Below are 114137 nucleotides of genomic sequence, written 5' to 3'. Positions count from 1 at the left end.
TTGTAGGCCATGTTGTTCTCTCACGAAAACGTGTGGATGCCATCGCTCACACGGCGTTGGTATAAATGAGCGAGGCGGCGGTTTACGCTGCTGCATACCGAATACACCGTCTCTTGTTTGCTTCTTGGCGCAAAGGCAAACAATGCATCTCTGAAATTGAGAAATGTGTCGGCAAAGCAACACGTACAGGCTCACCCACATACGTAGCAAATGCGGCCGACAGCCTACACTCTAGAACAACATTAAACCCTTCGAGTCGTATCTTGCCACACAACAATGAACGTCATGTGTCTTGTCCGCATTTCTTTTCTTTAACGCTGCGAGCCTGGTACTTCCCAGTAACAAACGGCATGCGTGTTATCAGCATGACATAGCATTCCCGACAGGAAAGTAGCGGGCGCGGCGTTTTCAAAAAAGGAAACGCAAGCAAGGCAGATGACGATTATCGTTGTGTGGTAGATACACCCCAAAGGGTGTACCTTTGTCTAAGAGTGTACAGGTACAGTGACGTACAGATGTTGGCACAGCGCTGTGTCGCTGCTTACCGCTTATTCTGTACGCGCCATGCGAATGAAGTGTAGCTGATTTCAAATCGCTAAGGCCAGAATTGAACTATGAAAGCAGTTTCGTTCGACCTAACTGCTTACATTTCAGTTCAGGTCTGCCGGTAGCGAGTGTACCAACGCGACAGCACTAGGTTAACCTTCGCTGAAAAGGATCGACATTGGCTCAAACTTCGTGGGCATGGCTTGAGAGGGTTAAAGCTTGTGCATTTAAACTTGGTAGGCGTGCTTGACCCATTTTGAGCACCATTAACTATATGTACAAGCGAAGACGCTGTCTCTATTGTGTTGTCGGTTCGACAGCCGATCGCGCGGGGTTCGGTCGAACTATGGTCGGCATGCTGATTTTGCCGGTGCCTTCAACAAGAAAGCCTGTCGCATGCAGTACAACTCGTGCTCGTCGGTTGCGTCGTTGTCAACCTGGTATGACAAAAAGGTTTCAGTGACGCACAATAGTCGGTCAATCACTGGAGTGAGCGTCTTGTCGGTCTCATATCGACCTAGTGTTGCCGCGCCATATGAGTACTTGCAGTCAGGAACGCGCTGCCACCACCAGCAGGTGAGGACCGACGTTGCAAAAAGACTTCGTCAGCAACGTGATGTACTTAAATGTCGCCCAAGTGTAACGCACGGGTTTTTCTTTAAATTAGCGAGCCATTCATGAAAGGTGGCAACTACCTGGCCCACGGTGCAATCCGGACAAGGACAAGGCCCTGGCCGCTTTCCCTTTTAAAAGTGGAGTTGCGGTCTTGCGCTACGCACGTTTTCGGTACCGCACCGCATCGACGTCGAGCTACCAGTAGAGTTTCAACGCGGTACGTGGCCCGAGTGTTTGCAGCAACGCGCGTCCGAGCGCTTTTTTTTTTTTTTTCGGGGAACTTTCCGGCGCGCGGCCACGCGCGCGGCCCTTCCAAAACGTTTCGCAACTAATCCGCTAGGGCAGGGCGCATGCGCCGTCGCGCCATGAAAGAGGCGGATTGTCGCATGTTTCGCAGGTTGCTAAAAATCGGCTTACAGCTACTCGCCAGCTGTAGAAAGTATGTAGATAAAGCTTTACTTCACAGTTTTATTAAGCAATACAATCGGGTCTAGCCGCAGGTCACGTGCGTCAGCCGTTATTCAACGTAGCCGCGAACTTTAGGATTCGAAATTTCCGCGCGCTTTCCAGCTTGTTTTCTTCATCGATTCGTTGTAAAAATAAAACCTCGCCTGCAGCGCCTTCGGCGGCACAACCAATGGACGAACGCCGATCTTGTACACAGGTGGCGGCCCCGCCGCTTTCGCACGCAGGCACAAACCAAACTACAGCGACTACAGCAGCGCAGAGACGAGCGAGCTCGGTGCTAGTAGCTGCCGTGCACCTGGTAATCGGAAGCGAGCGGAACTGCACGCTTCTTTTGTTCTTGCGGGCTCGGAGCGTTCGGTGCGGAACGGACGACGTGTAGTTCACCGTGTCGCCGTTGATCACGAGAGACTGCACAGCACTGCGGTGAACGCAGCTACGAGGACGCGACAATGCAGGCAGGAGGCTTAGTTGCGTTTCTGGCCCTGGCCATAGCGACGTGCAGCTGTGAACCGCTCCGCAAAGGAGGCAGCTCGGAGGAATTCGAAAGCTGCGAGTCGCACTGCGAGCTGACCTACCCGGCGCACACGTATCCGAAGGTGAGTGGTTGTTTTGTAGCAGCGATGGCTGCTTTCCGTTTGCAACGCGCACGTTATCGCGCTGTATCTCTGTCGCGCCCGAGGGCCGTGTTTACAATGGTCGTTGCAGCACCAGCCGTTCGCTGTCAGCTGGTCTCTGAAGCACGGCTGTGAGGAACCTTAGTAGGTGGGGTCTGTCGAGGCAGCCTGGGAATCGAGGCCGGTTGTTGTGCGGTCGTGCATATGCTGAAATGCGCCAAGGAGCTGTGAGACGTGCTTTAAAATATATGGCGTCTCGAGGTGCCGTTTTTTTTTCTGTTGTATCTGCATGTTTGGCGTGGGGCCTTGTCAGTTTCGAGAACGACCGGAATCATTGCCTCGTGCCTTTTCCTGTCGCGATCGGCGTCTAAAACGCGGCGTTCCTACCGTCTGCCACGCACGCAAAGGGAAGTGCGGCTTGGTGTAAAGAAAACGCAATTTCGAGAGTATGCAGTGAAACGAAATGAGGGAGAGAAAATAAGTGAACGATCGAAACAGATGCCGCGCGCTCACTATAGCTGGCGAACTTAGAAGCCTGTCACACGCATCGCGCGCGCGAGGACGCAGCATTTTGCTGTCGCAGGGCGAAACATCTGTTCGCCCGGTTGAACGAGAGCGCCAGTTGTGCTGTCGTGTGTGTGTATTTATTTTGCGTTTCGCTCTTCCTCCGTCGCAGCCCGAGCACCTCGACGCATGCAAGAAAGGATGTCGCAACTTCGTCGAGGCCGGCTTCCACGCGGTGACCCACGACATGAACGCTACGCACGCTGCCTGCTTCAACGGTACGGTGGCATTGCAGCGCGCGGCACTGCGCGGCAGACGTCTTTGGCGCCTGTGATTCAGACACGCATCGTGTTGCCTGTCTGCTTCGTTCAGCACAGGCGTACTGTGCGCACTCTCTCTTTCTCAGGCGCTAGCGCGTCTTCCGAGCCTTTCCTCCTTTCCCGTCTATCTTGTTTCATGTCTGTCACCCGCCGCCGAACCCTCGCTGGTGTCCCGAGACGAAAACGGAGACCCCATAGGACGGCGGTATTGCGGCGGATGGGGTGCATGTAGACGCTAATCTTGGACACACCGAGCGCACCTCAATGGTGTCTGCTTGATAAGAAAAGGCAGAGGGATACAAGTTGATTGCTGAAGGTTGGCGAGAAAGATGGGGCCGGCGTGCAAGGGTTTCTTTCTTTCTTCTGCTTATTATTATTATTTTGTTACTGCATTGCACAGCTGCGCTCATGCGTAGCAGGGTGCAAGTCTCTATGCATTGTTGCAGCTTTGTCCGTGGCCACTAGAGCTCTTATAAACTGCGTCATAGCATGTCCTGACACTTGTGTGGAACAAAAGCAGGTGCTCCTTTTTAAGATAAAGGTTGGATTCTTTGTATGCAGAGTTTCTGCTTTTTTTTCTTCTTCTGTTCATTTTTTTATTACTATTGCAGAGGGCGACACTTACCCTGTCAGAAATATCAATATTAAAAGAACTGAAAGAATCTTGCCATTGTAAAGGGACCCAGGAAATCCATTGTCAACCGGAAACTGTGCCCACGTTGTTACAGTGAGTGATGCATGAACTGGGCAGGCAAGTTTTTTTTTTGACAAGGCTGACAATTGCACTCCTGTCACATGGTCTGTTAAACTGGCATCCTACATCATCATTTTGCTTTCCCCACTTTTTTCTTTTTGAACACAAAGGTAACGGTTAAAATGTTAGAACTGGAAAACCAATGTCTAGTACTAGCAGCTGGCATTTAAGGTTTCCTAGAGTAGTTATGAGTGCATTCATAGTACCTAGCTGCAAGTTCTGGGAACATAAAAAATGGGTGAGAAACATGGGAGTTACACTGTGTGCAACACATTCAGAGTTGGATATTTGCCTCAGCACATTTGTAACAGTGGAATTAGCTGCCAGGTTAGTAAACCTGCGGTGAGCGATTGTTAGTATTTAGGTGTAAGCCCTGCTGGGTGTAGGTGTACAAGCAAATATTGCATAATATGCAGCTCAACTAGGAAGCTTGATGTCTAGGATTCCCTTTCAAGATAGACTGGTCCTTTTTGTTTGGTGAACTTGCAGCCTTTCATAGATGACACTAGCAATGATGAACTGCGAGATCATACAACTCTTTATAGCAAACACTGTCCAGATTTTGATTTTTGGATAAGCTCTTCAGGCAGTATGAGGCAAGGTGTTCTAGATTCTTTATCTTTAGGATAATTAATTGGAACAGAAATGTGTAACAATAATATATTGCTGCACTTGTAGCATAGAGATCTATAGAATAAGCGTGTGGCCACTGCATCGATAGATAAAATCCACTTGAGTGATTGGTGAGGTAGGGAGATTGTGCCTGTGCAACGGCTGATTATTACAGTTCTTTATCATCTTTTCTCTGACACACATTTTGCTATGTACCTTTTGTTATTGCTGCTTTAAAACAGTAATAGCCAACAGGCCACATAGAGGGTGTCCTGGCTAACATTAGCTTATCTGGTAAAAAAAAAGGGGGGGGGGCAGTACAATATATGGTAGATGAAACCTAAGCTGTTCAGTCATCAGCTGTGTTCCATCACCAGGATAAAATTGTGAACTAATTACCCTACTAATTGAAGAACATTAACCAAACAAGTGTTAGTTTTTGGATTAAGAGCATGACTGATTAAGAAGAGGAAAGCAAACCTGGTTTTAGGATGGCCCTTTATTGCGTGCATCTTGCCTTGGTGCCATTTCAGACTTCACCACAGCATGTTGCAGGTTAAATTGTTTTATTCAAGTTTTCACGGCAAGAATAAAGCTGCACAACACTAGACCTTTGTTGAGGGTGACCATGTTTTTTCTCGGGCCGGCCACGTAAAGAGCAGCAGCGTGTCAGTTTCAAAGCACTGACAGGAAATGGCAAGGTTGCCAGAGCGAAAATGCATTACTCACCTTTATCGCAGGGCGCCAGGCAAGATTTCTTTCTTCTTTCGTTCATGTTATTTTGCGAAGGCTGCTATACTGTGTTGCTGGGGGAAATCGCCTAGCATAGTTCAACTTTGTTCAATATATATATGTTTTAGGGCCTCATAGTTTCTCCTGATCTGCGGCGCATAGACCTAGCAGCTGTTTTTCATCCGATCTGTTCGCACTGTGTCAAACAAGTCTTAAGGTAATGTGTTCTACAAGTGCAAAAATATGCATCTGTAAAGCAGCCTCCTGGGTGCGGTGCTGAAATGTTTTTAGTGACTGGCAGGCTTCATCTATGATTTCATGGGAGAAGAAAACTATGCATCGAAGGGACACAAAAGAGGAATGTTGAGTTGTTTTAATGAATGACACCTCTGCAATATCGAAATGGCCACTGTCACTATGATTGCAGCTTTGATTTGCTAGAAAAGGTGAGAAAGGAAAAAGCGGGAAATGAGTGGCCCCGAGATGCTGACATTCCTGCACCAGCTTGCTGGGATTTCACGGATTTTTGAAGCGCCTACCTACTTGGGTGTACTTTATTTTTCATCAGTAAATAAAAACTACATCTAATTCTAAAGAAGCCAAATGCACAACCAGGCAAGTTTTGAAGTATTCCTTGTGATTAAACAGTCCGAATGCCAGAAAATACCGTATATTTACTTCTAATGCAGCCTCAATTGTAACTCTCACCAATTTTTTAGGGTCGGAAAGGGCGGTACCCACAATTGTAATGTGCATGGCGATTTGTACACTTTAGAAAAGATGTGAAATGCAATACCCTTGATTGTTTCCTCACCAGATTTTCATGGTAAGAGAAATAGTGATTTGCTCTCACTTGAAAAGAACAAAATTTAACGTTTGGAGGTTACTGGACGCGCGATCTAATAATAACAATCTCATGATTGTGGGAGCTTCCAGTACCCTCAGTATGGCAAAGCACAGCTTTCGAGATAGGAAGCTGGGTTTCAAGATTTGGGGTGGGATTTGGACACTGTTTAATGCTGTTGGTTTTACGCTCAATATTAACGTGTATACACAGTTTCGGTGAACTTTTATGGGAAAAGGTGCAGGTTAGAAACAAGTAATTACGGTGTGTACATCGAAATCTGTTGACATTTAGGTGCTGAAGTTTTAGTTCAAAATTCCAGAAAAGCAAAGTTTTGGCTTACGTTTTTTTCTTTTAATGAATAATCAGTCATCTCTTGCCAAATGAATGAAAATATTATTTTGAAATAACGATGAACCATTATAAGTTTATTGTTGTGTCTTCAGTATCCCTCTAAGGAGGCTTAGCATGGGTGCCGCTTTCAAAGACTACACAGGTTTTATAGATATTTTTCATGTTCTTTACGTTTACCTCCCCAGGCTATTCAAGGAGTTGGGGTCTCCTGGAATACTCATGCCAGGACAGTTTAAATTACTGTTTGATTACTCGATAAGATAGACGTTTGTTGTTACCTGGAGTGGGAAATGGCAGCTGATTCGTAAAACAAGCATACAAACAGCTGAACAGGAGTAGCCTATGTAGCAAGGGCTGTGTGCACACACGTGTGCACACCGGCTTATCACTCTTTATCTACCATGGCCACTGACCGACAGAGACCATGTTGTGTTCATTAAAGTCATATACAGCACCAAGCCTGCATCTCCTATCAGCTACACCCCATTTTTATGTGGGGTCACTGATCGGTCAATCGCGATTTTGCTCCACGTTTCCTTGATGCCTAGCTTCAATTTCTCCTGTCAACAGGCGTCGGCCATCATTGCTTCTTTCCGCTAAGGTGCCTAGGCAGAGATTGGTATCAGGGCTTTTGCTTCAACTGTTTTGAACATAGTTTGGAAGCACAGGGTTTGTAGGGGTTCTTGAAACACTTAAAAAGCCGCAGAATGTAATTTTCAAGGCCTGGAGAAGCCCTCAAGTATCATGGAGTGCTTAAAAATTATTTAATTTTGAGTTGGCTCATCTTAGTAGATTTTATTTGTGTATTTAACCAAGGGGCATCTGCAAGCCAAGTGTCAAGCCAATCTTATTTGTTTAGCCGCTTTTTGCCAGGGAGGCATTTTGTTTGTGGTGGCTGGGGGTGGTTTATGTGACCACTTATTCATTCTGAGTGCAAAAAAGAAAGTTTGCTCATTGTTCTACACGGTGTTTTGTTTTCAAGCTGTCGGGCACTATATCATTGAATCCTCAGAAATTCTCTTTCAAGGCCAGGAAGGTCCTTGAAAACTCTTGAATTGTTTCTGCAAAAGCTGCTACAAACCCTAGTATAGTTTGGCTTGGGCTGTTTGTGGTTGCATTGAAGCTAGCTCTTTCTGATTGCAAAGCTGGCTCTCGCCAAGATGTGGTGGAGTCCGTGGAGTCTTCTCTTCCACTTTGCATATGCCACAGGAGTATAGCTGCGCCAAGAACACTAAAGTCGTACTGCCTCTGCATCTGAGAACGAAAATAAATTGTGGCAAGTTAATTGCCTTTTAAACTACAAAGTGAACAGGGATGGTGGTATCCAAAAATGTGCACCACTTGTGCAAAGTTTTCTATTCTGGGTGGAAAAATAAATTTGAGAAGAACGTTTGCAGAACAGGGTTTTGAAGTGCACTTGGTAGACACTTTCAAGTTATGAAGCAGCTTAGCAATATTTCTGAAAAAAAAAATTATATTACAAGTGTATTCTGCTGGTACTAAGCTATGGGTCTGAAACTTGGAAATTAACAAATTCGAATTATTATTATTATTATTATTATTATTATTATTATTATTATTATTATTATTATTATTATTATACATAGAAACATACAAGCACGCAAAGGAAACGGAGGGAGCAAGCTGACAACTGCCACTGAGAGGGGCACAATGCCTGCCTACTCTTTCTGGAGGAGGGAATGAAAAGAACAGATGAACCTAGGAAAGAAAATAGCAAATAAACAAATGACAGAATTTGAAAAGAAACTCTGAACCACGCAACAAGTGATGAAATAGAAAATGATAAGCTTAGCATTAAGACAACATTAAGAAACAGGAGGACAGATTTATGGATTATAGAGTAAATGGGCATAGCTGATATTCCAGTTGAGATTAACAGGGGAAAATGGAGTTTGGGACGCCAAGAAAGTGATCTTAGCATAGTGATGGGAACGCTGTTGGCTTTAACACAGATCATGGCCTCAGAGATTTGCTCCTGCTGGCAGGTTTTGCTCTGACCATGCCAATCACATGGAGAGCATAATTTCAGTGGCGAGTGTGACTGGCTCTTTCTCCGCAACGTGGCACTCACCCCTGCGGGCTTTGGTGCTGAGCCCTCTGTGCTGAGTCGCACAAAATCTCACGAAAGTGTTGCTATCTCTGAAAGTGATTGCTCAAGAACACTGCGTCAAATAACCGGTTGTCCACTGGAGTACTGGAGCAACAGAATAAATGCAATCAAGGCTAGCGCAAGATTACATGAAGTGATGACATTACAAAATTTGCACGCACAGACTGTTGTTAGCTGAAGCAAGACAGGAGTGATAGATCTCTGGGCGAGGTCTTCCTTCTGCAGTGTACACAAGTTGGGCAGGTAATGATGGTCTTGGCCACTTCAGCATTAACGAACCTGGTCAAGTTGAGATGTGAATTTTCCACTGTTTGATTGGATAAAGGACAATTTTTTGAAGGCAAAGAGCTAACATAATAATCTTGTGATAGCATCAAGCAGAATTGTACTCGGAAAGTCCATAAACCTCCGAGCTCCTGGTTTTACCTGCACTCTTAGTAGCTAGTACTTCTCGTACAACCTTTACTTGATTGCTTCCAATTTCCTTCATGACCATCAAATTCCCTTCCTCTTTACAGTTTTCTAAATTGGGCACATGTTTTAGCCCGTGACAGTATGAATTTGAAAAGGAGTTCACTTTAACGAGGTAAAAAGGCTTCAGAAGTAATGTCTTATTGTGAAGCAAACCTTAGTGATGTGTGTACGTTGTTCTGCTGTTGAGTGTGAGGTCATAGGTGGAATAGTGGCGTTGAGACCTGCATTCTTTATGCAGACTACATGTACGTTGAGCACTCGCTGCAAGTGTTGGACATTGTGGGTTCTCCTCCCGTGCTCTTGGGACAAAGGAACGACAACACAGCAGTGCAAACAATCACAAGGGCGTTTATTGCACCTTTCATAGATCAATGCCTGCTAGCCGAGTTGCTATCCACAAAACATGCCGATGGGCGCGCGACAAATCTAGAAGTCCGACTCACCGCGACCGGATAGCGAGCGAATATGTTCGGCCTATGCTGGATCCCAACGCCTGGTCGTTTGCGCGTACGGTCACGCGAACGGCGGCGCGTTCGAAGGCGGCCACGCGAGACGGTCTCGTAGAAGCATGGATCGGCGCACGCACGGCACGTCCGAGCTGCTTGCCGTACCCCCGCCAAAGAGAGAGCGCGTTCTCCCTTGAGCCCACGTAACCCCGCCGCAGCGCAACACTCGCGCCATCTCTCGCACTGCGCTTCAACCACTCCGACCGCCGCGGGCGCCAGGCCACGCCACGAAGCGGGATTACAGGAGATGCGCTATGCGGGAAAAACATATCAGGGGATGCGCGAGAGTCGCGCATCCCCACAACATTTAACTTCAACTGTTTTTCGAAGGGCTGAAGTGTGGTGCAGGTATGTCGCTTCACAGTGATGGCTGTGAAGTGTAAAGGTTATGTGTCGCATGTATCGCATTCCGGTTACTTGCTAGAAGTTTCCAGAAATGAAATTTCTTATCATCTCTGCTCAGGATTCCATGCAGAATTTTCAGCATTTCAGTTTTCATACAGTCATTTTCATGGTACTGCGATTATGTTCACCATCATGCCAGCTACGGCCATTTTAGTTTGCGCTTTAGTCCTTCCTTTGGGTGTTCCTGTACAAGGTTTCCCGACTTCAAGTTATCTTGTTTGCTTTGTGTTCCTCTTTTCAAGCATATCTTGGTCAAATTGCTTGTTGTAAATAAATGGCACATGACTAAACAGGCAACTAAATTGCCAAAACCATGAAGGAAAAGGAGCAGATGGTGCACGAAAAGCACTTCTGCATGACCCTTCTCTTGACCTCCTTGTTTGTTCAGAGCTTCGGTTGCTTATTTGTTCTCAGTTAGCTGTCCACATCGTTTTGTCAGAGTTAACTTGTGTTAACTTCCCGAAATGAACAATATTGGGCCCAAAATAGCCTGTGTTAAACCATTTATAGGTTAATTGCAACACTGCTTTTCTTTTCTTTTTTCTTCTACAGCCTGCACAGAGGCCTATCCAAGCCAGCCTAGCTACTACGCATGTACCGAAGGATGCGACGAGCAGTTCAGGCATGTGAGCAAAATGGTGAGTTCTGCAACCAACAGCAGAAGGCCCAGTGCTCTGCCTTGACTGAATTTCAGCGCAGAATTGCAAAGTAGAATCGACTGTTGCCTAGTAATTTTAACTGAGGTGTTGTGAATTGTGTTTTTGAGGCACTTGAAGTCGGCTACTTCTGATGTGATTGCTGAAACTGTTGGGCCTTGCCAGTAGATAACAGCTCTGTACCATACATGGCAGTATAAATGTAGTCATGCATGCAACACACAGCTGTGACATGTATTAGGGTTACACAGAAGGAAAGGGCATTTGGGCACCAAGGTGTCGAATTTGAAAAAACATGTAATTAATGTCGTTAATGGCCACTGCCTTTGGATGTATTCAACGAACCACTTGGGATACATTTGAATGCGTGCTTGGTAAGCGGTTTTCTAAAGATGGCCATTCATTAGAACAGGAGTACCCAAACTTTTGAGCGTTTGAAAACGCAATGAAAGTGTCATCATCATAAATCTGCTTTCCAGATATGGCACACAAAATATGAACAGATAAAGGCAATGACTCTTTAACAAGTATTCGCATTTGATCATTGAAGTGGCCAAGGTACATGAGTTATTACACAGCAATAAATGTAGGCCTTGCAGTGTCTAGTACAGCCAAACCTCGTTAATATGTAGTCAGCCGGGAACGTTTAGGTACACATAAAATGATGTACGCATTGACCATCAGTGCCAGTTTTGAAGCTACTTACCGGCCGGAGAACTATGTCATGATGCTCTCAAGCACACACACTCGAACAGGCTTTATTTGTGGGTAGGCATAAAAAAAATCTGCGATCTTCACTTGCTGCCATGGTGGCCTTGCCTCGACTCCTTCGAACTCGGCCAGGCCGCAAGCGAGTTTGTCCACGAGGCCGTGCTTTTTTGCGAAAGCTCGCATGACGCTCAAAGCACGCGCCGCGTCAGGTAATGGAGGGCTGACGCGCACTTCCAGATTGTCATTGCCAGCATCACTTTCACTTGAAGATGGGCAAGGTGCGGCGGCAGCAACACTCTTGCTCTCCGAGAATTCCGGGGATGTAACGATGTATGTAACCGAGAGTTTGAAAGGTCCCCACTTGCGATTTATTTGTGGTTGGGTTATTTACGTGCAAATGTAGTATTCCTTAGGTACGAGTGTTCTGTCGTTAATTTTGGAATGTCTGCTTTTAAGCAAATTTTCGTGCATTACCAGAAGTGTTGCATCATGCTTCATGATGAGCTAGTGGAGCTTTCTTTGTGACCCCCTCCCCCCCCCCCCTGAGGCTTTTCTGACCACGGCTGCTGGGTGGGTGTTGGTGCTGCTGCTGCCTTACTGTATAGCTTGCATGTACAACAGCACTACCATCTTTACTACCCTCATAGGTGTCCAGGCTTCTGGCATTGTTTCCTGTAGATTTAATCAGTGATTAAATAAACGAAACCTAAATATCCTAATTGCAGCAAATATTATTCATCAAGAGGACAACTCCTTTAAAAATTAAACCTTTCTATGCCTACTTTCCTAACCATTAGACCTCAGTTGCATGTGTACTTCTATCATGCCCACATATGTGCAACAGGAGATTTGCAATGAAGCGCGCAGTGCATTTAAAATAAGTAAAAACAAATGAAGAAATACAAGGCAGTACAGTTGAACCCAGATGTAACGAATTATTTGTATAACGAACCGCTGTTAAATCCCCTTGACAACTTTTGTATAAAATTATTTTGTGTATCGAACTATTTCGCAATGCCCTTCAAGTTTGGTGTATCTGGGTTTGACTGTACAAAATTTGTCAAATTGTGTAGCATGGGTGTGTTAGAGCGCATGCATGTGTACCTGTTTCCTTCATGCCAGAAACACAGGAATGAAATCGGCAAAATTATAGCATTTCATTTACCGCTTCGTGAAGCCTTCGCTTCACATATTCTAAAATGTTCATCAGATCTGCATAATTCTTATTTCTCAAGATCATTAAGCTTAACGAAATTACATGTTTAATTGCTGGCAATGTCAAGCTTGTCTCATCATTTTTTTTGTTATTTTTTTTTCTGTATCCCATGGCGCACCAGCAGTCGGAGCACAAGAAGTCGTCACATCTTCACCCGCTCAAGCTGCTCATGCTGGTGCAGAAGATGTACGAGACGGTGGTGGACCACGTGTGCCGCATTATCCGACGCACATTTTATGCCGTTTACGTGCAGAAGGACACCGGCCACCTGATTGTAGTGCGTGGAGAGCTCACGCCAATCCGTATCCTCGACCCTCATGCCGGTGAGTTGCACATCGCAGACGTGCAAGCTGCAATTTTCTGCACAGACTGTCTGGGCGTGCACATTGGCTACGAGTAGGCAGCGGGGTTCGTAGTGGTCCTTGAGACACTAGACAAAGCTGGAATTCTAAAATAGCATTTTCAACACCTTGAAAACCCATACATTTTTTAACGTACTTAAATATCCTTGAATTTAGCCAATAGGCTTTCATTCAGCCAGTTTTTCGCGGATGCCTCTTGAACGTCTAGCAACTGTATACTCAAACCAACAAAGGCATCCAATACAATTCATTTCTGTAGCTACAATGCAGTAGCGTGTGGTAGCGGGGTTACAGCAGCACCAATGACCAAAGCTAAACCTACCTTTGTTGGGAGAAACATGGTAGCGTGTAATCGCACTCGCGTCTTTGACAGCTGCAGTGTGCTGGGAAAGTGCAATTTCCAGCAGTGGTGGTAAAGCAGTGCAGCTTCTAAGGAGTGGAATTCTCCAGATACGTCTAACTCGCATCAGGCGAAGTGCAAAACGTGTGGGAAAACTTTCAATGTATCATCAATGAGTGAGTTGGTCCTCAAAAGCCACATGAAGAGCGCAAAACACATTGAGAACACGTAAATGACTACAGTGCATAGTATCATGCAAAGCTACTTGAAGACAACTGTTCATGAGCAGTGCATCGAGCAAACTCCATCAACGTCATTGGATGTGAGCAGCCTGTGCAAAACACATGAGTGTGTGACTGATGTGTGTGATCCCGTGGACTCTGAAAATGGTGTCATCACGCTATTCGTACAACTCATCATCACACAGAGGTGAATTGTTGAAGAAAATATTCCCGTATAGTGAAATCGCTAAGGCATTTTTGTGCGGTGAAAAGAAATCTGCAAATGTGCAATGCATCTGCAAATGCACGAGAGAAAGTTTACATTGGGCATGCTGCTGAACAAGCAGTCAAAGCAGCAAAAGCGACTGCCAAGGGCATATTTGCCTTCAGGATGGGATGCAAATGGTTTCTTATAAGTACAACGAAGAAAATTCTGGAAAAGAGCCCGCTGACATACCATCTAATTAAGAGCCTGTCTTCGCTTGACCCCCCTCCCGCCAAATGGCCTCAGAGCCAGGCGAGTCCGTTACAGGCATCAGGAAAGTCTTAGACGCGCTCATTGCAGTTAGACGATAGAGTGAGCATGAGCGCGATTCTGTCCTTGGTGAATGCACATAACTTCTGCAAATAGGAGAAACACAACCTGCGGCAGTTTGATAAACACTCCTTTAGCCTAGGCGAGTTCTATCTTGAGCTGTTGAAGGTGGACTCATTCTATGTGCACTCGTGGAAAGTTGTCCGACTTCTTCTCGTCTTGAGCCACGGGCAGGCAACTGTTGAAAGAGGCTTCAACATCAGCCGTCGAGTCTGTCGAAAACCTGAAGGAGATCTCGTATGTGTCTCAGTGAATCATTTGTGATGCAGTAAGCAAGGCTGATAGCATCTTGAACATTGGAATAACAAAGGAGTTGCGTAGATCTGTCTCAGCTGCAGACAACTGCTATCAGGCCTACTTGGAGGATAAAAACAAAAACCTTTGCATTTACTTTTTTCACCCGGCACTCTTGCACCCATTTGATACATATTACATAAATGAGCGCAAGGCAAAGAACAAGCGATCGAACAGTCAAAGGCGTCAAGGAGAAGCCACATTGAAGAAGGGATACACGGTATAAAGACGAAGAAGAGGGGGCCGGAAGCAACAGTTGCCGATTTAACAGCTTGTGCCGGCAACAACTCTGAGTAGGCCACAAGCCACAAGCGACATCACCTTCATTGTGAAGTCCAGCAAAAGCCAATAGAAAAGACTGGGGCTTGCAGAAATGGATGACAAGTTGAAGGGAAATCTTCAGGAACTTAATCTTGAGTCCACTGCTTGAAAATAGGCCTCTTTTTTTTGTGTGTGTGCATGTGCAATTCATCCAGATTGTAAAATGAATCAATTTAAGCAAACTGGCAAAAGAGGTGTTGAAACCTGCAGAAAACAATGCAGTGAAACTTGCAATAAAGAAATGAGCTGATAAAGAAGCTGTGAAAACTTTTTTAGTTAGCTATTGATTGTAAAAATGTGTCTGCTTTGCTTGTGCGCAGTGAAAGATGTGCTTACATGCTGTAAAAGGTGCTGTTGTCTTTTTCTGTGATTTCAAAAGGTGTTGTTTCAAGTGCTTAAATATTCTTCGTGAGGGCCTTGAAAGTCCTTAAAAACCATGAATTTTTTTTCTTCATAGTTATGAACCCTGTAGACAATACTTCCGAGGATCATAGTATCTGTTTAAAAAGCCCGTCGCCAAATTCGGGCATTGCAAACAAACAAGCACAGCACGTAGATGACACGGTGGCGATCGTGTCTGCAAAGTGTGAAGTTACTACGTGGCACAAAACCTGTCAAATCTTCAAACAGAAGGCCGTGTGCCATTCCTCTCTAGGACACCATGCTTTGGATGAGAGTCAAGGTCAGACTCAGATTCCTCTTCCAAAGACTCGCTGCTTGCAACATCACTGACCCTGGCACGGGGCTTCAATTAATCATCCAATGTGGAACACGCAATGTCATCAATGGAAGTGCGGCTTGCAGGGAAAACAAGAAAGAAAAAGTCCCTTGACTTCGATATTGGAAAAGGCAGAGAGGGAACACCACTTGCGGATGGTAGTATAGGCAAATGTGGAGAGCGTCTGTTAACACCGATGCTTGCCTCTGGGCAGCATGGTAACAGGGCAGTTCTATTTCTTCTGTCTCCTCCAATCATGACCTGTTTTGAAAAACATGTTTCGGTAAAATGCTTCCTAGACTGCGTCTTAAACAGACAGTGTATAAAAGAAATTTTCAATGGGGCCTGGTGAGAATGGGGCTCTGTAAGGAATGCTATACTCTTTGGTTATGTAAGAAAATGTCACCGCTTTTCTTTCTTTCCTGACAGCTGGCATAAAGCAGCGTAAAAGGCCAACTGTAAGGAAAAAGCCAAGTTTCGGATAGTGTAGATATAGAACAGCATCCATGCAAAATATTAAAATATGAGTTGGTGCATCATGAAAGCATTGCAGAAGTAGACTCATTCAGTACCAAAATGAAAAAAAAAGCACCCTCATTACTGCCTCCCAAAAGTAACGCATTGCTTGAAACTCGCGACTCCTTGGCATCGCAGCTACCGTATTTACTCACATAATGATCAAACTTTTTTGTACAAAAAATTGACGCAAATTCGGAGGTGCGACCACTACACGGGTTAAATTTCTCGCGAAAAGAAACATTTTCTTTTTTCATCCTGCGTTTGCTGCAAAATGACAATGGGTCAACAAGCAGGCGGCTGCTGCTGTCAGTGTGGGACACTAAAACAAAAATGGCGGTCGGCGGAGCAAGGCGAACACGCCGAACGTGATTATTTTTCTCCTTATGAGTACATTACGCACATTGAAACAGTTTCTTCTTTATCAGTAATGAATAATATTGTTAATATTGGCAAGTTTGCATTAATAATGTAGCCATGTCCACTTTGAAGGGGCAGAAACACAGATGGGCGTGCTTGTCTGCGGCAATTGTCTTCACTGCTATCCCAATAGGGCACGTTTCCACTAAGGGTGCACGAATATCTTAGCTGCGTTACAAGCGTCGGCATATGAATAGGGTACGCTTCTAACATATCACTGTAAACATGGCCATTATCATTGCCGCTCGCAATTTGTTGCGCGCCCACGAGTGCAGACGAGTAGAATCGAAAGGCGCCTTTTATGTTGTTGTTGTTGACCAAAACCATTATGAAGCCTGCAAATAATAAAGCCGAGGCAAGTTTGGTTGCAGCTCTTTTTTTTCATGAAAGTGGGGAAAGTGATGAAAGGAATAAATGGGGCATCTGCTTACAAATGTTGCGTGCATGCAGACCGCTTGGTATGTCTTCAAGAGCCATTCGTGTAGCATTTGACAGATGGTGTAAGCGCAATCATCCTTAGCTAGACTTAGCACACGACATATCGCTGCGATAAGTTCAGGGTCCGATCATTACATGGGAAAGAAAAAAAAACTGAATTTTGATGACTTAATTCACGGGTACGATCATTACGCGAGTGCGATCATTATACGAGTAAATTGGTAGTTGGGCGAGTTGGAAAGGCACCTAATGTCAACATGATTGCCGAGATGTGGTGCGTCTCGCAAGTGCTTGTGATACGTTGAGAAATATCGTACATCAGATGCACGCGTCATCTGCTTAGGCACTATTTAAAGGCTGCTAACGAGAAAAAGATAATTGCCAGCCCTGCAACTTTTCCAAGATTCCTCAAGTAGTAGGCAGTACTGATTTATTATGAATTTATCCCAAGTGAAGTTTGTTGCACTTGGCCTTTAAACCTTGGCACAGGTCCTTGATTTGGAAATTGTCCACTGTGCCACAAGATTACTTTGTCATTGTGGCTTTCTGGGAAACACTCTGGTGTTCTGGGGCATAACATTGTAGGATGTTGAGGGCGTGAGCAGATTCCATCACCTCTGTGTGAAAACTGTTTAATTAAGTGCGTATTTAACATGTATTTTTGTGCAAGGGGGCTGCACACCTAAATTTCGGCCTTAATATTTTCAGAAAACTATTAGTTCGGTGACTTTCGGGGCTTCTGATGGCATAATAAGTCTCCTTTTTCATGTCCGAAGCCGCGCTGTGCTTGATGCATGTTTTGAGTGGGTCGTGTAAAAGGTGACGTAATCAATGATTTGGTGTGCCTTCAAGGAATAGAGGCTTTTTAGCATAATGATAAAGTTGACAGCTACCCACAAAGGTAATAAAAGCGGGACACACAGTTTCTGTGTCAGTAAGCCTTTAACTAGGCAGGAATTTGCATTTGTCAGGGTACCTGCATCCTGCGAACTACTAAACCTTACCTTTTAAACCTTGGCTTTGAGGCAGGCTGCAGATCTTTGTTTTCCATCCTCCCTCGCCACAGGGGACCCTGCAGAAGACAAGTCGGCCAAGCCACTGTCGTCTACCAAGAGTGAGCAGGAGGCGGCTGCTTCCGAGACGTCATCGACGGTGTCTGCAGCGGCCTCTTCTAGCTGGCTGGACTGCATCTCTCGCCAGTCGGGCATCCCCGAGTGGCTGCTCATGATGGTCCTGTTCCTCGTCGTGGTGACCATGGTGTGGTTGTGCTGCGCCACCATGGTGACTTCACCCAGTAGCAGTGTGACATCGTCCACCTCGCCACCGCCCGCCTACTCGCACCATGTGAGTGCTTCTGCGCCTACCCTTCTAGCCCGTTTTCTTTGCCCCTTTAGCGAGTCTCTCCTGCCTTTCACAGTGAATTCAAAAGCTCCTTAACCCCCATGCGGCCCAAGGTATTGTTCTTGATTCACTGATTTTGTTCAGCAATGTAAACTTAACGTGAAGTCTGTAGCATCTTTAGTACCCTGCATTGGGATTTCAGTATTGAATAGTTCACCAAGCCAGTTATTAAATCATCATCAGCTTGGTTACGCCCACTGCAGGGCAAAGGCCTCTCCCATACTTCTCCAAGTAGTGCAGCGGTGGCGTAGAGGTAGAACACCCGCCTCGCGTGCAAGAGGTCCGTGGTTCGAATCCCGGTGCCGGCAATTTTCCACCGGATTTAAAGAAAAAAAATCCGCGTGTTGATAAAATTGCACGAACAGGCCTGGAGTGTGGCCTGATCCCGGTGACCAGAACCGGTAACGCACTCCCTCACCAGAGCAGGATTGGCCACCCTGGTGCAGTACTTGGCCACAACCTCCTATGAACACAACAATCAAGTTATTAAATAGTTTATGTATAATCGAAAGTTTACTTAAAGAACATTTTGTTGCTTATTTTTCGTTTGTACGAATGTACTCTTCATGGCAGAAGTTCAGGTGGTGAAGCGGCAGGCAATACTTTCAAGAGAAATGAAAATGCATAATTAATAAATTAAGAAAAAATCACCTACTAAAAATTTCACAGCACATATTGCAATTCATAAATTGTAGCCAATGAGTTTGCAAGGAATATTCACTTTGAACAAATTCTAAGGGTCACATGACTTTAGAGATATGTGCCATGAAACTTGTCGTAAAAGTGCACTTATCCACTTCCCTTTTTAACGAACTGTCGTTTTATGCATTGAAGTGCAGAATTAGTTAAACCTCGGTATAACGAAGAGGGTAAAATTGTCAATTTGCTTCGTTATATCGAAATTTCTATATTGAAATTAAATTTTTTGTGCCAATAAATAAGTACAGCCGCTAATGCATTTTTGTTGCACGGAACAGGCGGCACGATTTTCTGAATCATAGGACAATCATAAAAAGCAAATTTGAATGTGAAAAAGAAAAATCATTTTGTTGAACTTGTGAGTCGGTGATGAAAAAGGCAGTTTCATGCCATGTCGAAGATATCTGCACATCGTTGGTGCGAAGCCAGCCGCGCGTTTGCATCCACTCTGCCTCCTCGTCTGACAGTGTCGCCTGCGGTGGGTTGACGCTGTCAGGAAAAGTGTCGGCAGCAGGGAGTGAACACTTCGTCGCCTCTCATTAACACGTTTCCGAAACTCAAGATTACGCAACGCCCAGCACCTTGTGCGCGAGAAGACGGCGCTTGCGGCAGATTACTTCTACAGACGTGGTGCATGAGCTGTGCATGCACTCAGCCAGCCCGATAGCAATGACCATTCATAGTTGCACGGGGAAAGAAGGAACGTGCCAACCTGCCCCCCCTCTCCCGCCCCTTTTGCTTTGCCCTTGCTCATGCGGAAAGATGGCGCTCGTCAAGCCACCATCCTTCTTGGCTCACCCTTGCAAGCTTTCACTTGCACCTAAGGCATACAGCACACAGAGCGTGAGAGGATCTTATTGCACTTGGACTTTGTACGGAAGACGACGTTGCTCTGCTTCAGCGGTCGCCTTAGATGGCATGCCGCGTGATTTGAGAGGTGTGTTCACAAGCAGCAGCCGCACGTAATTCAACCATTTGACCCTCTGCAACCGGGCAAGTTTACATTTATTGTCTTGGTATCCCTTTGCGGCAGTAGTGTATAGACACACTTCATCACATTCAGGCTCAAAATACATGGTGTTCTTTGTACAAGAAGTTCAGTTCTTCGTTATTTCAATAATCTTGTTTGCAGTAAAGCCCCGCTGATATGTTTTTCACGGGAGCGTAAAAAACAGAAAACTTAAGAGCCGAGAAATAGGAAAAATTGAGAATATAAAGTGGTGGTGAACTCAGGGTGTCTACAAACCAGGAATTCTCAGGGATATTGAATAGTTTGGAAATACTTGGGGAAAACTCGGGGAATTTATGCTTCTTGAGGGAAAATTTGCTGTAATTTTATTAGAGGCAACTAAAGTCGCGGTAATGCTTGCTCGAGTAACAGAGAGGGATCGTAACACATCGTCTTTTACATCATGTCGTCTGATGGAGGAGTTGTCAGTGTACATACAGTCAACGTCTGACTTTCCAGACGCCCGATCATTCGCACGGTTTCACGGCACCACCACGTACCCTATAGAGTCGGTGTATAAGAATGTATGAAATTTCATAGGCAAGAACCCTTCGCCGTCCGATTTGCCGTACTTTTTTGTCGTGACCGTAGGTCCGAAACGGCATTAAGCAAAGCCGCCATTACCACCACCGTTTTGATTACCTCGCCGCCTCGAAACGGCGCTCTTGCACGCAAATGCCATAGCCACGAGCCCGGCAATGTTAGGCCTAGCTGCTTCTACGTTCGCTATTAAGCTTTTTGCCGTGTGGTGCCGTGTTTTTCATTGAAAGGAATTTGCCACTGTCAGCAATGACACTGACTTCATCTTTGTAATCCTTGCAATTGGCTTCGAAGCTCGCAGAGCACGGCGTGTTGTGTAATGCCAGTCTCCAAAAGTTAACTTCGCCTCAATACAGCAGCGTTATGCGGTGAAACAAACGTGGGAAGGAGCAATTGTTACGGGACACAGTATGTATTCCTTAATTATACACGCATGCACCCCCATCTCCTGTCACAGTGCGAGCGCCGATATGCCTAATAAGTGTACTGGCAGGCCTTAAGAGCTTTTTTGGACGTGCCTGTGGCAATTTTAGCCCTTAAGGGCAGTTAAAGACATGCATTAATTTTTTTGGGACTGCCCTATTTTTCAGATTTTTTTGTGGCCCCTAGGGAGTCCGAAAAATCGGACCAAGAGGATGCTTCAAATGATCCATGAGGTGAACGCATGGCAGAAGGAGGATGAGAACAGTAAGGACCGACGCACTGAGGAATTAACAGGAAAGGAAGCATGCCGTCGCCTCTTTGAAGGAGCTTGAGCTCCAAAAACAAGGTGTTGACTGACCCCGAGATGCAGGTGTCCATCATCCAAACCAAAATAAACTCTTTAAAGCAGTGGAACCCAACACTGAGATGTTGTGTACGGGCTGAGAGTATGTCAGGACAGTTGAGGTTGACTTCCCAGCTGCTGAGAGAATCTTAGTTGTGACAAAGTTCAGGTCTCATACTGATGAGCTTGCTATCGGTTGATAGAAATAGCTCATATTCAAAAATATTTACTGATGTATGCATCTCCTTTTTATTCATATTTAAAAATGTTACTCAATTTGGAATGGGTTTCATCATTTTTTTTTTTTTTTTGCTGTGCATTTTACTAACATCTTCCTTCTGTTTTCTTCTAAATAAAATAGATATTACTCCTTACTATTCAAGCTAGATTGTCATTTTTTTGTTTCAACATGCTTACTAGAGGGTGACAGCATCGGGCAACATGGTGTCAGCCTGTCTTGACTTAAAGCAAAGTTCTGGCTCATTCAGGGAATTTTGCAAAGGTGCTCAGGGAAAACCTGGAAAACTCGGGGAATTTGGAAATGTCAGCTTGTAGACACCCTGAATATAGTTTGCAGTCTGTTTCATAAACCTGCTCCAAAAGTCCATTTTACTGCTCCAAAATTCATTTTTGGCTGCTCCAAAAGCTGGTCCGAAATGGGTTGGGCCAGTAGCGTCACTAGAGCTGCGCTGGCTTCTCATTACGGTGGTGCACTTGTGATGCGCGCCTCTTAAAATGTGCGGAATATCGAACGCTCTGGATGGCACAGATGAGTACATTTGGGCTGACTTTTCTGACAGTTCATTTTCCAAGGAAGCGTGGCTTTATTAAACAATATTGCCAAAGTGTGATAAATGTTCATGATACGTGCATATTATACAGTAGACTGTTTAAACGGAACTTCAAGGTACCAGGAAAATTGGTTCTGTTTATCAGGTGTTCCACCATTTTCTCAGAGACATTGGAGAGAGCATGGCATGAGCACACAACCAACCATAAGGATGGTGTGCTGTTTAAGCGGCAATTCCATTTGATTTCTGCTTCTCGAGATTCCTCTGTATGTGGATAAAAAGTTTATTGCTGTTATGAAACTTCCCTTTGTATTCAGGTATTTGCGGTAAAGAAGGTGCCTTCATGTAGGATAGGACAGCATTATAATGAGGTAGGCTGTAGGCTGTGCAGTGCTTTAGCACGCTGCATACAAATGACCTGCACTGGCGATTGCCACCTGGGCACACGCATATCATGTAGGCTAGAACATACCATCACAGAAACTATTTCAGTCATGCCCAGTCAATTCTGTGATAGTTGGTGTGTGGTCATGGAAAATGACGTATTGGTTCAAATAAAAGGGGACTTTTTTTTTTCCACCCAGAATCTCGTAGCCTTCAAGTCGCCCCCTGCCTTATGTGTGTATTTTGCCTTTAGATGTGTCTTCAAGGCAGTGCACATTCCACCTTTTAGTGTTGCTTTGTGGCAGCGCAGGTTACGATGCCATGAAACCATGCTATAAGGTGAAATTGGTGATGCCGCACCTATAAGTAAAGCTTGCATATCTTGAAACTCTCTTCCCCTCTATTTCACAGTCATTTCGCATTTGACTGTCTTGGTAATTCATTCTTTCTGGCAATCCCCAGTGAGTCTTAATATAAATCCATCAGCCATTCTATATGGTCTTATAACAGCATGCATACCTTTTCTTTTTTTTTCTGTTCTCCTGACTGGGGCACCCTCACCTTATAATCAGATCAATACAGTACCTTGGCAGCTGCAGTGTCGCTCCACTGCTTTTTCTGAAATGCATCGTTTGGCAGTCTTCTTAATAGTGAGTGGATAAATGTCCATGCTTCTTCTCCCCACAGAAAATGGGTGTCAGCGGAGACCTCGACTACCTGCTCATCTACGACCCGTCCGAACAGGTCAAGATCCAGCCGCCTGTGGACCAGGAGGCACCACCGCTGCCAGTCAAGGTCCCTCTGAGCCAGATCTAAGCCGAGCCGAGGCGAGGCCAAGCAAGCACCACCATTGCAGTTGCAGCCTCACACACCTCACTCTTTCCTTCCTCACTACACACTTTCTTTCTTTTTCAAATTCTTTCTCTGCTGTGTTATCACCGGCCGCATTAGTTTATTGACTTTGTCTCTGTCGTTTGTGGACAGTTTGCCGATTGACAAGTTTTGATTGTTGTATGGCTTGTTGGGCTTTTGATAGCCACATGTGAGATGGGAGACAAGTATGTCACCTTTGTAGGAAAGTGCAATGGTATTTGTCACCGTGCTTTTCTACTGATAAGTGAGATTGTTAGCACAGAGGCAATGCCTTCTTTGTTTTTTCTCTATATATAACAGAACATGCATATACACATCAGTCTTTTATTTTCTTTAACTTCAAATGCTACGTTTGATAACTTTAGACTTGTAAGTGAAATCCCATAGTGCAACAGAAACAGTTCTTAAAATACTGCTGTCATCTGTGTTAGGGATTTTCTTCTTAGGGACTTTCTCTAGCCATTTATCATAGTTCTGCTCTAGTTTTTCAGCATTGTTAGTTTTTCACAGGCATATATAGAATTCACTCTTCCATGTTGCAGTAAATCCAAGATCCTTTTCACTGTCTGCTAAAACATTGTTTCCCTCCGAGATCACAAAGTGGAAATAGAACTGAAACTTGTGTTAACTTGGTTTGAAAGGTAGCTGAAGTGCATGTTTGCAGCATCGGCTTGCTTTACAAAGTTCCAAAGTTTCTAAAGCTTGGCACTTGCTTTATTACATCCTTCATCACCGATTGCTGCTCAATTGCTTTTCAAATGTTGCCGCAATTAAGATTTTATTAAATTTTCTGCGCTGCCATGAATGTCTCCTTCAGCCAGTAGTGGCCTCTTATGTAAAACAAAAGGGGGGAACTTGTTATTTTGGTTGTGTTGTTTTAATTGCTCTGGTTAGAACCTTGTAGCATTTTACATTTGTTAGAACTTTTAACTAAAGTTTGTAAGGGTTTTGTTTACTGATGAGATTGGGTGTGACCCATAGGTTCACCTTCGCTCTCCCCACACACTAGCCAAAGCTGCCATATCAGATTTAGCAGCTTGTTTTGGTTTTAACCCCTCCCTGCCTCCCAAACTACATGCTGTTGCTGCTTTATACTTTTGAATGTACAAAAGGGATAGCTTTATCGGAAAGCACAGGAGAGAAAAAAAGAAAGAGGCAGCACGTTCGAGGCAGGATCTATAGTCTAACGTTGGGAAAGCTTACAAACTTTGGCTTAGTCTGTTGCTTCGTAGCGTTTTCGCCAAGACCCTGAAGTTAGCCGTGAGCTAGCAGCCATACACTCTAATCAGAATATGTAGTGCTGCTTTCATAAACTGTTTAAGGTGGTGCTTTGTCATGGGACAGAACTCTTGCAGGGCATGACAGTTTCTCTCTTGAAGTGGCCTGCACTTTCTGCAAAACACCATCTCTGAATTATCGGGTGCGTGGGTAGTGTCCACAAAGTGCTGACTCAACACACCGAAGCGTACTGCAGTTGTGATTTCACAAGTGATCTGTTTTGTGCGCTGTATGTATGCGCTGTGAGAACGGCTTGACCGAAGTTCAGGGTTGTCAAGTGATGAATGGTCTCAAGGACCGTGATGGCACAACCCATCTGAGGCAAAAGAATCAATTGCTTGCTTTGATACACAGAACAGGATGTCTGCAATAAGTAGCTTCGTTGAAATGTATGGACAGTCTGATCTGTGTTCAAACATTGCTTTCTCCATTCGCCCCATTGACAGAATTAGGTTTTTTCTGCAACGCATTAGTCGACCAAAGGAACTTCCTTTGCCCCGTTAAAGCCGTTGCACTTGTTTGAGCTCTCTTTCCCGTATGCGTGCTGACTTCAGTCATCTAGTCGTTTGAAATTATTCTTGGTTCAGGAAGCAAAATAAAAGGAAAGCGGTGGCCTCATGATACAATGGGCATGTGTTTCAGCGTTCTTTTCCCTTCAGAAGGCCTTTCCCCACTGGAATATTTTGAGCAATTGTAGGTTACCATGTTGTGATATATATATACATACATACAGATAGTAGTGTCCATGCCAGGTTACACATACTGTGTGTTGTTCTGCTCACGTTTTCGGAGAAGTTTGATGCTGCTGCTGCTTCTTCTCTTGTGTTCATGTTATTGTTTAGCTTTTTTTTTTTACTGCACATTTGTGGGACCTGGGTACACCTAAAATGAATGGGAAAGGTTTTATTGCACATCACAGGAAGTGAAGTGTGTTTGAAGTTGTCTGCACCCTAAATGAGAACACCATTGATTTCCAGGATTTTTCACCTAGTCCATCCAGCGTACTGTGGGGAAAGCGTTCTCTCTAAGGTAGATTCACAGGATGGATAAATCTGTGAAAATATCTGTGATGCCATCATGACAAGTCTGCTGTCAATCACAGAAGAAAAATGTCAGACAGCCTCAAATGCACAGTGTTACCTTCTGCTTTGTGCCCACTCAAAGCCTAACAATGCCCTGGCTTGAGAGTACACATGGAGTATACAAAATGTATCTATTCTATGCTGGATGGCACGTCTAATTTAGTGTAATTGTGCAGCAAAGCTGCAAGATAACTATGCTTCCCTATGGCTGATGGCTGTGCTTTGCTCCACATCAAAAAGGGATTATGAAAATAAGTGTCTCTTTGGAAAGCAAAATGAAGAAAGCCTAGCTGCTAGATTGACTAGCCTTTTCTATGCCAAAATTTCCATAGCTTACTGTCAAAATCTGTTGAGGCTTTCAAGCACTGTGAGCCATGGTGGCTGTGTGCAAGATGTTGAAGCCCCGATCTGATGCACCGTCACATGATACATGGTCTTTACATGACTTTTCCTTAATGTGAATCAACCTTAGGATGCTGGAGCACCACGAGCACACACAAGCACTCATGCTGTTTCTTTAGTGATGGTTGCACAGCAGTGTTGGCATGAACACCAATTTCAAAAGCGGAACACTGCAGTTGCGTGCAGTCTCGTTTGCTGTGTCACTCTTCTACTGTCCCATTGCTGGCCGTTGCAACTGCCGTCTTTGTGTTGCTTGCAATTGGCTCACAATTTTCTAGAACTTGCTGTGTTATGTCAGTAGTGGCCGCCCAGTCCTTTTGCTTTAAAACCAGTTGTCTTTCCGCGCAAGAGCTCACATGCGTCAAATGAACATTTAGCCATTGATTCTGTATAGTCGAGTGTTTTCTTGTTCACTTGCAATCCTGAAAGGGAGTACTTGTTTTGCTGCTGCTTTTGTGAGCAGTACATGTAAGCTTATTAATTGGTAAATAAAATTGGATTTGGGTATTGATTTGCCGTTTATGAAGTGATAAATATTTTCTGATGTGTTATTACACTTGCCCTTAGATGCCACTTGCTGAAGGCAAGGGAAAACAAGGGGAAGGTGGAAGATGGAAATTCAAGACGATGAGCAAAACGAGAACAAGGTGAAAGCAGGAGCCAACGCTTCGACAAGTGGACTTGTCTTCTCAAGGCGACATATGCTTTCCTCGCCAGAGTATATACAGGTGGGGTTCTTCTAAAGGGGAGAGGGCGTAAGGAGGGTGGGTGCGGCAATGGACAAATGTATGTTAGCGGCGAGGGTGCCGGATTGAGAATAAAGGAGCACTGTGCACAATGCTAGGGACACAGCCGTCTGTCAATCACGTGTCAATGCAGTTTGTCAGCCAGCGTGACGACGTGCACAGCAGCCCTCTATTATCTGTTTCGCTGCTGGTTGTGGGATATTGTGTCTCTGACAGAGACACGATAGCGCACACAACAAAGGCGGTAGTATCATAATCTGGCCTATTGAAAAGTACAAGAATGAGGCCTCCAAACAACTGAGCAACCACACCCATTACAGAAAACTCGACTCTAACCCAACTTCAGACTGCAGCAATACTGTCAAAAACACAATAGCGGAGCTCCTTTCCAGGGAACTAATCACGCAATCTGAATATCGCTTCATGTTGCCCAAGAACGAAAAAGCAGGCCACTTTTATCTTCCAAAAATTCATGAAGTTCAGGTCGAAGAAATATTTACAGCAGAAATCCCAGGTCGGCCTATTGTTTCTAATAACACACCTACTGAGTCTATCTAAATTCTTAAATCGCCACCTGTCAAACATCCCCACCACGCTCCCATCATTTGTTCAAGACTTGCCGCACTTCCTTCGAATTATCGACGGCATATCGCCAACCAAATCCTTTCCAACCGCTCTATTCTAGTCACTGGATGTTTCTTCCCTTTACAATGACATACCCATGAGTGAAAGAATTGAAGCAGTTTCTAGATCCGTTGCTGTGAATCTCCAAGTGCACTCTCCTGAAATTTACCTGTCGCTCCTTAGGTTAGTTCTCACGCTCAACTATTTCAAATTCGATTCTATTCACTACCTGCATACTTTTGGCACCAGCATGGGAACACCATTCATTCCTACGTATGCAAACATTTTCATGGGACAACTTGAAGCAGACCTGTTGAAATCCCACCCTCTCAAACCCCACACCTTTCTTCGTTACATTGACAACTTATTTATAATATGGTAACACGGCACAAGCGTGTTAAGCGACTTAATTAGCCATATCAATCGCTTTCACCCAAGTATTAAATTTACTGCTCACCACTCCTAGTCGGATCAACTTCCTCGACACGGCGGTCTACATAGAAAACGGAAAACTGAGAACGACACTTTACCGGAAGCCTACGGATAGCCAGCAATATTTAGACTACAACAGCCACCACCCGTGACACTGCAAGCAAGGAATTTTTGTCGAACAAGCAAAACGAACAAGAATCTGCTGCGAAGATCATGATTATATCCACCACCTAAATGACCTTAAAACAATGCTAGCAGAAAGAAACGCCACAAGTTGCTCTCGATAGAGCTTACAATGTTGCGTCAAGATTGGAGAGAGAGTCGGAACTGGCGAAGAAACAGCTTACACTGGAATCTGACAGACCGCCAGCCTTTATAACAAAATGTTCTAATGTACTCCTAAACATAAACAACATCCTACAAAAATACTAGCCAATATTATCAAGTAGCGAGCGTCTGAGAAAAGCGTTCCCGAATGTACCAAGGGTTGCCTATCGCCGCAACAGGAACTAAATACATGTTAATGCACGCAAAAGTCAGCCAACATCATTCACCCATAACAAGAACATGTCGCCTCGGGTGGAAAACCTGCAAGCACCTTCAAAGTGACATTAAAATTAAAAGCACCGCGAATAGTTATACACACGAAGTCAAATCAAGCTTCACATGTAAAAGTTCGGATGTGATTTATATCCTTGAATGTTCCTTCTGTAAGAAACAATATATTGGTGAAACAGGACAATCAATGAACGTCAGATTAAACGGATATCGCGCGGACACAGCTAAAAAGCTTCCCAAAGCAGTCTCCGAGCATTTCAACCAACCAGGTCATAACTTTAATGAACTTAAACTCTACATCTTAACAGTCGAATTTCCGTTCTGAGCGAGAAAGAAAATACAGAGAATCATACCTTATCCATAAGTTCAAGGCATTGCAACCAATAGGCATAAATGTTTCGAAGGTAGCTTTAGAATCTATTTGCTATGCTAAATGGCAAGGTATAGGCAACAACACCTAGTGTGGTTTCTTGCCGTTCTTTCTTTTTTTCCTCTCCTTGTTTACGTATTCTCCCCGTTTATTTATGTATTCCATTTCAGTATTTCCTGTTTTTTTTTTCCTTTTTTTTTACGAGCACCTGTTTCTACCGCACCTGTTATCTCTGTCAGAGACACGATAGCCCACAACCACCAGTGAAACGGGTAATAGAGTACTGCTGGGCACGTTATTGACACGAGGGCTGACACACGGCGTTGACACGTGATTGATAGACGGCCGTGTCCTTGGCCTTGTGCACAGCGCTCCTTCATTCTCGATCGACAACCTCGCCGCTAACCTACCTTTGTTCGTTGCCGCACCCACACTCCTTACGCCCTCTCCCCTTTAGAAGAACCCCACCTATATATACTGTGGCGAGGAAAGCACGTGTCGTCTTGAAGAAGACAAGTCCACTTGTCGAAACGTTGGCTCCTGCTTTCACCTTGTTCTCGTTTTGCTCATTGCTGAAGGCAAGTTGCGGTTCTAGCCATGCTCAGCCACACTTTAACGTGTCCCCAACCCACAGCGCAAGTAAATCGTAATTATGCCGGGATCGGGCGAATAAGGCGAAATGTAGGGGTATATTTATTTCTATGAACTAAGCACTAGACGGAGGGCCCTCCACTCCATAAGTGGCAAGTAGAAGGACCCACTCGCCTTTTTTTGCATGTAGTTTAGCAATGAGCTTGTTTGCAGGGCAGGTAAACCCTGGTGACTTAAGACAACAGGCTCGCAAAGAGAGCCCGTCTCACTTTGAGGCGTGTTCTTTTATAGCTTTTACACCTATTCACTGATAGTGCCGCCCTGCTTGCTAAGATACTAATTAGTTTTAGCTTGTCTATGTACATATTAACCCTTTACGAAATGCCAAATGTATGACAGTAATAATGCTAGCAGTGACTTCTTGGGATGCTTTGTCAAACCGCAACGCGCTAGAAATGCGTTTTGAAAATATCTTAACTGACTTAATCCGGATTCGGCGTATCTGGATATCTTGTAACCACTTCCAAAAAAAAATCCCATTTGAGGCTCCATAGGGTCGTAGTGAGTTGCACGAGGTATCAAAATGTAGGTCTCGACGAGGCAAGAAGCGAGAATTCGTCGCAGAGCAGGCAAGAATGTCTGCTTTTATTCGTTTTGTTCTTGTTTTTAAATATACGTGGTATGGCCGACTTTCGAGTGTTTGTATCAAATTCAACCGCCGTTTTTAACCTGTTAACGTTTGATACTCAGTATTTTCGTGCTTTTGGTTACATATATATTTGCTCTTATTCTCCTTTCTTCCCACTTCGTCACATTTACTGTGCTAACAGCGTGCCGATGTGCAGGTCATTCGACCCACTCTTGACCACAGGCCAACTCCCCAAGCGAGCTGATTGTGTCTGATTTCCTTGCTTTACTCACGTCTTGTTAAGCTAGTTCTTTTTTTTCTGTTATGTATTTTTCCCTTTTACCGTGTACGTCCCGTTTCTGCCTAAGGCCTTCTGTTCATGCTGGCAATAATCAGATAAATAATAAAGTAACGGTATTGGCCTAATTAGCGCCCATATAGTAGGAAATCAACCTGCGCTATGTCCCTGTAAAGAGTGCACCGCCGTAAATACAGACGTGTTAAGGCAAAGCCATAATACGGCGGACTTTTGGAGAATGGAATGAGTTTGCTTGGAATAAGCAGGGCGCGTGCGAGGAAATGTCTGAGGCGGCTTTGCTCATGCCCAAAAGAAGCGAGAATTAGTCGCAAAGTAGGTAAAGCTAATTTCACGTCCTTAAGTACCTCCAACATAGTCGAAAATTGTTGCCCGCTCCTGGAACACGTGACTGCCCTCCCTGAAACGCTGCTTTCTGCAGCTGCCTGCAGGCGGCGACACAAGTTTATGCTTGCGCCGTCGCGGCAGCAGTTCACATCCTCATAAATGCAGGGAAATTCCCACGTTTAAAAAATATAGGAAATTAGCAGTGTCAAGTGTTATACTAAACGTCGTAGACTTCAAAATGCGACCTTGCTGCAAAATTTGAACTAGAACAGTGCAGCGGTGAGCGCAAAACCTTTTTTCGAACATACGCAACGAAATATGTAGGATCCTGCCCACAATCAGACAAAAGGGGAGAGTGAGCACCCTTGCGTTTGTGGGGCTTCAAACGTGCTCATGGGGCACAGGAACGGCAACACAGTCCAAAGAATCAAAGGCGCATTTATTGCACCTTTCATACACTAATGCCTGCTAGACGAATTACTACCCATAGAACATGCCGATGGCTGCGCAACAAATCGAGGAACTCCAACTCGCCGCGACCGGATAGCGAGCGAATATGTTCGCTCCCATGTTGGACACCAACGCCTAATCGTTCTCGTGTACGGTCACGCGAACGGTGGCGCGTTCGAACGATCGTGTTCGTTCATTCCGGTGTCCTGCTCATAAGCTCATCGCCGATCTAAGCTAAAAAGGAAGAGCCTAATCTCTTTCGCGTTATCAGCGCAACACTGGCTCAATCTCGTAATATGCTGCAAACACACCGATTGCCGCCGGCGCTCAGCTACACGGAGAAGCCGGATTACAGGAGACGCGAGAGCCGTGCGAGGAAAACAACATCGGGGGGACGCGTAAGAGTCCGTTTGCCATTGCCGCAAAACGGGCCGGTAGTAGCAGCTCTTAGCGCGCTGGTCAAACATGCTAGGAAGTGCATTGTGTTTGTACCATGACGCAACTGCTTGCTGCTGAAGATAATTAAGGCAGGGAAGTGAAAAAAAAATAGAGTAAGAGTATGGTCGACAATTAAGACGCGCGCCTGTGAACTTTTCCCTAATTTTTGCTGCAAAAATTTAGGATGACATTGTCCTCGGCCTTCCCGTCTGTGTAAAGTGCTTTTGAACCCAAACACAACGGGCGCTCACAAAGCAGCCGCGCATTCATTTTTCTTTATTGCACTGCTATCCCAATGACTGGGACATAGAACAACGTAATAATAATCAACATCGTCAGGCATTTCCTTCGCGCACAACGCGATGACTTCATTACAGAGTTGGAAAATTCACAAGAATAAAGTCAACAATGAAAGTGGTTAGGAGCTTCGTGCACAAATTCTACATAAGACAATTGCTGCAATAAGACGTACATCTAAGATATTCCAAAATTCCACTGTAAACGGTAAAAAAAAAGAGGCAGTTTAGAAAAGGCATAAACGGCGCACATCGGATTACCGGATGAATAAACGTGGCTGAATAAGCGTACAACGTGGCTGAATTACCGGGCAACGAAGCGGCCGACGCCCTCGCTAAGGACGCTCACTCCGATCGCTTCCCCATCGCCACCTCCGTCACCCCTTTCGACGTGGCCAAGACGACGATCCTGCGCACCCTCCGCGCGCAGCACTCGGACCCACGCGTTGCGGCAGGTACGCCCCCTCGCCTCCTCCCCCGTGCCGGACTCTCTCGCGAGGACCGCTCGTTCCTCCTTCGCCTGCGGTTCGGCTGCTACGTGACGGCCGCCAGACTACCAGGCTGCAGGGAAAGGGCAGCCCCGTGTGCAGCAACTGCGCCGATGTGGAGACGCTTGGGCACCTCCTATTTCACTGTCCCGCTATCAGTGTGGAGCGCACGGTCTTGTGTTCATCGTATCGGCGTTTGGAACTGCCTTGTGACACGACCAACCCGCTGCTTGTTCCTGTAGCCCACTCGTCTATCGTCGAGAGTGCGCTTGCGGCACTACTTGACTTTTGCAGTCCGACACAACTAAGAGCGCGGCTCTGAGCCCCGCATTCGCTTCTTATGTTCTTTTTTTCTTTGCCGCCTTCTCCTTTCCTCTCTCCATCTTTTTCTCCCCACACCCCTTTCCACGTGCGGTGCTGTTGAGGTGTCCTCCTGTGAGAGACAGTTACGCCGCTGCACTTGTCTTCCATTCTCTCTAAAGTCACTTCACACACAACTGGCTGAAGCGCTCTGGAAGTAAATCAGTGTATCAACAATAAACTGACCATCAAAAATCTTGTTAACGGAGTCTCTTTGCATGTCTAGAGCTTGCGCTTTCCCTGTGGCACAACAGGCGTCGCACTGTCGAACGATGCGTGTCTACCCAAGCCTAATCACAGCCATGTCTAGCCGCCGGCCTAGGCACAGCCTTCATCCCTGGCTTAACGATGACTGTATGCATAAGTATAATAATTACAACTTCGTACATCAAAGGTTAACCAAGTGAAATCAAGGCTTAACCAGGCTAAACCATGCTTTCGTTTTGCATATCTAGGGTTGCCTAAGCTAAGCCGCAGCCAATGTTTTTTTTTTCATCGATGGAAGCGATAAGGTGTGCAACAGACATGGATAAACTGTGTGGAGTCTGAGCATTTCACTCTTCAAAAGTTCGCGGTGCAGTTCATTTCACTGCTGACCCCGTTTTACTCATGAAACTTGACGGCCAACTGAACTGAAACTTGACAATAGTTGCAGCAAAGCACGCGTTTTATTTCATTTCAGTAATGAATTAGGCTTTCGCCGTTCCACTATAATATACGAGTGAAAACGTATAAGTTACACGCTAATAATTTAATTTTTGTGGTTACTGCCTTATTTAGGTAACAGGGAAAGCTTGAAGTACTAACTAGTGGCAGTCTCGCGGAGGAACAGTAGCTGACGGTTATGAAGGTGTCGGGGGGGGGGGGGGTTGTATCCGACTATAGTACGTCAACAACAGCCGTTTGCATCGGCCATCTTCCAATAGTCACGAAGGTGTCAAAGTGGACAGCTTCGCGAAGCCAACATCGAAGTCAAAAGCGATGCAGGCTACTTTCCTGTCCAAACAAGATGGCGGCTGAGCAGGACGGTTGGAAACACGGAGGAAGAAAAAATACAGGAGCGAGCATTGCGTCACGCAGCCAGCCTTGGCAAGCGAACGCTCCGTGAAGACACAGTGGTGGCCTTACACGTGACCTCTTGCGTCGAGATCACGGAGGAAGAATCGAAATTTGCTGAGTCGTTTGGTTCACTTAATTAAGCTATGCCAGTAGTTTTTATTCGGTGCGCGCTTGTTAGGACACCCTGCCGTGGCTCTGCCTGCAGAGCGGGAACACTAAAACCAACTACGAACTTTGACGGGCGATCACGTGTTGGGCCACCGGATTGGCTTCAACCGCGTGGCGGTATGCTCCCTCCTATCATTTTCCGTCCTCCATGCTTGGAAATCCGACAGGAAGGTTGTCTGCCCACAAGAAGAGTAGAGTTTGCGTGGTCGGAAGAAGAGTTTGCGTGGTCGGCGCCTGAGATTTGTCAAGTCCTTTTTGAAAAAATTGTACGAAACATTTTTTTTTTAAATCAAGAACATCTGTTCTTACCCGTTTGCCTGGGACCTCTTTGGGTCTCGTGTTGCAAGAATAGTTCAAGGCCGCTTTACAGTTTCCCGAACCCAGGGGCATGTGCCATTTAGCTTGGGGCCCGTTGTGCACTATCACCAGGATCGGCCCACATGTTGATTTTTTCTGTTGACGGACGCCGAAAAAGCTACGGAATATACAGCTTTCGCTGTAAAATGTTTCCCTTGTCTGAATCAAGTTAGCAGATTTACAGGCTCCCCAAGACGGGGTTTATATTGAATGACAGCTACGAACTTCATCAGCAGAACCGATTAGTTCCCGTGCTCTAATTCTCTCAGGAACTGGTGCGCCTCTACGCAGCAGCCACGACTCTCCAGCAGCACAATCATTTGGAATAACAGTTCTCACTTGCATCGGCCCCTCACCTTCGAGACTTCAGAAGTGCTGTAACGCGTTACGTTCGAATGGAAACGGCTATTCGATCATTTTTAATAGTGAATTCTGAAGCCGAATATGATCTGAGTAGCAAATACCATTCAATTAGACTATGTGTATCTACTTCATTTCACCTGCTGGCACGTTGAAGGAGATCGCCAGACAGGCCACGGAGATTACGTTGGTAAAGACTTCCCGGTCTCCCCGATTCAGTCTGAGTACATAGGCAATATCTTTTCCCTAATGCTGCTGTTCATATTAACGTCCAATAATTGTCTTGATTCCTTCTCTCATAAAGTTGATTGGTTCACCTGGGGCTGGCGCAGATTTTAAAAGAAACATGCTTATTCTAGTCGGGAGCTTTCGCTTTTCAATCAGTGCATTTAGAATATTTGATAATATATTAATTCTCTTACACATAATTTACCTTACATATATGTCGTGGATATATATGTCTGTGTACCCTCATATTTACGTAGAAGTGCATCTCTTAGCGCCAAGCAGTTAATAAACCATGTTTATTTCACTATAATACTGTTTTATTTGATCATTGTCCCTGAGCAATGTACCACCAACAAGAAGCGCGCGTAAAATGACACGATATCAATAATTACGGAGCGTCATGTTGCAGATAGGGGGCTTCTGGGGCAAAAATTACGTGTTACTTTTAGAAAACAATGTTAAAAATAGCAGTTCACCTGGCTAAAACTACAATTGGCACAATTGGAGTCGTGTGCGCACCAAGACAAGTAAAACCATAAAAAATTTACTGCACAGACGTTCTGCGAGAAAAACTGGGCGTTTGCGCAGTCGGTCTCAGCGCCCACTATAGAGTTTATATAACCTAATATAACGTACAGTTAATATAAGTTAATATAATGGCGCCCGCAGCGAAGCGCGTCTCCGCCCTAATTTAGTTCGCTCGCAGCGCCCTCGCACAATTTTTCCACACTCGGCACCTCAGTAGGAAAGCGCCTCAAGGACCACTTTACAATTGTTTAGTACACTCTGGGGTTGGCTGAACGAACCATAGGTGGTCTGGGTTTTAACGATTGCAGCGCCAGAGTTCCGTCTAGTAGTTATTGTAGAAAACTCAAATGTCCTGCACCTGCCCATGCCTGCCCGGTCTTCATGTGGCAAACCTGGAGTATGCCTGGAGCAAAAAACGCTGTAGCTGCTGTACTTGGTTTTAATGGCCAAGGCAGCTCGAGCCGAACGCGGAACAAGCGGTCGCTGATTTCGCTTGTTTCGCGCTTTCGTGTACTTTCTTTACTTTCTGATGTATCGAGTGCAGTTGCATTTATTTTTCTTGCTGTAGAGCAGACGTTCACGTGCTTATTAGCGGCGAAGACGACTGCTAAGGTAAGCGATTCGACGACGCCTTCGCTTCTCGCCATCTTGTCGGCGTTCCTTACAAACAAGTGCCTGCTTGCTCGCTAAAACCCGACGCGTTCTCTCTCGTCCCAGGTCTGGGATGGCTCGGTCAGATTTGCAGCGCACGGTCCAACCCTTAGGCATCAGGGAATGGCCGTACACGACGGCTTCGGAGGCGGGCCTGATCGATACGCATTGCCACCTGGACTTCGTCTTCACCAAAACGGGCCACACGAAGTCGTTCACACACTTCCGTCTCGCCCGCCGCGACACGTTCCCCTACTGTTACGAAGGGTGCGTGGCAAACTTTAGCGAGCCAGAAACGTTCGAGCAGCGCGACAACTGGAAGCGTGTGCTCTCGGACGAAAGTGTGTGGGGCGCGTTCGGGTGCCACCCTCGCAGGGCGCGCGATTACACCGACGAGGTGGAGACGCACCTTGTACGCGCCCTCGACCACAGCAGCGTGGTAGCCCTTGGCGAGATTGGGCTCGACTACACCGTCTTGTCCGGAGACGACCGCGACAACCTGAAGAAGACGCAGCAGACGGTGTTTCGCAGGCAGCTCGCGGTGGCCAGGCGTCGACGCCTTCCCCTGGTGATTCACTCCCGGGATGCGACCGCTGACACGATCCGTATTCTCAAGGAGATGGTCCCAGCCGACTACCCGATGCACCGGCACTGCTTTACGCGCGACTGGGAGGAGGCAAAGTGCTGGCTGGACACTTTTCCGCGGCTGTGCCTGGGCATCACGCCATTGCTCGGTTTCCCGGGAGTCGAGCCGCTGGTTGAGGCCGCGCAACGAATTCCGCTGGACCGTCTGCTGCTCGAGACGGACGCGCCGTTCTTCCTGCCCAAGCGGGAATTGCAGAGGCTCACCTGCTCGCACCCGGGAATGGTTATTCACGTCGCGACTAAACTGTCGGCCATCCGCGACATCTCTGTCAACGAAGTGATCACCGCGGTACGGGAGAACACGCGACGCATTTACCGCATCTGACGTAGTACAAGACGCCGCAGAACTGAGACTGCGACCTGGCCCGTCATCTCGTCGTTCCCCGTTCCAGGTCGACCGCTACAGACCTTACCAGGTGTTGTTCTGTGTCTGTGTGTGTTGTGGCAGTTCCGTGACGCGTTTGGCGCCTGGTAGAGCCGAGAACGGCAGCAGACGTGCAGTGGGGAAGGTGCTGCATAGCTTAGGGACGGTGACCAAGTGGCGTCAAGAATTGAAGTAATTAATCAAGTAATTAATCAAAAACACGGTGTGTGGTTCTTTAAGTGCTCAGCAGCTTTGACCACTGCTTACTCCGGTCGTTGTCCGGAAAGACACTCGCGGTCTCGACCGGATTTTGTAACACAGTTTCTATCGCACTTGACAAGAGTTTATTCTCAGGACGTGGTCATTAAATCGAAACGAGTTCTGTTTTATTGGTGCTTTGTTTTCAAGTCAGTTGACCGCACTAGGTCGAAACGGTCGAAACCGTTTCGGCCGTTTGGCAGATGACATGGCTGTCAGCAATCACAAGTTGCTGGGAACCATGTAGCTGATATGTGCGTTCGGTGTAAACATCTTCGACTTGTACACTGACTATAACCTCATAATCTGTGACACCGTTGTTTCACGAACGGCGCCTTTCTACCTTGACTTATTCTTTGATAGTTCAGAATCGTCGTTACCGCTATCACTCTTTCGTAGGCATAGGGCTCTCCTTCATTGGATGATTGCTTGGCTCCTAAGTGAAGTGTCTTAATTTTAAGAGCGATGCCATTATATCACGGTTGCACGTATAATCTTTGTCTTTGGCCACAAATGCTTAATTTTAACCACTCGGCAATCGACAGAGTGCTGACGGCTGCGTTCGTCAGGAATACACCGCCTGCGACGCAGCTAATCGGTCTATACGAGACAGCTTGAACATGTGCACCGAAAGTGCTCCATGAGCTGTGCATCTTTGATGACAAGCAATTGTTGCCATTTGGTGGCACGTTCCTGATAAAAGACCAGGAAGGGCCAATGCCGTATTGTGCTATCCCAAAAAGAACACTGGCTCTTTATTTTTACTGCGATAGCTGAATGCGCGAAGTTGAGCATTGATAAAGCGCGTTTCTCATATCGCCCAACAGTAGCGCGATTGAGGAGGAGGCTTGCACGCGTGAACTATAGCTCCGCATCGTACACGGCACGGTATGAAAGGTCACATTAGGTTTGCATTGAAGCCGGTGATTTTTTTCTTGTTGCTGTCCTTGCACTGAAATAAGAACAAACTTGGAGGAACGTTGGGCTGCGCCTTTAAGTGTGGAACGCGTAGAATTAAAAGATCCCTGACTGCATTTCACGCTTCCCGGCAACTGCATCTTAGGTAACCGTAATTCTTACCAGAAAACGCTACGCACGAAGGCGAGCTTTCTGGTAGAAACGCGGCCTCTTGCGTGGGCCGATCTCCTGTTACTGTTTCGCACATTTAATATTTCAGTCTGAACAGGTGTAACACAAAGGGTATGTGCTGTCAGTATTTTTCTTGCGTGACATTTATTTGTGGGTTGTAATTCTCAAAACTAGGAGGAATAACTTTGTAAAGAATGAAAGGCAAGGTATGAGCAACTTTGGTGATAGAGGAATGGTTGGCTATGCGTGGTACGAAGAGATTTTTACCGAAAGGATGGTCGACGTGGGACGCCGACACAGGATTTTCTGCGACACGAGGTACTTAACGCTGTCGCGTTAAAAGGTTCCATCGAAAGTATTAAACACGAGAACCACATAGAATAATTGCAGCAGATCCAACGAGTTGGAACCTATATACAGCGAAGCTTTGCGCGAGTGCATAAATGGTCGGAACACGAGTTTGTGTTTATTGAATGTCCGCACAAAGTGATACGGAAGGCCTTATTCAGGCATTATAGATGCTAATGCGATGCCACCGCGGGTGCGCGAAGGCGAGCTTTCCGGTTCTCTTTTTTTCTTTCCCCCGCATGGCTGGCGCTGCGGATGCGCGGTGGCGAGCGCCATCTCATTTATTTACTCTCAAGGCCGTACAGGCATTACAGAGAGGAGTGGCAATAGAAGAAGAAAGAAAAATGGCTAATGAGGCAGCACATGGTCACAGATAGCCAACTCGAACACATCATGATATGTGATAGTGACGATGGATGCGGGAAGGCCATTCCAGTCCTGGCTTGTTTTCTGGATGAAGGCTTCGAGGTATGCATTGCTTTTACACTGAGGCACACCAAACTTAATTCGATGATCAATACGGACCCGCCGTGGTTGCTCAGTGGCTATGGTGTTGGGCTGCTGAGCACGAGGTCGCGGGATCGAATCCCGGCCACGGCGGCCGCATTTCGATGGGGGCGAAATGCGAAAACACCCGTGTGCTTAGATTTAGGTGCACGTTAAAGAACCCCAGGTGGTCAAAATTTCCGGAGTCCTCCACTACGGCGTGCCTCATAATCAGAAAGTGGTTTTGGCACGTAAAACCCCAAATATTATATTATGATCAATACGGAATGACAAATGGTTCGGTGGCGAAAGAAGTGTCATTTCTAGGTCAATTTTAGTGTAGTATATTTTATGAAACGGGCATAAGCGGGAAAATCGACGTCTAGTAGAAATGAGAGGTAGGTCAAGCTTTTGCTTCATGCGAGAAACGCTGGCTAAGTGATAGTAGTTAGAGAGGATAAACCCAACTGAGCGGTTCTGAACCGATTCTAAGTACTGTGTTAACGAGCTACTGTACGGGTCCCATATCGATGAAGCGTACTCGAGTTTTTATATATATATATATATATATATATATATATATATATATATATATATATATATATATATATATGCGCCATGTTGTGGTGGAGCTAGGAACTCCGCGGCGCGCGTTCTCCGCTGTGATTGGTTGGTCTATTCGGCTAGAGAACAGTCACGCAGCACCAACGGTCACGAAAACCAGAGGAGGGTCGCTTAAGAAATGCTGGGTCTGCCGTAATCAAGAGTGGATGTAAGCGTGAAATGGCTAGCGGCAAAGCAGATTGGTTGGAGATGTCACAACCTTAAAATGGGTGCAGTGCATGTTCGCAACGGCACACCCTACCACACCGCACTACGCCATAACGTGCACTGGTCCATATGGACGCAATAATTTCCCGTCACAGACAGAACCACATTGCGAGTCTCGTCTCGGACAAAGAGCCATCCGTGGTGCGCCGGACGCTACCGACTTGGACGCTGCCGTACGCTATACGGGTGCTGCCGGCGCGCCGGACGCTCCGCGGACCTCACGGACCCTGGCGTTGAAAAGGGTACAGACAACTCTGTCTCAGCGCCAAAAGATGACAATCAAGTGTACAGTATCTGCCTTTTCACCGTAGCAATTGAAAATGACAAATCAAACTTCAGCGTGCTAGAGGTTACAGCTTGAGTGATATTGAGAACAAACATTTGGAAGAACTCGGAAGCAATATTTTTGTAACATGTTTGGGATGTAACTAGCGTATGTAATGCGGTCTTGACTAGTTGCCCGGATGATCTCGTTTTGTTCTCGCAACTCGCCCGGATGTTCTTGTTTGAGGGCCCGGATGATTCAGTGCCCGGACGCTTTTATTCCCACGCTTACGCCATACTAAGGTTAGTAATATCAATGACGATTAGTCGACTAAAAGTATTCCGCAGCACGATTAATCTTCATCGATGTCCATCTTTTATTTAATCGACCTAATCGATTAGGCATGTTCGGTTAATCGTTCTTTGGAGTTTGACAGAAGTGGCACGAAAATATTGAAATCGTACTAAAATGGCGGAGCACAGGCAGTGACTGTGTGGCCGTGACCTGCCATAGTTGCTTAGTGGCTATGTTGTCGGACGCGAGGTCGTGGGATCGAATCCCGGCCACGGGGGCCGCATATAGATGGGGGCGAAATGCGAAAACAACAATGAACCTAATCTAGGCACCTCGCCGGATAAACCACTGAGATTAATTGCCTTTTACTATATGTACGTATGTAATTTGTTCGATTAGTAAACGTCTTTCTCTCCCTTTCACTCTTGTCCTCCCCTACCGCCCGATTCCTGACCTATTTTATGGCCGATTCGCCGTAGTGGGCTGAGCCATACCATTGCAATAGGCACCAAACCAAATCCGGGGTGTCATCTATCCATGAACTTCGTTATATAACGCCATTTTGTCGAATTTGGCATTGGTGGCATTTTGATTAAAGATTGCCCCCATCAGAAACTGTCGGGGCCTCTCCGACAGGCTCAAAATGCCATCATTACCAAAAAAACAAATCGTACTCCTGGCCATGCCTACCTAAGTGTGTACGTGCAGTGTTTGAGGATCATCATCGTGCAGCGGCGCGTGACACATTCCTAGAAGGTACGGGTTTGAGATCACGGGCGTACCCGTCTCTCTGCACCTTTTGTTTTCCTACCGCTCTGAGAATCCTTGCAGGTCAGTGGGAGCCATCTTTCCGATGCATCGCTAATCTATTCGACACCTGTCAGCACCCCACAGTAGCGACATCAGCGAATGCGTCTTACGTGCAGTATTTGTGAAGGTATTCAGTCACCATACGACTCCCCCCTCCCCCCCCCCCCTGCGGTGGGTCGGTGGCCATAGCGTTATGCTGCCGAGCATACCCCCCTCCCCCCGATCGAAATGAGGCTGCAGCGGCGGGGATCCAAACCGCGATCTCGAGCTCAGCAGCACAGCGACGTAGCCGCTGGGATATCGAGTTGGGAAAGCCGTGCATCGTGCTGTGTTTTTCTCATTTACGTTCCGTGTTTTCGCGCCCAGCCGATGTGGCGTACTCCTGCGCAAGTGGTGTGTTATCTTATGTGACCAATCGGCAGAGAGGAGGAGGCAGGTAACGATAAAAGTGCGTGTGTTGAAATTTGAGCGTGTGCTGCGTAAGGTTTCACGTGGTCAAAATTATTCCGCAGCGCTCCGATGCGACGATCTAGATCGCGTTTGTAAAGCTATCGAACGTGTAACGTTTATACGATTTGCTTCCGCCCCGTATTCGACGAGTACCTTGTCGTGTCTCTTGTAGCCCTAATTGTCCTGCCCGCCAATTTGACCAGCGCTGTCAGCGGATTGACCGATCTGCGAAGTGGTGAGTGAGAGTGGGCGTTCTTGTGTTGCTTTGTCATAGAGTGGGCCATAGCGACGTAAGAAAATTTGTTTTTTATATATGACGTATACCGATACGACCAAATGTATCAGTTACCATAGAGCCATCGTTGCAGAGCGTAAAATCTGGAATGCAAGGTTGCAGCGAGGAAAACGCGCAGCCCAGCTTGTGAGTATTGGCAGAATCGACGGCGCCTCTTTTATGGATGGCTTGCATGTGTCGACGTCATCGTGGCCGCCATCTTGAGGTACTTGCACGACGAGAAGCTTCGTGAACCAGAAAAGCAAGAGCAACACGACAGACGCGCCTGTTTTGCCCAGTGATAAATCGACAACAGTCATGGCACGTTGAAAAAAAAAACGGTCACCACCTCCAAAAGCGAAACGATGTGACGCGCGTGACAGTGTGGTGCAGTGACGTAATCTTAGCCGCCATGTTCGGGTGCTAGCTCGTTGAGAAGCTGCATTCGCCACGTCACGCGAAAACTGTCTATGGAATCCTCGCGTGCCTGCACTCGGACGTCATCTGGTAATATCGACATGCGTACTATAATCGGTGCTTAAAAAAAATAAGATCGCGCTAAGCGCCGACGTCTTCCCTAATTGGAATAAACGCTCAACGACTCAGCTCATGTCCAGATGGTACTTCGCGAGCGTTCACCACGACTGCGACGACTGTGGGCTCTGTGTCGCGCTTTTACCTTAAATTTTTTATAGAAAGTCTATAGGCAGTCTATAGACCTCTATAGACTGTCCATAGACTTTCTATAAAATTTTTTGTAAGGTTTATATGAGAGAGAGCCAACGCAGCGTCGTATCTTCTGACGATGCATTTCGTTTTCGATCCTTCTTGCCACTTGTTGCCTCGGTCGCCGCCGCGCCGCCATTACCTCATGGATCGGGTGATCAAAAAACTTAAATGAAACTACGTGGCCCAGGGCGGCCGACAGCGATCAGTCACACGAATGCCTTCCCACGGTGCTTAGCGTGACTACTCTGCTTGGGCCCGAGCTGCTCAAATGCATCCTCCATCGCGGAAGTACCAGCTTTCGCGAAAATGGAATCAGACCTGGGACGAACAGTTTAAGCTCCCGCAAAAAAAAAAGAAAAAAAAGAAAAAAGAGTGGCAAGCGTTCCTCTCTGTTCTCAGAGCGAAGTTCGTGTTCGTCATCGTGCAACTCGAAGCGTGCGTTTAAAGAAGTCCACCTGCCACCGCGCGCGTTCAGGAAGACTCGTCGGTATACTCCAGACCTCCAGCAGCTGAACTTGCGAGAAAGAGACGATGGGCTACCTGGCGTTCCTGGACTGCGGATGCGGCTGGGCGAGTTGCTGCAGTCAGGTGTGGCTGGTGCTTTGGCGCCACGTGTGGCTGGCGCGCATCCGTCGCCACTACGTGGTCACCCTGCTGGAGCTGGCCGGCATGCTGCTGCTGATGAGCTCGGTGTGGGACGACTCCGTGGCGCCGTACCGGGCGAGGCCCCACAAGGACCGGTTCTTCGACACCGCCAAGCCGACCGACTTCTGGGGCCGCCGCAACGAGTCCTGGACCCGCGGCTCGCTCGCGTTTGCGCCCGACAGGCCTTTCTTCGCCGACCTGGTCGCCAGGGTCTGCAAGGCGTTGGGACCAGACTGGAGTGAGTGCGCTGTCGGAACCAACCCCGTTTTTATAACTTCGAAGCTATAGCTTTTGCGCGATGCAGTTTGCAGAAAATGTAGACGTGGCTCTCGTGATGAAACCATGCACAAGAGACGAGGATGCTAACATGTCATCTTCTTTGCAAACCTTGACTAATGGCGCTACTAGTCTAGCAAAAGGACAAATCAGAAGCGAATTTGATTATATATATATATACACAATAACTCTTTAGTATAACGAAATCGCTTTATTCGACATATCGCTTTATACAATGTTTTTTTTTTGTAGTCCCGGCCGAAGTGCATGCATTTGACATCGGATTGTTCGAAATGCAGTGGCACCAGACTTCGATTAGTACAAGGTGCGAAGCGTGAGGTACACATGGCCGCACTCGCTGCAGAATCCGCGATGTGATTGTTGGATTCCTTCGTTTTAATCTGGGCAGACAACTGATGCGGCGAACGTCACTCCACCACTTGGCGGCAACTCCTTGAGACTTGCGGTTGACTCGTGATCGTAACCGACACACGAGACACTTGCCCACAGCTGTCAGTAGAGTTTCTCAACTGTCTTGTCACCGCTATATCGAGTTCGGCTTTGTCTCGGCGTGCGTACTACGAGGTCCCGCGTTGTTGTGTAGTGCGCATCCCACATTACTATGACTTTCGAGGCTCCTCCACTTGCAACGAAATACCGCTTACAACGAAGTCGTTTTCCCGATGAATTTGCTATAACGAGGAGGTTACGTGGCAAGATAATGGAAAGCTTGCATGCCTGAAATACCGTTCATTGCTTCGCAATTAGAACTCGAAGTCGCAACACGTACAACATTTTAGGGTGTACGTGGGACAAGCACTGTCTCAGGCGATCGTGTAGAACGCGATAGCTAGGGGTGTGCGAATAGTTTAAACTTCCGAATAACGAATTGGATGGTGTCCTACTCGATTCAGTCTTTGAATCAGGTAGTAAGCATCCGCAAATACGAATATTTTTTCGAATATTTCTAAATGTCAACTGTGTACAATCAAACGTAAAATTGGAGCATTGGCGCAACAAATCTTATAACCACAGGCATAATGCAGGCGTAAACCATGAGAAGTTACGTAGTGGGGCATATGCTACGTCCTTAAAGAAGCGATACGTTACCGGGTATTCAGCGCTCATTCGCACACTTAGAAGAATCCTGTGTAGGCGAACGGACTGCCTATTTGTTCGTGCTCCGTTTGTGCTTGTCGTAAACAACGCTTCATTATGTGCAGCGTTAAGACAAAAAAAAATTTAACGTTATGAATACTACCATGTGAAAATAGTTCCGCATTAATTGCGAGAACAACAGTTCATCATTCTGTAAGTCTTCGAAACGAATTCGATACTCTAGTCAATTCGCTTTCGGCACTATTCCATTCGTGTTGGTCTCAGTCTAAAAAAAATTGCTGTTCACACACTCCTAGCGATGGCATAGAGAGTGCTCACAGGCTTTTGTCGTTTATTTCGGGGCAAAATGAAGCGGGCCGATCCCGGAAGCAGTGCAAGTGAAGGTGCTGGTGAACCTATTAGCTCGGCAGTACATTCGGGTGTGACAGGATCTGTGACTTCTCATTTGGTTGTCACGCTGCGTCAGAGTTAATATGCATTATACGGGATGTTTCCCAAAACTTGGAAAGAGACACCAACTATAGCGCGGTACGCCTTCCGTGAATACGACCAGGTTATATTGTTCGTGGTTGTCTGAAGAAGTTAGCTATTGCAATTTTTCAAAGTTATCGTTCAAAAAGAAAGTATACAATCAGTGCATTTTACCGGTGCTGACATATGGGGCAGAGACTTGGAGACTGACAAAGAAGCTTGAGAACAAGTTAAGGACCGCGCAAAGAGCGATGGAACGAAGAATGCTAGGCATAACGTTTAAGAGACAGAAAGAGAGCGGTTTGGATCAGAAAGCAAACGGGTATAGACGATATTCTCAGAGACAATAAGAGAAAAAAAAAATGACGCTGGGCAGGTCAGGTAATGCGCAGATTAGACAAGCGTTGGACCATTAGGGTGGCAGAATGGGTACCCAGAGAAAGGAAGCGCAGTATAGAGGACGGCAGAAGACTAGGCGGTGCGACGAAATTAGGAAATTCGCGGGTGCTAGTCGGAATCGGTTGGCGCAGGACAGGGGGTGATTGGAGACCGCAGGTATAGAGGCCTTCGTCCTGCAGTGGACATAAAATAGGCTGATTATGAAGATGATGATTTTTTTTCGACGTACGATGATTACGCGAGCGCCCCTGAAATGTCGTGCTCCGTCGCCGAGCGATGCAATAATGCGCGCGGCGCAGGTCCCATGCCCTTCCAGGACGCGGCCGAGGCAGCCCAGTTCGCCGACGAAGGCAGGGCCGAGGCCTGGCCCGAGGACGACGACGTGCAACGACGCGTGGCCGTGTGGTTCGAGCAGCCGGCGCCCCACCGGCTCACGTACCACGTGCGCCTCCCGGACGCCGACTTCGACATGCGCCAGGAGCACCGGCTCAGCCTGCTGGTGCCGGGACCCGCGGACACGGACGACTTCGACGAGATCAGTTGAGAACGCTCGATCCGCACGCAGAGTTGGATCTCTTGGACGAATCGAAAGCGCTCGTCGCGTGGTCGGCTCGCTCGCGATCGGGACGTGCAATCCTGGTTTTTGATTCTGGCAGTTGCTAAACGTCTCAAAGAGCCGAAAGTGCTTCGTAATACCGGCGCCCGGAACGCGCAGTCAGGTTCAATGTGAGCTGCAACATGCGTGATTTCCGGGAGCTGTCGAAATTCCGCCAAATCGCGAAATTTGCCATCTTCCTGCTCTGATTGGCTGACAGGCCGGCTATGGGTTGTTCAGGATAGCACATATTAATGGACTCCGTATAGTTCTTCGGTTTCTTCAAGTTGTGAGCATTGTTTGCTAATCAGTACGTTTAAATTCGCTCTCTTAACGACTAATGAAGTTCATATAAGGCACCCAGCAAACGTACGTTGACATTACATTGAAAAGCAAGATTTCTGACTGAGAAGTTGTGAATTACAACGGGTAAAATATAGGTTTGAAAGGCTGCTCGGCATAAAGGAAAAACAAACCGTGTATAAAGATCTTTCTTGAGAATTCTGGGCACACATTTGAGATTTCTAGGCGTTTGCAGAAGTTCTCCTGGGGACACTGGAGTACCATCACAGTTTTTCGCCAGTTTCGGGTTGTTAACCTGGTGGGTCTTTAAATGGCTGCTGTTCGCAGTAATTGAAGAGTGGCAGTCAGTCTGTGGCATGTCGGTTTATGAGCGCTCGCATCTGGGTCATACCAAGCATCAATGCTTAAAATAATTTCTATATCCAGCTAAACGAAATTCGACGTTTTCGCACTTTGCTTTTTTTCAGGGCTTCTGCTTCCACTGCAGTATCTGATCGAATCGACTTATATAAATATGACAGCCGAATTGCTGAAGAAACAGATGAACATAACGGTGAGCATGCTTTACTTAAGTAAACCTAAGCCTAAAATATTTTCAAATTGCTTTTCTTATTTTGCTACGATACTGCGTGTGTTTTTTTGCTGATGATCACGTTTATGACTTTTGTTATTAGCGACTGTTGTTTCGGCTCCTCAAGTTGCCGAAGGGAAATCGATCCTGAAGATGTTTTCAAAATATGCACAGACATGTTCAGGCGCTGCGTGCAGTGACTTGTATTTCGGCCTCGTGGTATAGGCCTTCGATCGCGCCAGAGTAAATGCAGACTTAGTGTGAAGCAAACGACGTAAAAAAAAAAAAAAAGACCACGTTAGTAAAACCTAACCAAACCTCGCCCTTACGGAAAGAACTGTTTCACTGTTTCACTGCTTCAGGAGGTTTTGCAAACAGCCTAATTCTTCGCAGTTAGCTAGCGATCCGTATTTTTATGTGACTGACGATGCGAGAGAACGCATTGACAAAGGAAAACACGAAGCAGACGTACGGCAGACGTTGCTTGTGAATGCACTGTCGCTGGGCTCGCAAACGTTGCAAACGTGTAGTGATGGTTGGCTAGAAGCTAGAGACCGCTGATTGAGCTACGGAAGGAAAATAAAAGCATTCTAGGCCTAACTTTGAGAGGCAGGGACGAAGGAGGGAGGATTAGGGAGCGAACCGGGGTTATCCGATATTACAGATGAAGGTTAACGGTAAGAGGCCTAGTTGGGCAGGTCCTGTACCAGGCGCGGGAAACGCAGTCCAGGATGGCAGACTGTACTTAAATGACGCCAGGAAATACGCAGACGCATATAGTACGGAGTCGGGAGACGCCAGACGTGGGTGATCTGGGGGATCCATGGCTGAGGCCTTCGTCCTGCAGCGGAAGTAAGTTAAGCTGCCGCTGTTGATGATGGCGATGACGGCGTCAACGAACTGCGCAGTTGGAACTGATGCGCTTCCCGTACCCGCGGCTCTTCTACGGCTCCGAGGACCACACCCTGAGCTGGGTCGTGCTACGCTTCGGCATCGCCTTCTTCGTGCCCTTCAGCGTGCTCGTCATGAAGCTGGTCCGGGACAAGCGAGCCGGCACCAGGGTGCGCGCGCCGCGGCGTTCACGCCGTGCGCGTGACGTCAGTTTTGCCGAACGTGTTTAGACGACGTGGTACCGTGACGTTACGGGGCTTAAGAGGAAGCCTTAGCTCGGGTGCTCCTATCTAAGTACATGTAACAGGAGAAAAGTACATGTAAAAGGAGAATTCGTTTTTCTCGGCGACCACTGCACCAAATATGACGAGGTTTGTTGCATTTAAAAGAAAAACAGAAAATTCTAGCGACTGTTGGTTTTGAATTTTTCATTTAGATCGTCAACGTATTGTAAAAAATTGGCAACAATCGCAAATTTTCAGAAAGCGAGAATATAAAGTTTACAACTCTGTAACTCAGCAATGCAAAATAACAGAATTCTGTGAATTGCATCTAATAGTACAACTAAAGCGGACAAATTAATGTTACACGTGAATTTCGAGAGATCTAGTAGTATGGAAATACAGCTTTTGCAGAACCCTTGCACAAAACGAAACGAATGCACATAAGGTATAAATTGACATATCGAATTTGTCCTCTTTGAATGTTCTAATAGGTTCCGTTTACAAAACCGTAATATATGAACTTGATGCAGAGCTATTAAGTTGCAAACTTCGTACTTCTATATTTTTCGAACTTCCATATTTTTGAAAATTTTAAAAGAAAATTCACGCCCTAAATCGAAATTCCCCTTCACACAGTCACAAGAATTTAACTTTCTCTCTCAAATGCAACAAATTTCATTGAAATCGGTTCAGGGGTTCTCTCAGAAAAGCGTTTCTGCGTTTCACTTGTATTTCAATAGGCTGTGTCGGATTTGGGTCAGAGCTCATTAAAGCTTCCTCTTAAGAATAGCAGAAAAAAACCGCAAGAAAGGTTAGTAAAATATTAGTGGGTATAATGAGTTTACTAAATCTGCTGGCATATGTTAGCTGACACAAGACTGGGGTAATTGGAGATCGCTGAGAATTGTGCCCTTCGTTCTGAAATGAGTTGAGCTTCCTACAAAGACTAGCGGATGGAGCAGTGGCGCTACAGTTGTTTACCCTACGCCCAGAAAAAAAAAAAATTGGTATTACATGGATTTGTCTAATCTTCGTGCTTCTGGCTTCAGACGTTCTTGCAGCATCATTAATCAGACTTTGTCCTCCCGAATTTCCCGGAAACCAGATTTATAAACACAGCGAGAGAATGAGTCCCCGCTCACGTACGTGCACGATAATTGTTAACTGTTGCATTTATAACGCAAAGTTATTTCCAATGCGATGAATTGGCAAAGTAGTCGAACCGTTCGAAGTCGCAAGAGTGTGAGATCGAGGCAAATCCATGTACAGCTTATTATTACGTGCTGGTAAACCTCCATACTTCGAGCTCCCGTAGGCAGTAACACCAGCTTTCTTCTTTCCAGTAAATTTGCAGGAATCTATATGCTGGTATGAATATAAATTTGCTGCTGATGATAAGACAAACGTCTGGTCAATGCGCCCTTCTTAAAACCTAAAACAGCTCTTTTTACATCCTTCCCCGTCAAAAACCTTGTTTACATCCCAGGAAACAGCTACTTGTTTAAACTATCCTAAACACCCTTTTTACACCCCCTGAAACCTGAAATAATCTGAACTATTGTGAACACCCTCTTTACACTCCTCCTTTCAATCGAGACCTTGCGTCGACGCATGCTTGCCTCTGTATAGGAGATGGTACGCCGCGCGGGGCTGGGTGACGTGGCCTACTATATGGGTCACATGTTCGAGTCCGGCTTCATCATTTTCGGCGCCATCCTGCTGATGTACGTGCCGATGTTCGTGTACCGCAACGCCAGCGGTACGGCCTTCCTCGAGCACGTCAACCCGTTGCTCTTCATGCACGTACTGTGCACGTGCGGAGCGCAGACTATACTGCACGCCATGGTGCTCGCCCAGTTTATCTGGGAGCGTAAGTGTGCGCGGCATTTCTTTAATTGGCTGCTCGGTATGGTTCCAGGCAGGCAGGCAGGCAGGCAGGCAGGCAGGGCAGGGCAGGGCAGGGCAGGGCAGGGCAGGGCAGGGCAGGGCAGGGCAGGGCAGGGCAGGGCAGGGCAGGGCAGGCAGGCACTGTGACGGCGGCGCAAATACCAGCGCGAAAAATCCCACTGTATGTAGGCAAACTAGGTTTTTATTAGGCAGATTCATGTGCAGGACGGTGGCATATAGGCGGTGCGTGACCAAGGCACGTCTGCCATTCCATGCCCTGCCATTCCATGCCTTGCACTTCCATGCCCTGCACTTTCATGGCCCGCTCTTCAATGCCATGTCATGCCCTGCCTGATTGCTTGCTTGCTTCGATTCGTTGGCAAACGGGTCACCACAAGATATACTTTCGAGACTCATTCGCTTTACGGCAACATAGCAAGCTGCATTGGCAACGTACCGCCTGTCTGTTGCAAAGGGGAGAAAACAAGGTTGACTGCTTCGTTTCATTGCCTAAATAAATGCATATAACTTAAGGAGAAGCAATATGTATATTGTAGATACAACAGATGCTTCTGCAAAAGAGGTTGTATTCGTAGCCATTTTTATCGTAGCCCTAAAATTAACAAGCAAAATTTTGGCATCGTTGTCTGACTTTACAAACTCGTGAAATATAATCCCCAATATCTTTTTATTGTCCTTGCAGAATGGAGAAGTTCACAGAATGTAAACTTTAATGCGGAAAATTAGTTGTCTTGGAACGCTTCATAAAGAATTTATATTCGCCCAGGCATGTATCAGGGTGATAGTATAATTTTGCTCCAGAATAAAAGTCTTCATTCGCGTAGAACAAAAAACAAACTGGCGGTGATTCCTTACAATGTCTCTATTGTAAGGGTTCTAACAATATGCGACATTGTGGTACTCAAGTAGAGCTGACCACCTACTTTGAATTTAATTACTCATTTCGTTTGCAACACACACGCACAAACACATGTAACCTTTAATGGTTGCGTGTCAGACAGTTTCTCATATCTTTTTTAAAGTGAGGTAGACTTGCTTGCAAGTGCTTTTGTTTTCGTGCAGACGCGCGCGTAGGTCGGCTTTTTTTTGCATTTAATTTGTTAGTATACGCAGTGCAAGCGAACGAAGACAGAGGTGACAACGAAACGGTCTCTGTATGTCGGGGCTGTTTGTGCTTGTCCTACGCGCTAGCCGACTATGAAGTGTATTCCTTGTTCGCCTCAACAAGCATTTCATTTGTTATTCAGCGCGTCTTCTCGAAATCGAAGATTCAATTTGTAGTACGCTTCGACACCTATGCAGCAGTCAGTTGAATTTGAAGCGTCATGCCTTAACCTGTGTACCGTAAGCTTTTGTAGCCGAATGTGCGTACATGAAAATAACCACGGAATCCACTGCAGACACTCAACATACAGGTAATACTTTTTGGCCGACGCTCGTTCCTTGTGACGATGATAACAAACGTTCATGTTGACTCGGTTATCGCGTTCTCGTGGTATGCACTACACCACCTAAGTCTCTATTTGAATCTGTTGCCCATACCGTCGAACAACACGCGTTGCTGCTCACCTTCCTACGTCAGTGATTCAAGCGTTCAGCGAGCCTCAGGAGGGAGAGGCTTAGTAACTTACTAATACGGGTATTCGAATAACAAAATTTATCAAGGGCACCGAGCACAAACATTTGAGATAAACAACCTTTCAAAATCAAATCCTATGTCGAATCTTTTTCCCATTTCTAAGCGAAGTGAAATATAAATGTTGCTCGGAGTCATTTAAAAAGAGGGCTTATTTTATGGCAATAGGTGGTGTAGCATACATGTAAAACCATTAAAAACTCGACTTGAATGGGCGTCATTTGAAGAGCTTGCAGGTAAGTAACAAGTCAATGGTGATCGTATAAGCCGCAATGGAACACGGGAAGAGCGCGTCGCCGGATATGAAAGGAAAGGAGTCTAACACTGCAGAACCGCACATCGCTTTCAATGCGCTCAAGCACGGCGAGATTGTCCAAAGAGATTATGAACTACTCCGCGTTAAACGAGGAGAGAAATAGCCACTGCTCGAAGACGAGTTATCCTTCATTAATGGCCGCAAATTAATCAAGCAGAAATTAGCTACTCCACTCGTTTTCTTTTAATCTTCAGCAATCGGTGACTCTATACAGAAATCGCGACTCCCCTGCCGCAGGATTATTTGGAGCAGTCGCCTCTAGCATGATGCTCGATGATGGGAAGGCACCGTCTAGCGACCGTGCCTGTAGCATCTGCCCCGTAGACTACAACAAGTGTTGTTACCCCTCATATTCGAACCGAAACGGATATTCGTCAGCTTCGAAGAGGGATGTCTGGAGTCGAACGGGCGAATCGAATAGCAAAGAGTGTACGATTCGCGTTCGAAAATTTTCGAATATTCGCCACACCCCAGCTTCCTAACCAATTTGGAATGACGTTCTCTCTCTCTCTCTCTCTCTCTCTCTCTCTCTCTCTCTCTCTCTCTCTCTCTCTCCGTTCTCCACTGTTGCGTGCAGCCAGCGTGGCGTTCGCGGCGGCCGTCGTCTACTGGCTCGCGATCTCCATCATCCCGTACGCGTGGCTTCAGAACCCGTTCGGGCTCGGATACTACCTGACGCCGAGAGCGGAGAAGATGGCCACCGCTCTCAGCCCTTGCATGTTACTGCACTGGTGCCTGCGGGCCATGGAGCGCTTCGAGAAGTACGGTGAGTCGCGGACGGAAAGGGGCGCTCTCGGCTGCCTACCCCTTGCTCCAGCTCCTTATCTATAGACCCAGTGCTTTCCTTGCCGGAGAGAAGGATAAGAGGAAGTTATGTTGAGATTGGAGCGGTAAATGCGAGAGAAATGCGTTATCTTGACATCGCGCTTCCTTGTGGTCCTGGATCCATGATTTAAACCATATTTCAAGGTGTTGATCAGGGACTAATAAGGTGTGTGTGTGCATGTGTTTGTGTGCATGCGTGCTTGCGCGCGCGCGCATGTGTGTGTGTGTGTGTGTGTGTGTGTGTGTGTGTGTGTGTGTGTTTGTGTGTGTGTGTGTGTGTGTGTGTGTGTGTGTGTGTGTGTGTGTGTGTGTGTGTGTGTGTGTGTGTGTGTGTGTGTGTGAGTGAGTGAGTGAGTGAGTGTGTGAGAGCCTACTGAACAGCACTTTGCAATGTGGTGAGCGTAAAGTCATGGATCCGGAACCCTTAGAGCTGCGACGTAACGATAACGCATTTCTCTCGCACTTAACGCCAAGTCTCCACATATTCTTTTGTCTTTCTTTTTTTTAAGCGGGAAATAAAACGTCACAACCTGTTCTGTTGCGACTTGAGTCGATCCCGAAGACGATGCAATGTCGCACAGCGTCTTCCTAGCGACATCTGTGGGGGGGGAAAAGCACTGGGGAATGTGGGCGGGTACCTAAGCGCGGGGGACGTGCAGTAAGCGCGCTCCCGTTCGGGACGTACGGAAAGGACTGAAACTATATTGCGCATGCGCGTGCTATCGCCCGTACTTTATGATGCGACACACTCGCCTGCCGCCTCAAAGAGCTAGTTAGCGCGGGCATGTCATAAACACGCGTACCTGATACATATGCACGCGTGATTCCCCCCCCCCCCCCCGAAAAAAAAAACTCCTCCATTCCACCCTGTGAATGTGGATGTACAGCGAAGCTGTTGCCGACGTCAGAGAAGCACCACCACCTCAAGCGACGTATACCACGCGCGTGTGCGGAAGTACAGTATACATCCTTATTCTTCTAGGCCCTCCGCCAGGCGCAAGTGTCTCATTGAACTAATCGAATTTCTCAAAGTGAATTGCGTCAGAAAATTTGTAAAGTACGAGTTACACGCAAGCTGCAGACAAGATAGCTTCGGATTGTAATTCGAATGTTCGAGAAAACGTAATTCTGCTACGCGGAAACTCAAAGACGAAGCCCTTTTTTCCAACTGCCGTTCGAGGTCTGTCTGAGTGGCCGCGCAGCCGCTAGGTGGCGGTACTGCTTTTTGGGTTAGCACAGAACGAGGCCACGCAAAATCCCGAACAACTAGAGGCTAACAGCTTCGCTGCAGTATGCGTGAGCTGTTTGCGAAAAATGACTGCGCCGCCGTTAGCTAGGCCGACAGGCCTTGCGGAAAGGCTAGCTCTAGAACTTATGAAAGACGGTTCTTTGATATTTGGAGCTGATTTTGCCTGGGGCTGGGATCGCAATAGTAACGCTCAGTCATCCTGGCCGATAAACTCGCAGAGGTCCCTTTGTCGTGGCACAACATCAACGACAACTACACCACGCTGGACAACGTAAGCGTGGGCTCTCTCAGTGGCGTTGGCATATTCGAGGTGGTCGTCATGGTGGGCGTCGTCTTCTTCCTGGACAACGCGGCCCCCTGGGGATACGGAGTCCCCAAGCCGCTGTACTTCTTCTTCTCTGTGAGTGTCTGCTTGTTTGCCCGTGAGCAAAAAAACAATGAAGGGAACCGAGGGGCTCGATTTTTTTGCTGGCCAGAACCACATGAATCCAACAGGCGCTTAAGCAAAGGTAAGCGTAAGGGAAATCGACTGTTCCAGAATAAAAAAAATGCAGAAGTGCGAGGAAAGTGAGAGAGGACTAAGGGCACTTGGCCACGGGTGTTAGTCGAACCTGCGTCTTCAGCATTTGCGTGTGCGTATGGTCTAGACCTGGCAGTTGCTATCCAGCGGCGGTGGGTGTGCGACATATCGTTCCAACTGCCCACGACGATGCCGTCTTTTGATGATACCGGAAGGCTCTGCAGGACAGACGTGACACTGAATGAAACTGGAATCATAGACTAGCTTTCTCGAAACGTCGCGATGTTTGCTTTTGTCTTTGTCGCTAGCAAAATTGCGACTGAACTTTTCTGGCGATTGTTCCGTAATTCAAACTGCCGGTGACGAACTGGGTACCTTGGCTAGGCACTGTAAGGCGCGCCGGCGATTTCGGAGGCAATGATCCGGCCAACATTGCTGCCTCCCGCCGAGTCCAAGTCGAGCGCAGATCGCGCGCATGTTCTTAGGTCCCTATATAAACAGGGACCCTAGGAAGACCTAGATCCGCTGGACATTCACTGGAATGTTTCCTGTGATTCTAGCCCATCGCAGTACCTTTCCAGAGGTAAGTGAGCACGTAGTTATTCTGCCTGATGCGTTATGCTTTAAGTATAAGTGAGCAAATCTCCCTGATGCATAGGTGGCGTGAAAGCGACAAAAAAGAAAAACAGACGGTGAAATTAACAGCACTTGTTTGTCGATAAATTCTGTGGTTGTTTTGCACGAACCGCGGATATGAACGGCAAAAAAAAAAAAAAGAACGCAGACCAATAAGAGAATGAACAAGCATAGTGGCAGCAGCCACATACCTTTCTTCAAACTGCGACCTAATTAAATCCATCCATCTAGCCACAGCGCCGACGGAGGGGTAAAGAGGCGCCACCAGTAAGCTCTTCGGATGAAACTCCAGTGAAACTAGCCAACTTATTTCAGTTCGAAATATAACGATAACTTTCGTATTATCGGTTGTTGACTACACTTTACCTATTACAAGCGGGACGCGTTGCAAGACGCTATTTTCGCAATACTGCCCTGCGTTTCCTTCATTTTATCGCTGGTATGCGACCGAGGTTTTGTACTCGTTTGGAGTGACGCCTTGAACGTATTGAACGCAGAGAAAACGTATTGTTTTTTTTCACGTAGAAGACGAATACCCCGCGGTGCGCATCCCGCCGGGGCGACAGTTTGTTGTGAGACACTGACTCGAGGAGAAGCAGCACAGGACACGCGTTTCGCGTGTCATGTGTCCCATCTCCACGTGTCCACGGTCTGTAAAACGCTAAAACGAGTTAACTCTGGCATGACTGCGCCGCCGCCGGAGTACTCTTTAGCCTTAGATGGAGTTTACCACCCACCTAGGGTGGCACTGTCAAGCAACCCGACTCGTGGGAGGCTCCATCCAGGGAGCGCAACGACGGAGTCGACGGTCCTGGCACCCACTCTGGGAGAAGCCCCTGTTAAAGGGGGCTTGCATCGTTGCAAACCTCATTTCCCAACCGCCTGCAAGGACGGGGGCAATTCGGTGCTGGGCTCGGTCCCGTTTCGCTCGCAGATACTCGGGAAATCCCTGTTGGTTTCTTTACTAGTCGAATGTCTAGTAATTTCGCAATTTATATATTCCAAGCAAGCTGTTCCCTATGCTTTTAATTAGGTAATGAGAGCGTGTTTTACCTTAAGAAACTGAGCGCTACTTTCTCGTGGTACTTCGCAAGCTTCGTTCACCAAATTTCCGAGCGCATACGGTTTCCCCTGAAATACTCGCAATAAATCTAACACCAGCGAAATGAACAACGGTCCGCTTCATCGGCGGCCCATGCTTGACTGCCTCTTGGCGTTCGCCAGGGAGAGCGGCTTCGTTACAGAGACTCTAGCCCTGTTACCGCGGTCGAGTTTCGGTGGCACAATTTATTTCCTTCCCCTCTACTCCTTCCCCGTAGCAGGCTAAGAAGCCATGCCTATCGCAACAGAACATACATCCATGTATATCTATTGTCAATGTGGATGTTATATGTTCACATTCCTGTTGTCACGCAGGGCAACGATCATTTTCTTTTTATTGATAAAACCGAGCGCAGGATAGCGTGTCGGAAAGCACTCCGCTAGACTACTTTGCGACTCGTTGTGGAGTGGGAGTTCTTTTTATTTTTTTGCAGATCGACTACTGGACTCCCATTAAAAAGTGGAACATTCGGAGCCCGGTGCCGCCCAATATCAACCCAGAGTACTTTGAAGCTGCTCCCAAGAGCGTCGACGCTGTTGTCAACATCATCGACTTGTGCGCGGTGAGCTGCGCACGATTAGTCCCTATCATCTCAAGATTTCGAAAGTCGTCCACGTGGAGTAACTTTCCTGCCATTCGTGCTGGTAGAGTTAATAGCAGTACAGTACACAGTAAAGCACAGTATATTAATAACTTAATAACTAAGTTTACGTCATTCAGTACACTACATTTGTCATTTGTATGTATTGACAGTTTTTTTAAGCGCTATGGGCTTGTATACAGACAATTTGTTCTTGTTAATTTTATTTTTCTATGTTGTATTTTCGCGCTTGTGTTTGTTTCCTTTAGTTAGCTTGCTCTTATTTAGTACCTCTCTCCATTGTTATTATTAACCGAGGGTTCTGTTGCAGTCTTTGACTTTGGGACCCTCGTCTGTATATTGTCTCTTACCAATTCATTGTATCTAAAGAATAATAAACTGAAACTGAAGATGCAAAGAAACAGCAGCACTTTACCGCGAGAACGGGCTCTGTAAGCCAGAAAAAAAGATGCCCAAAACGTGAGATAGATGGCGCTGGCGCACTTACCGCACTAAAGCCCCTTAAATTTCGTAAAGTAGTGCCACGCTCTGAAGAATGCCGCCTCCTCCTCGCGCGCTCTGGCCGAGGCCGACGCCGCGTCGCTATTGGCCTAATAGCATCACGTGGGCCGTCGCGCCGTACATCAGCGTCATTTTTGCTCGAGAGGCGTCTACGGAGTGGCGAGGAGCGCATGTTGGCGCCGTTGCTACGCTCGAGCAGTGTAGGCGGCGCCACGGTCGAGGAGGGAGTAAAGGGGCTTTAGGAGGGAGCGTGAAAGAGAGGAGAGAGAGAGAGAGAGAGAGAGAGAGAGAGAGATTCTTGAATATGGGAAGGAAAGGTTGGGGTAAAGTGCAGCGCACCCCAACCTTTCCTTCCCATATTCAAGAATCTCCTTCTCTCTCTCTCTCTCTCTCTCCTCTCTTTCACGCTCCCTCCTAAAGCCCCTGAAACGAGGAGGAGTGCAGGCGGAGGAGGAGAGTGTCGCTGCTTAACGAAGTTTAAGGGGCTTTATACCGCACCGGCTGCTACGCTCGAGCAGTGTAGGCGGCGCCACGGTCGAGGAGGGAGTAAAGGGGCTTTAGGAGGGAGCGTGAAAGAGAGGAGAGAGAGAGAGAGAGGAGATTCTTGAATATGGGAAGGAAAGGTTGGGGTAAAGTGCAGCGCACCCCAACCTTTCCTTCCCATATTCAAGAATCTCCTTCTCTCTCTCTCTCTCTCCTCTCTTTCACGCTCCCTCCTAAAGCCCCTGAAACGAGGAGGAGTGCAGGCGGAGGAGGAGAGTGTCGCTGCTTAACGAAGTTTAAGGGGCTTTATACCGCACCGGTTCGCCATGACGGCATAAATTTTGCCGGCGCCTGCTCTCAGGCATAGTTATTTTTTTTTTTGAAATCGCAATTATGCACTAAATTATATATGAGGAGAGGCAAGAGGCCGAACCTAGGATGTTTGAAGAACAGTTACTGACCCACAACGACCCGAATGCCCCCCCCCCCAAAAAAAAAAAATAAGCCGACCTAGAAATCCGCGACATCACCCTGACGCACATGCGTTAGGGAGTCGGCGCGAAATTCAAATATAGAACTTTGTCCTTTCTTCTTTTTTTATTCTCATAATCAGCCTACTCTAACCCTCCAATAACTGTGAAATTACCGAAAAGGAGTTTCGAGATAATTATTTATCAGTCTGAAGTGTATTATGAAAGGGAAGATTGTCATGCAGTCTGCTGCCCCGTTCACGAAGCTTTACAAAGGAAAGACGTGCGGGTTTTCGAGGATGAAATCTTCACAGTTGGAGAAAAGTTCTCCTGGTTCGAGGATCAAACCCGTGACCAACGCCTTTCCGGCGCAGTCGCTCCACCATAGGAACTGCCGCGGTTTTGTTTTTTTATTGTTTGTCGCGTTTTGTAACGTGTGGTTCCGATAATATAGCCGGTTTGGTTGTATGCTGTCATGCGCGTGCAGATGACAATGTGTGCTGCTTATCTAGTCTATTTTCAGTAAAGCTTTCAGCTCTGAGAGAAGCGCTTTTCTGTCTGCTTTTGCGTTCGCTTTACGTGTGATATGGTTCGCGTCAAGAAGATCTGTTCGTTATGACCGCCAACCAACTGGCCCGAGTCACCACCATGTTGTCTAAGTTCTTTTTGTGTTCGGAAATGACTGCGCTAGACGGAAAATTCGCACTTGCTGCATAGTTTGATTAGGCACCTGTATAACTTCTATAGACAGGCGTTAAAGGAGTGTAGAGGCTCTCCACAGAGAGCCAATTGAGCCAATGTGAGCGCATAGAACGACTTAATGGCTGCGTGTGTTCTTTTTTCTTTTTGTTGCAACCCCCCCCCCCCCCCTCTGCAGAAAAAGAAAGGCTGCTGCGACCTGAAGGATGTCAACCTGACAGTTTACAGACACCAGGTCACGGTCATCCTCGGGCCGCAAGACTCGGGACACACGACCATTCTGGACGTTCTCACAGGTGCGTATACCGCGCCCATTTCAGTGAACGCGTGCTATGCAGTACATTGCTGATGGCTCATTGGCAAGCTTGTGCCACTGTTGTTGTTTTTTTCTCTCTTTAACTCGTCAGAGCTGCAGTACGGAATATACACAAATGTTGCGCGCTCGTCATGTTAGCGTAGTCCTGGCATGACGAAAAGCAGCGCGATTCGAATAGTATGAATATATTAAATTTTTTGTAAATATATGCCTTTACCGCATATATATATATATATATATATATATATATATATATATATATATATATATATATATATATATATATATAATCTGGTTTATGTCTGGTGGTGCCGCCAGTAGGTTCATCTCGAGCTCCAACGGCGTTCTTAGATCACACGGCCGGTTTTCAGACTTTGAGCGCCGTTGAAATGTGAGCCCATGTCCGTAGCTTGGCTAACGTCGACAAACGCGAAGCTTCGAACGCTTTCTGAAACGTTAGTTGTAGAGCCGTCGTTCGCATGTCTGTTCTTACTACTATCAGCATAAATTCAAACCGACAGAAAAACGACTTGACAGTTTTGCGGCGTCTACAGAGTGATCGTGGCCTAATTTGAACTCCGAAACGTACGTCTGTGACTACAGCTTGCTTAGAAACCGTGCAGGAGGTTGTCCGCATGTTGCGCGTCCACATATTAAGGTGTAACAGGCGTTGTCATTAGTTTTCAGGTTAAGTTGATGATACGTATGTATGCATCACTTACGTACGGGAGGATCACGTTTTTCTATCACCGTAGCTAGAGAAAAAGAAAGACATTATGTACTTTATCAGTACAGTTCAGCGCACAAATAAGTAAAAAAAAAAAACGTTTATCCACGTAGGGATGACGGGCCTACTTGGTTGCTTCATTTTGTTTTTTTCGATGAACCTTATCTCAAAGAACTGTGAAATTCGGCCAATACTCACCGGTCCTCCCATGCACACTTCTGCAGCCGCAGCCTCGCCCGATCTCTCGAGAAGCGGCTTGTCTAGGCCTCAGAAAGGAAGCTTTGCCTGGCGTGTTCCTCTTTAAGTACACAGGAACGTAGATATAGTTCTTGCTCGCCAACCACTGAACCAGTTTTGATGATGTTTATTGCATTTCAAAGGAAAAGCGAGAAATCTACCGACTGCTGGTAGAAAGTTCTTGCTATAGGTCATAATATGTTATAAACTTTGAAATTTGCGAAGCTAAAAAAAAAAAAAAAACATGCGAAGGGTGACCACATCATCATATTTTCTCTTCAACATTTACAAAATGTTTGGGGCCGCCTTGGCAAGAAAGCTGTACCAAGCAGCTTGACGGTGCCAAGGCGCCACTAGCAAGCGGCAGACATTAGGAATAATTACAAACTGTAGTATAATAGCTAGCCACACAGGTGAGGAAAACTGGCCTGTTGACATTACAAAAACATATGCGACGCTACACAAAGAGGTAAGTGCACTCACACAGTCACGCAGCACAATGCAGTTAGAAGAACTCAATATAATACAACGTATTACATTGTAGAATGACCACACACGTAACAATAAAAAATAAGGATAAAGGAGTTTGAAAGTTGTAACACAAGGTTTAAAACTTCGTAACTCAGCATTAAAAAAAAAACGCTATTGACACGTGTTCTTTATCATAATTCTTTCCGAGGACTGCATTTCACCTGATAACAAATTAAAGTTAGTGCAAGACGCGGCCACATGATTTGGAACTTACTGGCACGTTATCGTTGTTTTATTTTGTTATAGCGCAAGCTTGACACGGACAACAGAAGGCACATCTGATACACACAGCGCTGTGTGTGTCAGGTGTGCCTTCTGTTGTCCGTGTCAAGCTGGCGCCATAACAAGATAAGATTTGCCGTACCAACGAGCCCCTATTGCTATCGTTATCATTGTTTCTGTCTCTCTTGTATGTTCTCGCCGAGCATGGCGTAATCGGATTGTTCGCGCGCCGCGAATAGCGTTGTTGTATGTTCTGGAAGGTATGCGAGCACCAGCGATTGCGTTGGAACCGTCAATGATTCACGTACGCAAGCCGACGTGCCTGAACCGCAGATAAGATTTCGACGATCGCCAACCTGTGCTCGCTACTATGGTGGTGCTTCGAGTCTCACTCGCCTTTGTGCCCACAGGTTCGCCCGGCAAAGAGCTATGGTTTCGGGATTCATGGTTTCGCTACTGTGTTCATCACGTGACAATATCATAATTCTGTAAAGCGCGCCCACGAGACATTTATAGCGGACGCAATTGATTTATTACGCACCGTTCGGGAATCTAGCGCCAGTTTCTCGATCAGTACTTTAGCAAATGTATAGTAAGCGTCGTAACAATTTCTCATATACTTTAAACTTGTATGTCATATTTGTTCGCTTTAGAGACACATGAAGTTTAAGGAACTACGATGTCTTTCTTTTCTTGTGCAGAGAATACACTTGTAAATTTTGTGCTTAAGTTTTCTTTAATCTTGTCAATTTTCGTCAATTTTTTGTAAAACATTCGAGAACCAAAATCAAAATTTTGCTTCCTACAGTCGGTAGAACGCAAATTTCTCTCATAAGTGCAACGAAGGTTATTCAAATCGATTCAGTGTTGGCGCAATAAAAGCCTTTCTGCGTTCCTCATGCATTCGAATAGGGAAAATTGGAGGTGCTCGCGACGTAAACGTTCTCTCAAACATCGACTAAACTGCCGTTCCTGCGCACATTTAGCGGACCCGCGTTAGCTGTACAGCCACATTTCTGAAGGTTTGAATATTGAACTTCTTGGTACATTACGAAATTGTGTACGGGAACGGCGCGAAACGACAAGTTTTCCACTCTCGTCGTCCAGTAATCCTTTCTAGCGCTTCGGCCAAGTACCGCAGGGCAGTGCTGCTGTCGCACATTGGGGTCACGTCGACGGCGCGCGAAGTAACGCAGTACAAACGTCGTCGACGCAGGCATGGTGGCGGCGACGAGCGGCGAAGCGTACATATGCAACTACGACGTCACGGGGCTCTCGGGACTGACGTGGCAGTACGTCAGCGTGTGCCCCGAGGAGAGTGAACTCTTCGGCGACCTCACCGTCGAGGAGAACGTGCGCTACTTCCTGTATGTGAGTGCCACCGCTCTTCTTCGACGGGCGACCGAGGGACGGACGGATTTAAGGTTTCCCTAGATGCCCTCGACGTCTGTAGGCCGCGCTGCAGAATGTGTGCGAGGCCGAAGTGCGGATAATGCACCAAACACCGGGCATACGTATGAATTCCAGCTTGGATTAAGGTGAAGCATCGAAGCGGGGCAGATTATTGAATGTCCAAAACAAACGAGCGAGAGAGAGAGAGAGAGAGAGAGAGAGAGAGAGAGAGAAACAAAGGAAGTTTAACAAAAAAAATATTTGTTGCCGGCACCCCTGTGGCTGGTGCTTCCGGCTCCAAGTGCAGTGCATGATGGAGTGTGGCATCACGCAAGCGCAAAGTGGTTTGGCGAGCCACGTAAGGAGTTACATGAGGGCGAGGAAGAAAGGCGGTAATTTTTAAGACCTACGCCTTGTTTTTGGCGCATGTTCTTGCGTAAGAATTGCCCGCCGCGCTTGCTTAGTGGCTATGGTGTTGGGCTGCTAAGCACGAGGTCGCGGTTTCGAATCCCGGCCACGGCGGCCGCATTTCGATGGGGGCGAACTGCAAGAAACACCCGTGCGCTTACATTTAGGTGCACGTTAAAGAACCCCACGTGGTCTACATTTACGAAGTCACCCACTATGGCGTGCATCACAATCAGATCGTGGCTCTGGCACGTAAAACCCCATAATTTGTGTTTTTTTTGCGTAAGAATTATGCATTCGGTATCGCATCTCCGCTCACTTGAATAAAGATACCAGTTCGCTTACCAAGTCCACGTGGAATGCTGTGGCCGCACTGCATGCTTTTCTCGCTATAGAAGCCCCAGGTTTCAATAAGGGCCAAACTTTGTATACATTATAAGCGGTGATTGGGAGCAGGGTAAGGTCGATGCTGGCACCCATTGGGATTCCGACAAACGGCAATTTTTTTTGGTATTCTTTGGACCAGTTCATGAAACAGCACATTCGTGACATGTAATCAGCGCAGAAAAGGCACACGCCACGGGAACGGGGAAACATGCAGAAGTTGCCTTCAATTAAAAAAAAAAAGGAACAAGCAAACTATGACCATGAACGAAATTCGAGCTGTTTGTCCTTGCTTGCAGTGACGTCATACCCATGCACAAGTTACCGCTGTTTGGACGCTTTCTTCAGGCGCTTGATCCAAGGTTCGCCAAGTACAAAACGCAAATCGGTGCGCGAATCTCATGATGACCCAACGCGCAGCTGGATATGTTTTAATTACGGTCTTTATAATACAGTCTTTAATATAACAGTACCGCGTGGCAGACCATACGTTATTGATCCTTTTGATCATAATCATAAGTGTTGATCCTTCCATATTTTTTGACCAAGAGGTCAGGTGGGTCGATCTCAGTGATGGTGAAATCTGTGGTGCAATGTGTTTAATTTTCGACTACATTGGCGCTAATTACGCCCGTACCGTTTATTTCACTCACTGTGGACTAATTTGCGCTGTTTGTAGGCACCGCCGAAGCGGTCTTACAGATTCCATTGCGTCGCGCGTGCCCTGCTACTAAGCAGCTCGCTCAATTTCTCAATAACCTGCCGTACGGCTGCTTTGCCTCAATAGGTATATATTTACAGTGGTGCACCCTTTACAGGGGTGTCGTGTAATGCTGTTTTTGACTATACCGAGACTAATTACGCCCGTATCGTTAACTTTAGCTACTCTGCGACTAATTATCGCTTCTTCTCGCGTTGAAACCTACATTTAGAGAGCCCGTGCGGCTCACTACGGCGCTTTGGAGGCCCGAAAGGACCGCTTTTTCCCTGCAAGTGCTTACAAGAGCACCCACATCCCAGATACGCAAACCCATCTGAAGTCGGCTAAGAAGGCCCCAGTTTTCAACATGCATGGCACCGAGTTCCATCCAGCGCAATAAAAAGGCAGCACACGTGGAAGAGTGCGAAGCAGACGCTGTCGTTCGCCTGCTGGCCGTCCCGTTATCAATACGCATCGTGTTTACTGTAGGCCATAGTTGCATAACTACGACTAAGTAATGAGTGATATGACTTTACCTGTGAACTGTACCATACTCGCCGAGCAGCAGCAATCTTTCAAAACGTGCGTGCCGTCGCTTCCTCTGTACTTATGAAGTTGTTGAGCGCGAGTTCTTTCCACTGCATTGCGAACGCAGCTTCGCGGGGTTTCGGCGGCCGAGGAGCGTTCGTACTTGGAACCGCTTCTGGTGACGCTATACATGAAGCCGTACAGGGACACCCTCGTGTCCGAGCTGTCGCCCCAGATGAAGCGGGCCCTATGCCTCTGCATCGTATTCGCCGTCTACGCAAACGTACGGTTCATTATTTTCACGTCTTTCCGATGTTCTACCACGTTGCGCGAGTTTCCGAGTTCCCGCTCGCTGCGCCGCCTTGCGCAGTCGACACAGAGACTCATCGCGCAGCAGAAGTGCTCGATAACGAAGCCGTGCGCACTTATATTTTCAATGTCTTTTCGGACACTGTGATCGAGCGTTGCTTGTTGGAAACGTTCTTGCGTGGCAAAAAAAACTGAAATATTTTCCGGATGTCATCGCAGCCGTCCGCTACACTTGTTGAATTTTGTAATCTCGCAACTGTTGCTTACACCGAAATCTTTTATTTTTTTACGGATTATAGGTGTGCGCTTATTTGCACTGCTTAGTCGGTCAGCGTACAATTGTTTTGTATGCCCGTTCGCTGGTAATTTCATCTGGCGTCCATATAACCTTCGTATATATTCACGAATATATCCGCCCCTTACTAAGAAGTAGCCACAACAAACCCGGCAGGGTACCAGAGTTGCAGTTTGGGCACGTTGGGAGACGGACGAAAAAAAAAAAAATGCGCGAGTGTATATGTGCCTCTTTTTTTTTTTTTCGTCCGTGCCCAGTTCGCTCTTCTTCAACTTTCAGGGAGAGAGTAGGCAAGGAAGCTTCGCTTTGGAATCGTTATATTATTGGGCACAAGTCATGAGCGAGAATCGTATATAAAGATCGGTTTGTTTGTAGTGCAGTGAAACCCGGTTACGACAAACACGGACAGACCGCCATATTAATGCGTTATGCCGAAGTTTGTTCAGCGTATGGCAAACACGTATCGCAAGTTGGAGACATGCAGGCTCAGCTATATCGAACTAATGGACGTATCGAACTAACCGCGATGCGCGTTGCGTTTCGTTATAACGAGATTTCACTGTGACTTTTTTTTTTTTGTCGAAAGTGCGCCACCGTCCGCGTTTCTCTTGTCTTCGGCGCCTTGTTTCCGATTCTGACAATTTTAGGCAGTTTTAAGTTTCACGTACGTATAAGCGCTGCGTGCGTGAAGATCTTGCGGGAGCTGAATGCGCATGCGCCGAACGCAAGGAGGCCCGTGGCGTATCACGTACGCACGTGAAATCTGTGCCCTTGCGTCGCGCGTCCCACGTATACGTGGCGGGCTTTGCGAGCTGCCAGGCAGAGAACGCAGCACGAGCTAGCACGGACGCGCAGTTCGTGAAGTGCGGGAAACACGCGATGTCTTCGATTACGGCTCGTCTTGAACGAACACGGCGCGAGTAGCGTTCCCGTGTGCCGGTAGAAGGCACTAGTAGACCACGCGGAAGCAACAATCTGTTTGCCAGGCCTACCTACATCAGCGGATTCTGGCGTACGCGAAACTACAAGCGTCCCACGGATGCGGCGCGTAGCGCACGCAGAACTCACACGTTTACGTGCGCAAGACTTCTGCATGCGTGAAACTAAAGATGTCCAATAAAACGTACAAACACGTGCTGTCCTCGCGCTGTCGCGCGCAGTTCCCTCTGGTGATCCTGTCCGAGCCGTCGAGGCTGTTGGACCCCAGGGCGCGGAGCCACGTGTGGGAGACGCTGGGCCAGATCGCCGACGTCAACAGCGTCCTGGTCACCACTCAGAGCATCGAGGAGGCCGAGATGATTGCCGACCGGCTCATCGTCATGCGGGAAGGGCGCGTCGTGTGCGCCGGATCGCCCACGTGGCTCAAGAAGAAATTCGACTCTGGATTGTGCCTGCGCCTGACCAGGCTCGCGAACTTCAGGTGGGGGCGAATTGCGCGGCTGCTTCGGATTGATTTGTTGACGCGGCTCGTTGCCCGACTTGAGTGCTTACTCTGGGTCACTGGCCGATTCCGCCGTACGCCATCTCGTCGTTTCTGGTTTGTGAAAAAAAAATAATTAAATAATGGGGTTTTACGTGCCAAAACCACTTTCTGATTATGAGGCACGCCGTGGTGGAGGACTCCGGAAATTTCGTCCACTTGGGGCTCTTTGACGTGAACCTACATCTAAGCACACGGGTGTTTTCGCACTTTGCCCCCATCGAAACGCTGCCGCCGCGGCCGGGATTCGGTCCCGCGACCTCGTGCTCAGCAGCCCAACACCGTAGCCACTGAGCAACCACGGCGGGTGTTTCTGGTTTGTCTTACGGGGTGACTGCGTCAGCTGCTACCAACTGATTGCCTCGAAACGACCGGCGCCGCGTAATTGGGCAATCCTGTGCAAGCTATAGTGTCTGGAGTGGCACTCCGTGGCTTTGATTCGGCTTTGATTCTTACTGGGCTTATTTTCTCTAGACTTCATACGGTCTCGTGTTGGACCATCGATCAGACTATTTAGTGAAGGTTGTGTCTCCAGTTCGACGTCGCATAGAATTCTATTCGCATAGAATAGACGTCGCTGCATTCTTGATTGACAGCTCAGTCATTCTGAGGATTTAGTTGCGCCTACTGTGTTGTAGCTTGTAGCTACAACTGAGTTGTAGTCCGCGTAGTGCGTGAACACCTGCAGAGCGCGACTCGTAGCATTTAGGACCTCGATCGCGGGTAATACGGCGCCGCCTCTGTGAGCGAGACCTGCCGGCCCGAAATAAAATGTTTCGCGATTTACCTCGTATTTCTGTGCCCAAAATATTAAAGAAGTCATAAAAAAAACTTGAAAGAGCGGGCTAGTTGGTACTGCATGACTGAAAAAAAAAAAATAGCAGCGCGCTTTTTTTACGAGCACACAAGCCGCAGTGTGGATGAGGACCGTGCTTGACCTTGCCTGCTCCTCGGCTTCTATCGTGATAAGAAAGCCGTCCCGTTCCAAACGCGATAGAATTAAGGGCCCCGTATCGCATAAAAGCGGACGTCGGCGTCCGGCGTCCTGCGTCCAGTCCAGCGTCGGACGTCGCTGCATCAAACATAATTTCTAATCAAATTTTGAATCATGCGTACCCAACCACTCTTCTACTGCCAAAGTTGCTCATACCTTGTCTTTCACTGTTTACAAAGTTATTCCTCGGAATTTTGGGAACGGCAGCCCGCAAACAAATGTAATGAAAAAAAAAAACACCGACAGCGCATATCTTTTATGATAGCGCTTCCCAGACTAAAATATTAAAGGTGCAAAACAATAACAGGAGATCGAATCGCGCAAGAGGCCGCGTTTCTACCAGAAAGCTACCCTCCGGGCATGTCATTCGCCGCCAGCGTTTCCCGGTAAACGTTACGGTTGCATAAGCTGCGGTTGCCGGGAAGCATGAAAAGCAGTCGGGGGTCTTTGAATGCTATCGCGTTCCGCTCTTAAGGCTAAGCTTAAGCGTCCTCCAAATTTTTATGTTTCGAAGCTAATTGGTAATAAGGTTGCCTTGGTTTGTCTATAGACAGCAGCGAATTGCCAGTACACATCTCTTCGATCGTGCTTACAACAGCTTCGAAATGAGGCTCGTAAGCCTAACGATAGCGACCACCGGCACGCCGTATGCTTTGCTACCGTGTTCGTGCTCTGTGTGGTCTGCGGCGCTAAACGTGAAACATGTTTTTAATTATGGTTGTTAAAAATATATGTAGACGCTATTGATTGGTTTAATTTGGTCCCCCAGAGTACCGTGCATCAACAGGGAAGGGGGGCGACACCGTGTTGATCTGGAAATAAAAAGAAGAAAAGAAAAAGAAAGAACTGTCTCGAGAGATGTGTATCGTAGCATTAGGTGACTCCTGATGACGTCAGTAGAGCACATGGCGACGTTTCTTTTTTTTCTTGCGACGACGCCCCTCATGGAAAGCGCTGTATTTTAGCGCCGTTTCTTTCGCCCACATGCGTCTAAAAACGCAGCGTGTTGTCAGAACGTCACGTCCGCTTTTCTCTGTGCCACAGGGAACAGGAAGTGAAGCGCGTCGTCCAAGACTACATTGGACCGGTCGAGCCTAGGCGGGTCACCAAGGTCGACGTGGTGTTCAACTTGAGCGATACGCCCGAGGTGAGGACTGCGTTATACTACCCCTATAGCCGTAGCTTATAAAACACGGACGAAAAAAAAACTATAAATATATCAGGCGTGACCACTACGCGATTTGTGTGTGACATGCACTGCGTTTGTTGATCGCACACGTGTGAATCTTCTTGCCATATTGTCGGTTGCGTGTGCGGGCTGAAAAATGAGGCTTTCTCTTGAAGCGGTCTTCGACTCCTCTCTTGTCAGTAACTCTTGCCCACGGCGCAGATTCGCGACGCTAAAGTGCCACGATTCAATTTTGCAGTGTTCGCAGAAAGAACAGAAACGCCTCGTAGCTGTAGCTGTAGTTATGCCAACTGTAGCTGTAGATGTAGTTAAGCTGTAGTTATGCCAACAGTAGCACTTGAAGCAGCTAGAACCTACGGGTGCCTCAAAACGTACCGGATCCACATGGAAGCCCGTGATGCAGATATAATGATTGCAGATGCCGGAACTATCCGTCTGCATGTTTTATTTAGTAGTGTTCAGAGGGACCAATTTGGTGGCCGTGATGATTGCCGGGCTTTTTAAGTGAAACAGACAACAATCAAAATGACAACAGAGTTCAAATAGCCTTGCTTTAACAGTTTCAGAAAGGCGACGAGAATACAAAGTAGTCAACTTAATTTGGTCCCGATGAACGAGTCAGATGTTTTTTTCAGCAGTATTTTTCCACGGGAGGGTAACATCAGAACTCAATCCCAAGATCACACTTCACACGCACCTCTTCACTTGGCTTTGTACACTGTGGCGTAGGGCCCCCAGCATAGGCTCGCTTTGTTTCATACGCCCTTGAGCAGTGTTTCCAAACATGCGCGCGGGGTTGCCACAAGTGTGCGACAAGAGTTAACATACTCCAATTGGGGAGTAGGAGCACAAACTCTCAGCACAGGAAGTTGGCAGAACTCCCACTGTTCATATAACAAGAGAATAATCTACTTTTACTGGGAACATCTTAATGGTGTTCAATCCATCGTCGATGGTAGGGGCGTAAGTTTGGGTAGTGGAAAGCTTGCGGCATATTATTCTAATTTTAGGTGTCTACGTAAGACATCAAGACCGTGGCACGGCCAGAAGTGGTGCATGGCACCGAATTAACTCACGTGAAGGAGGTTATTGTTCGAGGAATTCGAACGAGGAAGTTAATGCGGTGGTTGAAGCAAGGTGCAAGTTTTATCAACTACGTTTGTTTAGAAACCGTAGTTGGAGCGACCGAGGCCAGCGTTTGAAATCGAAGCCTGAAATGGTTTATGCGTTCATTTGAAGCTCTTACGGCAGCTCTCGCAGTTTACAAAATTTGAAAGTTCAGCCATCACGATCTGATCCGGAGGTCACATGGAATTGGCTTAATACTGGAAACTGGTTTAGAAAGAAACTTAAGTAATTTTAAAAAGGACAACACCAGAACGTCTGGGAAGGACTAAAGATAGGGGCAACGTGAAAACAGTAATAAGCATATTTGCTACTGGACAGGACATGATATATGCAGTGAGAGATTATCAGGGCAGTGGCCATCTGTAATTTTGACAATATAACAAAAGCGTCAAGGGAATTCTGTACTGTACATGTACCCTTGCAGCAGCCACGTAACCGTGAAGGAATGTTCCATTCCACTGTGCAACTTATATATGTTGATGTTGCTTCTTCTAGCACCTTCAACGCATTCAGAAACCAAAGTCGTTGTTCTAAACCTTAGCCCAATAAATTTCTGTTTGTAACCATATCCCGTCGTACATTTTTTTTGCATTTCAAATTTCTATACACACTAAACGGTTTGTTGGAATTGTTAAAAAAATATGCTATAATAAGTTTTTCTCTGTGTGTCTTACTTAATAGCGCCTGCAAGTACAAATTTCTTGCGGTGCGTGCTGTATCCGCGTGCTAATGAAATATCAAAGAGCTCGGTCATGTGAAGCCGTAATTTGCATGTTTTCGCGCGTTTGTGCCGTCCTGACTCGCGCAGAAAACAACGAAGATGACTGCGATGCTTCAGTACCTGGAGAAAAGGCGGAGTATCCTGGGCATCTCAGTCATGAGCCTGTCGTACTGTACGCTCGAGGACGTTTACATCAAGTGAGTCTTCGAGATGTGCCTTCTACCCGGCGTGGTTGCTCATTGGCTATGGTGTTGGGCTGCCGAGCACGAGGTCGCGGAATCGAATCCCGGCCACGGCGGCCGCATTTCGATGGGGGCGAAATGCGAAAACACCCGTGTACTTAGATTTGGTGCACGTTAAAGAACCCCAGGTGGTCAAAATTTCCGGAGTCCTTCACTACGGCGTGCCTCATAATCAGAAAATGGTTTTGGCACGTAAAACACCACAATTTAATTTTTTTTATGTGCCTTCTTTTTGTCAGGAAACCTTAGCTGCGCTGAAAGGCAGTTTTGCTGTAGTCGTACGTGCCCCTAGAGAAGAGAAGTGGTGGAAAGGTCACACCAGGTAGTTCACCGTCGTTCAAAAACGAAATAGAAAGAAAACCCTGAACAGATCGTAGCACAGTATGACTGCAAAAAGCACGCATTCGAGTAAAACCTCGCTAATACGTTTTCCCCACTTATAACGTCGCCGAAGTCTGATGCCCCTTGCTGTGGAAACGCTCACGTCGAAGGGTTTTTCAGCTTGTGCGTTCTATTCCCACGAACCCGAGGCGTATGTTTTGTTGAGGTGACACTGTGATTTTTTTTCTTGCTCCCTGTTATCTGATCCGTACGCAAGGGCGGATTCGGGAAATGGGTGAGCGGATAATCGGTTTTGCAAACCTGACATGGTACTTACGCGCTTGATTCGAAGGCTTTGTTATCCATCAAACCCTCTCGTGCATACTTTTGCGCCTAGCGCTACGCTTCGCAGGAAAACCTGTCAAAATAGTGCTGACGTGGAAGCTGTGCCACGTGTTTATCCTCACCTGCTTACGTTGTCTTAGCCCATAGGACTCGCGACTTTGCAAGCTGCAGACAGTGGGTTTTGCTCGGCGTGTCTTTTGGCGAATATGTCGCTCAGTGTCACCCGAATTCTTGATCGAGCGTCGAGGAGGTCACTGTGTTAGGGTCGACAACAGCTACCACGTGCACCCGTATGTCGGGCGCGTTTTTACATAACTGCTCACGAACTGCATCTTGGGAGAAAGATTTCAAACATGTTTGTAATTGCGTCGGCAAGTTAGAGCCCACTGCGAAGTCTTGAAACGCTGCCATTATTTCTGTGCAGAATTGAAAAAGGTGTGGCCCCCACATTAACCCGCCACTTCAGGGCGGCTTGTATATAGAGAATTGCCCTTTCCGTTGGAGTGGCAACAGGTGTCACGTGGACTGGAAAGAAAAAAAAATGGATATGTAACGCGTATTTGGTTCTTCAAAGAAATATTTTGTGTCGCTCTTCATCAATCCTCGAGATTCCTCTTTTCACTACTCACTGAATCCTTGTGTGCCCAGCCAGATAAAGCTTTATTGGCACTGCACGGCATGTCGAAGAGTGTTCTATGTTTGCCCGACCTGCATACGCCGGCGCTAAATGCCATCTACGCTGCTAGTAGTGCTTAGTTCTCAACAGCCAATCCGAGTCTCAAAATATGAAGAGCTCCCCCCCCCCCCCCCCCTAGTAAAGGATTGCAAACAAAACTCTTAAGATTTCTTTTAGTTGCCGTATAAAGGCCAGCACTAGTGTTAGCGAGGCGTGGTGCCAGTCCAACCACGTGGACGTACTGAGGCGTCGACGACCCATGCAGAGGCTCGACCAATACATTAAAAAAGGTGCAGGTTTTGGGAAGTTGGTCAACCCATACTGACAACCACTGCGGAATCGAAGAGGCGGACGTCCTGTGTCTTCGACACTTTTGCCTGTGTTGTGCGTCTTCTTGTCAAGATTGTCAATTCGACTAAGCTTCTTGCCAAGTCGGTTAACGATATTCCAAATACTGTAGGTGCGCTACAGCTGGCGACTCGTGCGGAAAGGATCGACACAGTGTCAGCGCCAGTCAAGCGTCGTCCGATTTTTGCGAACTGAGTAGCTTGAGCGCGTTTCATATTTTTTAGATTTTTTTTTTCGCGAAGACAAGTTCCTTTAAAACTCAAGTTTCGTGGCGTCGAGGCGAAGAAGGCGTCTGCAGGTCTTGGGGGATTATTTTTCTCTTTGTTGTGGCAGGTTGGTGACTGGCACTGAGACTAAGGCCAAGAAAAGCATCGGTGACGGCTGCGTTAACCTTCACTCGGAGCAGGAAGACGCGGCAAAAAAGAAACGAGGTACGCCAGGCATGCCTAGCTCGCTATGTTTCATGCTAAGCGTACCAGTGAATTAATATGCTGGCGTTGCTATCACTTAGCCATCGCGCGAACTGTAGCCAGAGCCTGTAACGTTGTAGGACTTGGCTCGATGTCGTGGGTATATCACATCTTAAGGTTAACTTTTTTTATTGTTTTGTGCGGTTGCGTTGCGCGATGGCCTGCAAACGCTTAATCGGAGGAGATAAGTTGACGGCAAGTTCATATTTTTTTTTTACCTAATTTGGACACTCTGTAATATATGCGTGATGCGAAACCTATCCTATGTTTCACAAGATGCACGAAATGTCGTTGCTATTGTATACAATTATTTTCGTATGTAATATCTCGAGAACCATATGTTAGTATCTTATTTAAAGGCTAAATAACACGAACTAATGCCACAAGAGAGAACTGCTATTTAGGATGGCCACCAGGAGGTAAGCTTAAACTCTAAAGTCGCAGAACCCATGCGGACGAAGTTGAGGCAAATCCATGCACGTCTCTCATTGCCGGGGTACCTGCTGCCAAACTAGAGATCTACGCCGAGACTAGTTCCACGTGTTTCACTAGTATTTTCATTCGAAACTATGATAGTCGGCGAGCGTTTTTAGAGTGGTGCGCAGGGTTTAATGGTGCAAGGACCACGTGTGGAAAAAGACTACCAGTTGTGCCGAAACTATGCTGAAACTCCACCAAAGCTAAAGTGAACCTCTGCACCAAACTCTTCTGAATTCTCAAATTAATTTTACTAAACGCTCCGTACACAGTCACGTGGCTAAATTTCTTTCCCTATTATCTCGTATTATGCAAACGTAATGTGGAGGTTCAATCAGTACCACGGGAACAGTACAGAAGCCTTTCACGAACGTATCCAATGACTGCGAATGCAACAACAACAACAACAACAACAACAACAACAACAACAACAACAACAACAACAACAACAACAACAACAACAACAACAACAACAACAACAACAACAACAACAACAACGACGACGACGACGACGACGACGACGACGACGACGACGACGACGACGACGACGACGACGACGACGACGACGACGACGACGACGACGACGACGACGACAACAGCAACAACAACAGCTGTACAGGCTTTTGAGTATTCTTGGGTATTCACTTAGCCCCGGGTATTCATCAGAAACCGTTTATTAACAGTTCATCCACTACAGCGTTACTCATATTGAAAGTTTAGGCGCTGAAGACACGTACGCGAGAATAACGAAAAGGGACTTCAAAACCTGAAACTTCAAACTACAAATCTTTACCAACTTCTTTAGCTTTTTTGTTGTTTTAAGTTTCTCATATCTTCTGATCTTTCTTTTTGTGTGTCTTTAAACCATGATCGCCAAAAACAACAGACGATACCTAATAATATTTGTTTGCTATTTGTTTGTAATTCTGTCCGCATTATTACCTATTCATACTATTCGCAGTCGCGCAGGACAACTGCAGGGGGCAAACCCAGAAATTTTTGGTTCGGTCCCAGGTGTTCGTACACCGACATGCTTTCTTATAGGATCTCACCTCCTACCTCGACAAAAGTATGACGGCCTAGCACGATCGCATTGTTTCCAAGATTATAACTCCTCTTCGCAGTAAAACGCCGCAGATTTCGCGTGCGCCCATAATACTTTTTTTGCTTAACAGCAGCTTCGCGTATCTGTAGTTAAGAGGAAGCTTTAGCTCGGGTGCTCCTATCTAAATACACGTAAAAGGAGAATTCATTTTTCTCGGCAACCACTGCACCAAATTTGACGAGGTTTGTTGTATTTAAAAGGAAAACAAAATATAGTGACTGTGGGTTTCGAAGTTTTCGTTTAGGTCGCCAATGTTTTATTAAAATATGGCAAAAATCGCACATCTTCAGATAACGAAACTATCAAGTTTACAACCCCGTACGTCCGCAAGAAATAACCATATCACAATTCTTGGAATGGCATCTGATAGTACATCTAAGGCAGACAAAATTGATATGTTGCACATGAATCTGGAAAAATTCAGTAGTATGGAAATGCAGCTTTTGCCGAACCCTGGAACACAGCGTAACATATTCACGTAAGATATAAATTTACACATTGAATTTGTTCGCTTTGAATAATCTAACGGATTCCGTTTACGGAACCGTCATATCTCTAATTGATGCAGAGCTATTAATTTATAAACTTCGTGCGTCTGTTTTTTCGAACTTGCGAATATGAAAAAAAAAATATTTTAACGAAATTCAGGTCCTATATCGAAATTCCGCTTCCAACAGTCACTAGTATTTAACTTTCTCTCTCAAGTGCAACGAATTTCATTAAAATCGGTCCAGGAGTTATCTCAGAAAAGCGTTCTTTTTTGCGTTTTACACGTATTTGAATAGACCGCGTCGGAGTTGTGCCCGATCTAGAGTTTGAGCGGGCCGGACGGCAAGCGCTGACCCGTGAGTCCAATCGCGTCCCAGATGCGCAGGCCCTGGCGCAGCTGTGCGAGGCCAGGTCGTCGAGGGCCGGCACCGTGTCGGTTCTGTGGGCGCTGCTGCGCAAGCGGACGCTGCTCTGGGCGCGCGTCTGGTGGACCAGGCTGTTCTCCCTGGCCATCCCCGTTGCGTGCATGCTGCTGCTGGTGCTGTGCGAGCGTCTCCTGCTGCCGCAGATGGAGCCGGGCAGCAGCCCCTTCACCTACGAGCCCGAAGGCGTCCACGATATCTCGTACGGTTTCATCGAGACCGACAACTCGAGGTACAGAGTTGTTCCTCGCAACGGGAGCTTTTGTGAATCGCACCGCGGAGTTCTCCAGTGATGTCCGCTTCTAAACTCCGCGGCTAGCCTCTCGAATTAGTGTGCGGTGGTATGGAGGAAGTAAAAAAAAGAAAGCAGATACCACGCGTTGCTGGAATGGATGTTATGCGAAGTTTATTGCTGGTTGTGGTTTGTCTGCCACGAATTCTACAAAACGTTGCCAGTTAAACGTGCTTGCGTAAGGTGCGCAAGACGAAGGCATTGGATGATTTCATTGGATGATTTTTGTGTTCATTCCTTGTGTCCATTTCGGTGCCTATGTATGTTTTCGACGTTCCCTCCTGTAACCCTGTTTACTGCCACCTTGTAGAGGGGGCTGCAGGCCCCTGTCAAGCTGCCGTTTGTTTGTGCAGCTTTTACCTGCAGTCTCCTCCATCTTTCTTGATGGGAAATAAACATTATTGTTATTATAATTATTATAATGGCCTGACCTTTGTGCTACGTCTTTGTGTTAAGAAACATTACAACCTTTTTTCGTTACAACCTGCGGGAAAGCAAGATGAACCTCATCAGCAAAGGCAAAAGTGATTAGGATAAGACGAGCTCACACCGGCCAGTTACAGTAAAGTCGGTGATCTATAATGCAAATGCAATGCATAAAATGAGAACTGTCAAAGTAGGTGGAAAAAGAAAATCACCGACGATTACGATACTCCCTAATGCGAAAGCTGAGCTCAGTTCTATACGTGTTTTCATTTCACAATATATCGGCTTACGGGGACAATCTGTTTCGTGCGGCGCGTTGCAAACGGAACGAAGTATGGCGCGACTGCCTCGCTCGCGACAGGCGGTGCGTGGTTGACGCGTGGGCGCGATTCACAGCAGCCGCTGCAGACAGACCTCCGCTCATACAGCGCTTTGTTTCCACATATAGTGTCGGTGGAAGCGCTCGCCGTATGCCATCGGTGAACAGACGACGGCGCGCTACTCTGGCGCCATCTCGTAGCGGTCGTCGGCGCAAAGCCTGCCTTGCGCGGCACTACGCATTTCTTCTCCCGCTTTCGCCACACCCTCCTCCTTCCCTTTCCTCCTCGCGCTCTCTTCGCTATCGCCGTCTTTCATCCCCCGCTGCGCTCCGCATTCGCTGTTTCATGCTTCGCTGTGCTCGTTCGCTCGGTTACGCCAAGGGACGCCGCCGGTAGGCGCCGACGTTAAGCTAAGGAACGGACGCCTATATAATAGGCGTGCTCTAAAAGCACATACTGAGGTAACTACGGAATTGGTGCAGGCTATGCAGTCGCTTAGAGGATAATACGTTTGTACTAACTCAGTGCACACAGATTTACTCGCCGTGGTTGCTTAGTGACTATGGTGTTGGGCTGCTAAGCACGGAGGTCGCGAGATCGAATCGCGGCCACGGCGGCTGCATTTCGATGGGGGTGAAATGCGAAAACACCCGTGTACTTAGATTTAGCTGCACGTTAAAGAACCCCAGGTGATCCAAATTTCCGGAGTCCCACACTACGGCGTGCCTCATAATCAAATCATGGCTTTGGCACGTAAACCGCCATAATTCTTTTCGTGCGTACAGATTTCAATAGGTCAGAATTCGGGGTGTGCGAATAGTCATTTTTGAGACCGAATCGAATACGAATCGAATAGTGCCAGAAGGGAATCGAATCGAATCGAATCGAATTTGTTTCGAGTGTATTTCGAATAATGAATAGCCACAATTTATATAAAACGATGTTCACATTTCAGTAATCTTAAAGTTAGCAAGTGTCTGTCATTACGCAGTACGTTAGGAAGTGTTTATTAAAAGTACAAATGAAGCATTAGGAGCAAACAACTAGGTTCTTCGCATACACAGGGCTCTTCAGAGAGTATGAATGGCCGCTGTGCAGCCCGTAAAGTATGGCTACCTGAGTGGCATAGCCTGATCCACTACGCAAGCTCTCTATATTTTACTCTATACTATGCTCGCGTGGGTGAAAATTTACCGTACTTTTTCTCCAGGTTTATGTTCATTTGGGCGCAGTCGACGTTTCGAAATATTCGAAAAGTATTCGAAAAATATTCGCATTTACGAATAGTGACTATTCGATTCGAAGACCGAAATCGAAAACCGAATCGAATAAGGTACTATTCGATTCCTTACTTGAAGTTTTCGGATATTCGAAAACCGAATCTAACAAGACACTATTCGATTCCTTACTTGAAATTTTCGAATATTCGAACGCCACTACTCGGAATAGACCTTTATGGACAGCATTTATAGGTATTAAGGGAGCCTCCGACACCGCAGACACGCCGGCAATTGTTATGGGATGTACTCAAGCGCGAAGGAACAGATGACGATATTGCGGAGCTGCCGAGGGAGATATACAGGGTGTTTCAGCGAACACTACCGCATTTTTTTTGAAGATTGCCTGTGACAGATAGCGCTATTCTACTCCATGAGCTGGTGTACTCGAAGAGCCGTACATTACGTGCACGAGAAATTGAAATGCGTAATTAACAAAAATGCACTAATAAGGTTTTTAACTAATTACCTTATGGTATATACTGCGATTTACAAAGTGCTTGCTCTAAATATATATAATATATTTGTTCTCTGTATAATATAGAATGACTGCTGTTCTTTATGTAATATAGAGAACATGGACTTTCTATAAGCGTTCTCAGAAAAAGTATGATTCCCGTGTTGATGGATGGCAGAGTCAACTGCAAAAAAAAAAAAGAAGAAGAAGAAGAAAAAAAGAAAGGAAAAGGAGCACTCGAAAACAGTATTCGCACTTTAGTTGGGTGCAATAGCGTGGAAACGGCGTAAATGATAAAAATAGAGCATTTCCTCTTTCGAGCAGAAGGGTAGCTTACTTCGAAGTGCACTGGTCATTAACTTCGCTTCCTGAACCACTCGTCTCTAATCGTGACGTTATTGCATGCGTATCGCGCGCAGTAACAACTCACAGTGCGATAGGGCGCTTCTCAAAGCTAGGGGACCCTGTTTCTGTGCAGCGCGAACTTCAGCGACAACGTGCTACTGCCGCTGTTTTCCGAGCACTCGGTACACACCTTCGCGCCGACGAGCAAGTTTGTGGAACGCGAGCTGCTGTTCTGGGCCGAGAAGGACATGTACGCCTACCTGTACGAGTACCAGTACGGAATCAGCACCTTCCAGAACAGCAGGTAAGGCACGTCGCTGTAATATTGTAGCCCGAGAATTTTTCTTGCCCTGCAGGGGCAGTGCATAAAAGCAGCGGGCGGAGCTTGTCGACTGACTGATTGATTGAATGACTGATTGATTGATGGACTGACTGATTGATGGATTGACTGATTGATAGTGATTGGTTGATTGATTGATTGATTGATTGATGGATGGATGGATACATGGATAGATAGATAGATAGATGGACGGACGGACGGACGGACGGACGGACGGACGGACGGACGGACGGACGGACGGACGGACGGACGGACAGATAGATAGATAGATAGATAGATAGATAGATAGATAGATAGATAGATAGATAGATAGATAGATAGATAGATAGATAGATAGATATGCAGTGCACGAGCTATTATGCATTCCATCTTCATCAGTATGCCGCCGGCGACCTGTCGTTTCTCGGGAGTCGAGCGAGTGGTTGACAATTGACTGCGAGATTTTGCTTTGTCGTGCGTGTGAAAGCTAGGGAAAATGCTGGCCCTGCTTTGGCCCCAACTGATCGCATGGTGCTACTCTTAAACAGCAGGAGTTGTTCTTCCGGAATGATATACATGAAGCATAGCAACATTTTTATGTACTAACATTTTTTTACGTGCATTTACGTGCATGAGACTAGTGATTTAACGGCAACTGGGGAAGGACCGTCGAGTCACTTCCTCGGCAACCCACCATGTGTGGTAAATCAAGCACAGGTTATGTAATAGAACAATACGCGATGAACTAATAATAAATTTGAGCATTTGGGAAGCGTCGCGAAAGTCGCAACTTCTCAGTCACTGTCACCGAGCACACACAACTTGTTCTGAAGCACCTCGACAAAGCGCTAAATTTAGTGGCTAAGAAGTTGAGGGTTGTCGCCCAGGCTGTTCGTCTGGTTCAACGGCCAGTGCCCGCCCAGCGCCGTGGTCGGTGTGAACCTGTTGCACACGGCACTGCTGAGGAACCTGACGGGAAGCAAGGACTCCCACATCACGCTGGTCAACTGGCCCCCCGTGAGCGAAGACTACGTGGCGAAGACGGAGTTCGAGAAGCTCTACGGAAAGCTAACGCTCAAAGACGGTGAGCATGCGCCCCCTGGTGTTTCGCGCACGCATTCGCGAGGCGTACAGAATCGCCCGATTGAATAGCGTACAGTGTACAGCGTGACGCCAAATCCCCGCGTTTGCCAACTGGCCTTGGCTCGAGGGTTTACCCGGAAATTTTCTGACAGAGGGCTACGACAGTGGTTCGGAAAGGCAGTCGCGTCACAGGTCGCGTCGCAGCCTCAGCCGGTGCGAAATTGTGGCTCGTTTTCTTTCGGGGGATGTCGTTTAAACTTACGCGCTCATCGGACAAGCCAATGAGGCGCTGTGATTGCGTGGTCTAATTGTGGAATCACGCCGGCCAGTACATCGGGCGAAAGAAAAAGCATCCCTGAAAGTGACAGACTTGAGAATACCACTCCTGCACAATGTGAAAAACGGGGATCCTCGCTGCCATTTACATATTTGATAGCGAAGTTGGTAATGCGATTACATGCTTTCAAAAGAAATGTTATATCCCTGTTTTCATAATTAAAGAAAATAAATATATGACTCGTATTTGGAGGAAATGCGGGGAACGTTAAGGAAGATAGGCAGGCAAACTCTGAAGCGTCTGTTAATTACGGGTTAAACATAAAAAAATTCTTAACCCAGGTTTTCGGCCAGTTAGAAGACATTATGGGAAACGCTCACAACGTTTCTGCCTCTTCCCTGGGAGGACGAGCTAGGCCTTGCTGGATGAGTGCGCACGCGCGCGCCTCGCAGGTCGCGACACCCTGGGCTACGAGACGCAGCTGTTCCCGACGCGGAACTTCATGACGCGCGTGTTCTACGCGTTCTTCGTGTCGCTGGCGATGAGCTTCTACGCGGGCAGCCACGTGTTTGCGCCGATGGTCGAGTCGGGCTGCGGCTTCCAGCACATGCAGCTCATGACCGGCATGTCGGGCATGATGTACTGGATGGGACACTTCGTCTTTGACATGTTCATGGCGCTCTGGAACAGCATCGCGCTTGCCTTCATCATATTCGTCGGCCACACGGAAATCGCCCATTCGTACCATCGTAAGTTGCGGGAGTTGTGGACCGTATCCTACTATGTAGCCGCGAATTTGGAAGCTGTACCGGTTACAGAATGCATGTTAAGGGCTAAGCAATCGTTTGCGTGGCAATATGACACGTGGTGAAAATCTCCGGAAGGGAGTATAGGAAAGTTATTTCCTGGTACACGTCTTATTTCGCGGGCCCGTATACTGTAAACGAACGTTCGCCCACAGGGTGTGCAGCTTTGTTCATAACAATTTACTAAAGTTTGCGTATAGTGCGCGGCCTGCTTGCAGGCTAGTCGCTCTTGGGACGCTAATTTACCATTAGCAATGAAATGACTACTACGTTTAGACAAGAAGTTTTATAGGATGCGTAGAATGCGAGTCTAGTTTGACGTTCTCATCACGAGACAAATTGCTATATATCTTGTGGAGACGCTCGATTCACTTTGCGCCCCTTTATGTTGTCCCCCCCCCCCCCCCCCCCCCATGGCTATCGCATCTCACGTAATCCGGCTCGCCCGCGTAGGTAAGCGCCGGTGGCAGTCGGTGTATAGTTGCAGAATAGCACGAGAGATGGCGCTAGCGTTGCACCGCTAACGCGGGTTTACTCTGGCGCAAAAGCGGGTGTAAGCCTGTTCCTCTTAGGCTTAGGGCCGGCAGAGCGCGTGGACGTTTCGCGCGCCCACCGGCACTCTTCGCGGGACCGTCCTGCGAAAGGCTCTGCGGAGCGGGACACCGGGATGGACGAGCGTCTCCACAATCTCGACAGCAAAAGTACCACTGTAACGAAAAGAGTTACTGGTCATACTCTGAAAAAGCATTGTCATCGTCGCGTGAGCAGTTTCTGTGGCTGAGACAAACCTATGCGGCGCTGTACATTATCGCACTGTAAGCAAACAAATTTGGTAACAGCGACCACAACTCCTGTCACAGGACAGACATCTCGGTGCAAATCGAATACTCCTGGCTAGAGAACGATACTTGTGTACCAGTTCGTTTTATGTACACCAAATTACTGCGTAGAAGCAGAACGGAAGGCAGATCACGAACGTTCAGAGATATGAGCTATTTGTGAGGCGAACTATAGTCGATGACACCGCATTTCGATGGCGGCAAAATGCGAGAACACCCGTCTACTTACATTTAGGTGCGTGTTAAAGAATCCCAGGTGGCCCAAATTTCCGGAGTCCCCCACTACGGCATGCCTCATAATCAGAGCGTGGGTTTAGCACGTAAAACTCCATGATTTAATTTTTTAATAGTCGATGACAACCTAAGAATTACAAACAAGCTCCAACAATGAGAAGCTCAGGGCTTCGGCACTTCCCCTCTGAAACAAAGCTGAGTCAGCTCGAGTCCACTGACAGCTGAACGACTTTGCTGTACTAATGTACATCCTGAGCTAACTGTAAAATAACACGTCGTTATTTCAAGCGAAAGCTTTACTCCGGGCTCAGCACAGCAGTAATATCAGGATCTGCCAGAGCATTTGCCCTATAAACGTTCAATTTTGATCCCGAAACGTGTGACACAAAGAATGGCCAAAGGAAATATAGCCGTTTTAAGGATACAAAGGCGCCTGACGTCACGGAATTCAACGAACTTGATTGGCCAATGTACCTATGTACGTTTTATTTGAGTTGAGCAGCGTACATAAAGCTTTTTTATTCCTCGATTATCGCCGTTTATAGGCTGCTGTGGTAGCGATTCTATTCGGACAACACAGCCGAGGGTAGCTGGTTCTAAATTTCACTGCCCAAATACGTCTGCCATATATACACCTTTTCATCGGGCAAGGAGGATAGGGCGCGCGGCGAGCCTTTCCTCCTCTCTGGCTTGGGGGATCCCGCGCGGCGTTGCTTGAAATTATTGCTGTCACGTGCTGCTGAACGATTTCGCAATGGGCCTCTTCGATTTTCGGAGTTCTGGCAGCCAGCTAGTTCCGGTTCTGACAGGAAGTCACGTTGGCTGGGATCCCAAGACAACCCGAACCTGCCCGATGTTTGCAAAATCGAACGCCGGTACAGCCGGCCAAATGTAGACGTGCTACCAGCATGGCAGCGCCCGGCGATGCCGGCGCGCGCTCGGCGTAGTAGGCCCATGTATGCGTTGCCAGCTTGAAAATATATAGTTGCATTCAGGGATACGATCAATCTCGCGCGACTCGGCGCAGGACGCGTACTGGGCCGACCTCGCCTTTCGCAGCGCAACAGATGGCCTCCGATCGACGCGTCCGACGACAATAAGCGAAATCGCGCGTGAATGTATACTCGAAAGCGATAGCTCGAGGATCCCTGCTCGCAGCGATCACATCGCCCACCGGCGACATTGATGAGTTGGCGTTGTGTCATCACTTCGCAAGACATGAAAAAGCAGGATATCGGGTACGTCTCGTACGCATAAAATTTCGTGCCGATCTGCTTGGGCTAGCTTCGATTTCAGCTAGAAAAGTTTGTTGTGGCTGATGGTGCTTCTCATTTCGACCCTAAGGAGCTGGGGACGCGGCTGGCGCATGAAAATGCACGCCGCCTGCGACTAGCGAAGCGTTTCACACGAAAAACAACATTGGTCGCAATCATGAGAGCATTAAGCCAATGTGCGTGTGTCTAATGCACGTGTGCCTATTACTCAATCAGTGCATTCTTAGATCAACGGCCTGCAGTTCGAACACATATCGGTTTCGAGCTGCCACCCAAGCATACGACGGAGAGACGGAACGAGCAGGGCCGGGCTAGCTGCAAAGCCTTCGCTAACTGCAGAAAAAGGAGATATCTCCGCATACATACGCGAAATACGCGAAAAGGAACGCCACCAGAGAAAGACGAACCTAAAATGTACCGCAATGTGTGATTGAGCGTCTACAACTTGCGTGGAACACGATGCAGATAACATGCACGCATGACAGCGTGGCGCGCTGATCACCGCCGCGAAGAAGCCTTCAGGAGACACACACACATACACACACAAAAGCTTCAAACGCTTCACCACACCTCGTATCACACCGCTTCGCAATGCGGAACGGAGCGTTAGCACCTAAAAAGATAACGCTACAAGTAAGGAAATCCGAAGATGACCGTGGACAGTTGGCTGAGCGAGGTAAGTTTAAGTCCCCAAGCGCCCGCGTTGCAATCAGTGAAGTCCCCGTAAAGATGGCGGCGAGCGCCCATCGCCTCTTTTCGTCGTCTGCTAGCCAGAGCACTTCCAGAGAGCAGCCAGACCAAAATCGTCGTGGTAGGTTCTGGTAGCCCGCGGGTAGCCAGAACCGTTCAGCCCGAGCAAAACGAACGCCCGGCGGAAGTGCGCGGCGCGGTGGGCGGAGCAGCCCGAGAAAAACGAAGGCGCTCTGGCTGGCTCTGGCAGCCTGCGGGTAGCCAGAAGTGGAAAATCGAAGAAGCCCAATGTTGAAGATCGTACTTTGTGATATTTACGCCATGTCCGTTCATATAAGGTCGTCAGGGAAGCCCTTCGGTGCATCGGTAACTACAGCAGGCGGAAATATGTCTCGGGGGCCCGAAAATGTGGCGCGCTTTATCAGCCGCGGTGTACGCACATTATCAGTCGTGGTGTATGTGTTGTGAACTGTTTTGCTTGTATCGGTTTTAATTCAACAAAGAAAACCGGTGTCTCTGTGTTACCAATATTAAATGGTAAATCAGCTCACTGTCTGATCGCTTGGCGTAGGGAGTAAAACATAAAACATAAGAGCGCATGCTCGTACACGGCCAACCTAAGGCAACCACGGAACATCTGAGCGGCAGGCGCTATCAAATATTTGTGATGCACCGGCATCGTTCTCACGAATTTCAAGTCTAGTAGGCTTGAAATTACTATATGTCTACGCTAGCCCTCCTGCAGGAGGCCGATGGCACTGATCAATACATCGATCACTGCGGTTGGTGAACCAGCACGATACATATATAAGCTGTGCGCTTCGGAATTGCCTTTTTGGCCTGTATACAGCCATAATATATGAGCCGGATCGCATAAAAATAATGCGATGGCTATTTTTGAGGGCAAAATTTCCGTAATACGTGTGAGTGTGTCGTAGAGAACGGAACGAACACAACCAAAAAAAAAGAAAAATTCGCTTATCTTCCTCTTTCTCGAAAAAGCAAGAGAAAACGGGCTAACGCCGCAATACGACCTCGCCTGGTCACGCCGCACAACGTTTATAGATAAATAACCGCTGATGCCATATGCTTGGACATTGGCTTGGACCATGCGGTATATAGAACAAAGATATCTGTAATCCCGCACTTACCACTGCTTAGGACGCTCGCGCAGTTCGTAAACAGTCCCTTTGCTGGACAAGCTTAATTCAGTCTGTAAGGTATGGTGCTATTACTAGCCAAAACTAATATATTAAGGGGCGGAAAACTCATCCATCGAACCAAGTAGTCACGCAATGTAACCTGCAGCGAACAGTTTGAATACTTGTCAAACATCACAGCTCCTATCGTAGCAGAGCGGTACTCACGCTGTTACGATCGTCGCATATGTTTCATGGCTCCTAAACCGCAGCTTAGGAATACAGGATAATACTGCAATAAGGTCACATTAGTGAATGGAACATTCAGAAATACACAATCTCCGAGGCTGATTGTAGGCTCAAATATGCGCGCACACATGGCGCTGCGTGTTCCGTCCACCTCATCGCCAGCAGAAACTCCGGCCATGACGCCTTAAACCACTTCAACATGACTCACAGAACCATTTACCACGTAGAAGACGCACGTCATACTAAACAGATCGCACGACCGCGAAAACAGACCCCAGAACCTACCGCCGAGCGTACACCTGCCATGCAAAACACCGCTTTTACCCAAGCCAGTACGGCGCTGCTCATAGGCGGCGCCACTGGGTTCACAATATGGCGGCGCCCACGAAAAAACGGTGCATAGAAACGCCATCGCTGTGACTGTGACTGGTCACTCGACACAACGCGGGCCTTTTCTTGGCACTCAAGAAACGAAAAGAAAATCCAAGTGGTTGCTGCCCCGACGCGTAGGGAAGTGCACTCCTGCGCCGTATGTGTGACACGTGATCAACTCGCGACGCTTTGAATGTATACAAAATAAGCGTGCAGCCTTACATTCGCCTCCGTGATCGCTGTAACGGATATAAGTTGTCCACGTTCTTACGTAAACAGAAGAAATTATGCCCGCCTTTTTTTCTATTGCTTTGCCGACCGCAGTTGCCATCCTGGCTCTGTTCGTCGCCAACGCGTTCTCCAGCCTGCCCCTGGCGTACCTGTTCTCCAAGGTGTTTTCCGAACCAGTTTGTGCCTTCACCTACATGGTGCTAGGCCTATTCCTGGCAGGTGAGTACGCTCGCGTGAAGCGTTGCCGGTGCTAAACTCACCCTGCTCTGCACTACTGGTCAACGGGAAATCGTATCTGCCGCCGAAACGACAACACATCGACAGCATTCAGTTGTCATATTTGACAGATATCTCGTTGTATCGGCTAAGAGTGATTGAAAAGCTTTCAGAAACGGGAAAAAAGATAACGTGCTGCATGGTAGCGACGAAAATTTTGCAGGCGATATGATTTTAAGTATCACACCCCTGAAGACATGCGTATGATTGCGGCAGGTATTGGAACATACTAGGTGCAGGTTGTGCGAGATTGTTAGCCCATTATTATGTGAAAGTAAATTTTTCGCCGTAGAGTGAAATTTCACAGTGTTTATAGCATGCATTTCAAAACTACGCTTGAATTCAAAGAACAGGACTTTATATATAAATATTGAAGGCTTTAGAGAGGAGAAATGCTTCCGCATATTGCAAACAGGTTGAAGTAGATTGGAAGTGTCAGGAAATAATGGTTCGTTGAAGGCGCAACACAATCCTCGAACGTGTAATTGGTCACAGTAGAACACACTTCATGAAATTGGGATGAACTGCAAACGACGGCGACTGGGTTTGTTGTATACTGCAGAAACAGCGGTGAAAGTTTGCTTTCTTGAAATATTACGGATGTTACTTATCATGTCTACTACTGTTCAACCAGCATTCAGCTGCTTGTGTGTGGGGAGGGGGGGGGCACCACGGTTCCTTCTTGAGCGTTGTGGTAAATTTTACAGTGCAAACACAGGTGACCATTCTCACCTTACCATCTCATACGAAACTCTGTAGGGCTGTAGTAGCACATGGGCTATTTCCTTTGAGCCAACCAGACCTTGCTTCGGAGAAGCCAGGCCGCGTCAAGACGTATTCCTGTGACGTATGTGGGAGTACTGAGTACAACGCAATATATTTGGAAGTCCACCAATTTTTCTTCACGTAAAAATATAATTTGGCTCATTCCAAGCTCTTTACGGTAGGTTACTTTCTGGCATCATTTCCGGACCTATATGATATAAAGAAAAGCTCAAGTGTCCGTTTTCACAATAAGCCCTATGCTCTAACCATTAGGCTTGTTGGTTGTTTTCTTCTTTCTTTATTGTTTCGCCACGATCAGGTGCACGCAGACTTCTCTTGTGTTAGCGCCAACTAGCTATTTTAGATGACTGGCAGTTACGTTACGTCACGTTACGTCACGTGGCGCACGCGAAGACACTTGAGCGCGCACCAGTTTTCATTTCGCCACAGAAGACAAGGCTTACGAATATAGGGTACTTTCTTTTTTAAGCTGCACCAAAATTTTAATAGTGTCTGTGGAAGATAGCACAATTCCAACCCTTGAGCCAAATTACCCGATGAGGTGGCCATTACTTCTACGCGAAATCAAGATGCTTGACTGAATAATTAACGTAATTGCAGTAATTAATTTGTTAATTAAGAACTTTACGGCGCATATTTCAACTTGAAGAAAAGCGCGCTACCAAGACGCGGATTAAAAGAGGAACATGTACGATGGACAAGGCGCTCGTCTTTTAGTCCGCGTCTTCGTAGCGCTCTTTTCTTCAAGTATGCAAAACCAACTCGCCCACATCAAGCTTCTGCTGCTTCATACTTCAACATACGAATTGTAGGCTGTGAATCTACAAGGCAAATTTCCAAGTGTCGCGGAAACACGACACTTAGAGTGGATTCTGAGGATGGCACCGGTTTCGAGGTATGCGCCGTGACACTTGCGGTGGAAATGCACTATTCGTCCACTTAACTTTTTAAAGAAAACTCTGTTTTACGCATTTAAGCACAAACGTAACTGGAACGCCAGTGCATTTCGTCGGACACTTTGAAAATATTTCGAAACTGATGTCGTTCTGAGACTTTGTTCGAACTGGGCACACCTTGCGAACTCACCGGGTACAAATTGTAGATATCAATATTCGCCGCAAGGTAAATAATTAAATATGTAATTAGTGTAATTCTGTTAATTATCCAATTAGGTATGTTGATTTCTCGTATAAGTTATGGCCGCCCCTTCGAGTAGTTTAGCTGGATGGTTGGAATTGTGCTGTCATAGGCGAATAAGAAGAAAAATTGGTGCAGCCAAAAAGAACACCTGGTATATTTAGCTTTCTTTCGCGTTCCACATTGACAAATTGCTAATAATAGCGACAGCGCGCCAGGTTCTCCCATTAACCATCTCGCAGCGGCTAACGCTTCGAGACGCTGACTTAGGCGAATACTGCACCACCTTCGAGACTGGCCCGCATTTGCCCCTACGTTCCGTGTAACTGAAAACACTATGCAGACGCCGTGCTTCGTTGCACCGTCTTCGGGGTTGACCCAGGTAGTAACGGAAGTTGTAATGTTTGTTCGGCTTTAATACAACAACAACAACAACAACAACAACAACAACAACAACAACAACAACAACAACAACAACAACAACAACAACAACAAAGAAAGATCAGTTATCCAGCCATCGCTGTAATGATATCATATCATCATCCTCGTCTTGCTGCAGTCGTCATAGATATGCTCGCGCCGAGCTCACAAGAACTCGCCCAGCACCAAGTTGGCTCATCCGGCAGCGCTTTAAGGAATTACAAGCGATACTACGCAGCCGGCTACCCGCAATATGCTTCGCCTAACGTCGACTACCACAATGCGTGAGATCTGTATATACTTATTTTTCCCCATTCGTGTGCTTGTTAATGAATGCCTAGAGTTGCGCTGTTACCCTCTTCACTTTGCGACGTTGCGTCCACGCTGACGACGCCGATGCCACAGCCGAGGAGACAACCTCGGCGTCCATCCACACTCGTCACACGGGAGGTCCCCGACCCAACCGACCTTGCTCGACACACGCAGGGATAGTGGGCTCGCTGGGCGTGGAACTGCTGCACGTGCTCGTGCAAGACGACCCGTCGACGGCTGCCACCGTGGTGCTGTTCATTTGGGGCTACGTGTGTCGCTGGTTCCCGACGTACACCCTCGTGCGGGGCGTCGTCAAGGTCATCCTGCTGTCCAGGCTGAACGCCATCTGTCTCACCGGCGGTGAACTGCTCGCCGAGGCCTGCCGCGACGTCCAGTACTCGTCGGACACGAGGATATCCCGCTGCTGCGAAGGTAGCGAAAGACAGTTCAACTGTAGCGATTGCTACGAACGGGTGGATGTCTGACTTTTTCCCTTCATTAATTACTTCTCTCTACCTTGCGGGATTCCGCAGAACTGTTACGTCAAACTCTTGCCTGTGCTTCGAGTTGATGACAGATTCGACTTCGCCCTGCCATCCGCTAGCCGCCTGGTTAGCTCGGATGGTAGAGCGGCTGCCCCCGGAAACGCGTTGGTCCCCGGCTCGAGTCCCGGACGAGGGCGACGTTTTCTTCAACTGCGAGGCTTTTCTTTCGAGGAACCCGTATGGGTTTCCTTTGTAGTAATTGCTACAAGCGTGTAGATGTCTGAATTTCCCTTTATTAACCATTCAACTAGTATGTCGTAATAGCAAGAGGCCTCGCGAGGAAAACGGTAGTTTATATAATTTGTGTCAAGTTTTTTCTAAATATAATCTCGCGCGTTGTGTAGTCGAATACCGGCCTCTTTTAGTGCACTATTTACGCAATACGTTTTTTTTTTGTAATCTTCTAGGAAGCTTTAATGTATGCGCGACGGCGCTTGCAAATGCACTATTCACATGCAAGCTCTGAAAGAAACACTAAAGGAAGTCGGACAGGATAACTCATCCCGAATAGGTTAGGTGGTTTCACGTTGGCCGATTGTAAAACCGCTCAATGGATGCAGACTGTGTGTCTGCACACGTCTACCGCCCATGCACTGATTCGAAAGCATCGAGTTCTCGCGCAGCGCGCCCTCAATCATTAAATTTGCATGTTGTTTTTTTTTTCATAACACTCTACTTCATCGTTTCGAAAACTAGCTTTGCGTGAGTCCCGTTTACGACCAGCTGCTTCGGCAGATAGTCGGGCTTTAGATTCAATCTTTCAACTCATAAATGCGCCCGTGACGTCAGCGTCATATGGCGTTACAGCCGCTCGCACAAGTACGGTTTTCGATGTATTTCACATTAAGGAAGGAAAAGAGCATGCGTGCGCGTTCATACAAGAACGCGCAGATTCGCAGAGTCCCGTGCCACTGCTGTAGCCGCTAGGGTGTTTCGGCTGCCTTCGCAATATGAGTGATAGGCTTACTCCTTACTTCGCGCGGGCTTCTGTCTTTATTGGTAGCATGATTACTGCCTACGGCACGCAACCCGACACCCTGAAATTAACTTAGCACGTAGTTAGCTGTCGCTGCATACGTGAAAACTGCACCGTCATCACCATGTAACTTAGCAGACAAGACGCGGTTGAAATTGTAGTAGTAAGCGACTTTGATCGCAAGAATGTTTAGATAGAAAAGTGCAGCACGGTAACTCTCTCTCACTGGGAGGACGCCTAAACAGCGCTGCATAGGGGAAGGGTGAGGAGAACAAAAAAGAAAGAGAAGTGAGTGAGACGAAGGAGGCCGCTCTAGGCGAGAGGCAAGGCCGACCGCCCGAAAAAGCCTCGCGGGATACGATAGCGATGTAAGTGCGCGAGGTTCGCAAAAGTATTTTTCGGGTTCTACGAAAAATTTGTACTTTTTTCCGAATAGCGAAACATTCGCTATAGCGAGATTTAGCGTTGCACTGGATCTTCTCGCGCGGCGTTTTACATTATTACTGGCTCAACATTGTTGTGTCCTGGTTTTCTTGCATGTTTTAGGTAGGTGTTGACTCTTCAATTACAGTACGAAGTAGGAATTCCTTGAGAGAGTCACAAACAGTTATTACATCACCTTTTATGTGACCCGTTCAAAATACACGTCAATACGATACAGTGCTTACTGTATCTTTAGCGTTTACAGAATTGAAGCTCGGTCACTGGACGCTGAAAACATAAAAGGGACGCATTGTTAAAGACTTATAAACGACTAAAACGGAGTGCTGGGCTAGTTGGCACATGATTTAAGCTTAAAAAACGTCTCAACAATAACACGAACAAGAAGCACAGGACACGCTGTTTTATATTTCTTCCACAGTGGACCCTTCTATGTGTTCAGCGTGCAGTGACCGAGCTTGGATATTTGACTCCCGTCCTGTCCCTTCTTGTCCGTGTTAATTTTTTACGGCGATTTTTAAGCTTGAATCGTTTGTACCGACTTACGTAGTAGTGTGTTTCAGTGTTTACCTCACCTTTACGAGATTTATCAACCGTCCTCGTGCGTTCGATGCGCGCAGCTTTTCAGCGAAACGCCACTGCGCCGCTTCTTCGCCCGCTTCAGCCGTTCGACGAGACCGGCTTCTACGAGCTCGTCAGCATGGTGGCCCAGGGCGTGCTCTACATCGCGCTGCTCGCGCTAGTTGACTCTCAAGTGATTTACAGCCTCCGCTGGTGAGCGTTGGTTGTTTACGCGCAATTCGTTTTACAGACCCATTATAGCGTTTCGACGTTGAAATGTCACTTTCAGCCGACATTTCACCTGTGGCCTAATTTACCCACAAGTGAGAAGCTAAGCGTAAGTGACAGGTAGTTGCCACATAATAAATTGTAGCGCAAGCTGCCTGAGCTTTCTTTATAGTCGAATCACTGCGCCCTTGAATTGAGAACGTCTAACGTGCCGTATTTATTGTGAAAAAGTTATGTTAACGAACACAGCTGTCACCGTGGACACCCGTCTGTCGCAGAATACTGGGTCCCATGTGAACCTTTAGATGTGCTTATGCGTATCCTGCCGTACGTGTGACGGCCATGTATGGTCTCCGTTAATCTTGTGACGCCGCTATCATTGGCACCAGCCTGGAGAGCTTACTTCGATTGGTTGTGTCCATCACCCCTCTGTGGTTTTTATTGCGCTAAGTTATTTGTCCAGTTATGGAAAACCAACTAGCCGAACAATCAACTCTTCTACCATCGCCCTGTACTGCGGCACATATTTAGCCCTTTATTGACGAGTGTTGCACACACACACACGCTAGCGCACACGTGCACACACGCACACACATGCACACGCACGCACGCAAACACACGCGCGCGCGCATGCACACACGTACACACATACACACGCGCGCGCACACACGTACACATACACACACGCGCACGCACACACACGTGCGCACAAAAACACACACACACGTGCGCGCACACACACACACGTGCGCACACGCGTACACACGTGCGCACACGCGTACACACATACACACACACGTGCGCACACAAACACACACGTGCGCACACACACTTACACACGTACACACGTGCACACAAACACACACACGCACGTGCACACATACACACACGCGCACACAAACACACACGCACGTGCGCACCCACACGTACACACATACACACACGCACATGCACACACATACGCACACGCACGCACACACACACGTACACGCGCACACAAACACGCGCACACTCATGCGCGCACACACACGTGTGCGCGCACACACGCACGCATACGCACATACACGCACACACCCACGGACGCGCACCCACGCGCACGCACACATTCTCCCTCTCTCTTAAGGGTGCCTACAGTGCATCGAATATCTGTGTCGTACAAGATGCTGAAAAATGTTCTAAATGTGCATGCGCATGCAGAAGTTAGGAAGTCGGTTTTGTGGTGATACAAAATCTTATTTGTAGCGTTTTACTTGGAGTTCAGCGATTTGTGCCGACGATCTCGAACTTGCTTTGTAAAAACAAATTGCGCAGTCATACTTATCATTTGATCGCGCTTTCTTAATTTTTATATTCAGTTTCCTCGCGGAATGAAATATCTAAATACGAGAGTTACACAAGTGTTTCGATATGCAACCGAGACTTCTGTGATGATACAACCTCGAAACCGGGTTGTGCACAATTGTAGGTATGCGGCTCGCCGCCTTCAGGGCAGTGAGCAACCCGATGAGTCGGCCGACCTGCACGGACCTCGGCTGGTTGTCGTTTCCTTGGACACTGAAGTTGAGCGGGAGGTGGATGAGGTCAACCGGGTATGCAGCACAAGAAAATTCAGCGACATCGTCATTGCTGTCCGTAGCCTGCAAAAGATTGTCGGCTTTGTCAACCCGGTAAGAACCACTCCAAGTGTTAAGGATCGTTACGAATTTGAAGGGCACGTTTAGAACTTTTGCTTGGCAAAATTTTAAAGCTTGTGTAGTACGTACTTCACGGCAGGCAAACAGGAGCAATGATATCGGGCAGGAAGCAGTCGAACAGTGACGTAGCGAGTATGAGACCTTTCTAACACTACAGATTTAGCGCATTCGGAGATAGTGTGTGATGGTGCTTAGATGACCGTCAATGCGTCCTGTCACCAAAATACACCGTAATTACCTGCGCGTTACCTGAGAAACGCTAGCTTGGCCTTAGGGTTTGTCACCCTTACTCGCTCGAATCGGCACGTAGATGCGTTCCATGCTGTTGCCGGAACAGCGACCTGACGGCATAGATTGAGAATCCCAGCGCATCCGGCCATCTTTAATTCGAGGAAATAGACTGGCTGCCGTGGTCCTGGGCTTTAAGGATAGCTTATCATGCCCTGGTGGAGTTCTTTCTTTCTTTTTTTGTTATATACTGGAACTTATAAGGTGCCGCCTGGGCGACGTTTCACCGCAAGAGTTTTCAAAATCGTTTTTTTTTTAATTATAGCATATATGAAAAATAGAAACGTCGCGTTGCTATGCTGGCAGCGGCCTGATTCACTGCCAACACAGATACTATTTCTCTTTGCTTCGACTAGCGTCCGCAAGCCACACTCCTTCCCAGCCTTCTCTCATACCGTAGCGAAGGGACCGCGTCACGTGATGAAGATGGTGCTGATTTAATGGCATCACCTTTGAAACGGGGCGGTGAAAAATAGTCACCTAGACTGCTCGATTTAACCAGGCATGCTATACATATCTTTATATAACATTTTTCGTGGGCATCTCCTTAAGCTTTTTTCCCCTTCAAAATCTACCTTGTACCACTAGCCATCAATGTAAGAGATCTGGTCGTATTGACCTATTCCCTGATTTTTGTCCGCCAATACTGTAAGCGTGTCTTGCTAATTGCCTCGACTGCTGACCGGTTGATGCTTCCGTCAGTTTCAAACCTAAGCGCTTCTGGAAGATGTAAATTACCTACGGTTCTCTCTCTGGGTGAATCTCTTCGCGTTCCACTATAAGACGTGCTCTCGACGTTTACGTCGAGAGCCACGCCTTTTTTCTTTTTGTTTTTTTCCTTTCTCATTCCTGCTGCGCGGCGCACTTCTAGCGGCGGTTACTTAAAGCCACCTAGATAGTACGAGGCCTGTACACTCTGCTTTATGAGGCCATTGCAATAGGGCCGACCGCTATAGAATTTAATGGGAATGCTGCCTAGTACACACCGAGAGCCACAGTGATTTTCGCATCACCACTTTCGTCCCGCCGGGCTTGGGAGGAGGAGGAATAAACTTTATTAGTAGAAATGAGCCGACGGTAAAATCGTCCGAGGTGGGCGGCGTCCCTAGCCCAGAATGCCGTGGGCCTGAGCCGATAGCTTGGCCCTGCTCACCAGGCGATGCTGGTCTTCAGACCTCGAGCTTGTCAGCTGGGCCTCCCACTGCTCGACGGTTGGTCCGGTGATGGGCGGTGTCGATGGGTTTTGTTGATATTCCCATACCATGTGGTATTCGGCGCTATTTGGCGTAGAGCAGAAGGCGCCTTTGTGAGTATAGCTCGTAGGATACATGGCGTGTAGCAGGGTGCCGTGCGGGAATGTGCCGGTCTGTAGTTTTCGGAAGATCACCGCCTCTTCTCTTGTCAGCATGGGATGCGGGGGTGGATAGATCCTCCTACCCAGTCTGTAGTGGCTCAGAATATCGGATGCCGGGCTTGGGAAAAAAATTTTTTTCACCCTAGTAGCATGGCGCCATGAAGCAGAGCGCACGGCCGTTGTGATATACCGTGCGACCCAGCTAACGTTAGCCAAGGCGCTAAAGAAACGATTAAAATTTACGATGCAGGATACGATTATAAGACATGCGTTTTACGGTCGTCAGAGGTCTGACGACCGAATACTGTCAGTCTTATCTTGCACCACGTTTCTGAAATATATATATACTTTTTCTTTCAACACCTCGGCTAACGTTAGCTCGCACACCCTGTCCGGTGAAATTACGGTACTACGCGTCCTACAATGTATGATTTACGGAGGTCACGCGAGATAATTGGTGACGTTGCAGGCAGTGCTTCTTACAGAGGCGTATGTACGCGTGACCTTTAACCCCTGTCTGGGTGCAAGACCCCACTACTCGTCATTGCTTGATCTACGTGTGGTGCTTGTCTGTTTGCAAGGCCCAAACCTGCTGAGGGGCCCTTTTATACTATATGGCAAACAATAAAAAAATTTAAACAATTTTTGAGATCCCACTCACTGTGGAAATCGATGTTACGCGAAGCATTTTGTAGGAAGCTGGCTATCTAGCATTGTTTGAGGTTCGGCAGAGCTTTAGCAGGGGAACCAAGGCGTTTGTGTAAATCGAGTACGTGTGTGTGGAGGTGGGGGGGGGGGGACAACGGCATCATTTTCACGGCGGCCGTTCGACGTGAATTTACATACACGGCGGTTGTTGTGTTCTGCATGGTTAGTGAACGGGCGTTAGCGACAGAAACACGGATTGTGACGGTGATACCATCGTGCGTATCTGTGTTCATGTCACGTGTTCCATGTTTAAACGTGATGCACCTGGGCTTGTCATGAAGGTGATACCACGTCGCATGGTCTCTACGTAGCGTTGGCTGCTATACGAAAAAAAAAAACTGATGAACGTGGGCCGATGCCAAAGATGGTGCAGTCCATTATGAGACTGCCCAAAGCGCGAGCTGTCCCGTGGGAAGAAGACGCAAAAGTGACACGGGACGCATATGCCAAATGTCTTAAGAGCGGGTCGGCCTTTTCACGAGAGGAGTATGTATGCTCGCGATCGTGGCCTGCTTCAAGCACTACCAACTGTGCTCGAAGGCCGAAGTACGACTCCGGTCTCGGCCGTACATTTTTTTTTTCTATTGCGAAGGTCCGAAGTGGTGGTGAGACAGAAAAGACTCACCTGGCGTCCTGCCGCAAGGTGCCTGGAACGAGGTAACGAATGCGAGTCATATCATTCTCGGCCCCGCTCCAATTTTTTTGCACGAACGCAGCATCGGACTGCCTTCGGCTGCTCTCGGCACGAATCTGCTCCTGCTTTTTTAAATGTATCGTGCTGCTCTTACCCTCTGCTCACTACAACACGTCTGCCGTCTCTCTCTCCCTCTCTCACACACACACGCACACAAAACCAAATAGCAGCGTGAGCGCCGCTGCTTTGAAAACAGAACGGCGTAGACAAGTGCTGTTAAAGCTCAGGCGGAACGCCGGCCGGTTGTTACTGTAGCAGGCAAAAGTGCCCTTCGATCTCCGGAGAAAACGGTCGAGTGGACCACAACTCCAGCAGCCAATAGTTAACTCGCAACCAGTACCTCATACGCCTCCGTGTTCCGGTAATGGGGCTTGTGCTGAAATGGTGAAAATGTGGTGTTCACTCAGCTGTCAGGCGTTGCTCGCCCGCGGAGTGGGTTGTCCGCTCCGTATCAAGTTTGAAAATTTGATATTAGGGACAGAAGTAAAAATGTAGCAGGGGAGCAAGGAATACGAAACGTGCTTGACGTCGTCCGTGTGTGAGAAATCAGTTTTAAGCATCGCGCGCGGTGAAGTAACGACGCAACGTAGTAGCGAATAAGAGTGGTGGTGCGGATACCTAGTGACGCATCGTTGTGTCAATGTTTGTTAGAACCCGTGTTGCATCTCTCTTTTGATAAATAAAGGAAATAACAAATGAAAATAACTTTGGGACAACAGCAGACGCACTAGCGCACACATAAATTGAAAAAACAAACAAAAGAAAAACAGGAAGAGCGCGATACAAGCAGCAGCGCTGATGCGACATCTTGCGAAGAAAAGCTTAAACTAAGCGCGCACATTTTCGCACTCAGTGACTGTAATCGACTTATCTGCTGGCCTAAAGCTTTCAGTCCCTATATATTTATTAAAAATAGAGCTATGGACGTTTTCTTTGTTTTCGAAGAAGTATTCCAGCGAATGTTCCTGGCGGTTGAACCGGTTGACGTCACGAACAGGCGCGCCGTTTCCGAATCCACTTTCCTGTATTGCAGTGTATATATAGCCTTTAAAATAAATTTCGTTGGTGCTGAAGCTGCACTGGTATGAAGGGCAACAAATGTTCACGGCTTGGCTTGAAGCGGCTGCGCTGTTTCCGTGGCTACTATCACTGTACGTTGCCAATACGAGAACTCTGATAGCTCGCACGTGAGCTTGCAGTCGTAGGTCGCTAGAGGTAAACTATAGCTATTCGGAAATGGTTCGTTCGGAAAATATTCGGAAATTGTGCGAAGCGTATTTAGTTTACTTTCTGGAGCACCTGCAGTATGGCTTGCAGGTCAGTGTCTTCGGGCGTACTGCGCACAATCTCGATGAATCGTTTCAGGTGTGGTATACATCTGCCCTTCGGAAACACGTTTAGCTTGCAGTTCCGCGCTGACGTCCAAGACGATGCCGTTCAAGAAGGCGTAGTTCGGCGCTTCGGTGTTACTGCCGGACGCGCGAGGTGCACTGATGACCTCGCTTCTTGCTAAACGTCGTGTCTCGGCGCACTGGCTTTGACGTGCCCGCCGCAACGTGTAGTCGTGGGCACGTGCAGCCGTCGGCACGTGCAGATCATTTGCATACTTCCAGACGGGCGTGACGCCGAGAACGAAAGACGTTTGTTAACAGACGAAGCTCCGTTTATACGAGGGCCCGACACAAAAGCATGACACGCGCAGTAGCGGCCTCAAGGCCGCGCGTGAACATGACTGTGTGCACAGTGACAAAACTGACGGGCTCTCTCATCGATCCCGGCAAGGTAGAGAACGCTTGTAACGACGCTGACGAAGAGGGAGGACACAACGAGAGTGCTTTGTCCGCCCCCCCCCCCCCCCATTTCTCTATCAAGTCCTACATACCTGTTGCATTCTTTCAGGTATATTCTTACGTAAAATATGCCGTGTGCGCGAAGTTTCCCACTCTGCTCCGCCTTGACAGTCACGTGCCTCGTTTTTTTTTTTACTCCGCCACGCGGCGACCAGGTGAAACTCGTGGACGGCGTGAGCTTAGCCCTGAAGAAAGACGAGTGCGTCGGCGTCGTCGGCATCAACGGCTGCGGCAAGAGCACGCTGCTGCAGACCCTGGTCGGCATTCGGGTGCCGACCGACGGCAACGCGCACACGTCCCTGCTGTCGATGGTCACCGACGTTCGCGGCTGGCAGCGGGGCATCGGCTACGTGGTCGACCGCGTCCCCAAGGACAGCATGCCGGCGCTGACCGTGGGCGAGCTGCTGGACACCATGGCCAGGCTGCGGGGCGTCGCCAGAAGGCGCCAGGCGGTGACGAGCATACTGACGCTCACGGGAAAGCTCCACGAGGATCAGATGGCCAACGAGTGCAGGTGAAAAAACAAAATTAAATTGTAGAGTTCTACGTGCCAAAAAACCACGATTTGATTATGGAGGCACGCCGTAGTGGGGGCCTCCAGAAATCTTGCACCACCTGGGGTTCTTTGACGTGCACCTAAATCGAAGTAAGTGCACGGGTGTTTTCGCATTTCGACCCCATCGAAATGCGGCCGCCGTGGCCGGGATTCGATCCCGCGACCTCGTGCTTAGCAGCCCAACACCATAGCCACTAAGCAACCACGGCGGGTAACGAGTGCAGGTGGGTGATGCCGGAACTTGTAGGAGGGATCCATTCGCCCCTGAGGGTTGTGCCGTGCCCTGTAGAAGTGTATATGTAGCCTTCGCTATAAATTATAAGTAAATTTGACGCTGCGCTTGTTCAAACGCGAAGAAAATCCCAGGCAGTGAATGCGTTTTTTGTTTCTGTGATTATAGCATGTGTTCGTTCTTAAAGCACATTGCGTGTTGTTGACGTCCAGTTACCATTTCCCACTGGCTTTATCTTTATCTTTAGCGTTTGAAACTACATCAGGTTGTTCTTAGAAAGCAGAAAGACGAGAGTAATTTGAAGTAACTGTGTTCTCTGAAGTGGATTCTATTTGGTGCGCTGCAATTATAGTGCTAAATCGTTTTTTTTTCTTCTGTAAAGATCTTTTTTAACGCGCTGAGAAAAGTCGCGTGGCAGCTCATAGGCAGTATTTTACGCAACAGTAGTGATTGAGAAATTTGCCATTGCTCTCTTGGGAAGACGGACGAAGTTTGAAAACAAAAATATCTGTGAACTGGCCCTCATGCTCGCGCTGCCTTAGCTGCCAAAAACCACTGAGGCACAAGGGTGGCCCCGGTCTCAAGGGAGGGGGGGGGGGTCAATTAAAACGAATATCTCACTACACACTAAAATTTGTCAGCGCACACATTTTCCTGCGCAATATACAGTAGGTTCTCTTGAAACAGGACACTAAGGCATCAGGGAAGTAAATTCCCTTTGTCGATAATGTGATTTAAGGACAGATTGAGCTCAAGGATACACAAGAAGTTGGTTTGAAAAAGGCAGATATTTTATTGCCATCAGGAGATACTATGTACACCATATCCCGTTACAGAGCTCTTTTTTCTACGATGTTTCGACGTGTGTGCAGCCGCTGACAACAGCGAGAAGCACAAAACATGTTTCAAAAAATATTTATTGACAACAATAGCCGCTTCAGACAACCCACCACTGTTCATGTACAGGAATTTTGGACACTGCCCTCTCGAAAATTTGTTGACTTCACCGCAATAAATAGCGTAACTCATCAGGAACATTAAAGGAATTATGTTTAGAGAGATTCGCCAAGTGTCAGCAAGTTTCTTTTAGCAATGGCGAGAGAGCGCTTTCTTAGAATAACGAACGCATTTATTGCACTTCTCCCAACTTCGCAGCTGTTCCATAGCAGTGTTTCGGTCAGGGCCAGAACACCGCTATAATGCAGCACTAAGTGCCGACTAAATGTCCTAAATGGTCATGTTAGAAGGTAGTGACCACATGACGGTGCTAACAAAAACTTGCTGAAACTAGGTTGATCATGTGAAATATAATTTTTGAATGAGCTGCCCATTGAGCCACGCTGTTGTGTTGCGGCATAGGTCAATAGATTGTCGAAGGGGACTATTTCCAAAATTCTTCCGTATGGAAGTCGTCGATAACTCTGACCTTCGTCTCCAGCGTGAGCGCATTGTACGGGCGTTTTTTCGTGCCTCCGTCGGCAACGCTAAGGAAACTCGCGGCTCGCCGACATTGCCAACACAAAGAAACTACAGCCAGCCGCACGTCCACGATGGGGTCCCACTCACCATGGAGCCAGCAAATGCCGATGGGTCGCTCAGTGTAGTTTCCAGTAATATTTTTACTTCCGTTTATCCGGAGCTAGAAATGAGAATCTGGTTACGTTTAGCATCTCTCTCTCTTGCATTGCCTTAATGCAAAACGAACCGACAATAAGGCGAGAACTATGCGTACTCACCTCGGTGTCTATGTCAGCTCGCGTCTTATTGAGAAAAAAAAAAGCTCCTGAAATTGAGCCGCTTCATAAAACAGTATATCCCTCTCTCCTCTGCCGAGGCATTTCGCGAGGGAAAACGTGCGAGGGGCGCCCTAATTTGTTTCCGCCAGATGTGCGGAAACAGATCACCGTGAAACTGATCGTGCTTACCTGGGAGGTTGGGGGGGAGGCGAAGGCAAGTTGTGTGCATACACTCCGCAAACGCTTTCACAGCGGCCGATGGGCGAAAGTGGACACGCCACTGATTTAAGCACTCTCACTCCGTCCACAACGGCTTGTGGGAACAGTCTTGCAACATCCTGCTCCCTTAGCTGTCATGCATTCCCGATGTACCCTGCACGGGAGGCGAATGACAGGAGTGTAAACTGCCCTGTTAATCGCCGTGTTGGATTCTGTAAATGGATACAAATAGTTTCTAGTTTTCTTCTCCCGGTAGTATACTTACGTTTGCTTTTCTTCCCCCCCCCTTTTTTTTTTCTTTTGCTGCGCTCCCGTTCCGCCCAGTCGTGGTGAGCTCAAGATGCTGCTCATCGCTTGTGCGGCCATCGGCGTTCCTCCCGTGTTGCTGGTGGACGAGCCGTACTCGGACGTGGAGCCGCTCTACCGCAACGAGATCATCCGCATGCTGCAACGCCTCAAGGACAGCCGTGCCATGGCGTTCATCCTGACCTCGTACCGGCAAGCATTTGACGTGTTCTGCAGTCTGCACCGAGCGTAGCTTCCTGATGGGGGGGCGAAATCGCCGTACTTATTCGATTCCGACCGCCTGCCGAGCACTTTCGCTACAGCAGAGCAGTCCTGCAACAACCGGAAGAGGAAAAAAAAAAACATTTTTCGCTAGACTTTCTTGTCATGTCGAGCAGCCTCGCACCATAATTAGCGAAGAGTTGCCTCTGACGCTGAAGTTTCGCATAGTTTCGCATAGGCGAAAATTTGTGCGTGGAGTCCTCGCAAATATACATTGGTTGCTTCCGCATCTCGTTCCTTGCGTAATAAAGTAAATTAAAACCGCGTTACATCCGCGCCATCTTTGGGTGGGCGTGAACGCTGCCACAGCCATGTTTGTCCAAGACGAACCGAACTCGGTGCCACACTCGTTAAATGTGCCAATTGCGCATTTGTGTCAAGCTGCCAAGTGCCTCGCAGCGTTACTTGTGATCGTGGTTTCTTACCATTGCTATTGGACGAAATCGACGTCCTCTCGAGAGCAAAGACTCGACAAAAAGCTTCTCGTGAGCTTAGCCGCGCGTAGTGTCTTTCGTGTACAGCGATGAACACACCTAGCGTGAACACGCGAGCGCGTGGCAGCGCAATCGGGAACGCCGGTGCAGCCAGCACGGCCGCGCGTCGAAGCAAACCTGCGCATGCGCAGTGACAACTGGCTCCGTGCCCCGAGGTGTATGGACTGCATCGACTCCACCAGACGGCTTTCTTGATCGAAATAGATTTGATTCTCTTGCAAACACCCGGAGGTAACCAGATGGAACGAAGATGATTTTCCACGACGGAAAACTTAACAAACATCTATGTAGTTGATGAAACAGCCGGCCTCTGGAATGCTGTGCCCAAACAAAGGGCTGGCTTCCCGCGACAGCGGTGTGCTAGTGAAAAGGGAGTTTCTGGAACGTAACACAGGTTTGGCGCGGCCAGAAATTATAGCAGACGACACATGGCCACGCCTTCAGGCCTGACATGCGCATGCGCACGCTTGCTTTGATGCGCTTCCACGCGCTTGTCGGTGGCAGCACATCAAATTTTTAAGAAATTGCATGTGGCAGATAGCACATTTCTAACCCTTGAGCTAAATTACTCGATGAGGTGGCTGTTACTTCTATGAGAAATCAAAATGCCTAATTTAATGAACAACATAATTACACTATCATTAACGTCTATATGAAGTACTTTACGGCTCATCTTTGTATAGATAATGAGACTGCAAGGCATATAGACTTGGAGCAAATCATCGGGATATAACCGATATCGAGGTATGCACCTTCAAAGTAGCGGTAAAAATGCCCTGTTGTTCAACTTATTCTTTTTATGAAAACGCTGTTTTATGCATTCTAGCTCGAGTAACTGCAAGGCCAATGGATTTCGTCGGACACTTTGAAAATTAATTCCAAGTGGACGCATCGCTTTGCCAAATCACCAGCTATAATTGGTAGATTGAAATACATGCTGTACAGGAATTAATTAAATAGTGAATTAGTGCAAGTATATTAATTATTCAATTAGCCATTTTTATTCTTCGTTAGATGTAGGGGACGCGTCATCGTTTATTTAGCTCAAAGCTTAAAATTGTTCCCCCATGGCACAGGCATCTATTTTTAATTTGCTGCCGTAAAAAAAAAGAAATGGGTAAAAACACCCGGTACATGGTGTGCGTGCGCGAGATGTGAGAAGTTTCATTACGTTCCTTGCACGTGCATTTAGATCGCGCGAGACCTTCACGCACGCAGCATTACTATAGCGCGCGAGACTATCTTTCTATTGTCGGCGCTTCCTGATGCCGAACTCTGTCTCACGCGCGTACCCAGCATGTCCCAGTTCGAGCTGCTCTGCGACCGTGTGGCCGTCATGGAATCGGGCAAGGTTGAGGCTATGGGCGACGGGTTACAGATGGACCAGAAGTACGGGCGCTGCTACAGCGTCGCCTTCAAGCTGCCTGCCGCGAAGCGCAACAGCGTCACCCTGATCAACCGCATCTACTTTGCGATGATGGAGCTTCACCAGTGCACCTACATGTACAGCTATAGGGTAAGGCCACCGGAGTTCCGCACCTGCACTACTGCCTCGCCACTGCACCATTTCTTTATTGCTATCGGAATTATATGGACACTCCAGGAGCAGTTCTGCCGTCTCGGTCTGCGTCGCCGTGATGTTCCGTATAAATTCCGAGGGTGATAACATTGTTCCCCGCGCGCCGTTGCTGTATCTGCTAGTGAACGCGTACGAGGGTGAGCCGGCCATGGCAGCTCAGTCGCGCGCGCGCAAGGGAGGAAAGTGGGGAAGAAGAGCGCCGTCTTCCGTCGCACGCAAGGCACGGAAGTGAGGGGGGGCTTGCGGACGTTCTAGTCTGATGGGCGTTCTACTCCGGCGGAAGTTCTATTCCGATGGGCGTTCTACTCCGGCGGACGTTCTACTCCGATGGGTGTTCTACTTCGGCGGACGTTCCACTCCGATGGGCGTTCTACTCCGGCGGACGTTCTACTCCGGCGGTGGCTGCGTATGGCACAGCCTCGCGCGGTCGCTCGGGCCCCATCTTGAGAGCGATCTGCGATGGGGACAGAACCTAGGCCTCTAGGCGCACTGAGGGCCGATGGTTTCGTGTGCGCTGTGTTCTCGCCGCTTAGTTCGCGTCGAAGCGAGAGGCAGCACGAAGGTCAATTCGTTCGCTCCTGCAGCCGAGCTTCCTCACTCCAGCGTTTTGCAAGCGAGTTTCCGCGGTCATCGAGTGCGACGCGTTCATGTTTGCTTGTGCGCGCGTGATGCCGTGCTTCTTAATTTAGTTAGTAAGCGAATGTCTACAAGTATTTATGGCCGTTAAAACTAATATCCTTACTTCGCATCGTTGTCTACTAATTTGCTAGCTTGATCACTGCTTCGCCTCTAGGGCAGAACTGCGACTTTCTTCCCCTTTTACTTAGAACTGTAAAATGTTGTGAATATGTGTTGTAGCCATGTATGCGTCTTTCAGTCCCGACGTACATAAATGTACAGGAGGCCTTCGTTATAACAAAACCGCTTTATTAGAGACGTCGCTAACTTCAAAGCTCTTGAATACCGGATTACATATAGTGGAGCGGCTTGAGGCTCGAATTGACACGAAATAAGAAGCGGGAAATACACACCAGAAAGCTCGGTGCAACGTACACGGGAGACGCTAAAGCCCTTTGATCTTGGAAAATGTTGCGAAAGGCCTTGGTCTCGCGGCCGAATTTTGGAAAATAACTTTAGCGCGCCCTCTGGTTTTGTCCCAGGAGCAGCTGGCAGACGAGAAATGCCTTGCGTGCTCCTTTTCCCGTTCTCAACCGCTTCGCACGTTTCCACCCGAACGTGTCATTTGATGTGCTATGGCGTCGATATGGCGATGACTTCTCAGTTGCCGGATTGTTCTCTGTTTGTTTACTCCCGGGGGGACTCCCGTTTAATTTTGACCAGCTGTGGTTCTGTAATTTGCAGCCAATACACGGGCGGTTTTGTATTTCGCACCACTCCAATTGCGGCCGCCGTGGCCGGGATTTGATCCCACGACCTCGGTATCTATGAACTCAAGGCCATCGCCGCTAAGTCACCACGGCGGATGCCGACCCCATCGAACGTAGCTTTGTTTCAGCGTACGACATTTTTGCGACTCGCCCGACTTTTGCAGCTCTTGCAGAGCAACCACTTTTTACTGAAATAATCACCCACAATGAAGTGTTTCCTGTGGGGATGATCCTGGGATAGCGAGGGTTTATGCAGACGAAAGTTAGATTTTGCTTATTTCCAGCAGGTGGTGGCAGAAGAAAGAAAGAAAATGGGCCGAATTAGCGCAAATTAAAACGGCAGTTCTTTTGCCAACAAAAAGGCAGTGCAACGTGGCACGTTAGTGTGTACAAAACGGTAGTTCTTAGTGTAATTCACGTCAGTGCTTGCTGGGAAGCTCATAGAGGCGGTCGCGAACAGTGTTGGTAATAGGAGCTCCTTCCAGTGTTTAGGACGACGCTTATCACTACCTCCAACATGTGCTTCCAACCAGTTTTCATTAGCCACACAGCGAAGCGTATCTAGCAGCTGTAATATCCAGAAATCATAACAGGGATGTACCAGAAAGAAAATTGGGTACTGCACACGGCTTCCAGGCCTTCTAAAGCATCGTATGTTTTTTTTTCCTGTGGTAGCTCTTGGTGACGTCACGAGGGATAACGAACAAGGTCCTTAAATAGTAAGGCTTCGTGAGGTTTTTTTTAAAAGTATTAACCTTCCTTTATGTGTTTATTAACTATAGGCGGCAAAATAATCACGTACTGCATCCTGATCGCTCTATTCACCTAACGACGCTGCATCGTGCGACGCTGCATCCCTAAATTTGAAGTTATTTATCACGACATAAGTATGCGGAAGTGCATTGGTGAAAGTGGTTTTGGCACGTAAAGCCCCATAATTTAAAAAAAAAGTGCATTGGTATGAAAGGTGCGACAGGAGGATGTCCCAAAGCAAAACTGTCAGGGAGGCATTATATATACATGACATGTCCTATGTGCGGGCGGAATTGGTCGATTACGAGACAGGCGAGTCTAAATTACCCCCGTCTTGCCCAGCACAATGAAAAGGGTAATTGGAGATCGTTTCGAGAGGCCTTCGTCCTGCAGTGGCCATAAAAAGATAGGCCAACGATGACAAAGATGAGTCCAGAAGCAGTAGACGCGCAAGTTATTAAAAACGACACGAGGGAAACGAGCAATACGAACGAAATTATACACTGAACAATGGATTGGAACATTTCAGCAATACACGTACACGTAATCGAGGGGGAGTGACGCAAATGCGAAACGAGGGATACAAACATTTTATTTCGTTTGGTCGATCTGTGCCTGCCGTGAAATCAATTAGTCAATCAATCAATCAATCAATCAATCAATCAATCAATCAATCAATCAATCAATCAATCAATCAATCAATCAATCAATCAACTTTATTTCCTTTGGAATAGTAGGAGTACGGGACTGAATGCTTGACCGGCTTGACGAGGTCCCGACCCCTTTACAGTTGGCAAAATAGCAGGATGACGGTCAGTCATGCACAAAGAGTTCAAATAAATCAACGAATATTACATAACGTCGAGCAGCACAAAATTTTGCGACAAAGCGCAGGAAACAATACAACCCATTTGCATAGGCTTGAGATGGCACGAGCATGAAAATGTCGAGCGCGACGGTCTTTTTCTCGCAGGGCACGATGCTGTTCTACGTGGGCAAGGCGTACACCAGCTGGGGCGAGCTGTTCGCGACGCTCGTGGCCCTGAAGGACGCCGAGAAGCTGCCCGAGTTCTCCGCGAGCGACATGACGCTCGAGCAGATCTACGTCGGCCTCTCGCGGCGCCAGATCCTCTTCTCGGGCGCGCGGACGGGCGCGAAGTTGAGCGGCATGCCGTCGAGCATCGAGAGCCCCCCGGTACCCGGCGAGGACGACCAGAAGGGGAAATAAAAATGGCCCACCTTTTCTGGCTGCTCTCGCCATCGGCGACGATTGCCTCTTCAGTAGGGACTAAATGCAACAGGCTGGGCAGGACACGTGATGCGTAAAGTAGACAGCCGTTGGACCATTGGGGTGACAGAATGGGTACCAAGAGAGTAGAGGACGACAGAACACTAGTTGGTGCGACGAAATGAGGAAATTTGCGGGTGCTAGTTGGAATAGGCTGGCGCAGCAGGACAGGACTAATTGGAGATCGCGGAGGAGAGGCCTTCGTCCTGCAGTGGACATAAAATAGGCTGCTGCTGCTGCTGCTGTTGCTGCTGATGATGATGATGATTAAATGCAACAAAATTTGGCCGTGCCGTAGTGACAGATTGGTGTTTTGCGGTCGATCCATACACCTGTTACATGGGCACTTTCAACAACTGCCCTTGAGGTGAGCGGCAGTTATACTTGGAGTTAACGGTTCCACGTCCAGTTCGGTGAATCGCAGGTGGTCACGTGATAGGGACGTAGAAGCGTCTTGAGATTACTGAAAAAAAAAGAGCTTCCCTTAGTGTTTTTCTGGCAATAGTAATAAAGTAGGTATTTTTTGTCGAACATCGCTTTTTATTCAGTTTTACTACGGCGTTTTAGGCTAACAGCCAGTTAAGTAGACAGGACAATCCCAAACCTATGCGCTGGTTTCTGTGTTTAGAACTTTTGGTTTCGAACTGCCCATGCTAGTTTTTGTCACGTGCACGGTATGCCGGCTTCTGTGTGTGCGGCGAGAACGATAAGTACGCACACCGCTTGGCAGGCACAGGAGAAGCAACTTGTGGCGCCACGATCTCCACACTGGCACCACTGGAGGCGGCCATCTAGCTTGGCAGTTAACTTGCTTCGACCGAGGTCGCCTACGTCAGGTGAAGCCAGCTGCTGTTCTGGTGTCAATGGCGGTTGGAGCTGTCGTGTAACACCACTCAGCTGCGATTGACCCAACGACACTCCGACTCAACGGCAGCTTAAGGTGCCCGTGTAGCAGAGGTATTGTGCTTCTGAATGTCCGTAGAGCATACCCACAGAAAGGGACTGGCCAGGAATTGAATGGGTAAGAGCGACGGACAAAGGCGAGGTTGATTAGCATTTTGCAAGTTTTTCGCTTACAGATAGAAAAGTCTGTTGGAAACGTTCTTTATCATTATTGTTTCAGTTTAGGATCACGAATTTCCTTTTCGTGCTGGTTGTGCATTTTGAGTGTAAAGACGTTCGTGAGAATTTTAGTCACCCCTATAGGCCATTTCAAAAACATCGCTATTTTAAAGCCTGTGGTAGTTCATTAATTTTTATTACTAGTATTTTTTTGCTGTTAACGAGTAGCTATCCCACACTCCGCACATCACAAATGCGCAACAGTCACTTGAGCTTTTGGACGTGAGTGTGAGCGATGTAGTTATGTCCTACTGCTCTGATTACATTTGAACTCAGTTTGATGAGGTTTTTGCGATTATTTTGCTCAAGATATCACTTTTACTGTTGTGGTTGTAAGCATCGGTGGTAGTGACACCTATACCGCATAGACTCGTGTAAGGGCCGCATTACTACCCCCCCCCCCCCCCAATTTTGACGAGGTGCGGCCCTTACATGGGACCGAACCTTCAGTATGCACTGTGGACTCGAGAGCCATGCTGGGGAGCATAAAGTTAACACAATTACAAATGCATGTTACATGTGTTGTGTACAATAATAAACACAATGAAAAAAACGACAAAGTGCCAATGTGAATTTGTAGATGCGGTGAGGGCACTGAGGGATGGCACTCAATTATTGTAGCGGGTAGAAGCAAGCTGAATGTATCTGTTACTGCGAAGTGTGAAGTTGAGGCACGGTTTTTAGGATGTCTGGGGTGCCTGGTTGGTAATGGTGACAAACATGATGCAGAACACCAGGTGCAGATTTGCTTAAATAAAGGAATTCAACCCTGCGCTTTCTTCATTGCACATCAAGTACCCGAAAAGCCTTTAGTTTTGATTAGGTCGCTAGGGGAGTCGGTGGCATAATATGTGCTATATCAGCCAGGGCTTTCGTCAAAGCTGCTGCGACAGCTTTGTGCACCTGGATGTCCTTCTAGTTGAGTTTGTTCTGGAAAATAAAATTGAGTAACAGTACTTGCCTCTGAAGGACGAAGGCGCTTGACAGTGAACTCTAGTCATAGCCTTCTGCGTTATCCGTACCTATCTTGTACCTTTGCACTGGCTTTAGTCAATGTTTAAAAAAAAAACGTGGATGTTTCGCCACCTATGCGGGTGGTCAGTACACAAATGGCCCGATAGAGCGAATGCATCCTATTTATCTACGAAGCAGCCGTAAACATCTATCTAGCAGGGGTCCACGGTTGTAGCATGGCATGGCCGACCGATCACACCGGATAAACCATGATTCTACAAACTTTCCCGGGCCCTGTTGCTGCTGCCGTGCCAATCTTTTCACATTAATAAAATCAAGCACGTGTCCTTTTGTCGAGCAATGATCGGCCAGTTCCGTCTTTGCACGATTGTCATGCCTTGCCTTCGTGAGAGAACTTGCGGATTCACGGTTTATCCACCGCGATCGGCATCATTGGAATCAGGTGCTGGTGGGGAGTCCCGCGACTCTCCCCAACCTCGCTGAAGAATGGACACAGTGGGAAGAAAGGATTCTAAGCCCATTGTTTGAACACCAACTAAGGGTCGTCCAGAGGGCCCATGATGTCGCTGAAGGGCCTGGCCTGACAGTGCCAACGTGGGCTTAAACAGTCGGCTTAAACAGTCTGCTTAAACAGTCGGCTTAAACAGTCGGCTTAAACAGTTGGCTTAAACAGTCGAGCCTCCGGACCTCATTACAATAAAAGTTTTCACGCACACAGCGCGATCGGCCGGCCTGCAATTCTAACCGTGGCCCCCTACCGGATGTTTGCGACTGCTTCGTAAATAAATAGGATGCAGTGGCTCTATTGGATCATTTGTGTACTGACAACGCCACCCGCATAGGTGGTGCATCGTCTGTTTTCTTTTTGTTTTTAAAATGTTGAGTAAGGCCATTGCTAAGGCGTTGGCAAGCATGAATTCCCTTGGCTTTTGGAGCATTCTTTCCCACACCTATCTTACGCCCTCGCAAACTCTATTATAATGTCGCCTCTCTGTTCAGTATTCTGCCGTCTGCCAGTGAATTTCCTTCTCCTTGCCACCTGTTGCACTAGTGTAAGGCACACGTTATCCTTTGTACAAATTACGTGACGCCCAAAAGCAAAACATTATCTTCGCGCGTTTCTAAGCTGCGTAGAAATCCCCGAAAGTTCGAAAACCTTCCAGCGTTTATTACAATCACTCACTTGACATGTTCGATCTCTCTCTCTCTCTGGAGTGAATAATGAATTCCATTTCTGACGTAGATGTCCTCATGCAAGGTGTTGGGCTATGCGGCGACACCGACAGGTCTGGTTCTGCCGTGGTCAACCTGCTCGAGTTGTATCGCGGCTCGCATGGGTCAAATGTTAAAAATTATTGCGTACGTGCCCGTATAAGAGTCTTAAGCGGCCGCTTTGGGCAGAGGCCGACAGCGATTGCGTCGAAGGCAATCGCAATTTTAGTTATCGCATGAAATGTGCCCCTTCGTGCTTCCCTTTAGGCTCCTTTGAGCGTGTAGCGCACACGCGCTATGCCAATGCGATAAAAAAAAAGTCGTAGTTTCGCCCTAAAGGCGAAGCATCGATTGCGATAACAACTTAGTAGTCAGCTATACGAAGTAAGCATAGTAGGTTTATCGGACGTGTAAAGTTGGAAACACTCGCTTGCTAACTGAATTAACAAGCGCGGTGTCAGCGCAGACAAGCGAAAATGGACAAATCACACTCGATGAGCGCGGACACGCGCTGTCAAAAGGCTGGTGTGAGCATGCCCAAAGGTATCAGCCGTCTGCAGACCCCTTTCAAGATATTCCATAGAAAAAAATCAAGAGGGGACACTCGTATAGTGTACTAGAATGATGTCCCAGTAAACTATAGACGCTCGGCTAAAATTGGCAAGAGGAAACGCATCACGCCTAGTGTACACCACATCGCTTAGCTGACGCGACCGTTGGAAAAAAGGAATGTGAAATAAACTTGCAGACATTGCTTTTCTTTTTATTCTTTCCCGCTAAAACTGAAAAGATTTGTGTGGAAATGAACCTTCGCGTCTTATATTTCTTGCGTCACCTAGCAACACGATAACGACACGCCAGACGCGCCAGATGCACACGTCATGCGCCATACAGGCCACCGAAGCCAGCGAGGACGGCTGCGTGTGTGAAGTTCGTCTGTTCAGCGACCGGACTCCTTTGGATGTCGTCTGTTGGTTGGGCTCCCGGCGTATTGCGTTCCGTCTGCAGTTCGACACGGCACTGTGCTGCTATATTGGGCTACGGCAAGGCGAGAAATTTTCTTGGGCAATGCATTTCAAGCAATTTAGGCTTTTACGGCACGGAACCAAGACTTGCGACGCGGTTAGCGAAGAATAGCTCAGCTGTCCTGGCACAGTTGAGTTAAACTCGTACTGGTAGATGTTGGCGACTTTTTCTGCGAGTCTCACATTGTTATAACTAATGTCGTTATTTTTTGGGGTACTCTTGAAGCCTAGTGGCCGCGCCCGCGAAAAGCAACTGGGCCGTCTGACGCAGTTTCGGGTGTATACTGAATCTTACTGGGAGAAGTTCGTAACGCATTATTTTATTCCCAACATTATTGTAATTTCTTTCCTTCTTGGGATACTTTTGAGGCCCGTTCGCTGCGCCTGTCGTTGCGACACATTTATCAAAAAAAAAAAAAAAAGCTCGGCCGTGGTGACAGTTTGGCACGTACTGAATCTTCCTGAGAGAAGTTTTGGCGCTTTCTCTGACACCCAACATAATTGTAATTAATCTTTGTTTTTGGGGTACTCTTGAAACATAGTGGCCGCGCCCGGTGTTGTGACGCAGTTAACGAAAAGGAGCTGGGCCGTGTGACGCAGTTTCACGTGAACTGAATCTTGTGGAGACAGGCTTGTGACGCCTTCTAAGGCCCCGCAACATATACATTCTTTCGGTAGTCACGCTTGTAGAAAACGCGACGAGTAATTGCCAAGAATGGTAGCACGGGAGTGTGTTTTTGCGCCGACACAACATCCAAGAGGTTTCTTCTGGCCTGCTTGGCTTGTTCCTTTCCTGGTGCGCTGTACCAGTGTTAGAATGCAAAACAGGACATCTGAGTATAAATAAGTGTGCTCAGAATTACGCAAGAACTGTCAAAATAGTATAATGAACCATCCATCATCACCCATGTACGGGGGTGCTAGTCAAATACGGAACGGCATCCTTTTTTTTTTAAGTTTCGCATGTTATCCACCGGGCAATTTGCCAGGCACATGCGTGTTCCCTTTCCCGAAGACTGTTGTACGTACTGGAAAGAGTAGATAAGGTCTTCGTCTTTCTTTCTGGTACTAATCGAAAGGTCACGCACACGCTAAAAAACCGCAGGAGGCAGAAGTTTGTGTCCCCCTCTCTCTACTAGATTCCTTCATCGTCATGGCAAGTTGGCCGAATTGGTAGGCTAACCTCGTCCAAATCAGCGTCTTTGTCATCGTTTATTTCGCGCCATTTTATTTCGGCGAGTTATCTGCGTTTGAACGTTGCCTTCGTGGCGATGGCGAGCGATGTAGCCTGCACCGGTACCACGGCTTGCTTTGCTCTTGGCTGCCATTTTGCCATATGTGGGTGCATGTGATTGCGCGCGATAGCGCCCACTTGCTTTCGTGCTCTCCTGGCGTCAGGCCGACACTCGAGCCGCTTTTTTGAAAGGACCACAGAGTGACTGAGGGAATGCTGGCTACTCATTTTTTTGTACGACATTCCGGTGGCACATGTTTCGAAAAAAAAGCAAGGGACGAACAGGCGGGCCAAGTTTCCCAGCAGACGAGGTGAGACCAATTCTTACAAGTGTGTAGGAGTGATTCCGCGCGATGAATGTGTCGCCTAGCAGCCATGCTGAATGCATTGCGCTCCTTCTTTTTGCTGTAAAAGACTTTTCTCCTGCTCGCGAAGAAGGCTTATCAAGCATTAGACGAAATCCGTACAGCTACCAGTCCAGTGCAGCATTTCACTGAATTCGATGTCGATGTGTTGAAGAAAGTTCGCTCCTTTCACGCTGTATAACTTCGGCCCTTTCCTCGTGCTTAAACGTTGCCTTTGCAGCAGTAACAGGCGACGTAGACTGCACTGACATCGCGGCTTGCTTTAGCGTTGGCTGCCATTTTGCCATTCGTTTGCTGCGATTGAGCGCAATAGGATTCGCGCGTTTTCTCGGATAACTTTAGCTTCTGCCGTCAGGCCGCAGCCTCTTCGACGGCGCCACAATTTGACCGAAAGAATGCTCGCTACTCTTGCACGTAGGAATTCCCCGTGGCTCATGGTTCGAAAAGCGGGGGGACGAATAGCCGGGCCAAGTTCCGCTTCCCAAGACACAAGGTGAGCGCAATTCTTTCTATGGATTTGAAATAAAGTAATTACGCTGAATGAACTTTTCTGCGTAGCAGCTATGCGATATGTACCTTCGGCTGACTTTTACTGTAAAATGTTCTTCAAATAGGGTGTATCAGTCGTTCGATAAATACACCACACTTGCCAGATCAGTGCTGCCCGTCACCGAGTTTGGTGTCGTCGCGTTGAAAACATAACCTGTTCGTTACGTATTCCGCGACAGAATTCAAAATTTGCTTAAGTGCGTTCAAGGTGTATTGTCGGCACCTTTGCGTTTAGCCGTGTTCTTGCTCGTTTTTTGTCGTGCCACCGATGGCGGAAAACTTGCCGAACAAGGGATAGACCAAGAACAGTACATTGC

General features: G+C 47.4%; 2 protein-coding genes and 1 pseudogene across 3 annotated transcripts; all 3 read left to right on the top strand.

Moving 5' to 3' along the window:
* The first annotated feature begins 1835 nt into the window (after nucleotides 1-1835).
* LOC142560655 (transmembrane protein 59-like) lies at nucleotides 1836-26423 on the top strand. Of its 2 annotated transcripts, none has more exons than XM_075672890.1 (6): nucleotides 1836-2225; nucleotides 2920-3025; nucleotides 10432-10517; nucleotides 12587-12785; nucleotides 17754-18031; nucleotides 22965-26423. In XM_075672890.1, the coding sequence occupies exons 1-6, from the start codon at nucleotides 2079-2081 to the stop codon at nucleotides 23091-23093; spliced, it is 945 nt and encodes a 314-aa protein (XP_075529005.1). In that variant the 5' UTR covers nucleotides 1836-2078; the 3' UTR covers nucleotides 23094-26423. The 2 variants fall into 2 exon arrangements, with proteins under 2 accessions (XP_075529005.1, XP_075529004.1); XM_075672889.1 differs by having other exon boundaries at nucleotides 12584-12785.
* Nucleotides 26424-35492: 9069 nt separating this feature from the next.
* Nucleotides 35493-37283, top strand: LOC142560654 (3'-5' RNA nuclease TATDN2 pseudogene; annotated as a pseudogene).
* Nucleotides 37284-41652: 4369 nt separating this feature from the next.
* LOC142560653 (phospholipid-transporting ATPase ABCA3-like) lies at nucleotides 41653-108030 on the top strand. Its single transcript, XM_075672888.1, has 28 exons — nucleotides 41653-41962; nucleotides 43206-43613; nucleotides 45940-46179; nucleotides 47006-47091; nucleotides 48018-48170; nucleotides 49854-50094; nucleotides 52662-52850; nucleotides 54377-54558; nucleotides 56850-56978; nucleotides 59349-59466; nucleotides 62420-62574; nucleotides 64743-64898; nucleotides 66380-66639; nucleotides 68738-68840; nucleotides 70819-70928; nucleotides 72997-73094; nucleotides 75582-75858; nucleotides 78877-79047; nucleotides 79950-80146; nucleotides 80875-81171; nucleotides 86350-86475; nucleotides 89362-89619; nucleotides 91770-91923; nucleotides 93404-93605; nucleotides 98682-99040; nucleotides 101594-101767; nucleotides 103627-103846; nucleotides 107024-108030. The coding sequence occupies exons 2-28, from the start codon at nucleotides 43262-43264 to the stop codon at nucleotides 107276-107278; spliced, it is 5262 nt and encodes a 1753-aa protein (XP_075529003.1). The 5' UTR covers nucleotides 41653-41962; nucleotides 43206-43261; the 3' UTR covers nucleotides 107279-108030.
* The last annotated feature ends 6107 nt before the right edge of the window (nucleotides 108031-114137 follow it).

This window comes from Dermacentor variabilis, chromosome 10, assembly GCF_050947875.1.
Source record: "Dermacentor variabilis isolate Ectoservices chromosome 10, ASM5094787v1, whole genome shotgun sequence".
NCBI classification, from domain to species: Eukaryota; Metazoa; Arthropoda; class Arachnida; order Ixodida; family Ixodidae; genus Dermacentor; species Dermacentor variabilis.
This window is presented reverse-complemented; position numbering and strand designations above follow the sequence as displayed.

Bases quoted from the DNA above. Each gene is read 5' to 3' on its own strand.
- LOC142560655 (XM_075672889.1), top strand. From the start codon at position 2,079: ATGCAGGCAGGAGGCTTAGTTGCGTTTCTGGCCCTGGCCATAGCGACG. The intron at 2,226-2,919 runs GTGAGTGGTTGT...CCTCCGTCGCAG, and splicing joins CGGCGCACACGTATCCGAAG to CCCGAGCACCTCGACGCATG. The intron at 18,032-22,964 runs GTGAGTGCTTCT...TTCTCCCCACAG, and splicing joins CGCCCGCCTACTCGCACCAT to AAAATGGGTGTCAGCGGAGA.
- LOC142560653 (XM_075672888.1), top strand. From the start codon at position 43,262: ATGGGCTACCTGGCGTTCCTGGACTGCGGATGCGGCTGGGCGAGTTGC. The intron at 70,929-72,996 runs GTGAGTCTTCGA...TTGTTGTGGCAG, and splicing joins CTCGAGGACGTTTACATCAA to GTTGGTGACTGGCACTGAGA. The intron at 73,095-75,581 runs GTACGCCAGGCA...ATCGCGTCCCAG, and splicing joins CGCGGCAAAAAAGAAACGAG to ATGCGCAGGCCCTGGCGCAG.